The 138469-nt window shown below is 45.7% G+C and overlaps 9 protein-coding genes and 1 non-coding gene across 14 annotated transcripts in view; 4 read left to right on the top strand and 6 right to left on the bottom strand.

The window, feature by feature from the left end:
* Window positions 1-3173: 3173 nt before the first annotated feature.
* On the bottom strand, window positions 3174-13595 carry ENSA (endosulfine alpha). Of its 2 annotated transcripts, XR_004061382.1 has the most exons (4): window positions 13443-13595; window positions 10983-11111; window positions 3715-4796; window positions 3174-3631 (listed from the first exon to the last, which is right to left on the bottom strand). XR_004061382.1 is itself a non-coding variant. In XM_030965296.1 (3 exons), the coding sequence occupies exons 1-3, from the start codon at window positions 13497-13499 to the stop codon at window positions 4626-4628; spliced, it is 357 nt and encodes a 118-aa protein (XP_030821156.1). In that variant the 5' UTR covers window positions 13500-13595; the 3' UTR covers window positions 3174-4625. The 2 variants fall into 2 exon arrangements, 1 of the variants encoding a protein (XP_030821156.1); XM_030965296.1 differs by having other exon boundaries at window positions 3174-4796.
* A 460-nt stretch (window positions 13596-14055) lies between these two features.
* On the bottom strand, window positions 14056-25351 carry GOLPH3L (golgi phosphoprotein 3 like). Of its 2 annotated transcripts, none has more exons than XM_030965317.1 (5): window positions 25269-25351; window positions 23996-24178; window positions 18696-18827; window positions 17378-17492; window positions 14056-15356 (listed from the first exon to the last, which is right to left on the bottom strand). In XM_030965317.1, exons 2-5 carry the CDS (start codon window positions 24170-24172, stop codon window positions 14929-14931), a joined length of 852 nt encoding a protein of 283 aa, XP_030821177.1. In that variant the 5' UTR covers window positions 24173-24178; window positions 25269-25351; the 3' UTR covers window positions 14056-14928. The 2 variants fall into 2 exon arrangements, with proteins under 2 accessions (XP_030821177.1, XP_030821178.1); XM_030965318.1 differs by having other exon boundaries at window positions 23996-24205; window positions 25269-25340.
* Window positions 25352-28750: 3399 nt separating this feature from the next.
* Window positions 28751-41142, bottom strand: HORMAD1 (HORMA domain containing 1). The gene is made up of 13 exons (XM_030965399.1): window positions 40837-41142; window positions 40312-40363; window positions 39902-40046; window positions 39544-39607; window positions 37889-37925; window positions 37520-37540; window positions 37396-37422; window positions 36754-36821; window positions 34289-34440; window positions 32798-33054; window positions 32309-32372; window positions 29597-29664; window positions 28751-28900 (listed from the first exon to the last, which is right to left on the bottom strand). The coding sequence occupies exons 2-13, from the start codon at window positions 40342-40344 to the stop codon at window positions 28763-28765; spliced, it is 1074 nt and encodes a 357-aa protein (XP_030821259.1). The 5' UTR covers window positions 40345-40363; window positions 40837-41142; the 3' UTR covers window positions 28751-28762.
* Window positions 41143-42794: 1652 nt separating this feature from the next.
* KHDC4 (KH domain containing 4, pre-mRNA splicing factor) lies at window positions 42795-58848 on the top strand. Its single transcript, XM_030965398.1, has 14 exons — window positions 42795-42841; window positions 42920-43160; window positions 45003-45131; window positions 47201-47280; window positions 47768-47820; window positions 48953-49116; window positions 49680-49891; window positions 51548-51608; window positions 52791-52848; window positions 52960-53213; window positions 54037-54192; window positions 55214-55326; window positions 56366-56457; window positions 57584-58848. The coding sequence occupies exons 1-14, from the start codon at window positions 42795-42797 to the stop codon at window positions 57781-57783; spliced, it is 1860 nt and encodes a 619-aa protein (XP_030821258.1). The 3' UTR covers window positions 57784-58848.
* Window positions 49270-49398, top strand: LOC115913485. Its single transcript, XR_004061389.1, has one exon.
* A 474-nt stretch (window positions 58849-59322) lies between the features above and the next one.
* RIT1 (Ras like without CAAX 1) lies at window positions 59323-66267 on the top strand. Its single transcript, XM_030965454.1, has 5 exons — window positions 59323-59491; window positions 60232-60288; window positions 62381-62454; window positions 63913-64104; window positions 65423-66267. Exons 1-5 carry the CDS (start codon window positions 59395-59397, stop codon window positions 65651-65653), a joined length of 651 nt encoding a protein of 216 aa, XP_030821314.1. The 5' UTR covers window positions 59323-59394; the 3' UTR covers window positions 65654-66267.
* A 5634-nt stretch (window positions 66268-71901) lies between these two features.
* SYT11 (synaptotagmin 11) lies at window positions 71902-88609 on the bottom strand. Of its 2 annotated transcripts, none has more exons than XM_030965380.1 (4): window positions 88459-88609; window positions 82382-83199; window positions 79653-79773; window positions 71902-76081 (listed from the first exon to the last, which is right to left on the bottom strand). In XM_030965380.1, the coding sequence occupies exons 1-4, from the start codon at window positions 88490-88492 to the stop codon at window positions 75771-75773; spliced, it is 1284 nt and encodes a 427-aa protein (XP_030821240.1). In that variant the 5' UTR covers window positions 88493-88609; the 3' UTR covers window positions 71902-75770. The 2 variants fall into 2 exon arrangements, with proteins under 2 accessions (XP_030821240.1, XP_030821239.1); XM_030965379.1 differs by having other exon boundaries at window positions 79650-79773.
* A 2082-nt stretch (window positions 88610-90691) lies between these two features.
* Window positions 90692-130615, top strand: LOC115913297 (GON-4-like protein). The gene is given in 32 exon segments (XM_030965257.1): window positions 90692-90733; window positions 90735-91017; window positions 92526-92722; window positions 93741-93815; window positions 94287-94337; window positions 94945-94995; window positions 95307-95402; window positions 95650-95754; window positions 96805-96975; window positions 98581-98773; window positions 100436-100537; window positions 101200-101240; window positions 102601-102704; window positions 105412-105610; window positions 106091-106177; window positions 107792-107960; window positions 109016-109160; window positions 109278-109428; window positions 110797-110913; window positions 112203-112556; window positions 112558-113889; window positions 115560-115806; window positions 117209-117390; window positions 118995-119192; window positions 119827-119970; window positions 121379-121522; window positions 121770-121893; window positions 122643-122776; window positions 124693-124900; window positions 127465-128128; window positions 128977-129079; window positions 129580-130615. Coding segments are annotated over 32 exon segments (6363 nt in total). The 3' UTR covers window positions 129730-130615.
* On the bottom strand, window positions 130145-135155 carry MSTO1 (misato mitochondrial distribution and morphology regulator 1). Of its 2 annotated transcripts, none has more exons than XM_030965254.1 (14): window positions 134979-135155; window positions 134766-134889; window positions 134632-134686; window positions 134364-134427; window positions 134210-134258; window positions 133644-133758; window positions 133421-133538; window positions 133196-133330; window positions 132951-133103; window positions 132302-132433; window positions 132020-132201; window positions 131810-131905; window positions 131601-131719; window positions 130145-130583 (listed from the first exon to the last, which is right to left on the bottom strand). In XM_030965254.1, the coding sequence occupies exons 1-14, from the start codon at window positions 135051-135053 to the stop codon at window positions 130354-130356; spliced, it is 1647 nt and encodes a 548-aa protein (XP_030821114.1). In that variant the 5' UTR covers window positions 135054-135155; the 3' UTR covers window positions 130145-130353. The 2 variants fall into 2 exon arrangements, with proteins under 2 accessions (XP_030821114.1, XP_030821115.1); XM_030965255.1 differs by having other exon boundaries at window positions 130449-130583; window positions 131800-131905.
* The window catches only part of DAP3 (death associated protein 3), a 22907-nt gene continuing 19584 nt past the window's right edge, over window positions 135147-138469 (bottom strand). The window contains 4 exon segments of the mRNA XM_030965256.1: window positions 135147-135258; window positions 135346-135463; window positions 136172-136261; window positions 137663-137722. Coding sequence (XP_030821116.1) covers window positions 135173-135258; window positions 135346-135463; window positions 136172-136261; window positions 137663-137722 — 354 coding nt within the window. The 3' untranslated portion in view covers window positions 135147-135172.

Below are 138469 nucleotides of genomic sequence, written 5' to 3' on the forward strand. Positions count from 1 at the left end.
ATAGAAGAAATAGATCGATATTTTTATATAGAAGAAGAAATAGGTCTTCTGCATTTTTATATGGAAGAATAAATAGATATTCTATATTTCTATATAGAAGAAGAAATAGATCTTCTGTATTTTTATATGGAAGAAGAAATAGATATTCTATATTTCTATATAGAATAATAAATAGATATTCTATATTTCTATATAGAAGAAGAAATAGATATTCTATATTTCTATATAGAAGAAGAAATGTATATTCTATATTTTTATCTTGAAGAAGAAATATTCTATATTTCTGTATAGAAGAAATAGATCTATATTTTTATACAGAAGAAGAAAGATCTTCTGTATTTTTATATAGAAGATATAAAAAATCTGTATGTTTATATAGAAAAAATTCTATATTTTTATATAGAAGAAAAAATAGATCTTCTATATTTTTATATAGAAGGAAAAATAGCTTCTGTCACCCCCCTGGCCAGCATTTTTGGGGACAAACTGTGACCAATCCAAGCCGCGTGTGCTCTGTTTGCAGCAGTCCCCACACCCTGGCCATGTCCCAGATCAGCAAAACCAGGGCTGTGCATCCCCCTGGGGGTCCCCAGCTCCTGTCCCCCTGCCACCCCCCCCCAAAACCAGGTCCAGCAGGATGCAATTCGTCCCTCTCAAAATCCTTCCCGTGGCCCCAAGGAATGTGTCCTTGTCTGGAAAAGAATTCTTGGCAGCGGGAGCAAGAGCAGGGAGCTCTGGCAGCACCCGGCACATTTTTTTTTTGGGAGGTGGTGCCAAGCTTTAGCACAAACATGAACGGGAACAACGTGTCCCTGCCTGTCCCCTGAGGGTCCCTGGGTGGCCTCCAGGGCTTGGGAATTCCCAGTTTTTTGGGAATCCAGGACAGGGGCACACCCAGCTGCGCTGGAGAGCTGCGGGGGAAAGGTCAGGGCTGCAAATCCCACAGGTGAAGCCTCCAGCGGGGACACGGCACCCCGTGCACCCCAAAATGAACCTGCAGAGAGCCTGAGGGGCGGCACTGGGGACAAAGGTGCCACAGTGGGACAGAGCGCAAGGATTTGCAGCTGGAGCAAAGATTTGGGCTGATAAAATCCCTCCCCAGTGCCCAGCAGTCCCTGCTGTGAGCCAGGGGGGAAAAACGGGAGACCCCCAACCCACCCAGCACAGTGAGAGGTGGGCAGGGGGTGCCAGCATCACCCCCCTGCCCCTTTCAGTGCCCACCCAGCTCTGGGGCGGGGTGGGATGGGAAGAAGCCCCTGCCATGGTCCCAAACCCTGCTCGGAGCTGCTCCTGCTGAGTCCCAGCCGGGGCCGGCCAGTCCCTTCTCCCTCCTGCACAAACACACCTGGAAAAGCAGGGAGAGACAAGGTTGGGTGTCCCCACACGTTTGGAGGGTGTCCCCACACATTTGGGAGCTGTCCCCACATGTTTTGGGAGCTGTCCCCACATGTTTTGGGGGAGCTGTCCCCTCCCTCCGCCCCCCCCAGCACAGGGACACCCCCAGAGCAGCAACGCCCCTTTGCGTCCTTCCCTTTATTTCCTCTTTTAGGTTTTATTTCCCTTTTTTTTTTTGGAGTTGAATAAAAAGCAAGCACAGCAGTCCAGAAGAGGTGAACATGTAAAAAAATTATATATATATATATTTTTTTTTTATATATATACTTGTTGTCTATTTACAACATGGCTGGGACAGACAGCAGGACATCCAAGGAGGGTGTGCAGCCACTGCCCCAACCAGGTCACACAGGGGCTGGAGGCCAGAGCAGGACCCTGTGGGGACAAAGGACAGGTCCCAATGCCACCACACTCCTTGTCCCTGCCCCAGAGAGCGGCCAGGAGCAGCCCCAGGGCTGTTTCTCACAGGAGGATCCAGGAAACACCTGAAGGCAGAGCCGCATTCCAGCACACCCTGGGCAAACACTCCTGGCGAGCAGCAGCAGGGAAGTGACACAGGTGACACACACAGGTGCCCGGGGAACACCCAGGAGGAAAACCCTGCCTGGGCATCCTGCACTCCTGCCTCCCCTCCTTTGGTCCTTGGGGCTGAAACTGGGGCAGCTTTGGGGGCACAGCTGTGCCCACCCTTGTCCCTGCATGGAACAGCAGCACCCAGGGCACCAGGAGGGGACAGTGCCACCCCCAGCCCTGGCTCTGCAGGTTCTAAGGTTTGGGGTTTTTTTTGTTGTGATTTTGGTGTTAATTTGGGGTGGGTTTTTGCTTGAGACAAAGAAAACACAAGAAGGGGAAAAATGGGAAAAAAAGAAATCAAATTTTGGGATGTCCTAGCACAGCTGTGCCCACCCTTGTCCCTGCATGGAACAGCAGCAGCCAGGGCACCAGGAGGGGACAGTGCCACCCCCAGCCCTGGCTCTGCAGGTTCTAAGGTTTGGAGTTTTTTGTTGTGATTTTGGTGTTAATTTGGGGGTTTTGTTATTTTTTTTTTCCCAGGTTTGAGAGAAAGAAAATACAAGGGAAAAAAATAGGAGAAAAAAACCAAATCCAAGCTTGGGATGCCCAACACTTTCAAAGCACAGGTTTGCCTCAACACCCTTCAAATTCCACCCTGTCTCTGGTGCTTTTTATCCCTTTCTGGGTGGTTCCTGCCAGCCCTGCCTCTCTCCCTCCCTCCATGATCACTCCCAGCAGCACAAATCCCTGCCTGGCTGCTCTGGTCCTGCTGTGGGAGCACCCAGGGCTGGGGCTGAGGGGCCAGGGCAGGGCTCTGCTGCGTCCTGAGCTCCTCCTGCTGCTGCTGCATTCGGCTCCCAGCTCCCCCTGGCCAGAAGGGACAGAGAAACTGTCCCATGGCCTTGAGACACTCTGGCCAACAGCCAAGCCCCCCTGGCCAAATTCAGCCAAGCCCCTCTGGTTTTGTTCTGTCTGGTCAAATTCAGCCAAGCCCCTCTGGTTGTGTCCCTCTGGCCAAATTCAGCCAAGCCCCTCTGGTTGTGTCCCTCTAATCAAATTCAGCCAAGCCCTTCTGGTTTTATCCTTCTGACCAAATTCATCCAAAACCCTCTGGCCAAATTCATCCAAAACCCTCTGGCCAAATTCATCCAAAACCCTCTGGCCAAATTCATCCAAGCTCCCTGGCCAAATTCAGCCAAGCCCCTCTGGTTGTGTCCCTCTGGCCAAATTCAGCCAAGCCCTTCTGGCCAAATTCAACTCTGACCAAATTCATCCAAACCCCTCTGGTTTTGTCCCTCTGACCAAATTCAGCCAAGCCCTTCTGGTTTTATCCTTCTGACCAAATTCATCCAAAACCCCCTGGCCAAATTCATCCAAGCCCCCCTGGCCAAATTCAGCCAAGCCCCTCTGGTTTTATCCTTCTGACCAAATTCATCCAAACCCCTCTGGTTTTGTCCCTCTGGCCAAATTCAGCCAAGCTCCGCCAGCTGAGGTGGGGCACTACTCCCAAAGCACCCAAAGATGTTTCAAACTCTGCCCAGCCCCTCTCCCAAACCCTCTGGAAATGTTGTCTCCCTTGTGAGCTGAGCCAGGGACAGATCGCACACAGCTCAGCCCAACAACACCCCCCGGATTCTTTTTCACCTCGGCCAATTTCTTCACTTTGAAGCTCTAAAGCTCACACCTGACCGAGCCTTCAGAGCTGGGATCACATCTGTGAGACCTGGGATCACACTGCCAGGTCTGGGATCACAATTTCCAAATCTGGGATCACACTTTCCATATCTGGGATCACATCTGTGAGACCTGGGATCACACTGCCAGGTCTGGGATCACAATTTCCAAATCTGAGATCACATTTTCCAAATCTGGGATCACCTTTTCCAAATCTGGGATCACATTTTACAAATCTGGGATCGCATTTTCCAAATCTGGGATCACATTTTCCAAATCTGGAATCACACCTGCCAGATCTGGGATCACTTTCCAGATGTGGGATCACACTTTCCAGATCTGGGATCACACTTTCCAAATTTGGGATCCCACTTTTCAGACCTAGGATCCCACTTTCCAGGTCTGGGATCACTCCTTCTAAATCTAGGATCACAATTTCCAGATCTGGGATCACAATTCCAAATCTAGGATCACAATTTCCAGATCTGGGATCACACTTTCCAAATCTGGGATCACATTTGCAAATCTAGGATCACAATTTCCAAATCTGGGATCACCATTTCCAAATCTAGGATCACAATTTCCAGATCTGGGATCACATTTCCAAATCTAGGATCACAATTTCCAGATCTGGGATCCCACCTGCCAGATCTGGGATCACTCTCCCGCCCAGCTGGCTCAGTCTCTGGGACCCCAACCCCTGAAATCCCTTCCCACACCTCAGCCCTGCCCTCTCCCCTCCTCCAGGTGCCCCCTCTGCTCCTCTGGGGCTCTCCCAGCCAGGAAGGAGGCAAAGTTCCAGTGCCTCTGCGAGCCAGGACGGTTCCAAAGAGCAGCAAAATTAAGGCAAAGCCTCTCTGAGAGGAAGGGCCAGCCCAACCCTGCCCCCAGTCAGCTTTGGGGTGTGTTTGCTGGAAAAACTCAAACAACTACGTGGATTCTGGTGCTCCCATCCCTATGGTACAGTGAAATTCAATCCATTTAGCCAAAAAAAAAAAAAAAAAGGAGACAAAAAGAGGGGCAGCCCCCAGCTGGGAGTGCAGCTACCCTGCCAGCTTGCTGGTGACCAGTGAGGATTTCCTCTGGGGCAGGTCCTGGGGCGTGGGGATGTGGTCTCCTGTCACCAGGTTCTTGTCAGGCCCTGCACTTGGCAGCTGCTTGTTCTTCATCTTGGCCTTGGCCATGTTGTAGTCGCCAGAATCGAAGTATTTTTGCTGCAAGAGGGAGAAATGTTTGGGTTATTGGGAGTGCTGGAGCAGAGGGACAGCAGAGCCACGGGGAGCCTTTGGGGAGGGCTAAATTGGGATTGGGTGTGCAGGATTTGGGATTGGGTTTGGGAGTGGGATTGGGTTTGGGATTGGGTGTGGAGGAGCAGGGAACAGCAGAGCCCTGAGGAGCCTTTGGGAAGGGTTAAATTGGGATTGGGATTAGGATTGGGTGTGCAGGATTTGGGACTGGGTGTGCAGGAGTTGGGATTGGGATTGGGTTTGGGATTGGCTGTGCAGGAGCAGGGAACGGCAGAGCCACAAGGATCCCTTGGGGAGGGCTAAATTGGGATTGGGTGTGCAGGATTTGGGATTGGGATTGGATTTGGGATTGCCTGTGCAGGATTTGGGTTTGGGGTTGGCTGTGCAGGAGCAGGGGACAGCAGAGCCATGAGGATCCCTTGGGGAGGGTTAAATTGGGATTGGGATTAGGATTGGGTGTGCAGGATTTGGGATTGGGTGTGCAGGAGCAGAGGGACAGCAGAGCCACAGGGAAAAAAAGAAATCCAAGCTTGGGATGCTCAACACTTTCAAAGCACAGGTTTGCCTCAACACCCTTCAAATTCCACCTTGTCTCTGGTGCTTTTTATCCCTTTATCCCCTTCCCTTTATCCTTTTTATCCCTTTCCCTTTTTCCTTTTGGGGAGGGCTAAATTGGGATTGGGTGTGTAGGATTTGGGATTGACTGTGCAGGATTTGGGATTGGGGGTTGGGTGTGCAGGATTTGGGATTGGGTGGGCAGGATTTGGGATTGGGGTTGGCTGTGCAGGATTTGGGATTGGGGTTGGGTGTGCAGGATTTGGGATTAGGATTGGCTGTGCAGGATTTGGGATTGGGGTTGGGTGTGCAGGATTTGGGATTGGGGTTGGGTGTGCAGGATTTGGGATTAGGATTGGCTGTGCAGGATTTGGGATTGGGGTTGGCTGTGCAGGATTTGGGATTGGGGTTGGCTGTGCAGGAGCAGGGGAACAGCCGAGCCACAAGGATCCCTTAGGGAGTGCTGGGATTGCTCTGAACCAGGCCATGAGAAGATGACACAAGGGGAAATCCAGGCAGGGAGTTAGGCCAGGTTTAAAGGCCTTTGGCCCCCAGCCAGTGAGTCAGGCCAGGCCTGGGTGGCAGCTCCTGGGCCTGACTCAGGCACCTCTGACACAGAGCTGGGACCTTTGGATGGCGGGAGCAGCCCTGACCTACTGAGCCCGGGCACAGCAGGCACTGAGTGCAGGGAGGGAGAAACTTCTGGAATGCTGGGATCACATCTGTGAGAGCTGGGATCACATCTGTGAAATTTGGGATCACACTGCCAGGTTTGGGATCACATCTGTGAGATTTGGGATCACACCTGCCAGGTTTGGGATCACACCTGTGAGATTTGGGATCACACTGCCAGGTTTGGGATCACATCTGTGAGGGCTGGGATCACACCTGCCAGGTTTGGGATCACACCTGAGAGATCTGGGATCACACTGACTGGTTTGGGATCACATCTGCCAGGTTTAGGATCACACTGACTGGTTTGGGATCACATCTGCCAGATCAGGGATCACTTTTCAGATCTGGGATCACACTGACTGGTTTGGGATCACACCTGTGAGATTTGGGATCACACCTGCTGAGCCAGAGCCTCACAACATCCTCTGCACTGGGATGATGAGCCAGGCCTACAGAGCCAGGACTTTTGGGATGATGAACCAGGAGTTTTGGGATGATAAGCCAGGCCTAGAGACCCTAGAGACAAGACTTTTGGGGTGAGCCAGGCTGACACAGCCAAGACTTTTGGGATGATGAGTCAGGCCTACAGAGCCAGGACTTTTGGGATGAGCCAGGCCTAGAGAAACAGGACTTTTGGGGTGAGGAGCTAGGGGTGACAGAGCCAGGACTTTTGGGGTGAGGAGCTAGGGGTGACAGAGCCAGGACTTTTGGGGTGGCTGAACCAGGAGTTTTGGGACGATGAGCCAGGCCTAGAGAGACAGGACTTGTAGGATGGTGAACCAGGACTTTTGGGATGATAAACCAAGCCTAGACAGACAGGACTTTTGGGATGAGCCAGGCCTACAGAACCAGGACTTTTGGGATGATGAGCCAGGCCTAGACAGACAGGACTTCTGGGGTGAGCCAGGTGACACAGGCAGGACTTTAGGGATGAGCCAGAGTGACAAAGGCAGGACTTTGGGAATGATAAACCAGGCTGACACAGGCAGGACTTTTACCCCAGAGAACAAAGCCTGGCTGCTGCCAAGGCCCTTCCTGCACCACCCCAGCTGCAGGGCCAAGGCTGGGGGCACCTCCCAGCTCAAAGGGCATCCCAGGGCCAATCCCACACATCCCATCCCATCCCATCCCATCCCATCCGTCAGCAGGACTCTGCTCCTTGCCAGCACTGCCCTGCAGGGGCTGCAGAGCCTGCTCCTGTCCTCGGGCCTAAGGAAAACCTGTCCCAGCTTTGAGCTGGTGATGAGCCAGGCTTACAGGGCCGGGACTTTTGGGATAAAGCACGCCTACAGAAACAGGACTTTTGGGATGATGAGCCAGGACTTTTGGGATAAAGCAGGCCTACAGAAACAGGACTTTTGGGATGGTGAGCCAGGACTTTTGGGATAAAGCAGGCCTACAGAAACAGGACTTTTGGGATGGTGAGCCAGGTTTACAGAGCCAGGACTTTTGGGATGGTGAACCAGGATTTTTGGGATGAGCCAGGACTTTTGGGATGAGCCAGGCCTAGAGAAACAGGACTTTTGGGATGGTGAGCCAGGTTTACAGAACCAGGACTTTTGGGATTAGCCAGGCTTACAGAGCCAGGACTTTTGGGATGGTGAACCAGGATTTTTGGGATGAGCCAGGACTTTTGGGATGAGCCAGGCCTAGAGAAACAGGACTTTTGGGATGAGGAGCTAGGGATGACAGAGCCAGGACTTTTGGGATGGTGAACCAGGATTTTTGGGATGAGCGAGGCCTACAGAAACAGAACTCTTGGGATGATGAGCCAGGACTTTTGGGATGAGCCAGGCTTACAAAGACAGGATTTTTAGGATCAGCCAAGCTTACAGAGCCAGGACTTTTGGGATGAGCCAGGCCTACAGAAACAGGACTTTTGGGATGATGAACCAGGCTTACAGAGCCACAACTTTTGGGATGATGAACCAGGACTTTTGGGATGAGCCAGGCTGACAAAGCGAGGACTTTTGGGATGGTGAGCCAGGACTTTTGGGATGATGAGCCAGGCCTACAGGGACAGGATTTTGGGGATGAGCCAGGCTTACAGAGCCAGGATTTTTGGGGTGAGCCAGGCCTACAGGGACAGGACTTTTGCCCCAGAGAACAGAGGGATCCCATCTGCGAGATGATTCAGAGCTCAGTCCTAATAAAAAACCCGTCCCAGGTTTACACAGCCAAGTTTAGAACGGACCTGGCCCTGGTCAGGGCTGTACCTTGGGAATAACAAGAAAGCAGGAAGGGGAAAAAAGGGATTTTGCAGATGGAATTGTGGCCAGAGGAGTGAGAGGATGTGAGAGAATCTGTGTCAGGGAGGAAGGAGGGGCAGGAGAAGCTTGAGGTGAAATTCCCTGGCAGCCCATGGGGAGCAGAGACCCCACCACCTCTCAGGTGCCTTTTTTGGATTTATTTGCCTTCCTTTTTAGCTCTGATTTGAAAATTAATTAAATAAACGAATGAAACTATTAATTAATCATTAAATGAAATGAATTCATTACTAAATTAAATTAATAAGCAATACATTTCTTTGGAATTAAATTTAATTTAAAATTTTAAATTTTTTTCCCCATTCTCCCCCATTTTCCCCTCAAATTTCCCATTATTTTTCCCATTTTTTCCCCCTAGCTTGCCTTTTTTTTCCCCCATTTTTCCCTGGATTTTTCCCATTCTTTTCACCATTTCCCCCCAGGTTTCTCTTTTTTATCCCCCAGTTTCCCACGGTTTTTCCCTTTTGCCACGATTTTTTTTTCTTTTTTCCCTCATATTTCCCAATTTTTTTTTCCCCTTTTTCCTTTCCCCACTTTCTCTTTTTTTTTTTTTCCCACGGTTTTTCCCACCACTTTTTTTTTTTTCCCCATTCTTTCCCCAAATTTCCCAATTTTTTCCCCCAGTTTTTTCCTATTTTTTCCCCATTTTCCCCCCAGATTTCTCTTTTTTTTCCCCCCAATTTCCCACAGTTTTTCCCTTTCTTGCCACCTTTTTTTTTTCTTTTTTTCCCCATATTTTCCAATTTTTTTCCCCAGTTTTTTCTCTTTTTTTTCCCATCTTTTTCCCCATTTCCCCCCCACGTTTTCTTTTTTTTCCCCCAATTTCCCACGGTTTTTCCCACCATTTTTTCCCTTTTTTCCCCAGTTTTTTCTCCTTTTTTCCCATCTTTTTCCCCATTTTTTCCCCCCAGGTTTCTCTTTTTTTCCCCCCAATTTCCCACGGTTTTTCCCTTTTTGCCACCATTTTTTCCCTTTTTTCCCCATATTTCCCAATTTTTCCCCCAGTTTTTCCTATTTTTCCCCATTTTCCCCCAGATTTCTCTCTTTTTTCCCCCCCAATTTCCCACAGTTTTTCCCTTTCTTGCCACCATTTTTTCCCTTTTTTCCCCATATTTCATTTTTTCTTTTTTTTTTCCCCATTTTTCCCCAGGTTTTCTTTTTTTCCCCCATTTCCCACGATTTTTCCCTTTTTTTCCCCATTTTTTTTTTTTCTCCTTTTTTCCCATTTTCTTTTTCCCCATTTTTCCCCATTTTTTCCCCATTTTTCTTTTCCCCCCCAATTCCCCACGGTTTTTCCCACCATTTTTTCCCCTTTTTTCCCCATTCTTTCCCCAAATTTCCCAATCTTTTCCCCCATTTTTTTCTCTTTTTTTCCCCATTTTTTCCCCATTTTCCCCGATTTCTCTTTTCCCCCCCCCCCAATTTCCCACGGTTTCCCTTTTTTGCCACCATTTTTTCCCTTTTTTCCCCATATTTCCCAAATTTTCCCCAGTTTTTTCTATTTTTTTTCCCATCTTTTTCCCCATTTCCCCCACGTTTCTCTTTTTTCCCCAATTTCCCACGGTTTTTCCCACCATTTGTTCCCTTTTTTCCCCAGTTTTTTCTCCTTTTTTCCCATCTTTTTCCCCATTTTTTCCCCCCAGGTTTCTCTTTTTTTCCCCCCAATTTCCCACGGTTTTCCCTTTTTGCCACCATTTTTTCCCTTTTTTCCCCATTCTTTCCCCATATTTCCCAATTTTTTCCCCAGTTTTTTCCTATTTTTTCCCCATTTTCCCCCCAGATTTCTCTTTTTTTCCCCCCCAATTTCCCACAGTTTTTCCCTTTCTAGCCACCATTTTTTCCCTTTTTTCCCCATATTTCCCAATTTTTTTCCCCCATTTTTTCCCCATTTTTCCCCAGGTTTCTCTTTTTTTTCCCCCCAATTTCCCACGATTTTCCCCTTTTTTGCCACCATTTTTTTTTCTTTTTTCCCTCATATTTCCCAATTTTTCCCCCAGTTTTTTCCCATTTTTTCCCCATTTTTCCCCCACGTTTCTCTTTTCCCCCCCCAATTCCCCACGGTTTTTCCCACCATTTTTTCCCCTTTTTTCCCCATTCTTTCCCCAAATTTCCCAGTTTTTTCCCCCATTTTTTTCTCTTTTTTTCCCCATTTTCTTTTCCCCCATTTTCCCTTTTTTTCCCCATTTTTCCCTTTTTCCCAATATTTCCCAATTTTTGCCACCATTTTTTTTTCCCTTTTTTCCCCATTTTTCCCAAATTTTTCCCCTTTTTCCTTTTTCCCCAGTTTTTTCTCTTTTTTCCCATCTTTTTCCCCATTTTTCCCCCAGTTTCTCTTTTTATCCCACTTTTTCCCTTTTTCCACCACCTTTTTTTCCCTTCTTTCCCCATTTTCCCTTTTTCCCCAGTTTTTTTTTTCTCCCCTTTCTTTTTTCCCCATTTCCCACAGTTTTTCCCTTTTTCCCCCATTTTTTCTTTTTCCCCATTTTTCCCATTTTCCCCATTTTTCCCCCATCCCCCCCCTCCTTTTCCCCTTTTTCCACCTTTTTTTTTTTTTCCCTCATATTTCCCAATTTTTCCCCAGTTTTTTCCCCATTTTTTCCCCATTTTTTCCCCACTTTCAGGCCAGAGTGGGCTGAGCCCTGGGCCCCTCACTCACCCCTTTCTGCAGCCTCTTCATGAGGAAATCGGAGCCCCCAGGTTTCTGGCCCAGGTTGGGATATTTGGCCTTGAGCTTGGCCTCCTCTGCCCTCTCGGGGGAAATGGCTTTGTCCTTCTCCTGAGAGTCCTAAAACACACAAAGAAATCCAAAATTAATGATTCAGTAACATTTCTATTATTTATTACCTCAGTAATATTATTAACTAAATTATTTTTTTATATTTATTTATATTTATTAACTAAATTAAAATTAATTTCATAAAATTTCCATTATTTTATTATTAATTTATATGTGTTAATTGAATTAAAATTCATTAAATGACATAAATTTTATTTATTATTTAAATTATTTATTAATAATATTTATAATTAAAAATAAATTAAATGACATTATTACATTCTTCATTTCTATTTATTATTTAAGTTTAAATTTATTTAATGAAATTTCCATTATTTTATTATTAATTTAGATGTGTCCGTTAAATTAAAATTTATTAAATGACATTATTACATTCTTCATTTCTATTTATTAATTAAATAGAATTCTATTTAATTAATTCTATTTATTCATTATTTACATTATCACATTATTCATTTCCATTTATTATTTAAATTAAAATTTATTAATGAAATAAAATTTACATTATTACAATATTAATCTACATTTATTACTTAAATTCAAATGTATTTATTGAAGAAAACTGACATTACTTATTACATTATTAATTTATATTCGTTAAAATTTATTTATTAAATGAAATGTACATTATTTATTTACATTTATTTATTAAGTTAAACTCTATTTATTAAATAAAGCTTACATTATTTATTACTTACATGATCAATTAATGTTTACATTTGTTTATTAAATTAAAATTTATTTAATAAATGAAATTTACATTATTTCTTTTGGGAAGGAATTCCTGGATTTGGGTCTGCTGGGAAGAATTTTGGGGATCCTGGGCAGGATTTTGGGGGTGCCAGGCAGGATTTGGGGATCCTGGGCAGGATTTGGGGGTCAGGGGGGTCTGAGAGCAGCACCCAAAGCTTTGTGCCCTGAAAGCACTGCAGGGTCTGTGAGTGCTGCCCGGAGCTCCCAGTGACCCCAATCGCATCCCAGTTACACCATCCATCCCAGTGACCCCCATCGCATCCCAGTGACCCCAATCACATCCCAGTGACCCCAATGCCATCCCAGTGACCCCAATCGCATCCCAGTGACCCCAATCACATCCCAGTGACCCCAATCGCATCCCAGTGACCCCAATCACATCCCAGTGACCCCAATCGCATCCCAGTGACCCCCATCCCATCCCAGTTACACCATCCCAGTGACCCCAATCCCATCCCAGTGACCCCATCCATCCCAGTTACCCCAATCGCATCCCAGTGACCCCATCCATCCCAGTGACCCCATCCATCCCAGTTACCCCCATCCCATCCCAGTTACCCCCATCCCATCCCAGTGACCCCAATCCCAGTTACCCCATCCATCCCAGTGACCCCAATCCCATCCCAGTTACCCCAATCCCATCCCAGTGACCCCCACATCCCAGTGACCCCCATCCCATCCCAGTGACCCCAATCCCAGTTACACCATCCCAGTGACCCCAATCCCATCCCAGTTACCCCATCCATCCCAGTGACCCCAATCCCATCCCAGTGACCCCCAATCCCAGTGACCCCAATCCCATCCCAGTGACCCCAATCCCATCCCAGTGACCCCAATCCCAGTTACCCCAATCCCAGTTCCCCAATCCCAGTTACCCCACCCATCCCAGTGACCCCATCCATCCCAGTTACCCCAATCCATCCCAGTCACCCCAATCCCATCCCAGTACCCCCCCCCATCCCACCACCCCCATCCCATCCCAGTCACCCCAATCCCAGTTACCCCATCCCAGTGACCCCATCCATCCCAGTGACCCCAATCCCAGTTACCCCAATCCCAGTTCCCCAATCCCAGTTCCCCCAATCCCAGTTACCCCAATCCCAGTTACCCCAATCGCATCCCAGTTACACCATCCCAGTTACCCCAATCCCATCCCAGTTACCCCATCCCAGTTACCCCAATCCCACTTACCCCATCCCAGTCACCCCATCCCAGTTACCCAATCCCAGTCACCCCATCCATCCCAGTTCCCCCATCCATCCCAGTTCCCCCACTCCCCCCACCCCAGGTTAATCCCAGCCCCCTCCCACCCCCGTTACCCCATCCCGGGTCCATCCCGGGCCCCCCTCAATCCCACCCCACCGACCCCACGCACCCCCCACGCCGCCATCGCGCCTAATCCGGAAGTCCCGCCCAACCCCAGCCCCCGTAGCCAATCAGAGTCGGGATTTCGCAAGACGGACAATAGAAATAACCAATCTCCGCTTAGGACTGGAAAGAGGGACGTGCAGCCGAGCCAGTGGGAGCCCGCCCGACATCCCCTCCGTCCCCCGGGGGTTCCCCCACCTGTTTCTCCTGCCCGGTCTCCTCCGTGAAGGCGCCGGTACCGAGCGGGGCTGCCATGGCGGCGAGGGGGGGGCTCTGCGCTCCCTCCGCTGCGTCCGGCCCCGCGCCCTGCTCCAAAATGGCCGCCACCGCCTCCACCGCCTCAGCTGCGTGACGGACAGCAGCTCTACCCAATGAGCGCAGAGAATCGGCCGCAGTGACATCACACCCGACCAATCAGTGCGCGCGGGAGGCGTGGCACTGAGAGGAGGCGGTGCGAGCAAAAGGGCGTGGCAACAATGACTGGCATTAGCAGCGGCCAATGGAAAGCGAGAAACATCGAGTGGGCGGGGAAACAGGCGGGGCTTCTCCGGTCCCGCAGTACCGCGGGTTCGAGACCGGGGCGGGGAGGGTGCGGAGACACCGCGGAGATGCGGGGACACCGAAAAGCCCCAAAAGCGCCCCCGGAAAGGGAAAGGGGCCTGGGGGAGGAGGGAGCTCACCCCCACCCATCAGCTAAAACCACCCGCAGCTCATGTCACCGGCGTCACCCTGGGGACATCCCGACCCTCCCGGCAATGCCAACGCTGGCAGCCGCACCCACTGAAACACGGACACAGCCCGGGCTGCAGAGAAATATTTCAGTTTTAAGTGAACTACAGGAGAATAAAGTGGGGGAGGAAGGAAGGAAGGGGGTTGTGAACAAAAATAATCACAGTTTCACTTGGTTCTTCTCACTAGAAAGAGCAGCTGAGCCATGGGGGCACAGCCTGGGGGGTTCTGGGCGCCCAACACCCCCAAACCACCCCAGGAGGCTGTGAGCTCTTCAGGGGCACCCCCAGAGCTGCCAGGCAGGAGCTGGCTGTGGGAGAGGCACCCAGGAGCCCCGTCTGTGCCAGGGTTTGGCCTCTTGGAGCAGCTGCTGGGCCACCCCAAACTCTGCCACCCCAAACTCTGCACTGGCCTCAGAAGGAAATGCCCAAGGGCAAGGAGTGAAGAGCTGCTGCCACCTCTCCCTGGAGGCACCACGGGGCTCTGGTGCTGGTCCTGGTGGGTTCTCACCTCCCAGCCCCACCTGGGGAGGGGAAAAGCAAAAATCCCCTGGTCCCTCCCCAGGCTGAGCCCATCCAGCGCCCCAGGAACCCCAGGTCCTCATGGGGAGAGGGTTCCCCTTGGTGGGACCCATCAAGGATCTCCTCCACACCATGTGAGGAGTGTTTAGGACTTATTGAAGGCCACCAGCACAGCCCAGATCATCTCCATGCCCCTGGCTTGGAGCTCCAGCTCCAAGCTCCAGGTCCAGGCTCCTCTGGGGAGAGGGTTCCCCTTGGTGGGACCCATCAATGATCTCCCCCACACCACGTGAGGATGGGTTTAGGACTTATTGAAGGCCACCAGCATGGCCCAAATCATCTCTGTGTTCCTGCCTTTGGCACCTTTCAAGTCCAGGTCCCTCTGGGGAGACCCCAGGGTGGAACCCCACGATGGGACCCACCAAGGAGAGGTTTTAGGACTTATTGAAGGCCGCCAGCACAGCCCAGATCATCTCCGTGCCCCTGCCCTTGGCAGCCTCCACCTCAGGGTCCATATCCAGCAGGTCCTTGGTCCTGTTCATGGCCACGTCGTACTTGTCGTCGGCCAGGCTGGCGAAAACGTTCTCCAGCACGTCCGAGGCGTGGGCCAGCACCAGCAGGGCCAGGGTCCTGCGCTCCATGCGCTGGGGCTCGTTGACCCAACGCTCCAGGACGCTCTCCTGGAGCCTCTTGAGCAGGCGCTGCTTCTCGGAGGCGTTGCAGACGGGGTGCGTGGTCATGTCGAAGAGGAGGAAGTTCTGCTTCTCCGTGGTCAGGATGCCTTTCTCCACCAGAGCCTTGGCCAGGCGCTCCCGCACGTTGCGCAGCTGGTACTGCAGCTTGAAGGGGTTCCAGGTCTCTCCTGAGGGACACGAGGCTCTGGTCAAGGTTTGTTTGCCAATCCCAACGTCCTTCCACCCTTCCATGATGTCCTGCATGGACACTGGGCTCTGAGGTCCAAGATTTCCACCCAGCTCCCAGCCCAGAAAATCCTTCTCTGCCCCCACATTCAGCCTTCTCCTGCTCTCCTCATCTCCAGGGACCTCCAGGGATCCAGAGCCAGGCCAGGGAGGCTCTGGTCAAGGATTGTTTCCTACTCCCAGTGTCCTTCCACCCTTCCACGATGTCCTGCATGGACACCAGGCTCTGCCACAGGAGCTCTGAGGTCCAAGATTTCCACCATGCTCTCAATAAAAGGACATCCAGAAAATTCTACTCTGCCCTCACATTCAGCCTTCTCCTGCTCTCCTCATCTCCAGGGAACTTCAGGGATCCAGAGCCAGGCCAGGGAGGCTCTGCTCAAGGTTTATTTCCAAATTCCACTGTCCTTCCACCCTTCCATGATGTCCTGCATGCACACCTGGCTCTGATCCCTTGGCCTGACTCAGATCCTCCTGGCAAAGCTCCCAGTGGAGCTTGAGGAGAAATCCCAGGAGATCTCGGGGCAAATCCCTTCTCAAAGCCTCTTCCACCCATGGGTCACCCCAGGCTTGGTGAGACCTCAGCATTTGGATCCTCCAAAATGCTTCCCAGGAGCCCAAAATCCTCTTGAGGATCTGGAAATCCTCCCAGGAGACCCAAATCTTATCTGAGATCCTCCAAAATGCTTCCCAGGAGACCCAAACCCTACCTGGGACCCCCAAAATTCTTCCTGGGAGCCCCAAATCCTACCTGAGATCCCCCAAAATCCTTCCCAGGAGATCCAAATCCTACCTGGGACACCTCAGAATCCTCCAGTAGAACCTTCAAATTCTACCAGGACATCTAAATATCCCCCCAGGGTGATCTGGGAAGGGAAATCAGGGAATCATGGACAGGCCTGGAGAGGAATTTTGGAGGGATTTGAGAGTCCAGGGTGGTTTTGGGGTTCTCCCCTCTTTTTGGGGTTCCCTCACCACCAGATCCTGGAGCTCTGCATGTAGAGGGTGATGCTGGATGGATTTTGGTGGCTTTGGCTGGGTCTGAGGGATGTTTGCACAGCCCTGGAGAGGGACTTTAGAGAGGGGTTTTGGAGGGATTTGAGAGTCCAGGGTGGTTTTGGGGTTCTCCTCTCTTTTCAGGGTTCCTTCACCACCAGATCCTGGAGCTCTGCATGCAGAGGGTGATGCTGGACCTGGGATCCTTGATGGATTTTGGTGGCTTTGGCTGGGTCTGAAGGACATTTGGACAACCCTGGAGAGGAGTCTTGGAAGGTCCAGGCTGGTTTTGGGGCTTTCCCCTCTTTTTGGGGTTCCCTCACCACCAGATCCTGGAGCTCTGGATGCAGAGCATGACCCCGGATGGGTTTTGGTGGCTTTGGTTGGGTCTGGATGCAGAGAGGGACGCAGAGGGTGACCCTGGATGGATTTTGGTGGCTTTGGTTGGGTCTGGATGCAGAGGGTGACCCTGGATGGGTTTTGGTGGCTTTGGTTGGGTCTGGATGCAGAGAGGGACACAGAGGGTGACCCTGGATGGATTTTGGTGGCTTTGGTTGGGTCTGGATGCAGAGAGGGACGCAGAGGGTGACCCTGGATGGATTTTGGTGGCTTTGGTTGGGTCTGGATGCAGAGAGGGACGCAGAGGGTGACCCTGGATGGGTTTTGGTGGCTTTGGTTGGGTCTGCATGCAGAGAGGGACGCAGAGGGTGACCCTGGATGGATTTTGGTGGCTTTGGTTGGGTCTGCATGCAGGAGAGGGTACCCTGATGGGTTTTGGTGGCTTTGGTTGGGTCTGGACGCAGAGAGGGACGCAGAGGGTGACCCTGGATGGGTTTTGGTGGCTTTGGTTGGGTCTGGATGCAGAGAGGGACGCAGAGGGTGACCCTGGATGGGTTTTGGTGGGTCTCAGGGATGTTTGGAGAGCCCTGGAGGGAGCTGGGGTGGTGGAATTTCCACCTGGCCCTACCAGTGAGCAGCTCTATCCAGGTCTGCACCGTCTCCGCTGTCTCCGTGGCCTTGATGTGCCTGAGGGTCTCATCCAGCAGCACATCCCCAGTGGGGGCATCCGACTTCAGCAGCACCTGGGAGGAGCAGTAATGTAGAATATTAGCATATTGTAAACCTGTGGCATTGTAATATAATTTTATATCATTACAATTATATATGAATATATCATAGAATATATGAATATATTCTATTTATATTATATAATATTGTCATTTTGTGTCATTATTGTATAATATTGTCATGATATAATAATATAATATTCCATTAATATTATATAACACTACACTATTGTAATTTTGGAGGAAGGTATTATTATTATTATTATTATTATTATTATTATTATTATTATTATTATTATTATTATTATTATTATATAGTGTTATAATATTCCAATAATATTGGCTTTTTATAGTATTTCTATATAATATTGTATATTAGTATTAATATATTGTATATTAACATGACATTATCATATATAATAATTATATAATATAATTTTGGCTTTTTGTAAATATTACAATGGATTTTACACGTGACGTTAAAGTAACTTTGTTATAAAGATGTCATTTTTATTTCTGCTTTATAGTATATATCTCCCATTGTCCTTTTTTAAATTAAATTAATTATTAATTCATGATTAAACTAATCTAAAATATTTATTATTTATTTATTTTAATTTCCATTTTTCATTTTATTGTCATTTATTTTAATTTTTAATAGCTATCGACTTTTTTATTATTTATCTATTTAAATTTTAATTACGGATTCCAGTATTCATTTATTTAATTTTTTATTATTTAATTTTTTATTATTTATGGAAATTTTTATTATTTATTTAATTTTTATTATTTATTGAAATTTTAATTATTTGTTTAAATTTGTTATTATTTATTGAAATTTTTATTATTTATTTAAATTTTTTATTATTTATTGAAATTTTTATTATTTATTTAATTTTTATTATTTATTGAAATTTTAATTATTTATTTTATTATTACTTTAATTTTTTTATTTTTAATTATTCATTTATTTTCTTTTCATTTCTGATTTCTATTATTTACTTTCTTTTATGAATTTCTTTTTTATTCCTATTATTTCCTTCCTTTTTAATTGATTACTCATTTATTTTCTTCTTTTTTTTTTTTTAATTTCTTTTTAATTTTTATTTTATTATTTTTCCATTTTCACAAGAGACTGAGCACGTTTTTCACATCCCCCCGGGCAGGCTGGGGTGGGCAGCGCCCCAGCCCCTGCCAGGGCTCCTGCAGCAGCCTGACCTTCCTCTCCAGCAGCCTCTTCTTCCTCAGGGCCAGCGGCTCCAGGCGGATGCGGCCGCGCAGAGCCAGCTCGATGAGGATCCCGCCCCGCAGCCCCGAGGAGATGCAGTCGTTCCAGAACGAGGTGTAGCCCTGGGGAGAACAAGGCAGGGAATTTGTCCTCTCTGCTGCTCCTCATCCCTCCTGGACTGCTGGGATCCTGCCCACGAGTCTCCCCAAGGCTTCCAGATTTCCACGTTTCCCTGCACCTCTCTCCAAACCTTCCCAAATTTCCCTGCTCCTCACTCCAAACCTTCCCAAATTTCCCTGCACCTCTCTCCAAAGCTCCTCAGATTTCCCTGCTTCTCACTCCAAAGCTCCTCAGATTTCCCTGCTCCTCTCTCCAAACCTTCCCAAATTTCCCTGCTCCTCTCTCCAAACCTTCCCAAATTTCCCTGCTCCTCACTCCAAACCTTCCCAAATTTCCTTGCTCCTCTCTCCAAACCTTCCCAAATTTCCCTGCACCTGTCTCCAAAGCTCCTCAGATTTCCCTGCTCCTCTCTCCAAACCCTTCCCAAATTTCCAGATTTCCTGCTCCTTTCTCTCCAAAGCTTTCCAGATTTTCCTGCTCCTGTCTCTGCAAACCTTCCCACATTTCTCTGCTCCTTTCTCTTCAAACCTTCCCACATTTCTCTGCTCCTTTCTCTCCAAAGCTTTCCAGATTTTCCAGCTCCTGTCTCCCCAAAGCTTCCCTGCTCCTTTCTCTGCTCCTGTCTCTCTAAACCTTCCCACATTTCCCTGCTTCTTTCTCTAAATCTTCCCAGATTTCCACATTTCCCTGTCCCTGTTTCTTCAAACCTTTCCAGATTTCCCTGCTCCTGTCTCTGCTCCTTTCTCTCCAAACCTTTGCAGATTTTCCTGCTCCTGTCTCCCCAAAGCTTCCCACATTTCTCTGCTCCTTTCTCTCCAAACCCTTCCATATTTCCAGATTTCCCTGCTCCTTTCTCTCCAAAGCTTTCCAGATTTTCCTGCTCCTGTCTCTGCAAACCTTCCCACATTTCTCTGCTCCTTTCTCTTCAAACCTTCCCACATTTCTCTGCTCCTGTCTCCCCAAATCTTCCCAGATTTCCACATTTCCCTTCTCCTGTCTCCCCAAATCTTCCCAGATTTCCACATTTCCCTTCTCCTGTCTCTCCAAAGCTTCCCAGATTTCCACATTTCCCCATTCCTGTGTCCAAACCTTGCCAGATTTCCCTCCTCCTTTCTCTCCAAGCCTTCCCAGATTTCCACATTTCCCTGCTCCTGTCTCTCCAAAAATTCCCAGATTTCTCTGTTTCTGTCTCTGCTCTTTCCTCTCCAAACCTTCCCAGATTTCCCTGCTCCTGTCTCTGCAAACCTTCCCAATTTCCACATTTCTCTGCTCCTTTCTCTCCAAATTTTCCCGACTTTCCCTGCTCCCATCTCTCCAAACCTTCCCACATTTCTCTGCTCCTTTCTCTCCAAAGCTTCCCAGATTTCCCTGCTCCTGCCTGATCATAAAAAGAAGCAGCAAAAAAGGAAGAGAATTCCAAGTTCCAGAATGCACAGGACAGTTCTGGGCTGCAATTGCAGCCAGGGAGGAAAACAAAAAATCACCTGGAAAAGGCAGGGAGGGAATTTGCCCTGGGAATTTGCAGGGAGGGAATTTGCTGTTCCCTGAGCTTCAACAACATTCAAGTGATGCTTTCCAAGAGAGCTGGCTCTGCTTTGGAGAAATGGGGCAGCCCAGGTGACCTTTCCCTTCCCTTCCCTTCTTCCACTCCTCTTTCACTCCCTGACGAGAACAAAGCTCCATTGTTCGCTTCTCTTCCTTGCATTTCAGGCAAAGCAGGAGCAGCCAGGGCTCAGGGAGAGCCTCAGGGGGCTGGACTGGCACCTCAGGGGTGCCCAAGGGAAGGGTGACCCCAGTGGGATCACAGCCACCAAGGGCTGTTTGCAGGGAGACCCCAACACACCTGGAATAGGTTCCTGGTGGGAATTTCCACCTTTCTGCTCTTTCTTCCCTCCCTTTCTGCTGCTTTCTTCCCTCCCTTTCTGCTGCTCTTTCTGCTCCTTTTCTCCCCCCTTTCTGATGCTTGCTTTCTTCCCTTTCTGCTCTTTACTTCCTCCTTTTCTGCTGCTTTTTCTGCTGCTTTCTTTCCGCCTTTTCTGCTCCTTCTTTCCCCCCTTTCTGCCCTTTTTTCCTCCTTTCTGCTGCTATTTTTCCTTCCTTTCTGCTCTTTTCCCCTCCCCTTCTGCTGCTCTTTTTGCTGCTTGCTTTCCTCTTTTTCTGCTCTTTTTTTCTCCCTTCCTGCTGCTTTTTCTGCTGCTTTCTTTCCTTCTTTTCTGCTTTCTTTCCTCCCTTTCTTCCCTTTTTTCCTCCTTTCTGCTGCTCTTTCTGCTCTTTTCTCCCCCTTCTGCTGCTTGCTTTCCTCCTTTTCTGCCTTTTTTCTCCCTTTCTGCTGCTCTTTCTGCTCATTCCTTCCTCCCTTTCTGCTTTTATTTTCCTTCCCTTTCTGCTGCATTCTTTCCTCCCTTTCTACTCCTTCTTTCCTCCCTTCCTGCTGCTTTTTCTGCTGCTTTCTTTCCTCCTTTTCTGCTCTTTTTTCTCCCTTTCTGCTGCTCTTTCTGCTCCTTCCTTCCTTCCTCCCTTTCTGCTTTTCTTTTCCTTCCCTTTCTGCTGCTCTTTCTGCTGCATTCTTTCCTCCCTTTCTGCTTTTCTTTTCCTTCCCTTTCTGCTCCTTCTTTTCTCCCTTCCTGCTTTTCTTTTCCTTCCCTTTCTGCTGCTTTCTTCCTTCCCTTTCTGCTGCTTTCTCTGGATGGAAAACAAGGAGGGAAGGACCCAAAAGCCCTCAGGAGCCTGCAGAAAAAGTGAACCCCTCCCCAAGGCAAACAGGCTGGGAACCCCCAGCCCTCCCCCAGGGAAGGTTTTCCCTCTCCAGGGGTGAATTCCCATCCCCTGTGGCTCTGTTTGAGCAGCACATGTGGACACTGGGCTTGCCCAGCACAGAGAACCATAAAAGAAATGAAGATTTTTATTTGCTTTCTCCACTTCCTTGTGCAGGAACACAAAGCAACCTTTCATCCCTGCCCTCCTGGTTTCCTTTCCTGGATTTTGCTCCTGGCTTTTACAAACAAGTTCTCCAGGAAAGGGTGTGAAGTTGAGCAAAGGTTTCAATTTCCTGGCCTCAAGGGCACGTTACCCCTAGGAAATTTGAAATTCCAAAGCTCCTGGGTTATTTCCAGCTTGTGGAATCAGACTGGTTATAAAAGCCAGGCTGGTTTGCAGCCAGGTCCTCCTACATGGACAGACTGGTACTTTAAATAATGAAATTACACCGTGAGCTCATTGAATTTGGCAAAAATCATCTTGTTTTTCCCCCAGTCATCAAAGCATGAGCGAACACCTGAGCTGTGAAAACAGAGCCCAGCTCAGGGCCAGGCTGCTGCTGCCTCTGGTTGTGAGCTACAGGAATGTGGAAGGACAGGATGGAATAATAAAAAAAAAAAAGCACAGTTTGACAAGGTTTTTTTCCCGTATTTGTTGTGCTCTCCCAGGTTCCTGGTGGCTGAAGGGCCGTTCCCAGGATACATTAACCAAGAACACCAAACACAGCCCAGGAAAAACGCAGCCCATGGCACCCCACTCCCAGGCTGCTCTCAAATATTTGCTCCAGGATTATTTGCATTGTGTTCCCTTTACAGCCCCGAGCTCCTGCCACTTCCTAGTTGGCTCCTAGATCTTATCTGGGGCTCTGAAACAGGACAGCCCCAGCCCTTGTCACTGTCACAGCCTGGGCTGCATCCGTGTGACAGCTCAGCACCAGCTGGGACCGGCCCAGAACTGCAGAGCCCTGCTGCAAAGAAGGTTCTGGCACCTCACAAAGGTTTAATTCCACCCCTGAGGGATGAAGAGAATGAAGAGGAGGAGGATATTCACCTCAGCTCCTCAGGGTGGGAGACAGGCTCACACAGGAATCATGGAATAGTTACAGCTGGAAAAGATCTCCAGGATCATTGAGTTCAATCTTGACCAAAGTGGGCTCCTGGAGCTGGAAAGCCTCTCTGGAAGCTTCTGCTCTGCCACTGGCACCCCAAGAAGCACTTTGGGCACCTGGTTGGCTTCCCCTGGTCTGCAATTCCCCATCCACTCATCAGGAATAGCAGATTTTAGAACTGTGGAATGGTTTGGGTTGGAAGGGACCTTAAAGATCAACTGTGATGGCAGGGACAGGTTCCACCTGGCCTGAGCCACTCCCAGGGATGGGGCAGCCGAGGAATAACCTGTGCCAGGGCCTCACCACCCTGCCAGCCAAAGATTTCCCCGAGCTGATGCAGGAGATGGATGCAGGGGTGAAGTCAAGGCACAAACAGCTCAGAGAACCCCACACCAGGCATCTTCCCCTTCCAGGCAGAGCTGATAAACCAGTTCCTAGCAGCTGATAAGCACAAACCAATTCTGCTTGACCAGGATCCCCTTCCCCAAGGGTGACAGGCACACAGGAGGAGCTGCCACAGTGACATTCCCACCCAGAGCTGCCCATGCCCAGCCCTGCCTGGCCCAGCAAGGCAGCAGAGATGCAGCTCCTGTTCCCTGCCCACTGTGGCTCCACACTCAGCCTGTGCCTGCTCCCAGCTCCCAGCTGACTCTGCTGCCCTCTGCCTCTTCCCTCAAGAGCCACCTCTGTTCTTTCCCCCGTGGATTTTTAAAGAGCAGAGCAGCGCTCACGGTGTCCCCGTGTGCCAGCTGCTGCTTTGGGGCTGCAGGGGAGGATGTTCACCCTCCTTCTACCCATGGCTTCAGCCCTGGAAAGAAAAACCCCTCTCTGTTTCGTACACCCACACCTCCTGCCACTGTCCCCAAGGCAGAGCTGCTGGGACAGCACTTATCAGCCACGTGCACAGCTCAGGTGCCATCTCCTGGCACAGGGAGCCCAGAGCAGCTGGCCCATCCCTGGAAGTGTCCAAGGCCAGGCTGGACAGGGCTTGGAGCAGCCTGGGATGGTGGAAGGTGTCCCTGTCCATGGTGAGGGTTTGGAACCTGATGAACTTTACAGTCCCTTCCAACACGCAGTGCCATGGCTCAGTTGAGGTGTTGGGGCATGGGTTGGACTCCATGATCTTTAAGATCTCTTCCAACTCAGTGATTCTGTGAATTCCATCCTACAATTCTGTGATTCCAAGCAGGTTCTAAGGGAGAACACTGAGAAGAACCCATCCAATCCCTTCTGCTGCTCCCTGAGAGCCTCGAGCCCAGCTTGACCACAGCACTGCCCACGTGCCACCTGCCCCACCAGCCTCACCTCCTTGTCCTTCAGCCCCAGGAGCAGCACCTCCTCCATGAGGGTCAGGCGGATGTCTTTGGAGTCATCGGGCTCGTCCTCGTTCAGCTCCCTGTCCGCAGCCTCCTCCTCGCCCTCCCCCTTCTTCTCGGAGCCCCGGCCCTCGGCCCGCCGGCCCCGGTGCGTCAGCGTCGTCATCTCCGGCTGCAGGGGCACGGAGGGCACGGGGTGCTGAGCACCGGGGGGGGCACGGGGCTGAGACCCCAGAGCCAAACCCCCAGACACAGAGGCAAACCCCTCCCACAGACCCAAACCCCAGACCCAGACCCAAACCACCTCCCACAGACCCAAACCCCTCCCACAGACCCAAACCCCAGACCCAGAGCCAAACCACCTCCCACAGACCCAAACCCCTCCCACAGACCCAAGCCCCCAGACCCAGAGCCAAACCCCTCCCACAGACCCAAGCCCCCAGACCCAGAGCCAAACCCCTCCCACAGACCCAAACCCCAGACCCAGACCCAAACCACCTCCCACAGACCCAAACCCCCAGACCCAGACCCAAACCACCTCCCACAGACCCAAACCCCCAGATCCAGACACAAACCCACTCCCCCAGAGCCAAACCCCCCTCCCCAGACCAAGAGGCGCTTATCCCTACTACCCCAGGATTTCCAGCTCCCTCAGACCCAAATCCCCACTCCTAGACCCAAATACCCAGACCAAGAGGCACTTGTCCCTTCTACCCCAGGATTTTCAGCTCCCCCAGACCCAAATCGCCTCCCCAGACCCAAACCCCCTTCCCCAGACCCCCATTCCCAGACCAAGACGTGCTCGTCCCTTCTACCCCAGGATTTCCAGCTCCCCCCTTTCCCGGGGCTGTCGGGGATCCCCGTCCCCCCTCATCGCTGGGCCGGTCGCAGCCCCGCGTTCTGAGGGGAGGAGCAGCAGAACCCCCGAGCCCCTGAGGCCGCACGGGCGGGTCCCGCACCCCCGGCAACGTCCCGGGACTGCCCCGTCCCACCGCCCCTGTGCCACCCCTCACGACCCCGGCCCGGCCCTGCCTCACCCCCTCGGGCTCTGACCATCCCTCACGGTCCCGGCCCGGCTCCATCCCACCGCCCCTGTCCCACCCCTCACGGCCCCGGCCCAGCTCCATCCCAGCCCCCGGCCCAGCCCCGCTCCATCCCGCTCGCCGCCGCAGCGCCCCGCGGGTGAAGATCCGCCCTCCCAAGGAGGGCTGGGGGCTGCCGAGGCCCCCCGCCCGCTGCCCGGTGCCGCTGCCCGGCCTCACCGCTGCCTGGTGGGTCCGCCCTCTCCGCTCCGGGGCCGCGGGCAGGAAAAGCCTCCGCGGGGCCGCCGCCGCTTCCTGGCCTCCGCTCGTCCCGCCCACGCCGCGGCTTCGACCAATGGGAGCCCGCGCGGGTCAGAGCAGCCAATGAGCGCGGCTCGGGTGCGTCAGGGGGCGGGACTTCCTACTGTCAGTCAGGGGGTGGCTCCGCCCGCGCCCGCGTGTCCTGTCCCGTGTCCCGTTCCCGTTCCAGTCCCGTCCTGTGTCCCATTCCGTGTCCTCTCCCCGCTACAGTCCCTTTCTGTGTCCTGTCCTGTGTCCCATCCCAATCCCGTTCCCGTCGCTGCTCCAGTCCCGTGTCCATCTCCGCTCCACTCCCGTCCTGTCCCGTGTCCCATTCCTTGTCCCATCCCATTCCCGTCCCGTGTCCCATTCCGTGTCAAATCCCGTTCCTGTCCCGTCCTGTCCCGTGTCCCATCCCATTCCCGTCCCGTGTCCCGTTCCCGCTCCAGTCCCGTCTCCCTCTCCCATCCCATTCCCGTCCTGTCCCGTTCCCATCCCGTCTCCCTCTCCCGTCCCGTCCCGCCGGTAACGGAACACGCCGCTCGAAGCTGAACGCCGTTTAATAGAGGAGCGATGACGAACGGACATTGTTCATTTAAAAGTCAAACCCGCCAAGGAACGTTCAGCTGTCCCCGCCCTGCCGGCGGGAGCGGCTTCACTCCCGTTCCCTGACAACGAACGGTTCGGGGCTGCGGGAGGGCTCGGCACCGGGTCCCTCCCGCCTTAAACCGTTCTGAGCACAGCCGGGCTCTCCCGGTGCTCCCCGGAACCGAGCTGAAGAGCCACCGATACCGAAATTCCTGCATTCTGGCAGGGAGCCTGGAATTTAAGGCATGAAGAGAGCTCGTTCTTCACCTGAGGATGGTGCTTCTGCTCTGGAAGAAATACAAAGCGTCCAACTCCTCCAGCTGTCCCGGTAGGAAAAGCAAAAACTGTAACTCCAAAAACTGTAACAGCCTGTAACTGACAGCCCAGCCCTGCGGAAAGCTCTGGAAATCACCCCAAAACTGGAGAGGTTCTGGGGCAGGCAGGTGCTCAGCTCAGAACCAGAGCCCAGAGGCACTGCTGAAACCTCGTGCTGGGGATGAATTTCCTCCATCACCATCAGGACCTGGAGCCAACCCACAAACCCCCCAAAAATCCAAGGATTTCTGGTCCTGTACAAAAGGAGTCTGGAATTCTTCAGCTGGGCTTGCTGACATTTTCCTTCCTTAAAAAACATCCCCATGAGACTGCAAATGGAGCAGAACAGATCCTTCAAACCAACAGTGAACAACCAAACAGGAGTGGAGAACTTGGGACAGCAGGAGATGGGCTACAAAAACTGCTCCTTGGGCTTCACATCCTTTTGGGCAATTAAAACTGTTCCTTGGAATTGCTGAGCTTCCTCCTTTGGGCAACTAAAACTGTTCCTTGGTCTTCCTCTTTTGGGGAACTAAAACTGCTCCTTGGAATTGCTGAGCTTCTTTTTGGGCAACTAAAACTGCTCCTTGGGTTTCATCCTTTTGGGCAACTAAAACTGTTCCTTGGGCTTGCTGAGCTTCATCCTTTTGGGCAACTAAAATTGCTCCTTGGGCTTCATCCTTTTGGGCAACTAAAACTGCTCCTTGGGCTTCATCCTTTGGGCAACTAAAACTGTTCCTTGGAATTCCTGAGCTTCATCATTTTGGGCAAAACTCCTAATTCTGAGCTCTTATCATTTTGGGCAACTAAAACTGCTCCTTGGTCTTCCTCTTTTGGGGAACTAAAACTGCTCCTTGGAATTGCTGAGCTTCATCCTTTGGGCAACTAAAACTGCTCCTTGGGCTTGCTGAGCTTCATCCTTTTGGGCAACTAAAACTGCTCCTTGGGCTTCATCCTTTGGGCAATTAAAACTGCTCCTTGGTCTTCCTCTTTTGGGGAACTAAAACTGCTCCTTGGAATTGCTGAGCTTCCTTTTGGGCAACTAAAACTGCTCCTTGGGCTTCATCCTTTGGGCAATTAAAACTGTTCCTTGGAATTCCTGAGCTTCATCTTTTGGGCAACTAAAACTGTTCCTTGGAACTGCTGAGCTTCATCCTTTGGGCAACTAAAACTGCTCCTTGGGCTTGCTGAGCTTCATCCTTTTGAGCAACTAAAACTGCTCCTTGGTCTTCCTCTTTTGGGGAACTAAAACTGCTCCTTGGAATTGCTGAGCTTTCCTTTTGGGGCAACTAAAACTGCTCCTTGGGCTTCATCCTTTGGGCAATTAAAACTGTTCCTTGGAATTCCTGAGCTTCATCATTTTGGGCAACTAAAACTGTTCCTTGGAACTGCTGAGCTTCCTCCTTTGGGCAACTAAAATTGCTCCCTGGGTTTCATCCTTTTGGGCAATAAAAAAATTTTTTTTTCTCCTTATTGGGCAACTAAAACTGTTCCTTGGAATTGCTGAGCTTCATCCTTTGGGCAACTAAAACTGCTCCTTGGGCTTCATCCTTTGGGCAATTAAAACTGTTCCTTGGAATTCCTGAGCTTCATCATTTTGGGCAACTAAAACTGTTCCTTGGAACTGCTGAGCTTCCTCCTTTGGGCAACTAAAATTGCTCCCTGGGTTTCATCCTTTTGGGCAATTAAAACTGCTCCTTGGTCTTCCTCTTTTGGGGAACTAAAACTGCTCCTTGGAATTGCTGAGCTTCATCCTTTGGGCAACTAAAACTGTTCCTTGGAATTCCTGAGCTTCATCATTTTGGGCAACTAAAACTGCTCCTTGGGCTTCATCCTTTGGGCAATTAAAATTGCTCCTGGTTTCATCCTTTTGGGAAACTCTCCCTGAGCTTCATCATTTTGGGCAACTAAAACTGTTCCTTGGAATTGCTGAGCTTCCTCCTTTGGGCAACTAAAACTGCTCCTTGGGCTCGCTGAGCTTCCTCCTTTTGGGCAGCACCTCCTGCCTGGAGGAGGGCTCAGCCTGGTGCAGCTGCCAAGGAAAACCAACAATGGGATTACAGGAGCTCTGTGGGGCCAGGACAGGGCACAGCCCACCCTCAGCAGGACAGAGCTGTGACACAGCCAGAGCCTCACCCCAGTGCCTGCCCAGATGTGCTGGGCCTGCAGGAACATCTGGATGCTATTTCCTGGCAGAACTGACCCAGTTAAAAAAAAAAAAAAGGGATTTTTCTTGGAATGAAGGAGTCACAGAGGTGAGGTTATCATTTTGGCCCAGTGTTTCCCAAGTAGAAGCACAAGGAAGCACTGGGTGAGCTGTGCTGGGGATCTCTGCTGGCTCAAACCAGCCAGAAATTTGGCTAAATATCAACTAAAACTAAGGAATTTTTCTCAACCTGTGTTACCTGCATCAAATCAGCTTCCAACTCCTTGGGACAGAATTCTTTTTGACAGTGTTGGAACTGAATGGGAATTTAGGAAGCAATGAGAATTTCATTCTCTCAATAGCAAATGCATTCAAGCTCTGAGTTTTATTCACTGTTTGCAACAGAAATGATGAGAAATAAAGAAAAATTGATACTAACAATGCAGCTTTGGAATATCTTTCCACTTCTTGTCCTGCTCTCTGACACAATCAGCTCAGATGTTTTACGGGTCAAGTGATCAACCTGGAATCAGAAAATAGATTTTGCCTCGTTACAGCAGCAAAAAATCCACCCTGGAGACACCCAGCAGGGCTCAGTGTGGGGCATTCACTGCTCTGCACAGTGCCTGAGTTCAGACTGAAATATGGGGGTGTTTAAATGGTGAAAACCCCTGGAAATCACAGCTTTTCCAGCTGGGTGTGCTGGAGGGCCCTGGCAGAGAGAAGCATGTGCTGGTTTCATACAGGAAATCACTGACACTTACCTACAGCTATCCTGTTTTAAGAAATCTTAAGGACCTGTGTGAAGCAATCCTCTATGTATAAATGCCACCAATTTCTACATGCAGGGAGTATAACCAGAGTTAAAAACTTGAATTTTTTAAGTTTTAATCAACTTTTAAACAAGCTTTGGTTTGTCGGAATTACCAGCGGAATTCCCATTCGGCAGTTTATTAAAATGGAAATTAAATCCCCCTTTTCACTCAGAAACAGTCCCAGCATTTGTGTGGTTTGTATTTCAGAGGAACAGCCTTTTGTCAGTGCTTTAGAATAGATTTGGAAAACACCAGGAAGTGAAATGTAAAGGAATTTTGTTGCTGGAAATAGTGGCTGTGGGAAATGAGGCTTCAGCAGATCACCCATGAATCACTCAAAGGAGGGAAGGAGCTGCACAGAAGCTCCAGAAAAAGCTGAAGATGACAGAGCAGAGTGTTCCTACCTGAGGATTAGAAACATGGGGGGTAGTCGGGATCCCTCCAGCTTCCTCTTCATGAGTTGAATTCTTTTCTGAAAGAATGAAAGAATTGGAGAGTTAAATAAAGCTGCTAACAAACCAACGATCCAGAGCAAACAACACCAGCTCTGCTCCAAGAACACTTTATAGCTGCTGGGAACAGCTGCTTCCAGAGCACATCCTTAACTCCACCAAGGTGTGAATTTATTCTTGAACTCTGCCAACCCCCAGCTCACACACAGATCTCTGGGTTTGATCCCCAGCTCCCTCACACACTGCCCTGCTGAGGGGATTTGAGTCAAACCTGAGCCTGTTTTGTGCTGCAGGACAGGGAAAAGGCCACTCTGGGCCAGCTCCTGCCCTCCCAAGAGCAATCCCAGAGCCTCCCTCAGTGCCTGCAGCTGCAGGAACAGACCCTCAGGGGGGAACAGGCAGCTCCAGGCAGGTTTTTGCCGTTCCTAATTCATGCTGTTTTTCTAGGATACAGACAGAAGCATGGAATGGTGAATGGGTGACCCTGCATCAGCTGTGGAAACAACACAAGAATTCCAGGCTGACAAATGGGTTTTTCCCTGTGCCTTGTAGTTCTTGTAAATAAAACATTTGCCAACTCCCCAAGACAAGAAATTTTCGGGATTTTTGCGTGGTTTTGGAACTTTTATGACTCTTTAGAAGAATCAGGCACACCTTCATGTGGTTATTCCAGTTCTGCAGCCTACTAAATTGTCAAGATAAAAATTCTGACCTACATGTGCTGTTTCCTACACATTTGAACCATTATTTTTCAACAGCGTGGAAATGGCAGCTGGTTTGGCAAAGGTGCACATGTTTCTTCTCAAAAAAAAAAACCCCAAACCCAACATTTCTGTACAGCAAATGGGTTCCAGATTGTCTGGATGCTTCTATACAGCCTCTCCAAGAGGAGCAGATCAACAAGCAGCAATTCCTTCTTCAGTTTGTTTGGCAGCAAAGTTGAGTCCTCAGGCCCCTGGGCTAAACTGGGCAATGTGAACACAAACCATCCTCTGCTTTATCTCAAATCTCAAAAGGAAGCTCCTGAGATGCCTGAGGACAATTTGGTGTCTCATGTTTTGAGCTGGAGACAGTCTGGGTGCACATTTTGGAGCTGTGGGGAGTTTCCAGGGCTGGAGGAGCCAGGACAGTTATTTACTGACAGATTTTATTTACAGTGTTAAGAAAAAAAAAAAACACTTGAGGCAACTCATTTTTGTGGGATTCATCCTAACAAAAATACTTGTACCTATTCAAGTTCCTCTACAAGGAAAGGCTGGGGAGTTGGGGTTGTTCAGGCTGCAGAAAAGGCTCCAAGGAGAGCTCAGAGCCCCTTCCAGTGCCTTAAAGGAGCTCCAGGAGAGCTGGAGACGGGCTTTGGACAAGGCCTGGAGGGGCAGGACACCGGGAATGGCTTTACCCTGATGGATGGGATATTGGGAATTGGGAATTGTTCCCTAGGAGGGCGTGAGGCCCTGGCAGAGGTGCCCAGAGCAGCTGTGGCTGCCCCTGGAGCCACCTGGGGTCATGGAAGGTGTCCCTGCCATGGCAGGGGGGGCACTGGATGAGCTTTAAGGTGCCTCCCAACCCAACGCCAAAAATGTGGGATTGTATTTTGTGATGCCAAAAACGTTCACCTGCAATGCTCCAAGTGCTGCAGCACACAGGGCAAGGGCAGCACAGGAATCAGCTGGAAGCAGCAGAGCCAAACACAGAATGGTTCATAAAACAAAACACACTCTGGTGAGGTTTGTGCTGCAGGAGCAGCAAAGAGAGGCACGAGCAGCTCCCTCTGCAGGTGCTGCACCGGGGCCAGCACAGCACCAAGAGCCCCGTGTGGGGCTCTGGGCTAGTGCAGGGAAAAAGGTGGCTAAAAGTGGAATTTCTGCTGAATTGAAGCCCAAAAAGCTGAAATTTAAAAAAAAAAAAAAAAAAAGCAAACAAACAGATCCAGACCACTGGTTTTTGCACAGAGGATTCTGCTTCCCAAGTCTGCAGTAATGAGCTGAACAGTACAAAACCTCTCTGAGCTTAATGAGCAAACTAAATATTATCAAAAACGAAATAAATCAGTAATTATTAGTAACAAAAAGAGTAGGAAAAGCAAATAAAATTTATTTCTAAATATAAACCCCATTCAATTTAGCTTAGCTGATAAAATGGAACAGAAGATCAGAATTTTGAAGAGCAATGTGAAAATATGTTAATCGTGCTTTAACATGTTAACATTTGTTAACCAAGTGCTTCACAGAATGAAGCCCCGATGGAAAATAAAAGCACAGTCAGATATGTGAAGGAAATAATGAAAATTTGAATATAGAAAATTGAGGGGTTTGAAAAATCAAATAAAAATTATAATATAATATAATATAATATAATATAATATAATATAATATAATATAATATAATATAATATAATATAATATAATATAATATAATATAATATAATATAATATAATATAATATAATATAATATAATATAATATAATATAATATTAATATATATATATATTATATATATAATATAATAATATAATATAATATAATATAACATAATATAATATAATATAATAATATACCATAATATAATATATAGCGTAATATTTCTATCACTTAACAAAAATATTAGAAAATATAATATACTTGAGATTATAATATCAAAATTATAATATATACAAATATTACCTTGAGCTTCTGAAATATTCACATGATTCTTATCTTCCACTTCATTATCCAAGACAGGATCCTCCTAGATTAAGAAACAGGTGTGTCACTGACTGCAGCCACACAAGGGAGAAGGTTTCCACTCAGATGATTAAGGACCCACTTTTGAGATGGATTTGTGGTGGAATAAACTGAAATAAGTGATTGTGACATGGCAGGATGAGGTTCCATCTGTGCCCTGTGCTGGGACACATGGCAGTGTCCCCATGGCATGAGCTGTCCCTCTGCTGCTCCTCGTGCCCAGGCACTGCTTGAACAGTGCCAGGCTGCAAACTGGAGCAGCAAAATTAAGGAAAAAAAAAAAAGAATTTAATATTGTCCTGCTTAACCATGTCTGAAAGCAGAGGGGGTTAAGGCTTACACACAGTGAAATAATAATGGTCTTTTTCTAGATGATACACTACAAAAAAAAATTCAAAAGGTTACCCAAAACAAAGTCTGTGCTCTTACATTCATGTCCTGGCTCTCCTCCTCTGGGTCATCTCTGCTCACCCCACACACCTGGAGAGGCTCAGCAGTCTCTCCCTGCTTTAGGATGCTCTTGTCAACATTCTCCATGCGCTGTTTCTCAGTTGTAATTTTCAGTTTCAGCAGGTGAAAAGGTGTTGGCACTTCCCCCACGTTCAGGTACATGGGCTCCTCCTTAAAGAGCAGCCCCTCGTCCTTGGCCTCCTTGAACCCTGGAGGTTGGTAATCAGGGGGTGTAACTGCAGAGAAATTACATGTTTTAGATCTTGCAAAACTAATTTTAACTCTTTTCTCCTTTAAATACAGAGAGCTACTGCAAAAAAAAATGTGTGTGGGGAGTAATCAATATTCAGTTTGGAGAAAATGAAGCACAACAGGCAAAGCCCTGGTAAAGCTCTTTGGAAGAGATTGTAGATACAGAGAGAGAAAACAGCAGCTCTGATTTGTCATTGTAAGGCAGTAACACACTCAGAAAGCAGAGCCAGGTATTTGGACAGTCACCAGGCTGGGAAATTATGCTATAGCCTGACACACTCTGGGAAACTCCAAATGTTTTAAAACCCAGCCAAATGCAGTGAAGTCAGTGCCAGGATTGTGTTCCTGCAGTGAGATCACATCCCCTCCCCTTGGGATCCAACCTGTCCTGAGAAACAGCCACACATGAAACAACCTCACTTAACAAATCCCAGCAGCCACAAAGATTATCCACTGAAAAACTGAAAAATGCCCTTTTTGGCTTGTTTTGCAGAGCCTGATCAATCAGGGTGACATGGCAGTGAAACCCTTGTGGTGTTGTGAGGTCCCCAGGATAAGGTGAGAGATGAGAATTTGACTCCATGCTCTCAGAAGACTGATTATTATTATTATATTATAGATTATATTCTATATAATATAATACACTATATAATAAAATGTATTATGGTATACATTATATATTATATATAATATTATATATTACATATCTTATATATGTTATATAATATGTAATATATATTATATATATTGTATTATATATAATATATAATACATTATATATTATATTATACAATATATAATGTATTATATAATATATTATGTATTATGATATACATTATATATTATGTATAATATTATATATTACATATCTTATATATGTTATATAATATGTTATATATTCTATATTATATTCTATATTATATTCTATATTCTATATATTCTCATCTTATATCATCTTATATTATACTATATCATATACTAAAACTATACTAAAGAAAGGATACATCAGAAGGCTAGAAAAGAATGAATAATAAAAAACCCGTGACTGACTCAGAGAGTTCAACACAGCTGGACTGGGATTGGTCATTAATTAAAAACAATTCACATGTTTGGATAAACAATCTCCAGACCACATTCCAGAGGAGCAAAACACGGAGAAGCTGAGGCTTCTCATCTCGTCAGGAGAAGAAATCCTGGTGAAGGGATTTTTCAGAATACCCTCATCATAGTAGAGGAGTTTCATGGTGAGGCAGACGTCGTTGGGCAGGGGGCTCAGGCTCTGCATCAGGACGTAGATCTTGCGGATCAGGAGGATGCTGGCCTTCTTGGTGTCTGCACAGCTGATGGGGCACTCGGACTTCTTGTCCTTGCTAAGAACACACAGCAGCCATGTGAGTTTTTGTTGCATTGTGATTTCAGGGTTTAGCCCAGAACCTCGGGTCTCTCCCCTGATAATTCCCTCCCAGGTGTGTCAGTCACCTCTCCTTTCCCCTCCCAGCGCTGTCTGTCAGACCTGGAATTCCAGAAGGAATCGAGTGATTGGCAGGTTCAAACCCCCTGGGGGACATTGGGCCATCCAGGTGTCCTTTGTCCCTTTGTCCCTCCCCTCCTGTTCCTGCTTGGTGGCTCCCTGCCCCTTCCCTGCCCCTCTCCCCGGGGTTCAAAGGAGCAGCAGCCACGGGCTCAGGGAGTTCTGTTGAAGCTGGTGCTGCATTCAGAGGCCTGTGGGCCAGAATAAAGCTCTGGATCCAAACCCTCCATCAGAACCGACTCCTTTCCTTCACCATGGCCTTAAAGCTTCTCCACAGAGGGAAACCTGAGGAGCAGCCCCTGTTATGGGGGGAAGCTCCATCCCAGCACCACCAGAGCTCCTGCAGGCCTGGACTTGTCTCCACGTGCCCAGCTGCAGCACCCAGCCAGCCCAAAGTGTCTGTGGGGTGAAACATCACAGTTGCCACTTTTTGGTTCAGCACCAAGGGCCAGACAAGCTCAGGTTATATTGGTAAATATTCCAGTAAGTTTTGATACAGAGTGAGCAGTTTCACTCTCTGTTAACAAACATGTTCATGGCCTGAGGTCTGACATTGAGCACTGCAGTTCCTAACCCTGCCTGAGTCCTGCACGTTCTCTGCCCCTTGGGAGATCAAACCCTGAGCCAGGGACATCAGGAGAGTTCAGGGATCAGCACCTGGCACCAGCTGCTCCATCCTACATCACACAGTGCTTAAAATACCCAAAAGAAATACTGAAAGGAAGAGAAAAGGAGGTACTTGTGAAAGCCACACTTCTGGGAAGTCCTACCTATGTGCTTTCCCTTAAATAAAGGCACTCTTGAAGTTTTCTCAACATTGAACACATTTAGGTTCTCTAAATGTCTCCTCAACACTGAAAATTTTCTGCAAATTTATTTCCCACAATTGGTAATGATAATAAATCTGGTGTTCAAGTGACTCTTGGCATCCAGGTCCAACATTTCCATGCTCCCAATCCACCAGAAACTGACCCAAATCCCAGCTCAGTGCTAAAACCCCTCCCTCTGTTCCCCAGCTCCTCACACCTGAGGGCCTGCAGAGCAGGGCAAGCATCTCCTGGTCCTCCTTTTCTATTTTAAGGAGCATTTTATGCAGGAGGGAAACTGGGAGGAGTTTGAACTAACTGTATTTTAATTACATGTCTTAAAATAAGCCATTTCTCTGTAGCTGTGACTGAGCAAAATGTTGGGGGTTTTTTTAGGATGTTTTTTGGGTTTTTTATTTTAGGGTTGGGGTCGTTCCACCATCCCTGTGGTGGAAAGGGGTCTGGAGGAGATGTGGAGCATTGCTGTGTCCCCAAAGCTCGGGGTTGAATGGGGAACTGCTGGGGCCAGTGCTTCTCCCCCAGTTCATTAAAAAGCTCCTGAATGTCTCCTTGAGTTTGCCAGATTGATACAGGGGAAGTGAAGCTATGGTTTGGCCTAAAAAGTGCAAAAAACTAAACAACAAACAAAAGAATTCTGAAGAAGAGAGGAATTGACTGGAGCAGCTTCATAGAATCACCAATTATTTGGGTGGGAATGGAACATAAATCCCATCCCATCCCACCCCTGGCATGGCAGGGACACCTTCCACCATCCCAGGTGGCTCCAGCCTGGCCTTGGGCACTGCCAGGGATGCAGGGGCAGCCACAGCTGCTCTGGGCACCTGTGCCAGGGCCTGCCCACTCTCACAGGAGGAATTTCCCCTGGACATCCAGTCCAAACCTGTCTTTTTCCACTTTCAACCCAAGGATCCCCTCCCCATGGCTGGGGATGCCCAGTGTTCTCATCTCAGCAATGGGAATTCCACCATGACTGAACTGTGTATCACAAATTACATTTCTATTGGGTTTTTGGTGTATTTTCTATAATTTCTGCTAAATGAGGAATTCCATGTAACATTCAGTATCTTCAGATAAGTAAATCTGGTGTGAAGCTTTACCCCCCCCACATGAATATCTCAAATACCCTCAGACTCTGACACTGAGCATCATCTTCTGAGTGGATATTAAAATTATGAGCATAATTAAGCAAAATGATTAATTGTATTTTAGTAAATATGTTGACAAAATTAGTCTCAAGATGCAGAATTTAACAAGCAAACAGATCAAATGCAGAGCTGTGACATTCAGGTGTGTCCAAGGGACATGGAGCAGTCTCAGGGCTGTACCTGCCAAAATCCAGGAGTGGCCCATTGTGGGTGTACTTGAACTTGAAGTGGTAACACTCTGTGACTGTCTGCAAACAAAGCCAGGAATTATTAAACTAATCCTAAACACTCCTACTGCAGCTCTGCTCACTAATCTATCAACCTTTAAAAGAAATAACCACAGCCCAACTCCCATGTGCTGAATACAGCTTCCTAATCCTCTAACAATTGACAGTAAAAATGCATAAAACTGTTTAAAACATAATAAAAATGATGATTCTTTTCCAGGAATCACAGTGATAAAATATTTTGAAAATCAGCTGAAGTTTTTAGCATTAAATATTCCAGTTTCAATAGCTATGAAAATGGAGCATTTGTGGTGACACCCAGTGGGTTTTGTGTTTTCCACAAAAGTCTCACAAATTTGTTAGGCAGAGTCAGGATGGGATCTCTCACTCTGCAGTGATATTCTGGTTTCTTGCACAGCCTGAGAATACTCAAATGTAATTCCACACGTGGCAATTCCCACTGATCCCAGTCGTTTTTTACACCTGGTATTTCAGAATGCTCTTTTTTTACAGATGTGCATGTTAAATATTCCTGCTTGTACCCACATTTCACTGTATCCACATTATCACCAGTGAGATATTCCAGCAGATTTACCTGAGGATCTTCTGTCTGGGTATAAACCTGTATTTTTGAAGAAAACAGAGGAATAACAATGAGAACTGCACATCCCTCAAATAATATCCCTAAAAACATGTCCCTGCTTTTCAGAGATACTCACTGCTAGGACAATCTGTCTCAGCTGTCAGGAACATAAACAGAGAAAACAAACAAAAAGAACATTAAATATATTTCATTGCCCGTTTGTGCTGCCCAAACTGCTTTACTCTAGCTCTGGAATCCAACACAGGCAACTGAGGCCTGTTGGAAGAAAAACTTCTTCCTCTTCACTCCTCTCCTGTGGAGGAGAGGATTCAGCTGCAGAAGAAAACACCCACAGATCTCTCTCTGGCTTTCTGTGCTGCTGTTTACAAGAATTTGATGCAGAAATGTTTGTGCATCCCACACTGCAGCTGAATGAGCTCAGCTACTCCCTGAGCAGACTGAAATCAACATTTCAATACAACCGAAATGACACTGGAGGACTTACGTATTTCTTCTGCAAGGCATCATAGCATCCTAACATCCTGCAAAAACCAAATAATATTGGCCAGCTATTGCTAATTTTCACTTGTTTCTCACTAATAGCACCAAAAAAATGAAACTTTTCTGTTTATTCTTACTGTATTAAAGCAATAAATAACACTTCTCCATCATTCTGTCTTATTAGCAGTGATACAAGCTGTGTAACACCAAAGCACCCTAACCTCTTGAAAGAATAATTAAAAATACAATCTGGAGGTAAATCAATTAAAAATACAATCTGGAGGTAAGTAATTGATCAGTAAAAAGATACTATAATGCTTCAAACACTTTCCAACACATGTATTCATTAATCAGAGGAGCAGCTTGGTCTAATTGCAGGTGTCCATGGCAGAGGGTTGAGGAAGGTGAGCTTCAAGGGGCCTTCCAACCCAAACCATTCCATGATTTTATCATAAATCAGTAATTCAGCTGAACAGCAACATTGCTGAAGAAGAAAGGATTTATTACCTTTATTTAGATGTTGCCATTTCCTTTTTGTACAAGACCCAAACAGGGAATCAAAACTTACCCTATTTCTTTTTCTCTTTCAGCCAACAAACAAAAATTTGGTTTGGTGTGAACAAAAGGCCACTCCCAAGAGGTCCCACACCCCTTTTCTCCAAAGCAGGGAGCCTGTCCTGCTGCTGGGAGGGGAAGGAGAACTGCACTGCCCCTTCCATCTCCTCAGCCAGGCAAGGTCCATGGGGAAATTCCAGCTTTTCCCCTCCCTCACTTTGTGACACCACGTGGCTGATTCCACTTCAACATCAACTCTCAGCCCTCAAGCTTTGCTAAATGCAGCTTACATTTCTCGTGGGGTTTTGGTGTATTTTCTGTAATTTCTGTAACATTCGTATCTTCAGATAAATAAATCTGGTGTGAAGCTTCACCCCCAAGACATGGAATGTCTCAAATATCCTTGTCCCAAAATCCAAACCCCTCAGCACAGCCAGGGGATGAATGCAGCATCCCTCCCACACTTTGTTTGAGTGGGGAAAAGGGAAAAGAACCTTTGTGGAGGTAACAAAATACAGGAATATGTAACCAAAGCTTACAGAGGTTTCTAGAAAGCAAGGAGAGCACCTGGAAGAGAATTCAGAGCTCCTGTGAGCAGGAAGAAAACCAGAAGCAGCAGCTGCAATGCCAGGTGACAATCCCAGCCAGCTGTGGCAGTGCTCAAGCAGGCAGTGTCACTGCAGGCAGTGTCACAGCTCTGCCTCTGAACAAGTCTGACAGTGCCACTCTCTTAAAAAACAATCTGTGAGTGAGATATTTAAATTTCAGATGCAAAATGGTGCCTTTGAGTCTCCTGATCAACTAGAGAGGAACTACTCTTAGACTTTTGCATTTCTGTGCACCCTTGAGTGCTCAGGAGCACGCAGAGGAATGAAGTATACAAATAGTGTTAGATATTTAGTATTTATTTAGTAAATATTAAGTATAGTCACTCTGCAAACAGAGATTTGTGCTCTCCTAAGCCCTGAGCTGAAAACCTCATTGTTACATCTGTGACACAAATGTGGGAGAGAACTTTTTGCCTTTATCTGCAAACAGCCAGGAAGGAACCTTTGAGCACTGAGATGCTGAGGAAGTCTTACCTGTGTGCTGCAATCAACCTACCATTTCACCAGCTGGGTAGAGCCAGGAGAGTTTTTGTCTTCCCGCAGAATTTTGACACAAACATCTCAAAAAAACCAAAAAAACCACACACACAATTATTTAGGACAAAGTGCAAGGAAAAGTTCAATGTCTAAAAGCACATATCAAGAAGAGACAAAAATTAAGATTACTGACAAGCATGAGCTTAGCTTTAATGCTCAGTTAGCAGCAACAATATTAACAAAATTTAATTTATTAATATGTGAAGTTTTCCATTACCTGCACCAAAATGGCATCCAGTCATTAAAAAGACCAAGTGGCTTTAAAAACAACTCCATGACAACAGTTTTTGTAAATTCTGATGGAAACAGCCCCTTACCATCCATGTATCTGGTTCCATAGGCACTTTCAGGGAAGATTCCCCTCAGGTATGTGATGCAGGACACTGCCACTGCCAGGAGCCTCTTCACCAGCATCAGGGATTGCTGCTCCGTGGCTATTTTCTTGGGAAATACGACTGCACTCTGAAAAACACAGCACGAAACCAATGAATTTTTGTGATTTATAAAGTTAAACTTGGTGTTACAGTATTTGTAGGACGCAGCTGGTTTCTACCAAGCAAACAACAAAGTTAAGATTATTTTTCTATAATTTTTTCTATATATTCTTTATTCATAATTAAAAGATTGAATTAGCCTGCTATTTTCACAGAGCACCTGGATGCACTATTCCAGCCAAAACTCCCCCATTTTTCCCATTATTGTGCTGAAATACACAAACAAACCATACCACAGAATTCCTTTGCTTCTGAGCAGTTGCCATTCTGCAGAGATTCCTGTGCCTGTCAATAAAACACCTCCATTAGCACCTGCATAAGGAAAAAGGCTGCAGCTTCTCCAGGGCATTCCCTGGATTTACAAACACCTCCTGTACAATTCACCAGCTCAAACAAACCTGTATTTTTCACAAAACAGAGCAGGATGGCTTCTCTAATCATCCCCAGTATCAGATTCTTGATTTTCACAGCAGCACAGGCCTCCCCTGAGGTTACAAGATGCAATAATTAGAATGTTTATATCTGTATTTCTATGAAATATGAACATCCAAGGGCAGTTCTCTTCAGTACTAATTGGTGCCCAACCTACAGGATTTTCAAATGTATGAAAATGCTCCTCACATTTCAAACACCCCCAGACTTGAGTTGTTTTCATCTGTAATTTAAATGAGTATGGGAGAAACAGAACCCTCAGCACCCTGAGCCTGACTCCACACAAACCTTCCCCCCCAACTCAGGAATAACAAATTCGCCCACACCTGAGGAAAACACCTTCCCCAAGTTTGAAATGAGGTCTGGATCACGAAGGGCACCGAGCTCCCCACAGTAATACTCCATAAATCTCCCGATGACAGCACACGGCCGACTTAGGCCCCGCTGTGAGGGAGGAGCCGCCCCCATCAGCCTCAGCCCAGAAACCACCTCCCGCTTCGAGGGAAACTAAGGCAAGCGCGAAGACACAACACTGCAGAGCAGCGCGGGGCGGCGGGCAACAAAACTCGGAGGTGAGGTGAGAGATAATCGAGGAAAAACTGCAAGAGAATGTGAGGAGAGAGAAGGGAGATGAGGGAAGGGAGATGAAGGAAAGGAGATGAAAGAAGCCGCCGCCCTCACCCTCAGGGCGCCTTTTCCCGCCCTCACCCTCAGCGGGCTCCGCCGAGGGGCCGTGCGCAAACGGAGGGGGCGGGGCTTGCCCTCAGCCGGAGCCGCGCGCGCCGCGCATGCGCAGCGCTTGCCCCGTCTGTGAGGGGTCGGGGGGTCGTGGAATGTTCTGGGCTCTGAGGGAATTACAAAGATTTTTTATTTAATTTTTCATCGCTGGTCCTGTACTGACACCCGAAAAACCCCACCCTGAGAGCGTTGTCCGAACGCTTCTGGAGCTCTGGCAGCTTTGGGTCAGCGCCATCACCCTCTGAGGGAAGAACCTTTCCTGATAATCCAATTTAAACCTCGCTGACAGAGCTCCAGCTATTCCCTCGTGTTATAGATACACTTTATAATATTGGCTTTTTGCAAATATTCAGATGGATTCTGTATGTGTGATGTTAAAGTAATTTGTTATAAAGGTATGGGTTTTATTTCTGTTAATTAAGCTTAGACATAGTAGTGAAATAGCTATGCTTGTGTTAAAATGCCTGCTTGGATGGGATAACATCCAATGAACATAGGATGAGGACCCTGCTATTGATATTCCAATTATCAGCACTTAGTGTATAAAGAAAACACAGGCCAAGGCCTGTGAAAAACGCCAATCACTTGTTTTTAAAATTTTAAAAGTTTAATAGTAATAAAATGGTTACCAAAATAGTAATAGAATTAGAGTAATAAAAATTTGGACAATTAGGATTAGGACAACATGAGACAATAAAATTAAAGAGTTATGGACAGTTTGGGTACCTTTTTTAGGCAAAATAAGCCCGAAGAAGAACCCAGGTTAACAGAGGATTAACCCTTAAAAACAATAACCTGTTGCATATTCATACACCTCATACATGATGCATAAATTCCATTCACACAAAGGATTCTGTCTGGTCAGTGTCAGCTTCTTCCTCTGAATCCTGACAGCTCTTCAGGGCGGAGAAAGGAGGAAGAAGTTAGTTTCTTCTGATAATGGAGCAATAAATTCTTTTTCTCTGAAAGATTCAGGTGTCCTGTGGCTGCTATCTCAGTGTGAGTCCTCTCTTTAAAAAAATGTATCCTACATAGCATAGTTTCTGTTTTAACATTATGTTATAACCTAAAACTATATTTAACACACTACTTAAGAAAATTAATACAACGTAAGTTTCTAAAATAACACATCTAATATTCGTTTTAATATTTGCAAAAAGCCAATTATATGCATTTTTCACACTTGGGACAATACTCGTGGAAACAATAGAGGGGGTCCTTTTTGACACTGTATTTTCTGTATTGCCCTGGAATAAAATGGCATCCAAACTCCAGCTGGGCCAAAACAAAGTGACAGATTTGTAACTGTGGGAAAACATTTTGGGAAAACAGCATAATACTTGGGATAACACACGTGGAAACAATAGCGGGGGTGATCTGGGTGCTCTTTGGGCTCCTTTCCCCCTCACCACCCCCGGCCCGCGGCGCCACGTCCGTCCCCATGGCAGCGGCCGGAAGTGGCCTCGCCGTCTCCATGGCAACGGGCGGAAGCGGCGGCGCGCGGCGGGCGCGGAGCCGGAAGTGACGCCCGGCAGCCGTGGCGGCCATGTCGGCGGGCGGCGGAGCGCAGCGGGACGCGGGGGCCGCCGGCGGGTGAGGCGCGGCCGCGGCGGCTCGGGCGGCCCTGGTGCCCCTCGGAGCAGCGCCTCACGCTCCCTCTGTCTTTTCCAGGCGCCGCAGCAAGTGGGATCAGCCCGGCCCGGCTCCTAATTTCCTCCTCCCCGGCACGGCGCCGCTGCCCGGGCGGCCGTTCCCCGGTGGGGGCGGCGATGGCGGCGCCGCCGTGGCTGGGTCCGAGAGCTCCGCGGCGCCCTCGGGAGCGCTGGATGCGGCCGCTGCCGTGGCGGCGAAGATCAACGCGATGCTGATGGCCAAAGGGAAGCTGAAGCCGGCGCCCAGCACGGCGGACAAGGTGGGTGGGTGGGCGCGGGGGTGGTTCAGGAAATTGGCTGCCATAAAAACAGTCGGGAATAATTTTAAAAATATTTTTCTGCGTAACAGAAAGCAGTGGATTGCTGTGAGGTCAGTCTGCTGTGAGATTTTACCAAAGCTACCTGTAGGGAGGTGAAAAAGTTTATTTTCTCAAAAACGTAGAGTATTCTGAGTTGTGAGGGAGCCGCGAGGATTTTTCCAGAGAGCAGAGCCGATGGAAAAACTCCTGTGTGAAACAGCTGCTTTAAAATATGGGACCAAATTATTTTAGTGCCTGAAGAAGTTCCCAGTATGAGCTGTATATCCAAGTCCTAACCAGCTTATTCAGCTTTTGCTGAGCCCTGCCCCGAGCTTGGTTGACCCTGATGAGCTCAGGCAGTTGGACTGGAGTGTCCCTCTTAAATAATCTCTGAGTTTTCTATTCCAAAGCAAGTGTAACTCCAAGCTGCTTTTCCAGTTCCAGTCACACTCTTGTCTTGCTTTTCTGCCTGTCCTCAGCTTGTGCTGGAGCCAAGTTTAGAAGCTGTTTCAAATTTCATGGAGCCTTTTATATATGTATATATATTTTATACATGTTGTAACAATATATATAATATGCATATACTTCTTTTACTGCATATTTTGCTTTTGGTAGAACATGTTCAGTGCTGGCATTTCTAGAATAATTAACTCTGATGACCTTTCAGGTTGTGAGGGAATGGGAATTAAGGAGCTGCAGGTTAATGAATGTATTTTTTATTGAAAGTGTGGAAAGAATGGAGCAGTTTAAAGTCAGAACAGTGACCTGTGCTGGAGTCCCTCTGTAGCTGCCTCCTTCAAGTGATATTTGTGGGAGTGGATGGGTGATCCTGAAAGGTTTTCTTTTTTTATAGAAAGGGTTTCTTTTTTTAAGTTAAACCCAGTGTGTTTATTTGGGCTCTGAGGAGGCAGATCCAGCAGAAATTCCAATGTACTTTTCACCAATCTCTGTAAAGATTTTGCTTTCAACAACTGAAAGGGGTGAACAAGAGGAATGTTCACCTCTGGCAGCTCTACAGCTCAGTTCCACATCATGTACAGAGCAGAACCATTAATTATTCTGTGAATATCAGCTGAAGATAAATCCAGTGTGTTTATTTGGGCTGTGAGGAGGCAGATCCAGCAGAAATTCCAACGTGCTTTCTGCTAATCTGGAATTTACTCACAGATAAAAAAAAAAGAGTGAGAAATTGTCCCGAATTCTCCTTACATTGCGTCTCTGTTACTTCTGGGGCTAAAATACCCCTGCAGCCTTTTCGGAGTGCTCATTTTGCCACAGGATTTGTAAATAAATACAAAATAAATAAATTTAAAAAAAAGAGTGGGGAAAGTAAATTAAAAAAAAAAAAGAGTGGGGAAATAGTCCCAAATTCTCCTTATATCACTTCTGTTTCCTTCAACAACTGAAAGGGGTGAACAAGAAGGATGTTATTTTATTAATATGTGCTAAAGATAAATCCAGTGTGTTTATTTGGGCTGCGAAGAGGCAGATCCAGCAGAAATTCCAACGTGCTTTCCACTAATCTGTGTAAAGATTTTACATTCAACAACTGAAAGGGGTGAACAAGAAGGATGTTGTTCTATGAATGTGTGCTGAAGATAAATCCAGTTTTTATCTGGATTTATTTGGGCAGATCCAGCAGTAACTCCAATGTGCTTTCCTGTGCAATCTGTAAAGATTTTTTCAATGTGCAATCTGTAAAGATTTTGCCTTCAACAGCTGAAAGGGGTGAACAACAAGGACGCTCCCCCCTCGAGTTTGTTTGTGCTTTTTTTCCACTTTTGCAACTGCTTCTCTTTGAAGCTGCAGGCTCTGGGAAAAGGTCCAGCCACGAGTAAAAGCAAAGATGACCTCGTGGTGGCAGAGGTGGAGATCAATGATGTCCCCCTGACGTGCAGGAACCTGCTGACCAGGGGTCAGACCCAGGACGAGGTATGTCCCACACCCCCAGTGGCACTGTCATATTTATTTTCAAAAATCCTCTTTGCCCAGGATTTCGGCCTCAGAGAAAAAGTAAAACAATATTATCTCATTTGCTTCTCCTGTGTTTTGCTGCAATACAATATGGTATGGTATAATGTGGTATAATATGATATGATATATAATGTGTTATAATAATAATATGGTATAATATGATATAATATGCTCTATTATAATAGAATATGGTAGACTATGGTATAATGTAATGTAATATAATATAATATAGTATAGTATAGTATAATATAGTATAATGTAGTATAATAAAGTATAACATAATATAATATAATATAATGTCATATAATGTAATATAATATAATGTAATATAATGTAGTATAATATAATATAATGTCATATAATGTAATATAATATAATATAATATAATGTAATATAATATAATATAGTATAATATAATATAGTATAATATAGTATAATATAATATAGTATAATATAATATAGTATAATATAGTGTAATATAATATAGTATAATATAATATAGTATAATATAGTATAATATAGTGTAATATAATATAGTACAGTATAATATAGTATAGTATAATATATAGATAGTATGATATGATATAATATATAATATGATATTATAAATATATATAATATTATATAATATTATATAGTACATAATGTATAATATAGTATAATGTAATATATAATATTATATGATATATAAAATAATATGTAATATAATATATAATATATTGTGGTGTAGTATACAATACAATATACACTATAATATTATAATGTTTACTATAATATACACTATAATATAAACTATAATATAATGTATAATAACCTATAATATACAATATATAATATACAATATATGATATCTTATGATATTATATAGTATATAATGTATAAAATAGTATAATATATAATATTATGTATTATATAATGCATAATAAAATATATAATATATAATGTGGTATGGTATACGATACAATATACAATACAATATTATAATGTTTACTATAATATGCACTATAACTATAATATAATATATAATATTATATAGTATAATGTAATATTTAATATTATATTGTATATAACATAAACTAGAATATAATATATAATATAATCTATAATGTGGTATGGTATACCATACAATATACAATACGATATTATAATGTTTACTTTAATATACACTATAGTATAACCTATATAATAATATATCATAATATAATAAATTAGCCTTCTAAGAATATGGAGTCAGGTTCATAATTTCCTCCCCTCATCAGGGGGACCCTAAAAATGCCACCCCCCAGCAGCTCTGCTGCCTTGGCAAGGAGCTCTGGGCTTTCATAACCCTGGCCACCTTTCACCTTGTTCCTGAGGAGATAAGGTGAAATGAACTTGCAGTGAACTCTGTTCAGGGCTTGTTTCTTTCTAGGAAACTCGTGTTTTCTAAAGGGGTTTGTTGGTTTGTTCAGTAAATTGTTGTACTGATGCCTAAAACTAAAAGGGTTTAGTTTTTATATTTTTCAGGTTCTGTGCTGCTTTAGTTGTGGGTCTGGGTTTCACTTCAGGGGATGGTGAGCTCTGTTCACAGAGCAGGGAGACAAAACAATTCCTGCTCCAGTTGGGCACCAAGGACAGATGATCCAAATCTCAGGCCCAAGAGCACAAACAATGTGGGCTGAGGAGAGAAAAACAAGAAAAATGGGAATTCATGGGCTGGAACTGTAATTAGACAATTAACTCCAATATACTAATAGACAAAACTTATAACAGTGTGAGACCCCATGACCAGTCATCCATTTTTGTGACTATTTTAATAAATAGCCTTTTAATAAATCCCTACTTAATTAATTAACTCTGCCCAGCCTCTGTTCTAAATCAGCCTTCGCCAGGCATCAGTTTTGACTTCAGGGCCAGCATCAGCCTCTTAGCCCTTCATTAATGATTTCTGGGGGTTTTTACAAGAACATTGTTAAAGTTTTGGCGTTCTGTGTGTGCCTTGTTTGTTGTTGGGGGGTGTTTCACTGGGTTTTGTACATTTTTTGCAGATCAGTCGTCTGAGTGGAGCAGCTGTCTCCACTCGAGGGAGGTTCATGACTGCAGAAGAGAAAGCCAAAGTGGGACCTGGGTTTGTATTTCTTTTTTTTTTTTTTTGGAGGTTCTGCTTCTTTTCTCTAAGGTGACAAAGTGCTAGGGTTCCTGCTTGGTTGGTTCTCCAATAAATTTGCCATTCTGATGGTCCTGGGCTGAAATAACCACCCCAGCCATGACCCTGACGGATCACACTGTGCTCAACTTCTCCTCACACAACACTGCAACTTCCCAAATACACATTTCTTGCTGCTTGTAGTTAGTGAACCATTTATGGGCAAGATAATTAATGTTTTCAGTGCTGTAATTTTCTGATCATCATCAACTCCTGAGTCATATTTTCAGTGCAGAGCTTTTCTGCCTGAGCACTGTGATACTCAAGGAATTTGTGTTCTGTTATCTGGAGGGCATTTCAGATTTTTATGAAGACTTTCTGCATGTAATGACTGTAATATAATTAGATTGGACCCGTTATTATTGTGTTGTCTGTGGGTTTAATTGAATATTTGACTTTTTCCTTCCAGAGATCGTCCTTTGTATCTTCATGTTCAGGGTCAGACACGGGAGTTGGTTGACAGTGAGTACAAAATATTCTGGTTTTTCTCTCCCTGTTTGTGATAAAGGCTTGGATTTGAGTTATAAACACCTTAGTGGTGATAACAGACTCCATTCAAACACTGATACTGAGATCTCTGCTCAGAAATCCCTGAGGTGCCATGGACTGCATTCATCAGGAAATTAAAATTTTGGATAGATTACAAGGAAGGTGGGGGAAGTGGGCAGGTACAGCTCTTATCTCACTGATAACACACCGAGATCCATGGGAATAGGGGTGAGACAGGGAGATCTATCAGAAGGGTCCACAGAGGGTCACGTCTGGTGCCACCACCCTGCTCAGACAGGGACATCCCAGAGCAGAGGGTGCAGAATGAGTCCAGCTGGGTCTTGGATCCCCAGACAGGGACATCCCAGGGCCCAGGGCTGCTCCAGGTGCCTCTGGGATCCCCAGGCACGGAGGCTCCGCAGCCTCTCTGGGCTCTGCTCAGGGCTGGGCACTGCCCAGGGCAGCAGTTCTGCCTCCTGGGCAGGGGCAGCTCCTGGGCTCAGGCCCTGCCCGTGGCTCTGGGGCCATTGCTGGGCCTGGAGCAGAGCCTGGGGCTGCTCTGACCTCTGCACACTGGGGATGGACTGGGACAGACAGGGACAGACTGGGACAGACATACAGGAACAGACTGGGACACATGTAGGGACAGACTGGGGACCGACAGGGATTGCTGGGAACAGCCAGGGGGGACACACAGGGACAGACTGGGACACTCAGGGACACCCAAGAACACTCAGGAACACCCTGGGACAGACAGGGACACCTGGGGACACTCAGAGACAGTCAGGGACACACACAGGGACACCTGGGGATAGCCAGGAACAGCCAGGGACACCCAGAGACAGCCAGGGACAGACAGGGACACTCAGAGACCCCCAGGCACACCCAGGGCTGAGGTCCCTCTCAGCTGGGGCTCCTCTCCAGGCTGAGCAGCCCCAGCTCCCTCAGCCTTTCCTGGGCAGGGGACCCTTCAGGATCCTCTGTGATCCCATACAGGGATGCAAACCCTGAGCCCCACTGGGAGATGCAAAACAGACCCTGTCATGTCACATTTTGCTTACTCTGGGCTGCTCAGTAAGAATGAATTTTATGTTCTCTCAACCAGGAGCTGTTAACAGAATCAAAGAGATCATTACCAATGGAGTGGTGAAAGCAGCCACGGGCTCCAGCCCCACGTTCAATGGGGCCACAGTCACTGTCTATCACCAGCCAGCCCCCATCACTCAGATAACTCCAGCTGTTGGCCAAAAACCTCCATTCCAGTCAGGGGTGAGTGAATTTTATTGAGTGTTACTGCTTACAGGATTTGCCTTTTACAAAGCAGATGTGTCACGTGTTATTTATTAAAAATAATTAACAAAATCACAGCACAAAAGCTGAAAAACCACCCTAAAAAAATCACCCCCACTTTGTGTTGTGAAATCTGGAGGACTAACAAGGCTGAGTCTGGAGAATGAGACTCAGGTGACAGTGGCCTCCTAAAAGAAAAAGGATGGAGAGAGCAGTCCTACCTCCAGAAAAGCCCAGGGCTCACTGTGCCATCTGACACTGACCCCTTCTGTCTGTCCCAGCAGTGGGATGTCTGTCCTCAGTGAAATTAGAGTGAAATATTAAAGCTTTTGCTGTTCATTTCCCAATGCATTATGTCCAGGACAAGTTGTCTGCTGATAAAAGCCTGCAGTTGGTGTTTACATTGAAATAGAAGTCAATTTTTACTTATAAACTAATATTTTTGCATCTGACACTGAACCCTTCTGTCTGCCCCAGCAGTGAGATGTCTGCCCTCAGTGAAATTAAAATGAAATATTAAAACTCTTGCTGTTCATTTGCAGATGCATTATGTCCAGGATAAGCTGTTTGTTGGGCTGGAACATGCTGTTCCCACATTTAATGTGAAGGAGAAGGTGGAAGGGCCTGGCTGCTCCTACTTGCAGCACATTCAGATTGAAACTGGTGCCAAAGTCTTTCTTCGAGGGAAAGGCTCAGGGTGCATAGAACCAGCATCAGGCAGAGAAGCCTTTGAACCCATGTACATCTACATCAGGTATGGGGGAGTTCCAAAAAAAAAATCCCGTTAGAAATCCATTTAAAAAAACCCCATAAAAATCCATTTAAAAATCCCATAAAAATACATTTTTTAAAATCCCATTAGAATCCATTTTTAAAAAATCCTATTAAAAATAAATTTTAAAAAATCCATTTTAAAAATCCCATAAAAAACCAATTTTAAAAAATCGCATTAAAAATCAATTTAAAAAAAAACCATTAAAAATCCATTTAAAAAAATTCCCATAAAAATCCATTTTAAAAAATCCCATTAAAAATTTTTAAAAATCCCATAAAAAATAAATTTTAAAAAATCCATTTTAAAATCCCACTAAAATCCATTTTAAAAAATCCTGTAAAAAACCAATTTTAAAAAATCCCATTTAAAAATCCGTTTTATAAAATCCTGTTAAAAATCAATAAAAAATCCCATTAAAAATCAATTTTTAAAAAATCCATTTAAAACAATATCCCATAAAAATCCATTTTAAAAATCCCATTAAATAAATCCATTTTAAAACATCCCATAAAAAATCAATTTTAAAAAAATCCCATAAAAAATAAATTTTAAAAAATCCATTTTAAAAATTCCATTAAAAATCCATTTTAAAAAATCCCATTAAAATCAATTTTTAAAAATCCCATTCAAAAATCCATTTTAAAAAATCCCATTAAAATCAATTTTTAAAAATCCCATTCAAAAATCCATTTAAAAAAATCCCATTAATTTTTTTAAAATCTCATAAAAAATAAATTTTAAAAAATCCATTTTAAAAATCCCATTAAAAATCCCATTGAAAAAATCCATGAAAAACCAATTTTAAAAATCCCATTAAAAATACGTTTTAAAAAATCTCATTAAAGAATCAATAAAAAACCCAATTAAAAAATCCATTAAAAAAAAATCCCGTAAAAATCCATTTTAAAAATCCCATTAAAAATCCATTTTAAAAAATCCCATAAAAAATCCATTTTAAAAATCCCGTAAAAAACCAATTAAAAAAAATCCCATTCAAAAATCCGTTTTAAAAAATCCCATAAAAAAACAATTTTAACAAATCCCATAAAAATCAATGTTTAAAAATGCATTAAAAAATGCATTTTTAAAATATCCCATTTAAAAATCCCATAAAAATCAATTAAAAAATCCCATTAAAAATCCATTTTAAAAAATCCCATAAAAAACAATTTAAAAAATGCATTAAAAAAAATTCCATAAAAAACCAATTTAAGAAATGCATTAAAAAAAATCCCATTTTAAAAATCCCATTAAAAATCCATTTAAAAAACATCATAAAACTCCATTTAAAAAAATCTTATAAAAATCCATTTTAAAGAAATCCCATTAAAAATCCATTTTAAATAATCCCATAAAATTTAATTAAAAAGAAATTTTAAAAAATCCCTTTAAAATCCATTTTTTTAAAAATCCCATAAAAAATCCCAGTGGCCAATCAGGAATGTTGCTCAATCTTTAATCACTGTTGGAAATTCTTAATTTGGACTGATTTAATGCAAATTAAATACATTTTTGAACCTGCTTTGACTTTGGAGATATCTCTAAAGTGATAAGAGTGTAACCATGTGCTGATAGGGCAAAGAAGAACCTCCCAAATTTGACAGAAAATTAATTTTTTTTTGTTGATTTTTTCAGTCACCCAAAGCCAGAAGGTTTGGCAGCTGCTAAAAAGCTGTGTGAGAACCTCTTGCAAACAGTGAGTAACTTACAAATAGGAGATTTCAGAGCCTTTTGTAGTTTGGGATGTGCATGAAGGAATTGTTGATGCTTTCAGCATCATGTGTCTGCTCATAGTTTTCCCCTTCCAAGGATTTCTGTGTAATTCTTGTACAGAGAATAAATAATATTCCTCAGGAAGGAGCTGAGAATATTGGAATTTTAGGGGGAATAAAATGCAAACGGTTCCTGAGCAGAACTGGGGGTCAGGATAAGGGAATATCTTAAAAAATAAATCTGCTTTTTGCTCATTGCTCCAGCTTCCCCTCTTTGATATCCAGAGCTGCACTGGCTGCTTTAGGAAAGATAAAGGGATTGCTGTAGCAAAAGAGTTCTAGAAAAATCTCTCATACGCACAGAGAATATTCAATTTGTCAGCTTCCCTTATATGAATGAAAATAATAAAAGTCCTGGAGAGTCTTTCAGTTAATATAATAAGAAGATAATGGAGTATGGGGTACAAAGTTTCTTTTGGAAAATATTTGGAAGCTTTTTTATTTTCAGAGGCTCTGTTGAAGTAATTGATAATATTGAAGTAATTAATATTGAAGTAATGAATTTGCCACTCTCTTTCCTATGAAAAATTATATATTACATTACATTTTTATATTTTATTATTATTATTTATTATATTTATTCTATTTTATTAGTATAGCTATTATTATATATATTTATTCTATTTTTATTATATTTATTCTATTTTACTACTATATCTAGTGTTATACATTGTATTATATTTTTATCATATTTTTGTATTTTATTATATGCTATTATTGTATTTTATTCTATCTTTAGTACATTTTATTATATTTGTATTATATTTTATAATTATATTTTATTTTATTATATGTTATTATTATCCAAGTATTATCCAAATATTGTGGTATTATTGTTATTATTATTAACGATAATAATAGTAATAATAGTAATAATAGTAATAATAATAATAATAATAATAATGACCCAAATCTGCCACAGAGGCAGTAGGATCAGGGGGATGTTTATGGGGTTTTGGTGGGTGGATTGTTATGTTTGGGTTATTGCTGTCCTTGTGCACAGTGTGTTCTGTAATCAGCATTCCCTCACGTGGTTATGGGGAATTACATAAATGTCAACATTTATATTTTTATTTTTATTGTCTCATCTTTGAAATTCTTCGTAGGTTCACGCCGAGTACTCCCGATTTGTGAACCAGATAACCACTGCAGTTCCCTTGGCAGGTAAAAATCACCTTTGAGACTTCAAGCTCTTTTCCATTTGGGATTACCCTGGCTATTTTGGTGTCTGTGACAGAACTGAGATGTCCTTTTGTCCTTTCTCCCTCTCTGCAGGCTTCACCCAGCCAGCCACGATCAACAGCGTCCCTTCCCAGCCCTCCTATTACCCCTCCAACGGGTACCAGTCTGGCTATCCTGTGGTTCCCCCTCCTCAGCAGCCTGTCCAGCCTCCCTATGGGGTGCCAGGGATGGTGCCCCCTGCAGTGCCCCTGGCTCCTGGCGTCCTCCCAGCGCTGCCCACGGCCGTGCCCCCCGTGCCCACGCAGTACCCCATAGCTCAGGTGCAGCCTCCAGCCAGCACGGGCCAGGTACTGCCCAGGGTCACTCTTTGCTGGGGAGTTGGGCACTAAATCAATGAGAAAAGGCTTTGTAGTGCTTCTTTATTTCTCCTTCTTTAGGGCTTTATTTTTGCTTTTTTTTTGTGAGCTTTTTTTGTTGGTTTGTTTGTTTTGGGGTTTTTTTTGGGGAGGGTGTTTGGGTTTTTGTTGTTGTTTAGCTGATCCATCCTTCTGAGCAAATTGTTATGTTGGCAGCTTCCTACTACATTGTTCATATTGTTTTTCCCATTCTATTTTTCCTATTCCATTCTTCACCTTCTCCTTTTTCCCATTTCTCCTTTTTCCCATTTCTCCTTTTTCCCATTTCTCCTTTTTCCCATTTCTCTTTTTGCCTTTCTTTTTTATTTTTCCTTTCCCATTCTGCCCATTTCTTCCTTTAATTCTGTCCTTCATTTGCCCATTTCTTCTTCCTCCTTGTTCTTCATATTCTATTCATATTCTATTCCTATTATTTATCTTCTATATTCCTATTATAAACTACACCTGTCCTCTTAACAGCAGGGACATTTTCAGGGGTTGGGGAGTCAGTTCAATTTCTGAGGAGCATCATCACACTCTGTGATGCCCCTGTGTAGGTGCATGAGTTTAAATTACAGCTGGGGATTAGTTTGAGGTGGCAGCATTCTCTAAATTAAATCCTTGTTTTATCTCTTCAGTTGTGAATTTTCCTCTGAGTTCTCTTAAATCTAGAGAAACTGTTTGTGTGTTCTGCTCCTTACTGCATTGAATGAATATTTTACATGCATATTATTACTTTTTTTTTTCTGTTTTCTCTCTGACTTGTGCCCGGCAGAGTCCTCTGAGTGCTCCTTTCCTTCCTGCTGCCCCAGTAAAAACCAGCATGCCAACTGGTAGCCAGCCCCAGGTGCAGCCCCATCCCCAGGGCCAAAAGAGACGCTTCACCGAGGAACTGCCCGATGAGAGAGAGTCAGGACTGCTGGGATACCAGGTGGAATAAAATCAGCAATTTTCCTTCCCTCACCAGGCACAGATGGGGTTGTTGTTAGCCCAGGTTGTTGGAGCAGTTGTGCAGGGCAGAGGGCAGTGGTTGTCCCAAAGCACAGGGCTCACACTTTGGTGTCTCTGGCGGATGCACTGCTCTAAAGCTGTGGATGAATTCATTCCAGCTGCTTTCCATACCCTCAGCCCTTCCCAAAGATGAGTGCTGCATCCAGGTCACAGACATGACAAGAGTGTGGGACTGCTTGGCTTAAAGAGAAATAATTTGGGGCTTTATCTGGGGTCTTTAGGTGGGGCTTTTTGAGGGAGGGAAATGTAATAACTTCTAGTTTTTCCCATTTACCTTGCAGGTTACACTTGAGAGGATTTCAAGAAGCCTAGTTTAAAAACTTATTTATTTAGGTAGTTAGGTGGCTTTAAGAAAAATAATTTTTAGGTAGTTAGATGATTTTAAGAAAAATAATTTTTAGGTAGTTAGATGATTTTAAGAAAAATAATTTTGAGTTCTTCCCATTTGCATGTGAGCAAAGGGAGTGTCTGTAAATATTTCTCTGATGCTGCACCCCTGCCACAGGCAGAGCCCTTAATAAAAGCTTTGCCTAGAGGCAATAAGGAGCTGCCTGTGTGTTAGAGCTAATGTTAGAATCCTGAGCAGATTCCTGTGGCATGAGCTCTGTTCAGCGTTCAGAATTAGCCGACTGAGGAGCTAATAGGTGATCCACGAAGGGAGCAGCTCTCTTTATTGTCCTGAACTGCTGACAGGGTGGAGTAGGTGGTGAGGAGTTTTCCAGAGTGGTGCTCAGACCTGTTTCCCACCACTCAGATATTTTTAGGAGAAAGCTGCCCTCAGATATTTTTAGGAGAAAGCATTTTGTGTAGCAGTTAGGTGCTTAGAGATTCCTTCTGCTAGTTGGCTCTGAAAGGTTGGGTTTCCTAACAGTATCATTAAGGAGCTGTAGCTTTTGTTGTAGTTGTAGATTTGCTAATGCCGTGTGTTTTTCTGCTCATAGCATGGACCCATTCATATGACTAATTTAGGTACAGGCTTCTCCAGTCAGAGTGAAATCGAGGGAGCCGCGGCGAAGGCAGCAAGTTCCTCAGGAAAGGAGAGAGAGAGGGACAGGTGAGTGAGGAATCATGGGCAGGTTCTCCTGGTGCTGGTGCAAAGCTTATTTCAGAGATGTGTTTGGTGTTCTCTTCTGGGATTTGGGGATTGTTTGGTTGTGGGTGGGTTTCTTTTGTATTTCGGGTTGGGTTTTTTTAAGGAGAAGGGATGCAGGGGTTGCCTTTCGATGGTACAGAATGAAAATTGCTTCATTTCCACTCCTAAGCCTGTGTGGGTCTGGTATTTTGCCACTGTCACACATTCCATTGTACTGGCCCCAGCACAGACCCTCGAGGGCCACCACTTGTTACTGGTTTCATCTTGGACATTGAGCTGGGGTTGTAATTCTTGGGACACGGCCATCCAGCCAGTTCCTTACCCCTCTAATTGTCCATCCATCCGTCCCTCATCCATCCATCTCCCATCCATCTCCCATCCATCTCCCATCCATCCATCCATCCATCCATCATCCATCCATCCATCTGTCCATCCGTCTGTCCATCATCCATCCATCCATCCTCCATCCATCCTCCATCCAATCCATCCATCCATCCATCCATCCATCCATCCATCCATCCATCATCCATCAATCCATCCATCATCCATCAATCCGTCCATCCATCCATCCATCCGTCCATCCATCCATCCATCCATCCCTCCATCCCTCCATCTGTCCGTCCATCCATCCATCCGTCATCCATCCAATCCATTCCTGTCCCATTAAGAATGTTGGGAGAGGACAGGCCTTGCAGAGCTCCAGGTAGGGGCCACCAATCACTCCAGTCCACCAGCACAGTCACTGGAAGCATCAAGGAATTGAAAATTTACCTCCTCAGCCCAAGATCTGAGTTAGAAATTCGATTTTTATTACTTTTGGTTCTTAACTTGGACTGATGGCTCCAGGTAGGGACCATCAGTCACACCAGTCACAGTCACTGCATGAGTCAGGGAATTTAAAATTCAACTCCTCATGCCAAGATCTGAGTTAGGAATTTGATTTTTATTACTTCTGACTCTTAGCTTGGTTTAAAAAAGAAAAAAATCTTGTTTTAAACAGGCAGTTGATGCCTCCACCAGCTTTTCCTGTCACTGGAATGAAATCAGAATCGGATGAACGAAAAGGTGCGGGGTCTTTGCCAGGCAACCATGGTGAGTACAGTGGGTCACACACCCTTACAAGTCCAGTTTCCTTCCCCAAACACCCTTCTAAGTCCAATTTCCTCTCCCAGATGGTGCTGGTTTTAACACTTGCCTAAACTGGTGGGGTTTTTTTGGCTGTTGTGTGTTGAAGTGCAAAGCAGGTGACGTTGCACTGCTCTAAAATCACTGGTGCTTGCTGTGGTTATACACACAGGTGGCTTCTCAAAGCTTTAATAAATATCTGTATGAAATGAAGGGAGTTTAAACAAGTGAGGGACTAAAGACAGGGAGATTTGGCCCATCAGGCAGCACAGAATATGGTGGGGTTGTTTTGTGGCTTTGCGTTGTTACGCACACAGGTTGCTTGTCAAAGCTTTAATAAATATCTGTATGAAATGAGGAGAGTTTGATTAAGTGAGAGACTAAAGACAGGGAGATTTGACCCATCAGGCAGCACAGAACATGGTGGGGTTGTTTTGTGGCTTTGCACTGTGAGCAGCTGCCTCAGAGGCACTGAGGAACATGGGGGAATTCTGCTCAGGTGGGGATTTACACACATCTACACACATTTCTGGCTGCAGACAGCACAAGTGCTGCCAGGATTTCATCTTTCCTGTCACTCAGCAAGGGTTTGAACTTGTCAGACTTGCAGTTGTTGAACTCTGCAGGCAGCTCAGTGCTCTCAGCTCTGCAGGAACATCACCCAGCCTGGTTAACCTTAGTTCTTCTGCAGTCCTGCTCCCAGACATTGCTCTCCTGTTAGCTTCCTTTTGAGCAAAATTTCTGCCTTTCTTTACGTGTTGATCTCTTTAACGGTGAAATTGCCCTCACTGAGAGCCATTTGCTAACTTTACCTTTTCTGTGTGTTTCTTTCTTGTTTCTCTGTTCTCTTACATGGTTCTGATGGATCACATGGCTGTTGCTGGTGCTGTTTCGTGTGGCCTTCGACCTTGGATGACCATTGGCCTTGTGACCTCAAAATGGTGTCCAACTAACAATTTACAATTAACATCTTTTTTTATTATTATTAACTCGTTTTGGGGCATTTTATCTCTTTTAATTTGTTTTGTTTTTATTTTTTTTTTTTCCTTCTTGGCGGGGGGCTGGGGGGGTTTGTTTTGTTTTCCCCTCCTAGATCATCAAGCCAAGAAGATGAAAACTGCAGAGAAGGGCTTTGGATTAGTGGCCTATGCTGGAGATTCTTCAGATGAAGAGGAGGAACACGGTGGCCATAAAAACGCAAGTACTTTTTCACAGGGCTGGAGTTTGGGGTACCAGTACCCATCCTCACAACAGCGAGCTAAACAACAGATGCCTTTCTGGATGGCACCATAAAAAAAAAAAACAAACTGCACAAGAGTTTTCATTCATCTGGTTTTTCCCCCTCTAGCAATAATGCATGTATATTCCAGAATGAACTTGGCAAAGAGGTGTTGTTTTTACATTTGCAGAAGCCAATTTCCCCTTGGAAGGGCTCCTTTTTTTTTTTTTTTAATCTTCATTTTGGCAGTGTATTTGTCAATTTTAAAAAGGAGTATTTGGAGTAGCGTCCTGACTGGCCCAGTCCCTTGTGCAAGGGAGTGCTGTAAAGAGGAACCAGGGAAGCCTCTTGGGCCATATTTTCAGTTCCTCCCAGATAAAGGGAAGACTCAGTGACACTGACTTCACTCTGCGTTTGCATTTTTGGAGTGCTCCTGCTGTCAGCCCCAGTGATCTACTGGTGACTCAGCCTCAGTTTTGGACTTTAACCAGAGGGAAGAAACACCCAGCAGTCATGAAAAACTTGAGCATCACATTTGGGAAACTCTTGGTTTTATTTCAGACATCTCCTGTAACTCAGCTTGGTTTTATTTTGAAATGTGATTTTACCAGTCCCACGAGTTCTCATTCTGGCCAGATGTTGGGGTGGGGGATGCTCAGGTTTTTTGGATAGGTCCACTTTGCTCCAGGTGGACTTGGCACTGTAGCCCTAGTGCTGAATTGTTTCCAGTCACCCCAGGACTCCGAGTCAGCAGGAATTCCTTTTCCAGAGGCTCACCCCCATCTCCTCCCTCACTCACTGGATTCCACCAGAGCCAGAAGGTTCCACAGTGGTTTCCCAAAGGGCAGCAGCTCCTGCCTCACATGCAGAACCTGGGAATGAGGTTTTGGACTGTTGTTTTTGGACTGTTTTGGACACGAACTGAGTGGGGTGGGCTGCTGCAGACAGAACTCCTGCATGGAGCGGTGACATGGGGACTGCTCCAAGGCACCGGGCAGCTTTTGGCACAGGAGCTGTGGTTTTGAGAAGGGGCTGTGTCACTGCTGCAGCCAGGGATGCCTCACCTGTACAAACCTCGGCTTTCCCGTGTGTTGTAAATAATTAGAACCATACTTTCATTATAAATAAATGTATAAATATTCTGCTTCCTGCTGCTGATTTGGGTGAGGTTTGGAGCCTCTGATAAGAGTGGGGGAGATTCAGGGCTGGGGAAGCCCTTGGGGCCAAAGAGCTGTGGGGGAGTCCTGGGGCTGGGGGAGCCCTTGGGGCTGGGAGGGGAGCCGGGTTTGGGGGTCCCCAAGGATCGGGGGAGCCCCGGAGGTGGAGGGGCTGGGAGGGCGGTTCGGGCTGAGAGGACCTGGGGCTGGACAGGGGCTTCGGGGCTGGGGCGAGTCCCTGGGTGCCGGGGATGTGGGGATGGGGGAGGGAGTGCAGGCTGGGAGGGGAGCCGGGAGCTGACAGAAACCCCGAGATCCGGGAGGGGTGCGGGTCCGGGGGCAGTGCCGTGTCCTGCTATGTCCCGTTGTGTCCCCGTTGTGTCCCGTCCTGTCCCCGCCGAGCCGCCGTCGGGCCCCGCCCGCTGCGCTCCCCGGCCGGGGCGGGCCCGGGCGGGCGCTGAGGCGGAGGAGCCGCCGCCATTTCGGTGTCGCTGCGAGCGGGGCCGGGGCAGCGCTGAGGGGGCGGCGATGGATCCCGGAGCCCGCCCGGGCGGCGGCGGCGTCCCGGGGCAGTCCCGCGAGTACAAACTGGTGATGCTGGGCGCGGGAGGCGTCGGCAAGAGCGGTGAGTGCGGGGCTGCGGCCGCCGCCGGCCCCGGGACCCCGCGTTCCCTGACCAGAGCCCCGTTCTGGGCGCGGTGCCGCCGCTCCCGAGGTGTCCCGGCCCTCCCGGGGTGTCCCGACCCCTTCTGAGGTGTCCCGGGCCATTCCCGAGCCTCACCCTCTCGGGCTGTCCCCTCTGGGCTGTCCCGGCTCCTCCCGAGGTGTCCCGGCCCATCCCGGGGTGTCCTGGCCTGGTTGTCCGGCCCCTCTTGGGACATCATGGCTCCTCCATCCCGAGGTGTCCCCGCCGCCCTGTCCCGACCCTTCCCGGGCTGTCCCGGCCCATCCCCGACGCTCCCGGGCTGTCCCCGCCGCCCTGTCCCGGCCCCTCTTGGGACATCACGGCTCCTCCATCCCGAGGTGTCCCGGCCCCTCCCGAGGTGTCCCTGCCCATCGGGGGCTGTCCGCGCCAGGCTGTCCCGGCCCTTCCCGAGGTGTCCCGGCCCCTCCCGAGGTGTCCCGGCCCCTCCCGAGCTGTCCCTGCCCGTCCCGCGGTGTCCCGCTCATCGCTTTCCGCCTCCGGCCGCGTCCCGGAGCTGGTCCTGCCTTTGGACACGGGCGGAGCATCCCCGGGCCGAGGGCAGCCCCGCGCTCGATGCGGGCCGTGCTCGGTTTGGGTCTGTAGCGGGGCTCTGGGGTAACGATGTGATCAGGAGAGTTGGGAGCTGAGCTGCTCAGTTGTTCCCTGGTTTCTGCTTCCAGCCATGACCATGCAGTTCATCAGTCACCGCTTCCCAGAGGATCACGATCCCACCATCGGTGAGGAGAATCTCTTTTCTGTTCATTCGTTCCCTTGGCAAGTCAAGCTGTTAAAGCTCGTTGCTTTAAAGTATTCAATTCAAAGATAATCTGTGTATCTGGCGGGAGATTGTTCTCTGATCACCCATCAGCAGGAGCATTCCCAGCAGGTCAGGGAGTGCTCCAGGCCGTGCTGAGCCTCCGCAGTGCTGTGCCCAGCTCTGGCACCCTCAGCACAGCGGGGACAGGGAGCTCCTGCAGGGTGACAGAGATGCTGAAGGGCCTGGAGGGTCCCTGCCCAGGAAAGGCTGAGGGAGCTGGGGCTGCTCAGCCTGGAGAGGAGCCCCAGCTGAGAGGGGCCTCAGCCCTGGGTGTCCCTGGGTGTCTCTGGGTTTCTGTGAGTGTCCCTGAGTGTCCCTGTCTGTCTCTGGGTATTCCTGTCTGTTCCTGGGTGTCCCTGGGTGTCTGAGTGTCTCTGGGTGTCCCTGGGTGTCTCTGGGTGTCCCAGTCTGTCCCAATCTGTCCCTGTGTCTGTCCCAGTGTGCAGAGGTCAGAGCAGCCCCAGGCTCTGCTCCAGGCCCAGCAATGGCCCCAGAGCCACGGGCAGGGCCTGAGCCCAGGAGCTGCCCCTGCCCAGGAGGCAGAACTGCTGCCCTGGGCAGTGCCCAGCCCTGAGCAGAGCCCAGAGAGGCTGCGGAGCCTCCGTGCCTGGGGATCCCAGAGGCACCTGGAGCAGCCCTGGGCCCTGGGATGTCCCTGCAGGTGATCTGCTCGGTCCCTTCCTACCTGAACCCTCTCTGTGTTTCTGTGGTTTGAAAGTTCTGAGAGTAGGGTGTGAATCCTGAGTTTCAGCTCTTTAATTGTTTTGCCTGCCATCCGTCCATCCATCCATCGTCCGTCCGTCCATCCATCCATCCATCCATCCATCCATCCATCCATCCATCCATCCATCCATCCATCCATCCATCCATCCATCCATCCATCCATCCATCCATCCATCCATCCATCCATCCATCCATCCATCCCTGTCTCTGTCTGTGTTGGCAGACAGGGTCTGAAACTGCTGCTCAGCCATTTTTAGTTCTCCATTCACAAAATCCAAACTTTGTGCTGTGATCAGCTCCTTGCTGTTCACTTGTCAGGCCAAATTGTTCTCTGTGTTTGAGAAACTGGGAGGGGTGAAAGTGCTCAACAAACTCACTCTGTTGCTGTAGAACCTCAGCAGCATCTCCAGGAGGAACCTGAACCAACCCAGTGGAAGGAAAAGTGGAGAGAGAAAAGCCAAATTCTTGCTGAGAGTGGATTCTTAAAGTGTGGCAGTGCTGACTGAGAGGGACAGAATATTTGTGTATTTATATGTTTATAGACAGATCATTTTTATATGGTGTTTATAATAAGTAATATTTACATATATTATATATTCTATAATATATATATATTATATTATATTATATTATATTATATTATATTATATTATATTATATTATATTATATTATATTATATTATATTATATTATATATACTTATATATAATATATTACATATTATATAAATAATATATAATAAGCATGATATATAAATACATAATATGTACACATATAAATATATAATATAATATTTCTATTAATATAATAGAAATATGTATAAATATATACAATATATTCATATAAATATATATACAATACATTTCTATAAAATATATAAATACATTTACATATGTAATGTTTCATATATTTTGCTGATATATGTTATAATTCTAAGAAAGTATATATTCTAAAAATCAGCAGTTGTTGGTGAGCAGTTCTTCCCTTGAATCACAGATATTTTCTGGCTTTGAGGAAATCAAAATGTTATTCCTCTTCCAAAATGTTATTAGTGTTTTCCACCAAGGTGACCAAAATGAATTTCTGAGCTCTGGGCACACAATTTTTGCACATGAAATGTTTAATCACACCAGAACAATTAGAAATTTAACTTGATTTAATTGAAACAAAGCTCAGACTGAGGTGGTCCAGTGCTGCTGGCAGGCTGGGTGGTTCTGGGGCAGCATTTTCTTTGTGAGCTGATGAATGTTGTCCTTATACCCCAATTTTTTGGTGTCCTGGGGATGCAGAGGATGCCTATAAAATCCGGATCCGCATCGATGACGAGCCTGCCAACCTGGATATTTTGGACACAGCAGGACAGGTATGTGAGCAATGCCAGGAGAATCGAGAGCATGTGAAGCAGCCTGGAATGATCAGGTGGAGGGACAGAAATCCTGCATAAGAATGTTTATGTTTTATTTTATTGGTTTTGTTTTATTGCAAACTGGAGGGTTGGAGCTCTGTCGCTTCTCAGCAGTGGAGCTGTGGCTCTGGTTCACCTAAAGACTTAAAGAAGATCAACAAAATCCTAAAAAAATGAAACATCTGTGACCTAGACCTCCTTCTCTTTCAGTAATTCCAAGAAAATAACCTCTTGTTATCATCAACTTTAAAAAGTGTTTTTTCAACATTCAAAAAATACACCTCGATTTATCTTTTCAGTTCCAACCATCAATAAAAGAGAATTAATTTTTACAACTATAAAAATAACAAATTATAATTACAACCGGAATGAGCTTGCTAACTATAACAAACCAAAACTTTGCAATTACCTGTTTACCTTTAAAAATAGGCTACCTTCATTAAGCTCTACAAAATTCAAAATATTTACAGAATACATTATTAAATTATTCAAGTGTTTATTCTCTTCATTATCTAAGTCACAAATTATTACACAAAGTTTCACACCTGAAACAGCCTGGCTACCCCAAATGGTATAAAAGTAGCAGGATGGCTTCTGAGGTGGTGTTGGAAACGGAAAAAAGGTTTAATAATAAAAGAAAAAATAAAAAAGCTCTTGCAGAGAAAAACCAAGCCAGGGGCAAGAGGTTCTTGCTCCTGCTAAAACACCCCACAAAAGGGATTATTTTCTTTATTGTCTTCTAGTGAATTACCTAGGTGGGACCTCTAGTCGGGCAATCCCAGGTCTGAGGTGAAGTCCCAAAGGTCCTATGAGGTGTCTTTGTACCAAATTGAGGAGAGAAACTTCTGGGCTTTTTTCCTTTTTAAGCAGACAAAGAATAATTGAAGAAGTCACTCCAAAGGTCCTATGAGGTGTCTTTGTACCAAATTGAGGAGAGAAACTTCTGGGCTTTTTTCCTTTTTAAGCAGACAAAGAATAATTGAAGAAGTCACTCCAAAGGTCCTATGAGGTGTCTTTGTACCAAATTGAGGAGAGAAACTTCTGGGCTTTTTTCCTTTTTAAGCAGACAAAAAATAAGTGAAGTCACTCCAAAGGTTCTATAAGTTGTCTTTGTACAAAATTGAGAGAGAAACTTCTGGGCTTTTTTCCTTTTTAAGCAGACAAAGAATAAATGAAGAAGTCACTCCAAAGGTCCTATGAGGTGTCTTTGTACCAAATTGAGGAGAGAAACTTGTGGGCTTTTTGTCTTTTTAAGCAAAGAATAATTGAAGTCACTCCATCAACAAGGAGCACATCCGTACGATTCCATTTATAATTGAAAATTTGCAAATACAAACTCAAATACCCCCGGACCTATATGGACCTAAAAATACCGCTGGAGCTTCTTGGAGTTAAAATGCCATTTTGTGTTTGCAGGCAGAGTTCACAGCCATGAGGGACCAGTACATGAGGGCAGGAGAAGGTTTCATCATCTGCTACTCCATCACGGACCGGCGCAGCTTCCACGAGGTGCGCGAGTTCAAGCAGCTCATCTACCGCGTGCGCCGCACCGACGACACCCCCGTGGTGCTGGTGGGCAACAAGTCTGACCTGACCCAGCTGCGCCAGGTAAGGGCCACGGGGAGCCCTCCCCCAGCAGCTGCTCCTCTTGGGAAATGCGGTGCAGCAAGAGGGGTTTGTCCTTTCCTTGGTGTTTTGTTGGGTTGTTTCTGTGGTGGGAGCGGTGCTGGTTCCACACGGAGTGCGGTGGAAAACAGGTGCCTGTGGCAATCACAGAAACAAAGTCTGTTCTTTGTTGGAACCCTGGTTACTGAGAATTTTAGACTTTCTGTGCTGACAGAACAATAGAACACTGCATTTGACCTGAAGCCTTCCAAAATTGAATGGTAAAACTGAGATTAGGAGTGTGTAGTTTCAATAGAAGTGTGTAATACCACATGGTGGAAAAGTTAGAGTTTAAGAGGAACAAAGTCTGTTGGAACCCTGGATTCTCTGAGGATTTTACTTTCTGTGCTGCCAGGCACTGAGCCCCAAGAGAACATTGCATTTGACCTGAAGCCTTCCAAAATTGAGTGACAGAACTGGGATTATGGGTGTGCAGTTTGAATAGAAGTGTATAATGTCATATGGTAAAGAACTCAGTTTAAGTTTAAGAGAAACAAAGTCTGTTGTAACCCTGTTTACTGAGAATTTTAGACTTTCTGTGCTGACAGAACAAGAGAACACTGCATTTGACCTGAAGCCTTCCAAAATTGAATGGTAAAACTGAGATTAGGAGTGTGTAGTTTCAATAGAAGTGTGTAATACCGCATGGTAAAGAACTTAGAGTTTAAGAGAAAAAGAACTTTAAAAGTTTTTCTTTTAAACTTAGAGTTTAAAAGAAAAATAGAGAACGCTGTATTTGACCTTAGGCTGTGAAGAAGCCTTCCAAAATTGAATGATAGAACTTGTATGAGTGTGCAGTTTGAATAGAAGTGTGTAATATCACATGGTAAAGAACTTAGAGTTTAAGAGAAACAAAGTCTGTTGGAACCCTGGATTGTGAGAATTTTAGACTTTCTGTGCTGACAGAACAAGAGAACACTGCATTTGACCTGAGGCCATGGAGAAGGCTTCCAAAATTGAATGATAGAACTTGTATGAGTGCGTAGTTTGAATAGAAGTGTGAAATACCACATGGTAAAAGAACTCAGAGTTTAAGAGAAACAGAGTCTGCTGGAACCCTGACCAGGGTGTGCACTCATTTTCCAGGTGTCCCAGGAGGAAGGCTCTGCCTTAGCATGGGAAACCTTTGGAGCTGAGTGGAAATGTTCTGTATTAGGGCTTGGAGTGTCCATACAGAGGGACAGAGAGCAAAACAGGGAAAGGCACAGGAATAAACTCCTGGGTTTTGACTCCCTGACCAGGCTGTGCTGTTGTTTTGCAGGTGTCCAAGGAGGAAGGCTCTGCCCTGGCCAGGGAATTCAGCTGCCCCTTCTTTGAGACGTCGGCCGCGTTCCGCTACTACATCGACGACGTGTTCCACGCGCTGGTGCGCGAGATCCGCCGCAAGGAGAAGGAGGCCGTGATGGCCATGGAGAAGAAATCCAAGCCCAAAAGCAGCGTCTGGAAAAGACTCAAGTCCCCCTTTAGGAGGAAGAAGGATTCAGTCACTTGAACAGCAAACTCCTCTGCAGAACAGGACAAAAGCTGTGACCTTTTGTAGCCAGAGGAGCTCGGTGACGACGCTGAGGGGACGTGTGACGCCTGAGGGGACTTTGTGAGGGAGGGAATGCCTAACCCTGCCAAGTTGTTTTTGTTTAGAACCATGTTGCCTTGATTCTGGGTGTTGAACTTCACACCCAGTGACAGTTGTACTTTGTTTGTTGTCATTTCTTTTACTGGACCCAGCAGGTGTTGGCCACCAGGGCCCATGGGTTGGTGGCTCTGCACTTTGGAGTGTTTGTCCTTGGTCACAGCAACCTGGGAGCTGAACTGTGCAAAACATTCCTGGAGCTGGACCCAGCCTCACTGAATCTGTGGTTTTCCCAGTTGGAAAAGAGGATTTTGCTGCTCTCCACAACAACAGCCCACAGTGTGAGAGGCTGAACAAAGTGTCATGGCCTTGGAGGTCACCGAATTTCTTGGCTGGAATTTCTCGTGCCCTCTCGGAGCGGATTTCTTTCCAGGAAAATGGACGTGGAATCCTTGTGTGTGCAACTTCATCCAAGTGATCGGTGCTGTAGGTGGGATGTGAACAAGCCAGAATCCCAGAATCATTTCAGCTGGAAAGATCTCACCACATCCAGTCCTTCAAACACCTCCAGGGACAGGGACTCCCCCACCTCCTGAGCAGCCCCTTCCAAACTCCATCCCCCTTTGTCCTGAGGGCAGCTGGGACTTGGCAGCAGCGCAGGAGCACCTGGGATGGGATTTTCCTGCTGCAGACAGCACCTGGAGTGGGATGTGCTGGAGAAACCACAGCTTGGAGCTCCCTCCCTGTTCCAAATCCTGCTGGGAATGGGGCGCTGGCTCATTTAGTCGGCTCTGTGCCATCCTAAAGGAAACAGTGATTTCTGGGGAGCTGTTTTGCAGAGAAAAAGGCTGATCCTGAGCCTCTGGGCCCAGAACTGCCCTTCCCTGACCCTGCTGAGCTCTCCCAGAGCATTTCTGGAGCAGAGCAAGGAAGAACAGACCCAGCAGCTCCTCACCTGTGCAGGTGAGCCAGGCACCCTGTGATGCTCATCAAGAAGGATTTTGTTGCTCTAAAGAAGGATTTTGATGCTCTAAAGAAAGATTTTGTTGCTCTAAAGAAGGATTTTGATGCTCTAAAGAAGGATTTTCAGGTGAGGCAGAAGCTCCACACCCATTGGGACGCTGTGCCCTGGAGCTGATGGATTTTACAGCAATTTTGGGAGCAGGTGCTTGGTCCTCCTCTGGATTTTGCTTATTTAGTCAGCTCTGTGCCATCCTAAAGGAAACAGTGATTTCTGGGGAGCTGTTTTGCAGAGAAAATGGCTGATCCTGAGCCTCTGGGCCCAGAACTGCCCTTCCCTGACCCTGCTGAGCTCTCCCAGAGCATTTCTGGAGCAGAGCAGCTCCTCCCCTGCTGATCTCACCTGTGCAGGTGAGCCAGGCACCCTGTGATGCTCTAAAGAAGGATTTTGTTGCTCTAAAGAAGGATTTTGATGCTCTCAAGAAGGATTTTCAGGTGAGGCAGAAGCTCCACACCCATTGGGACGCTGTGCCCTGGAGCTGATGGATTTTACAGCAGTTTTGGGTGCTTGGTGCTCCTCTGGATTTTGCTGTTTTACAAGAGGACAGACGCAGCTGGGTCACTCAGATGTGGTTCAAAGCAGTTTCTCTGAGCCAAGTTCAGAGAAAAATTCCAGAAAATTCTCTGGAATGCTTCATTGTGAGAGTGAAAGAGCTGATTAGAGTTAATAATCTTCTCTCAGCTCCGTGCTGCACTGTCAGTGCCATCCAAACTGAAAAAGGTGAGAAAGGGGTTGGTAAAAGAAGTGAGTATTAAAAAAAAATATATCTATATGTAAAAAAACCTCCTTATTACCTTAAAAATCCTGTGCCTGTTGGTTTGAAGAATATTTTCTCTGTGGAAAACTTCAGCAGAAGAGAAGTGTGGCAGGGGCTGCATTTCATATTTGCTTTGTGATGAGCTGAACGTTTCCATTTGTTTCCATTCCTCATCTCCTCCCAGTGCTGTGCTGCTCTGGCAGCAATCACAGAGTCAAAAAACGGCTTGGAAAATTCAGATTGAATCAAAAAACGACTGAGGGGAATTGGGATTGTTCAGAATTCCAGACTCTCCCACCTTCCTGTGTGAGCAGCCATCAGTGATGTTCTCATTTTTGGTGTCTCAAACTCACACAAAAGGCCAAAAACTGGAGGAAGAGGAGGAGGAATGAGCTGAGAAGGGGCTCTGAAGCGTTTTTTGGCTCTGTCAGGTGTCTCAGAGCCAGGGCCTGATGGTGATGCTGCATTTTCCAGCGCTTCTCCTTAAAATCTCCAAAAAAGGAGCCTGGCAGAGGAAAATAGAATTATTTTCACCCCTAAAAAATTGAATTTTGTGCCTTACCCGAGTCCTGCAGTGCAGTTTAGGTGTTTACTAATGCCTGTTGCTTCTAGAATTCATAGAGCAGAACAGCAGCCAGCACTTTTTGGTTTTGTTTTTTTGGTTTTTTTACACACAGTGTTATTCAAAGAGTTTTATTTTTTGTCTTGTATAAATTTGTACACAGAACAACGGCTTTATTTGACACAATATATATATAATTTTTAATACAAAATTACAAACCTTTGCATTGGATGTCTCAGTCTGTGGTGGGGTTGCTCAGCCTGGGAGTGCCCAAGGAGGAAAGTTCATAAATTTGGGGGGGGAAAAACGGCATTTAAGTGGTGCAAAGCCTAAAAATTGTGTGAGTTTGGTGCTGATTTGTCGAAATAATCATAATTTTTGCTCTCAGGTTCCACATTCAGAGATCTTTCTGCCGAGCAGACGCATCTGTGAGATTTTCTTGTCAAACTTTCTCTTTTCGTGTGGAACCCATTCTGCTCACGGCTTTTTTTTTTCTTTCTTTTTTTTTTTCCCTCCTCTTTTTATGATGCAAATCCTTGTCCTGCTGAATGGGGTAAGAACCTGAAACCCTCGGGTTTTGAAAGGCTGGGTGCAGGAACCCAGCAGAGAAGGGTGAAGAGAGAAATTCCTTTTCACATTCTGCACAAGAAGCAGCAGATAATCAGCGATTGAACAGCATCAGCCAACTGCTCAATAACTCTGATTATTCCCCTGATAAACTCATTATTTGTGTTTATAAATCACTCTACTTCCACGCTAAAAGCCCAAAACTCAAAAAAAAAAATCCGAAATTCTGAAAAAAAGAAATGCCAAAACTGTAAAAAAATTCATCCCAAAACTCTAAAAAAAAATCCCAAAACTCTAAAAAAAAAAAAATCGTAAAACTCTAAAAAAATTAATCCCAAAACTCTAAAGAAAATCCCAAAATTCTTAAAAAATTCCCAAAACACTAAAAAAAACAATTCTTAAACAATCCAAACTCTATCTAAATAAAACCAAACTTAAAACCAAAAATTCTTAAAAAAAACCCCAAACTCTAAAAAAATCCCAAAACTCTAAAATCACCTCTAAATCCCCAAACTCTAAAAACATTTTAAAAATCCCAAAACTCTAAAAAAAATCACAAAACTCTAAAAAAAAAAATGGTAAAACTCTAAAAAAATTAATCCCAAAACTCTAAAGAAAATCCCAACATTCTTAAAAAAATTCCCAAAACTCTAAAAAAAAGACCAATTCTTTAAAACAAAATCCAACACTCTAAAAAATTTCACAAAACTCTAAAAAAAAATCACAAAACTCTAAAAAAAAATCGTAAAACTCTAAAAAAATTAATCCCAAAACTCTAAAGAAAATCCCAAAATTCTTAAAAAATTCCCAAAACTCTAAAAAACCCCAAAACTCTAAAACAAATCCCCAAAACTCTAAAAAAAAGCACCAAAATTCTTTAAAACAAAATCCCAAAACTCTAAAAAAAATCCCAAAACTCTAAAAAAAATCCACAAAACTCTAAAAAAAAATCGTAAAACTCTAAAAAAATTAATCCCAAAACTCTAAAGAAAATCCCAAAATTCTTTTAAAAATTCCCAGAACTCTAAAAAAAAAGCACCAAAATTCTTTAAAACAAAATCCCAAAACTCTAAAAAAAAAAATCCTAAAACTCTAAAAAAAACCCCAAAACTCTAAAAAAAATCCACAAAACTCTAAAAAAAATCCCCAAAACTCTAAAAAAAACCCCAAATACCAGATTATAGCAAATCAGACCAAATTATACCAAATCAAAATAAATGACACCAAATCAAACCAGATTATACTAAATCAGATTGTACCAAATTAAACCAAATCAAAGAAAATTAAACCAAATCAAACCAAATTATACCAGATCACACCAAGTCAAACCAAATGATGCCAAATCAAACCAAGTGATACCAATTTAAACCAAATCAGATTAGACCAGATTCTATCAAATTAAACCAAATTATACCAAATTACGATGCTGTGTGGGTTGCTGAGTGTTTGGGGATGGGCTAAAATTTAAGTGAAAAAATGAAGTGAGGTTTAAGTAACAAATGTTATCACAGAGTTATGGGATGGTTTAGAAGTTAAAAAAAACAAAAAAAAAAAACAAAACCAAAAAAAAAACATTTCCCCCCACAACAAAAGTTACCAAACCAAAAACAACTTAGCTTTGTGTTTTTTAAAAAGAAGAAAAGCAGCTCTTCTTTTATTATATTTTTTTTTTTTTTTTTTTTAAAAACAAAAAAAAAAAAAGAAGGGAAGGTGTTTTCTTCTCCCTTTTCTTGGGAAAAGGTGTGTCACAGAATTATGGGATGGTTTAGGTTGAAATGGACCCAAAAACTCATCCAGTGCCACGAGCAAGGACATTTTCCACCATCCCAGGTTGATCCAAACCCCATCCAGCCTGGCCTTGGGCATTGCCAGGGATGCAGGAGCAGCCACAGCTTCCCTGGGAAATCTGTTTCCATGTGTTTAATCCCAAACATCCATAGTTAGCTCAGGAGTTTCAGCTCCTCAGCCCCCCCAGTTTGGGTGCAAGGGGATTTTTAGTGGGGGCAATGCTCTCATAGAACCATGGAGTGGTTTGGGTTGAAATAGACCCAAAAACCCATCCAGTGCCATAGGCAGGGATATTTTCCACCATCCCAGGCTGCTCCAAGCCCTGTCCAACACTTCCAGGGGTGCAGGGGCACCCCCAGCTGGGGGCACTGGGAGGCTCTGGTTTGGGTTGGGAAGGACTTAAAATCCCATTCTGATCATCCCCATGTCCCGTTCCACACCTTCGACTACCCCAGGTAGAGATTTGGGCTGGGAGGGATTTAAAATCCCATTCTGCTCATCCCCATCCCATTCCACACCTTTCTCTACACAAAACAGAGATTTGGGCTCTGGTTTGGGCTGGGAGGAACTTGAAATCTCATTGCACTCCTGCCCATCCCATTCCACACCTTCCTCTACCCCAGGTACAGGTTTGGGCTCTGGTTTGGGCTGGGAGGAACCTCAAAATCCCATTCCACACCTTTCTGTGCCCCAGGTAGAGATTTGGGCTGGGAGGGATTTCCAAATCCCATTCTATTCATCCCCATGTCCCATTCCACACCTTCCTCTACCCCAAGAGGCTCCAGCCTGGCCTTGGGCACCTCCAGGGATGCAGGGGCAGCCACAGCTGCTCTGGGAAATCTGTTTTCAGTGTTTAATCCCAAATGTCCAAAGATTGGGGAGCTCAGGAGTTTCAGCTCCTCAAACCCCAGTTTGGGTGCAAGGGGATTTTTGGGCAACGTGCTCATAGAACCATGGAGTGGTTTGGGTTGAAAATAGACCCAAAACCCCATCCAGTCCCACGAGCAAGGACATTTTCCACCCTCCCAGGTTGTTCCAAGCCTGACCTTGGACATTTCCAGGGATGCAGGGGCCTGCCCACCCTGCCAGGGAGCAATTCCTGCCCAAAATCCAACTTGAACCCCCTCTCTGTCAGTTTGAAGCTGTTCCCCCTCGTCCTGTCTCTCCATAACAAATAAACAAACAAACAAACAAATAAATAAATAATTTTTATAAATCATCTCTGTCCATCCTCTTGCCTGGCTCCTTCGGGTGAGGTCACCCTGAATCCTCCTCTCTTCCAGACCTGCTTTAATTTAATAATTTAATTCGATATGAACTTCTTTTTTTCCACTGGCGTTTATTCTCTGTGTGTGTGTTCTTTTCCTGTGAATTAAATGCACTTTTCCAGCAGAAATGCATATTTATAGAAGCAAACCCTGGGAGTGTTCAGTGTTGGTTGTTGCCCACGGTCACACAAGGCAAAGGCAGCAAAATTAAAGTGATTTAATTTTTATTTGCACGCTCAATGTGCCTTAACAAATTCAACATACAAGGTAGCATTACAGAATGTAGGTTAGCTTATAGCATTATGCAGTTTCACACAGGTTGAGTTAGGTTTTTTTGCCTTTTATTCTTTTTTTTTTTATTATTATTATTATTATTTATTTTTTTCCACACAAAGTTGTAACTGTCCAAGTTCATTTTACAATAGAAGACACAAGGTAAAGAATAACCACACCTGGGAGATTTTACAGTGAGTCTGCTGTCACTTACTGTCTATTTTATGTTTTAAAAATATATATATCTGCACATTTTCAGTTTCCTATTATTCCAGAAGAGTGTTGGAGCTACTCCTACCTGCCCGACAGCCTAAGTCTATTTACCCTGAGCATGTTTCCTTGACAAGAAATTCATTTTTTTCCTTTCAACTAAAGGAATCTTAAGATCATCTAGGCTTAGTCATGCTTTTCACACCAAAGGGAGAAGGGAATTTTGTTGCTGCTTTTAGTCCTGGTCGCATCTTTGGAGTGGTGTTGGAAAGCATGTTCTGAGGAAAAGTGGTGAAAAGTTGCTTGAATCGCAGCAACACAATTGCTTAGTGCAAAAAAATCAGGATTGAAAGAGATTTACAGCAATTTCCAAAGGGGGGGGGACTCGTTCTCTGAGCCACAGAGCTCGAGCTAGAAAAGAGTTTAAGACACTGATAAAATCCACTGCAGCCTCAGGCAGAAATCCTGCTCGTGGGGATGGCGAAGGGGGAAAATCCACGTTTGTGTTTGCTGGGAAATGGAGCCACAGCCTGGGGGGAGACTCACAACATGAGAAAAATTCAGCTTTCCAAACCGAATGCCTTCGGGAGAGATGCCAGAGCGGCGGCAGCTGACAAAAGTGCTGCTGCTCCCTGGGGAGCCACGAGAGCCTGGCTCAGTTATTCCCATTTCAGGGCAGAGAAGGTGAAAAAAATCATTTTCCCAACAGGGATCTAAAATTCAGCAGCTGAGTCCTGTAAGTAGTTAAATGATCTTAATTTTTTTTTTTTTAAATTTCATCTGTAATTTGCATTTCTATTTGCATCCCAGAGGGCTCAGAGCAGTCTGGCTGCCTGGGAGCAACCAAAGATTTGAAAATGTTTGAATTTCCTTTCCTGAAAACCTGGGGCTGTCGAGAGGAGCCTCTTTGTAAACCCAATTCTGCTTCTCCAGAGCCCAGGAACAATTTTAATGCTAATTATTTGTATAATTTTAATTCTAATTCTTTATAATTCACCAATTACCATGAATGATTTGCTGCCAGATATCACCTTGATCTGTGCCCTGGCTGGGCTGTGAGCAGAATTCCCAAATCCAGGATGCTCTGCTTGCATCCACAGGCGGCTCCAGGGCTGTGTGAGCACAGCCAAACTTCATCAGCTCCTGTTCCAAATTCCTGCAGGGTTAAAACAGCCTCAAGTCCCTCTGGTCAGGGAATTCCTCCCCTTGCAGGTGATTCCCAGAGTCTGAAATCAGGATTGCAGGATTCTCCCAAACTCCAAGGTCTGGCCCGTTTTGAGTGCCAGGCTTTGCCCTGTTTTGGGAGCTGCAGGATCATTTCTGACACAAACTGACCCCAGCATGGATGAAAAGAAGATTTGTCACCTTGTCATGGACAAGCTCTGCCTCCAGGACCTTTGCTGAGCTCAGCTTTGTGCTGCCATTAAACAGAAAGGATCAGAATTTGCTGTGAAATGTTTAAAAGTTTCCTTACCAATCAACGACACATCGGTGTTTGGGTTTTCTTGGAGAAAAGAGAGGATTAAATAAAAGAAACGGAGCAGGATTCAATGCACAGAGAGGATTAAATCAAATCAAACCGAGCAGGATTTCCCCAATTCCTGCATCCTGTGTCACCCCCACGTGGCAAAAGCAACGGGATCACTTTGGTGGGGTTTGGATTTTCCAGTCCAACCTGGGGTGTGGTGACCCCACAGCTCCCCCAGGAACATCACAAGGACAAAGATTTCAGTGCCTGACACGGAATGATTTCTTCTCTGGAGGCCAGTGCCATTTTCCCTGTATTTTCCTTTTGTGCCAGTGCAGAATTCTAACCCAGCTCTACATGGAAACGTGGTTGGGACTCCCAAACCAGCACAGAACAGAACTGCAAGAACCAATGGGCAGGCAAAACTAACAAGAAACTCGAGGAATTCAACAGCAGAATTGAGAAACTTTGGGAGAAGCCTCATGAAGACAGGCCAGTCTTGGTGAATACCAGCAAAGACAGCTCGGCACAAACACAACTTCCATAGTGACAGATAATTAATTGTATTAAAACCTGCAACTTGATATTGGCAGTTATACTAATTTCAGTTTGTAGTAGGCATGCAATAGCGTGATTACACTGGTATATATATTTTCGTGGTACCTTTTGTTTTTATTTCTTTTCTTTCTCCTCATTTATTCCCCGTTTTTTTTAGGATTTTAGTGCCCTGCAAGAACCACATCAACTAAAGAGAACTTTGTTTTTTGTTGTTATTTCTTTCTTATCATTTATTCCCCATCTTATTTTATTTTTTTTTGTAGAATTTTAGTGCCTTGCAAAACCACATCAACTAAAGAGAACTTTTTCTTTGAATTATTTCTTTCTTATCATTTATTCCCCATTTTTTTTCGGATTTTAGTGCCTTGCAAAAAACACATCAACTAAAGAAATTTTTTTTTTTTTTATTATTTCTTTCTTCTAATTTGGTCCCCATTTTTTTTGGATTTTAGTGCCCTGCAAAAACCACATCAACTAAAGAGAACCTTTTATAATTATTATTTTTTTTCTTATCATTTATTCCCAATCTTATTTTATTTTTGTAGAATTGATTCCTCAATTTTTTAGGATTTTAGTGCCCTGCAAAAACCACATCAACTAAAGAGAACCTTTTTTTTAAAAATTATTTTTCTTATCATTTATTTCCCATCTTATTTTATTTTTTGTAGAATTTATTCCCCATTTTTTTAGGATTTTAGTGCTTTGCAAAAACCGCATCAACGTAAAAGAATTTATTTTTTTAATTATTTCTTTCTCATAATTTATTCCCCAATTTTACGATTTTAGTGCCTTGCAAAAACCACGTTAACTAAAGAGAACCTATTTTTTTAAATTATTTCTTCTCATTTATTCCCCATTTTTTTACTATTTTAGTGCCCTGCAAAAACCGCATTAACTAAAGAGAACTTTTATTTTTAAATTATTTCTTCTCCTTTATTCCCTTTTTTTTTTAGTTTTTTAGTGCTTTACAAAACCGCATCACCTAAAGAGAACTTATTTTTTTAATAATTAATTTCTTATAATTTATTCCCCTTTTTTTTTTAGTTTTTTAGTGCTTTGCAAAACAGCATCACCTAAAGAGAATTTTTTAAATAATTAATTTCTTATAATTTATTCCCTTTTTTTTAGTTTTTTAGTGCTTTGCAAAACCGCATCACCTAAAGAGAATTTATTTTTTTAATAATTAATTTCTTATAATTTATTCCCCCTTTTTTTAGTGCTTTGCAAAACCGCATCACCTAAAGAGAACTTATTTTTTAAATAATTTCTTCTAATTTATTCCTTTTTTTTTTTTGTAGAATTTATTCCCCTTTGTTTTTTGTAGAATTTATTCCCCGTTTTTTTTTAGCATTTTTAGTACCTTGCAAAACCCACTTTAACTAAAGAGAAACTTTATTTTTTTTTCATCGTTCCTTCTCATTTACACCCCGCTTCTTAACCATTTCAGTACCCTGCAAAAACCCACATCAACTAAAGACAACCAACCAGCTGCTGCTTCTCAACTCGACTTTAGTCCTAGCGCTAAACCAAGCTTGGAGCGCGTCCTAGGCGGGGCCTAAGCCCGGGTTTAGTACTCGCTCAGGCTGTGCCACTTGGCCACGGCCTTGCCGGGGCTGTCGCACACCTGGTGCCAGTGCTCGGAGCCCGCGGCGCTGGCGCTGTGCGCGCCCAGGATCAGCCGCCCCACCACCTCGTTCTTGGTGGTGCGCTCGAAATCGATCACCAGGAACTCGATGCTGACGTCGGGCAGCAGATCCGCCGGGATGTCGTAGCTGAAGGACTCGTTGAACACGGGGTTCAAAGTGCATTTCTTCACGTGGGTTTTCTTCTTGGCGATGCGCTTGCGGCCGTAGTAAACGTTCACCTTGACGTAGGGGTCTGCAGAGGGGGGGGAGAGGGCAGCCAGTGACACGGCCCAGGGAGCTCCAGCACGGCCTGGGGGGCACTGGGAGGCTCTGGTTTGGGTTGGGAAGGACTTAAAATCCCATTCTATTCATCCCTGTCCCATTCCATACCTTCCTCTAACCCAGACAGAGGTTTGGGTTGGGAGGGACTTAAAATCCCATTCTACTCATCCTCATGTCCCGTTCCACACCTTCGTCTACCCCAGACAGAGGTTTGGGATCTGGTTTGGGCTGGGAGGGAACCACCCTTATTCATCCTGTCATAGAGATTTCAGCTGGGAGGGACTTAAAAATCCCATTCTATTCATCCCCATCCCATTCCATACCTTTCTCTACCCCAGACAGAGGTTTGGGCTCTGGTTTGGGCTGGGAGGGATTTAAAATCCCATTCTATTCATCCACACCTTCGTCTACCCCAGGTAGAGGTTTGGGCTGGGAGGAACTTAAAAATCCCATTCCCCATCCCATTCCACACCTTTCTGTACCCCAGGCAGAGGTTTGGGCTCTGGATTTGGGCTGGGGAGGGACTTAAAATCCCATTCTATTCATCCCTCATGTCCCATTCCACACCTTCCTCTACCCCAGGTACAGGTTTGGGCTCTGGTTTGGGCTGGGAGGAATCTCAAAATCCCATTCCACACCTTTCTGTGCCCCAGGTAGAGATTTGGGCTGGGAGGGATTTCCAAATCCCATTCTATTCATCCCCATGTCCCATTCCACACCTTCCTCTACCCCAAGAGGCTCCAACCTGGCCTTGGGCACCTCCAGGGATGCAGGGGCAGCCACAGCTGCTCTGGGAAATCTGTTTTCAGTGTTTAATCCCAAATGTCCAAAGATTGGGGAGCTCAGGAGTTTCAGCTCCTCAAACCCCAGTTTGGGTGCAAGGGGAGTTTTGGGCAACGTTCTCACAGAACCATGGAGTGGTTTGGGTTGAAATAGACCCAAAAACTCATCCAGTGCCATAGGCAGGGATATTTTCCACCATCCCAGGCTGCTCCAAACTCTCCAACCTGGCCCTGGGTTCTTCCAGGGATGCAGGAGCAGCCACAGCTTCCCTGGGAAATCTGTTTCCATGTGTTTAATCCCAAGCATCCATAGTTAGCTCAGGAGTTTCAGCTCCTCATCCCCCCCAATTTGGGTGCAAGGGGATTTTTAGTGGGGGCAATGCTCTCATAGAACCATGGAATGGTTTGGGTTGAAATAGACCCAAAAACCCATCCAGTGCCATAGGCAGGGATATTTTCCACCATCCCAGGCTGCTCCAAGCCCTGTCCAACACTTCCAGGGATCCAGGGGCACCCACAGCTGCTCTGGGCACCTGTGCCAGGGCTGCCCACCCTGCCAGGGAGCAATTCCTGCCCAAAATCCCACCCAGCCCTGTCCTGGCACTCACAATCCATCCCGCTCCCTGCAGCACTGGAAATCCACCCTGAGGTCACCCCAAATCCCTCTGCTCCCCACCCTGAGCACCCCAGCCTTGCTCAGGAGCCCCACAAAGGCTCGAGGCACTTCCCGTCCATTTGCAATCATTTGCTGCCAGCACAAGGTACCGGGAAAGAAAAAATTTCAAACAAAGCCTCCCTTTTCCCCCCAGCTGCTCTTTATGCAGCCTCTGCATTACAATCAAGAAACCAGGCACTGAGGGAATTTTGTTTTTTCATTCCACACAAGTTTTGAAGGCCCTTGCTTAGCTGGCATTGCCTCTTTTTCACCTTTTTTTTTTTCTTTTCACCCAGCTGCTGGATTTTCAGCAGCTGAGCCCCTCAGGCTCTTGAGAAGTGCCCTGAATGTCTCACCAAAGCTGCCTTGGGTGATTGAGGGGTTTAGGAGCTCAGATTCCACTGATTTTTGGTGGATCTTCAGCAGTTGAGCCCATCAGGCTCTTCAAGAGTGCCCTGAAGGTCTGAGGGGTTTAGGAGCTCAGATTCCACTGACTTTTTGGTGGATCTTCAGCAGTTGAGCCCATCAGGCTCTTCAAGAGTGCCCTGAAGGTCTGAGGGGTTTAGGAGCTCAGATTCCACTGATTTTTTGTGGATTTTCAGCAGCTGAGCCCCTCAGGCTCTTCAAGAGTGCCCTGAAGGTCTGAGGGGTTTAGGAGCTCCAATTCCACTGATTTTTTGTGGATTTTCAGCAGCTGAGCCCCTCAGGCTCTTGAGAAGTGCCCTGAATGTCTCACCAAAGCTGCCTTGGGTGATTGAGGGGTTTAGGAGCTCAGATTCCACTGATTTTTGGTGGATCTTCAGCAGTTGAGCCCATCAGGCTCTTCAAGAGTGCCCTGAAGGTCTGAGGGGTTTAGGAGCTCAGATTCCACTGATTTTTTGTGGATTTTCAGCAGCTGAGCCCCTCAGGCTCTTCAGGAGTGTCCTGAAGGTCCCACCAAGGCTGCCTTGGGTGATTGAGGGATTTAGGAACTTCAATTCCACTGATTTTGGGGGATCTGTCACTAAAGGGTTCTGAGGGGTTTAGGAGCTCAGATTCCACTGATTTTTTGGTGGATTTTCAGCACCTGAGCCCCTCAGGCTCTTCAGAAATGTCCTAAAGTCTCACCAAGGCTGCCTTGGGGTATTGAGGGGTTTAGGAGCTCAAATTTCACTGATTTTTGGTGGATCTTTAGTACCTGAGCTCCTCAGGCTCTTCAAGAGTGCCCTGAAGGTCTGAGGGGTTTAGGAGCTCCAATTCCACTGATTTTGGGGGATCTGTCACTAAAGGGCTCTGAGGGGTTTAGGAGCTCAGATTCCACTGATTTTTGGTGGATTTTCAGCACCTGAGCCCCTCAGGCTCTTCAGGAGTGTCCTGAAGGTCCCACCAAGGCTGCCTTGGGGTATTGAGGGGTTTAGGAGCTCAAATTTCACTGATTTTTGGTGGATCTTTAGTAGCTGAGCCCTCAGGCTCTTCAAGAGTGCCCTGAAGGTCTGAGGGGTTTAGGAGCTCAGATTCCACTGATTTTGGGGGATCTGTCACTAAAGGGTTCTGAGGGGTTTAGGAGCTCAGATTCCACTGATTTTTTGGTGGATTTTCAGCACCTGAGCCCCTCAGGCTCTTCAGAAATGTCCTAAAGTCTCACCAAGGCTGCCTTGGGGTATTGAGGGGTTTAGGAGCTCAAATTTCACTGATTTTTGGTGGATCTTTAGTACCTGAGCTCCTCAGGCTCTTCAAGAGTGCCCTGAAGGTCTGAGGGGTTTAGGAACTCCAATTCCACTGATTTTGGGGGATCTGTCACTAAAGGGCTCTGAGGGGTTTAGGAGCTCAGATTCCACTGATTTTTTGTGGATCTTTAGTACCTGAGCCCCTCAGGCTCTTGAGGAGCATCCTGAAGGTCCCACCAAGGCTGCCTTGGGGGGTTTAGGAACTCCATCACAAATGAGTGATGGAGCACTCAGAGCAATCCAAAACCCTCAAGAAGAATTTGAATTAAAAAAAAAAAAAACATATATACAGGCAAAATCTTCAGCTAAAACAAAGGGGAAAAAAAACAACCCTGCGGGTGAACGTGGGGATTTCTGTTTTTTCCCAACCCACTCAAAGGTGGAGAAAATAGCTTCTACCTGAGAGGCCAGTGATGTCCATCTTTGGCAAATGCCTGGCCTTCAGCACCACCACGGTCATCCTCTGTGCCACGGGCTGGTAGGACAGGGACACCTGCAGCTCCCCTCTGCTGATGCACTTCTGCCAGAAAAACACACACAGCTCCTCAGCACGGGCTGTTCTCCACTCTGGGAGGCCCCCAGAATTTCCTTTCCATGCGTTAAATGTATCAAAAGTAGGAAAAGGAGCCCCAGGGGTCTCAGCTGTAAGGTGGATAAATCAGGAAAAATATGGGTTTGTGGGGAAAACGGAATTTGTGGCTGGGGGTCTGCATTATTCCTGCTTGATAAACCACGGAGGCACCTGGATCAAAATCTCTGGGGTCAAACGTGGGCATATCTCACCAAAAATATGAAATTGTGGTAAAAACAGAATTTATGGCTGAGGATCTGCATCATTCCTGATCTGAGGCTCCCACATCAAAATCTCTGGGGTCAAACACAGCCATATCACACCAAAAACATGAATTTTGGGAAAAAATGAATTTATGGCTGAGGATCTGCATTATTCCTGTTTGTTAAACCACTGAGGGTCCCAGATCAAAATCTCTGGGGTCAAACACAGCCATATCTCACCAAAAATATGAATTTTGGGAAAAAACAGAATTTGTGGCTGAGGTTCTGCATGATTCCTGCTTGTGAAACCATGGAGGGTCCTGGATCAAAATCTCTGGGGTCAAACACAGCCATATCTCACCAAAAATATGAATTTGGGGAAAAAATGAATTTATGGCTGGGGATCTGCATCATTCCTGCTTGTAGAACCACTGAGGGTCCCAGATCAAAATCTCTGGGGTCAAACACAGCCATATCACACCAAAAGTATGAATTTGGGGAAAAAAAGGAATTTGTGGCTGGGGGTCTGCATTATTCCTGCTTGTAGAACCACTGAGGCTCCTGGATCAAAATCTCTGGGGTCAAACGTGGGCATATCTCACCAAAAATATGAAATTGTGGTAAAAACAGAATTTATGGCTGAGGATCTGCATCATTCCTGATCTGAGGCTCCCACATCAAAAACTCTGGGGTCAAACACAGCCATATCACACCAAAAACATGAATTTTGGGAAAAAATGAATTTATGGCTGAGGATCTGCATTATTCCTGTTTGTTAAACCACTGAGGGTCCTGGATCAAAATCTCTGGGGTCAAACACAGGCATATCACACCAAAAATATGAATTTGGGGAAAAAATGGAATTTGTGGCTGAAGATCTGCATTATTCCTGCTTGTAGAACCACTGAGGGTCCCAGATCAAAATCTCTGGGGTCAAACACAGCCATATCTCACCAAAAATATGAATTTTGGGAAAAAACAGAATTTGTGGCTGAGGTTCTGCATGATTCCTGCTTGTGAAACCATGGAGGGTCCTGGATCAAAATCTCTGGGGTCAAACACAGCCATATCTCACCAAAAATATGAATTTGGGGAAAAAATGAATTTATGGCTGGGGATCTGCATGATTCCTGCTTGTAGAACCACTGAGGGTCCCAGATCAAAATCTCTGGGGTCAAACACAGCCATATCACACCAAAAGTATGAATTTGGGGAAAAAAAGGAATTTGTGGCTGGGGATCTACATCATTCCTGATCTGAGGCTCCCAGATCAAAAGCTCTGAAGTCAAACACAGCCATATCACACCAAAAATATGAATTTGTGAAAACCACAGAATTTATGGCTGAGGATCTGCGTTATTCCTGCTTGATAAACCACTGAGGCACCTGGATCAAAATCTCTGGGGTCAAACACAGGCATATCACACCAAAAATATGAATTTGGGAAAAAATGAATTTATGGCTGAGGATCTGCATTATTCCTGCTTGTAAAACCATGGAGGGTCCCAGATCAAAATCTCTGGGGTCAAACACAGCCATATCACACCAAAAGTATGAATTTGGGGAAAAAAAGGAATTTGTGGCTGAGGATCTGCATCATTCCTGATCTGAGGCACCTGGATCAAAAGCTCTGAAGTCAAACACAGCCATATCACACCAAAAATATGAATTTGTGGAAAACCCAGAGTTTATGGCTGAGGATCTGCATTATTCCTGCTTGATAAACCACTGAGGCACCTGGATCAAAATCTCTGGGGTCAAACACAGGCATATCACACCAAAAATATGAATTTTGGGAAAAAACAGAATTTGTGGCTGAGAATCTGCATTATTCCTGATCTGAGGCTCCCAGATCAAAATCTCTGGGGTCAAACACAGGCCAAGGAGTCACCCCACGTGGAAGAGATTCTTTTGAGGATCTCCCCATCACCTGGACCTTCCCAGTGCTCAGATCCACCTCTGCAAGGTGGATATATCACCAAAAATATGAATTTGGGGAAAAAAAGGAATTTATGGCTGAGGATCTGCATCGTTCCTGATCTGAGGCTCCCAGATCAAAAGCTCTGGGGTCAAACACAGCCATATCACACCAAAAACATGAATTTGTGGAAAAACCAGAATTTATGGCTGGGCATCTGCGTTATTCCTGCTTGTAAAACCATGGAGGTTCCTGGATCAAAATCTCAGGCATCAAACACAGCCATATCTCACCAAAAATATGAATTTGTGGAAAAAAAGGAATTTATGGCTGAGGATCTGCATCGTTCCTGATCTGAGGCTCCCAGATCAAAATCTCTGGGGTCAAACACAGGCCCAGGAGTCACCCCCCGTGGAAGCAGGGCGAACACACTCACTTGTATGTTCCTTTTGAGGATCTCCCTGGTGAGCTGCACCTTGCCCGTGCTGGGATCCACCCCTGCCAGGGGCACCATCACCTCCCCAATCACATCATCCCGGGAGAAGCGGTCGAAGCTGAGCACCAGGAAGTGCAGCACCAGGTCCTGCAGCTGGCTGTAGGGGATCCCATAAAAGGTGAAGGTCTCGTCGAAAACGGGCTCCAGGGTCTTGCGGAGCACGCGGGTCTTGACGCGGTGCCTCTTGTCGGGCAGAATTGTCATCTTGATGTAGGGGTCGGAGCTCTGGGTGTGCTCGTCCATCACAGGCAGCCCGTGGGCCTCCTGGATGGTGACCACCAGGGCCTTTTTGGGGAAGTTGTAGTCCACTGAGAAAGTCAGGTCTCCCAGCATGACGTCGTCGCCCGGAGAAGAGGGAGAGGAGGTTTTGCTCCCTCCCGGAGTGAGGCTTTGATCTGGGCTGAGTTCATCTCCATAATCCACTTTGATGGGGAGCTGCTCCACCTGGGGGGGTCCATCTGGAGCCTTGCTGGGGCCCGCCAAGCCAGCCTCAGCAGCATCCACCAGGAGGTTGCCCCTGCTGCCCCCCTCCTTGGCCGTGCCGCTCTTGTCTCTCCGGATCCGGTTGATTTTCTTCTTGTTGCTCAAGGTCTCCGGGTAGATGCTGATGCCTTTCAGCATGTGGATGAATTTGTAAGGGGGGGTTTTGTGCTTCTTTTCTGCTTGCTGGTGACAGCATGTCCACACAAAGACTGTGACTGAGACGGAAACCACGAGCACGGTGGCTCCAATGAGTCCTGCCACCACGGGGGACACATCTGCGGGAAGACAAGGCAGTGAGGAGCAGCACACCTGGCTGCAGATTTACACACTCCTGTCGTGCTTTTAATTCTAAGATCTGCCCACCACAGCTTCCCCAGACATCATTTTTTATCTCTAAATTTATTTCTCACACTCCCAAGGCATGCCTGACCCATGTTCCATGAGTTAAGGAAAGATCTCTGTCCTTCCACCACAGGGGACACATCTGCGGGAAGACAAGGCAGTGAGGAGCAGCACACCTGGCTGCAGATCCACACACTCCTGTCACTCTTAATTCTGGCATTTGAGTATCACAGCTTCCCCAAAATTTATTTCTCACACCGAGCTAAAGGCATGCCTACAGGGACACATCTGTGAGAGACAGCAGTGAGAGCTACACGCTGAAAAAAAAAAAAAGGATCTCTGTCCTGCCACCAACACAAGGGACACATCTTACACCCTAAGGCATGCGACCTCTCCATGAGCTAGAAGGACTCTGTCCTGCCACCACACACCTGGCTGCAGATTTACACACTCCTGTTGTGCTTCTAATTCTAAGATCTGCCTACCACAGCTTCCCCAAACAACATTTTCTATCTCTAAATTTATTTCTCACACTCCCAAGGCATCCCTGACCCGTTTCCCATGAGCTAAGAAAGGATCTCTGTCCTGCCACCACACACCTGGCTGCAGATCCACACATTCCTGTTGTGCTTCTAATTCTAAGATCTGCCTGTCACAGCTTCCCCAAACATCATTTTTATCTCTAAATTTATTTCTCACACTCCTAAGGCATGCCTGACCTCTTTTCCATGAGCTAAAGATCTCTGTCCTGCCACCACAAGGGACACATCTGTGAGAGGACAAGGCAGTGAGGAGCAGCACACCTGGCTGCAGATCCACACATTCCTGTCGTGCTTTTAATTCTGGGATTTGCATATCACAGATTCCCCAAACATCATTTTTATCTCTAAATTTATTTCTCACACTCCTAAGGCACGCCTGACCCATGTTCCATGAGCTAAGAAAGGATCTCTGTCCTGCCACCACGACACCTGGCTGCAAGGCAGTGATAGCACACACCTGTGCTGCTTCTAATCCAAAGATCTCCTACCACAGCTTACCCCAGGATCATCATTATTACATCCCAAAATTTATTTCTCACACTCTCAAGGCATGCCTGACCCGTTTTCCATGAGCTAAAGATCTCTGTCCTGCCATCACGGGACACACTGTAGAGGACAAGGCGCTGAAGATCGCACACATGGCTGTTCCTCTCATGCTTTTAATTCTGGGATCTGCCTACCACAGCTTCCCCAGACATCATTTTTTATCTCTAAATTTATTTCTCACACGCCCAAGGCACGCCTGACCCATGTTCCATGAGTTAAGGAAAGATCTCTGTCCTGCCACCACAGCAGACATCTGTGGCCAGTGAGGAGCAGCACACCTGGCTGCAGATCCACACATTCCTCTCGTGCTTTTAATTCTAAGATCTGCCCACCACAGCTTCCCCAGACACCATTTTTTATCTCTAAATTTATTTCTCACACTCCCAAGGCATGCCTGACCTGTTCCCTGAGCTAAGGATCTCAAACTGTTGATTGCCTTATCTTGCCAAACCCAGCTCCTGCATCACCAGCATCTCCATAGGAACGCTGCCTCTTGATGTGCAGGGAACATTTCCTTTTATTTTTTTAATGCCCTGCTCAGGAACGTTACACAATTCTATTTTCACAACAGGGAGGGAGTAATAAATATGGCCACAATGCTGGATTTGAGATATCCTTCATTAACAATTTTTAAAATATCCTTTTGCCCTGAATTGGTTGTTCTGCTCTGCCCTTTGTGGCTGAAGCCAGGGGTAAATCTGAAATCCCCCATGGAAATCCAGTGTCCAAACCAACAGACAGAAAATCCTGGGCTTGGATTTAGGGATTATCTGATATTTTCTAGATTTTATTCCAACTGTGTTAATCAGTAACGGCAAGGCAGAATAATAAAAAAAAATTAAATATTTTTAAAAAACCCCCAAAAACGTTCATTTTTATTTGCTTATTTGCCCATGGAGAAGTTTTAAAAAGGCACAGAATGAACCCAGAGGTGCTGAGCTGCCCAGGGCACTGCACTGACATAAATTCTGAGAGAATTGAAAGCCTGGGCTGGGTGGAGAGCACATGGAGGAGAAGGAGATGCAAAAAGAGCTGGGGTTGCTCAGTCTGAAAAGGGCAGGAAAAGGAGATGATTTTTGGCTGTCCTCAGTTTCCTGGTGGGAGGTTTTAGGAAGGTTTAAGTTTCATGTAGCTTATTTTTGTATTCCTGGTTTTAAAGCCATTTTCTTTTATTTTTTTGGCAGCCACCAAACAAACAAACAAACAAACAGGCAAACAAACCCCACCAGGCACACCAGAAAGCACCAAATAAATCTTTTCTCTCACCGAATTATTCTAAATCTAAACATTATTTCAATTCTGAATATTATTCCATCCATCCTTTAGTCCTGTCTCCATAATCTCTGAAAACTGCACTGGTCTAAAGCTGCCAAAACCAAATTTTAGTGAAGTTTTGCAGCTTTCAGAGCCCAATGTCCACTTGAAATGGCAGCACAGCCTCCCTCCACCACAGGAGAACTTTGGTTTTTTATCCAAAAAAACCAAAGTTTGTTTTTTATCCAAAGTGGTTTTTTTTAACTTTGTTTTTGTGGGAGCTGTCTTTGTTCCAACGTGACCTTATAATTTGACCAAAACAAAATCAAAAATCACCAAAAATCACCTTTTAAACGTGATCTCTGCTAAGGATACTCAAATGGTTAAATGGTGGCAGCACGTGGATCCCAGGAAACACAAGGTAAGAGGGAAGTGGGGCTGGTTTTTCATGAGATAAATGGTGCTGGATGGAAGAATATCCCTAAATAATTCGGGATTTAGAGGAAATGCAGCACCCAGTCATGGCCAGGGCCTGGAGGGTGAGAGGGGAAGGTCAGAGGGGGCTGCAGGACAGGAGTGAGAGAGGTTGGAGGAACACCCACACTCCTCACCCCGGGGCTGCACCAAAAACACCCCAAACCCAGCGGTTCTCTGCCCTAAAAACACCCCAAATTCTCAGCCCCAAAACATCCCAAACCCCAGCAGTTCTCTGCCCCAAAAACATCCCAAATTCTCAGCCCCAAAACATCCCAAACCCCAGCGGTTCTCTGCCCCAAAAACATCCCAAATTCTCAGCCCCAAAACATCCCAAACCCCAGCGGTTCTCTGCCCCAAAAACACCCCAAATTCTCAGCCCCAAAACATCCCAAACCCCAGTGGTTCTGGGCTCACCCCCAAAACCATCCCAAACCCCAGCAGTTCTCTGTCCCCAAAACCATCCCAAACCCCAGTGCTTCTCAGCACCAAATCCATCCCAAACCCCAGCAGTTCTCTGCCCCAAAAACATCCCAGATTCTCGGCCCCAAAACACCCCAAACCCCAGTGGTTCTGGGCCCTAAAGCATCCCAAACCCCAGTGGTTCTCAGCCCCAAAAACACCCCAAACCCCAGCGGTTCTCAGCACCAAAAACACCCCAAACCCAGCGGTTCTGGACCCCAAAATATCCCAAACCTCAGCGGTTCTCAGCCTCAAAAAAACAGCGGTCCCACTCCACACCAATTCTGGCCCCAAAACCATCCCAAATCCCAGCAGTTCTGGCCCCAAAAACATCCCTAACCCCATCAGTTCTCTGCACCAAAACACCCCAAATTCTTGGCCCCAAAACCATCCCAAATCCCAGCAGTTCTCTGCACCAAAAACATCCCAAATTCTCAGCCCCAAAACCATCCCAAACCCTGTGGTTCTGGGCACCCAAAACCATCCCAAGCTCCAGCGGTTCTCAGCCCCAAAAAACATCCCAAACCCCAGAGGTTCTCGACCCCAAAACCATCCCAAACCCAGCGGTTCTGCATCCCAAACCCAACGGTTCTCAGCCCTGAAACCATCCCAAACCCAGCGGTTCTGGGTCCCAAAAACCATCCCAAACCCCAGCAGTTCTCAGCACCAAAACCACCCCAAATTCTCGGCCCCAAAACCACCCCAAACCCAGTGGTTCTGGGCCCTAAAGCATCCCAAACCCCAGTAGTTCTCAGCCCCAAAAACATCCCAAATTCTCAGCCCTAAAAACATCCCAAACCCCAGCGGTTCTCTGCCCTAAAAACATCCCAAATTCTCAGCCCCAAAACATCCCAAACCCAGCGGTTCTCAGCTCCAAAAACACCCTAAATTCTCGGCCGCAAAACATCGCAAATCCCAGCGGTTCTGGCCCCAAAAACATCCCAAACCCCAGCAGTTCTGAGCTCCAAAAACACCCCAAATTCTCAGCCCTGAAACCATCCCAAACCCAGCGGTTCTGAGCCCCCAAAACATCCCAAACCCAGCGGTTCTGGGTCCCAAAACCATCCCAAACCCCAGCGGTTCTCAGCCTCAAAAACATCCCAAACCCCAGCGGTTCTCAACACCAAAACTGCCCCAAATTCTCGGCCCCAAAACCATCCCAAACCCCAGCGGTTCTGCATCCCAAACCCCAGGATTCTCAGCCCTGAAACCATCCCAAACCCCAGCGGTTCTCAACACCAAAACCGCCCCAAATTCTCGGCCCCAAAACCACCCCAAACCCAGCGGTTCTCGGCCCGGCGCCGCCGGGCAGGGCCCGCACGGAGCTCAGCGGGCTTTGGAGCTTCTCCACCGCCCCCGCGGCGCTCTCGGTACCGGCTCCCGGCTCCGCCCGGGCCGGTTCCCCCTCCCCGCCGCCGAGCATCCCCCGGTGCCCCGGGCAGGCCCCGCCTTGTGGCGCCGGTGCCGGTGCCGCAGCCGCCCCGGGGAGCGCGAACAAAGGCCGGGGCGCGGCGCGGCCCGGCACAGACATCACGTCATCGGCCCGGGCTGCACCTGCCCCCGGCCCCCGCTCCGCCAGCGACCGCCGGTACCGGCCCCGCGCCCGCGGCCCGGCGCTGGCACCGCCCCAGCAGCGGAGACCGCGCGGGGGAGCGGCGTCGCCCGGCCCGCGGGGGCGGAGGGGCCGCGGGATGCGGAGGGGACCGGGGGATGCTGAGGGACCGGGGGATGCTGAGGGACCGCGGGGATGCGGAGGGGCCGCGGGATGCGGAGGGACCGGGGATGCGGAGGCCCCGGAGCGGCGCTCCCGTCCCCGCGCGGCCACAGCGGGGCCCGGCCCCGGGGGGCGCCGCTCGGGGCTCCGCCGGGACGGACGGGCCGCAGGCGGGGCCGCCGCGGCCCGGCCGCACTCACCGAAGCCGGGGTGGACACTGGTGATCTCGGCCATGGCCCCGCCGAGGCCGGGGCCGCGGGGGTGCGGGCCCGGTGCGGAGGATGCTGGCGGCCGGGATGCAGGAGCTGCCGACTGGTCCCGCTGCGGCGCTCGCCCCGCCCGGCCCCGCCCCGCCCGCCGCGGCCCCGCCCGGCGGTGACTCGGCAACTGTCGGGGCTCCGGGCACGGAGGCGCGGGGCGTGTGCCCGCGGTGCCTGCGCCGCGCTCCCACCGGGAGCCGACGGCACCGGCAACACCGGGCGGGCCCGCTGTGCCCCACGGGGACACCCCCGGCGGCAGAGGCGGGCGGGCAGCGGGGTGTGTGAGTGGCTCTGTGTGTGTGAGGGGTGGCACCGGGCCCCGGCGGCGGCGGCGCCCACCGAAGATGGCGGTGACCGCGCTCGGTGCCCCCCCTTCACTCCCTCACCGGCCCCGCCTCACCGGGGCCCCGCCGGGGACCGGCCCCGGTCGCGCATGCGCGGGGCGAGTCCCGGTCGCTTCCGCTTCCTGCACGGCGAGCGGGACCGGGCGGCCCGAGCGGGGCCCGCAGCAGCCCCGGAGCGGGACCGGGCGGCCCGAGCGGGGCCCGCAGCAGCCCCGGAGCGGCCCCGCCATGGCCATGGCGCTCAAGATGCTGCCCTGCAAGAAGCGCAGAGCGGCGGCAGCGGCGGGGCCGCCGAGCCCCAGGGAGCGCGGGGAGGACGCGGAGCTGCCCGGAGGCTCCGGTGCCGCTGAGGGAGGCGGCTCCGCCAGGCCCGCGGGGAGGGGGCCCGGGGAGGCCTCGCCGAAGAGCGGGAGGAAGCCTCCGGTGAGGGCGGCCCCGAGCCCCGGGCAGGAGCTCCCCGCGGGGCCCGGCAGCCCGGCGGCGGCGGCGGAAGGTACCGGCAGGGGCGGCGGCTTTGCGCCCTGGGATTTTGTGTTTATTTTGTTTCGGGTTTATTTTTTCCTAAGGAAGTGTTACAGATTAAAATGAAAATGAGGTTTTTTCCCCGCTGTTTGATCATCCCTGGAAGTGTCCAAGGCTGGGCTGGATGGTGGAAGGTGTCCCTGCCATGGCAAGGGCGGCATGGGATGGGATTTATGTTTCCTCGCCACACGAACCATTCTGTGATTATTTGGGAAAGAGTCCGTGGGTGTTTCTGAGTCCCCACGAGTCCGGAGATGAATGAGGGGATTGGGACATCTCTGACGAGGGAAGGCTGAGGGAGCTGGGGCTGCTCAGCCTGGAGAGGAGCCCCAGCTGAGAGGGGCCTCAGCCCTGGGTGTCCCTGAGTGTCCCCAGGTGTCCCTGTTTGTGTCGCTGTTTGTGTCCTTGGGTGTCCCTGTCTCTCTCTGATTCCTGGCCTCTCCTCTCTTTGTTGTCTTTGTGGTGTCTTTTTTCTTTTTTTGAATGTTGTTTCTCCAGTGTATTTTTGTTCTTTTTTCTCTGTCTTATTTCCCCAGGTATCCCTGTGTGTGTCCCTGGGTGTCTCTGGGTGTCCCTGGGTGTCTCTGAGTGTACCTGAGTTTCCCTGTGTCCCCCAGTCTGTCCCAGTCCATCCCAGTGTGCAGAGGTCAGAGCAGCCCCAGGCTCTGCTCCAGGCCCAGCAATGGCCCCAGAGCCACGGGCAGGGCCTGAGCCCAGGAGCTGCCCCTGCCCAGGAGGCAGAACTGCTGCCCTGGGCAGTGCCCAGCCCTGAGCAGAGCCCAGAGAGGCTGCGGAGCCTCCGTGCCTGGGGATCCCAGAGGCACCTGGAGCAGCCCTGGGCCCTGGGATGTCCCTGCCTGCACAGGTGACCCTCTGTGGCCCTTCAGGCTTGATGCTTTCTGTGATTCTCAGTGAGAATCATCTCTGGTTCTCGTGCTGCTGTGATGAGCTCCCTGATTTGGCTGAAAGCTGAGTTTGTGCCAAGGAAGGAGGTGGAATGGGGCCGTTCCCAGTTGTTTTCTGGGCTGTGGGGCTGCCCAGAGCAGGAGGGGAAGGGTTTGAAGGGTTTGTAGCCACTCCTGCAGCCAGGTGGGTTCATTAGCCCACGCTGGCCGTGAAACTTCATCCCAAAGCTGTGTCTGCCCCTCCTGTGGCAGGAGCACTTGTACAACAGGGACTCAACCACATTTTGGAGGAATCCCCAGGTTCTGGCGCTTGGCTGATGTGCCAGGGGGTGGGTTTGAGCGTGGCTGTGAGGCTGAAAGAGCTGCAGTGGGATCTCTGTGTCTGGGGCTATTCCCAGCAGGATGGAGCTGCTGCTGCCCTGTGCCTCATACCTGTGGCTCTTGCTTTGATGTGTTTGAATGGGAAATTCAATGGGAAATGAATGAAAAATTAATTTGTTAGGTGTAGCACCCGCTTTGGTGCGTTATCCTTGCTCTGTGGTGTGTCTGCCTGCAGCTGGGTGTTCTGTTTCCAGGGAAAATCCCCAAGCTGTACACAGAGGTGGAAGTGAGCTCGCAGAGGGATCTGTATCCAAGTGAAAGCCCAGAGTCTCCAGGGAGAAGCTCCCTGCAGGTTTCTGCTGCCAGAAATCCCACCACCATGAAGCCACCCAAGAACGCCCGAGCTGGTGAGCGCTCCCAGCGGAGTGATGAGGAAAATTTGGGTTTGGGGCTGTTTTGGATGAATTTGGCTGATACAGCAAACTCTGGAATTGTGAAGGTGGTGGGGGATGTGTTGATGCAGGGCTTTTTTTATTAAATTTTCATCTTGTGCTCTGTAATTCAGTGGAACGTGCTGGAGTTGATCTCTGCAATTCTTGGCTACTAAAAATCCCTGCTCTGCTACAGAGAAAATGAAGATTTTCTGAGCCAACAAAGCAGGAAAACACTTTTTAAGTCCTGGAAATTAACCTGTTCTTGCTGTGTGGTACCTGGAGTTTTACAGCATTATTCAAGGTGTCAAAAGGCTGCTGAGGCCATTTTATAAATCATTCTGGAGGAGGTGGCAGCTGCAGTGACCTTGATGTGCTCAAGTAACTTCAGTCAGGTCCTGCAGAACTTGAATCCATCATTCAAAAGAATTTCTGGTTCTCATGGCTGCTTCTGTTTGGGCGGTCTCGCATCAGCTGATGGAAGCTCTGCTGTTTCTTGCAAGAACCTTTGCAAGGGGAACCTTTGCATGGAGAACCTTTGCATGGAGAACCTTTGCAAGGGGAACCTTTGCATGGAGAACCTTTGCAAGGAGAACCTTTGCAAGGGGAACCTTTGCATGGAGAACCTTTGCAAGGAGAACCTTTGCAAGGGGAACCTTTGCATGGAGAACCTTTGCAAGGAGAACCTTTGCAAGGGGAACCTTTGCATGGAGAACCTTTTAGCGGAGAACCTTTGCAAGGGGAACCTTTGCATGGAGAACCTTTGCAAGGAGAACCTTTGCAAGGGGAACCTTTGCATGGAGAACCTTTGCAAGGAGAACCTTTGCAAGGGGAATCTTTTCAGGAAGGGTCTTGCAAGGGGAATCTTTGCGAGGAAAATCTTGCAGGAAGACTCTTGCAAGGGGAATCTTTGCAACAAGGGTCTTGCAAGGAGGATCTGTGCAAAGAGAACCTTTGCAAGATGGGTCTTGCAAGGGGAACCTCTGCAAGGAGAACCATCTTTGCAAGGAGAACCTTTGCAAGAACAATCTTTGCAAGGAGAATCATCTTTGCAAGAACAATTTTTGCAAGGAGAATCATCTTTGCAAGAACAATCTTTGCAAGGGGAACCTTTGCAAGGAGAATCTTTGCAAGGAAAATCTTGCAAGTCTTGCAAGGGGAATCTCTGCAAGGGGAATCTCTGCAAGGAAGGTCTTACAAGGAGAATCTTTGCAAGATGGGTCTTGCAAAGAGAACCATCTTTGCAAGGAAAATCTCTGCAAAAAGGGTCTTGCAAGGAGAACCTGTGCAACAGGAATCTTTGCCAGAAGGGTCTTGCAAGGAGAATCACCTTTGCAAGGAGAATCACCTTTGCAAGGAGAATCATCTTTGCAAGGGTCTTGCAAGTTTTTTGCAGAATTCTATTTTGTGTTTATTTTCCAACTCTTCCTTCTCGGATGCGAAGCAGCCGAGGTTCTTCGATTCCATTTCTGCTGATTTTTCAGAGGAGCAGGACGGGGAGGACGTGGAGAGGAGGAAGAGGAGGAGGAAGGCAAGCAAAAGGAAAAGAGAAGTGAAAAGCCAGGAAGAAGAGGGCTCCTTGTCCTGTGACATCAAGCTGGACGAGTCCCTGGACCGCACCCTGGAGGACGGAGCCAAGCAGCACAACCTGACCGTGGTCAACGTGAGGAACATCCTGCACGTGAGTGTGGGGACTGGCCAGTGCTGCTGGCTCTTGGGTCCCTCTTTCTTGGTCAGCAGAATTCTTGGTTGGAGTTCTGGATGCTGAGAGAATTTTAAACTTTCTGTGCTGATTCTGACTCCCAGGAGAGCACAGCGTTTGACCTGAGGCTGTGGAGAAGCTTCCAAGATGGAATGATAGAACTGAGATTGTGGGTGTGGAGTTTGATTAGAAGTGTGTGATATCACGGGGTGGAAAACTTAAGAGTTTGGGGTTTTAGAATATAGTAATAATTATGAAGCAAGATGGAGGTTTTAGGGTGGAGGCTGGTCCTCCTCCTTCTCCTCCTTCTCCTCCTCCTCCTCCTCCTCCTCCTCCTTCTCCTCCTTCTCCTCCTTCCCCTATTTCTCCTCCTTCTCCTCCTTCCCCTATTTCTCCCAATTTTTCTGGAATGTAGTAGTGAAATGTTTTAAAGACTGAATATTATTCCACACTTTCTCCAGAGGTTTACATATTCCATACTGGAAAGTATTCTGCACTTTCTCCAGAGATTTGGGAGCCTGTGGGTGCTTAAAGATTGAAGTTTAATCAAGATTTAGGTTTTCTGGTGCAGCTTCACAGCTGCATTCCTCCTGTGACTGGGATCAGCACATTTTACTGATTCCATGACATGGCTGATTACTGATATCAGGCAGACTGCTGTGGGCTTTTGTTTTGACTATTTTCCTTCTCTCTGCTGGGAATTTATTCTGGGGAGCATTCACAGAGAATGTAGTGCAAATATTTTACTCGCTGCTGTGATTTAAATTTTAAATCAATTCATTGATTTTAAATTTTAACAATTTAAAATGAAATCATTTATTTTAAATGAATTAATTTAAATTTTGCTGTCCGATCTCTGAACAATCATTTTTGCTACAGTGTAATTACAAATTGTACACTGAGTATTTCCCCATCGTATTTCCAGGTAGTTTATCCAACTCTTGTTGCATTGTCTGTTTCTCTTTGATAAACATCCTGGTTTTGTGTGTTCCTTTAGGAAGTGATCACAAACGAGCACGTGGTGGCCATGGTGAAAGCAGCCATCAGTGAGACAGAAGATATTCCTTTGTTTGTAAGTAAAAAACCTGCCCAGTTTATTTCATCAATTGTTCCAAATTACACAAGGCCTTCCTGGGCCATAATGGGATGTGGGGAGAAGAGGTAGAACAAAAAAAGTAATTTACCTGTTATAATAATTAGGTTTCATCATCAGATTTACCACCTGGATGAAATGAGTAATATCTGAGTGTAAATTAAAAACAGGAGGAGTTATTTTTGAGGTCATTTGAGGTTATTTTTGAGTTATTGGTGATTGGTTTGGTTATTGGTCTGAAAGGTAATTAATTTAAAGGCAGTGAATTTAAAGGTAATGAATTTTAAAAAAAGAGAAGAGCTTCATAGTAAGCTATACTTTACTCATAGTAGCTTTACTCATAGTAACTTTACTCATAGTAACTTTACTCATAGTAAAGACTTGCTGGGGAAAGTCTGTCCTTAAGGAAAGGACTGAATTTGTTGCTGTTGTCTTGTTTTCAACTCTCAGGAGCCCAAAATGACTCGTTCCAAACTGAAGGAAGTGGTGGAGAAAGGAGGGGTGAGTAAATCCAGTAAATCCTCTGCTCCAGCTTCTGCTCTGTGTGACAGGGACAGCACCCCAGGGAATGGCTGGAGCTGTGCCAGGGAGATTTGGGCTGGATATAGGAAAAGGTTCTTCCCCTTAGGAGCCCAGGCTCCCCAGGGAATGGTCCCAGAATTCCCAAGGCTGCCAGAATTCCAAGAAAGTTTGGACAATGCTCCCAGGGATGCCCAGGGTGGGTTTTTTGGGCTTTCTGTGCATGGATTCATGATCCTTATCCCTTCCAGCTCAGCCTGTCCTGTTATTTGATCAGTGATTTTGGTTGTGTGACCCTCTGAGAGGAGCATAAATGTGGTTTGAGTCTTGGAGTGAAAAGAATCAATTAAGACAATGTTAAGAAAAAATGATTAATTTGAGCTGGGCATCACAGAGCCAGGTCAGGCTTGGCAAGGGCAGTGAACTCCCAATGTCCATTGTCCTGAATTCACTTCCTGGAGATCCCATGGGAGATTTGAAGGCTTTGTTTGAGCTCTGGCCACTGTGGGGATCAAGCTCAGGGGCTCCTGAGATGGATGAGGTTGACCCTGCCTGTGTGACACAGCCCAAGTGTTTTTGCTGTCCCCAGGTGATTCCAACATGGAATATTTCTCCAATTAAGAAGGCAAACGAGGTGAAGGTAAGTGAATGATTGCTGGGGAAGGGGACATCACACTGGAGCTTCCTCTTTTGGAGGGCTGGAGCAGACTCGTGTACTAAAACCATGTCTGAGCTGCTCGTGCAATTTCCATCACATAAATACTAAATGATTTGTGCCTGTTCTTGCACCTTGGCTTTCCTTGGCCAATCTTTCAGGAATTTATTTCTTTGCTTCCTTCAGGATTTCCTTTCTGAGCTTCAGGGTGTTTCCTGGCTTTGAAACATTTGCTCTGATTGTGAACTCCTCCTCCTGCTGCTAAGAGTGGTCACCCTCTTTTCTCTTGTGTGCAGCCCCCTCAGTTTGTGGACATTCCCCTGGAGGAAGATGATTCCTCTGATGAGGAATATCAGCCTGATGATGAAGAGGAGGATGAGACTGCAGAAGAGGTAAATGCAGCTTGTGTGTTCAGCACAGAGCTCTGTGTCTGAGGCAGAAAAACCCAATTCATTTTAACCCGTGGATACTTGAAATCTTCCAGCCATCATTCTTCAGTGCTCTACTATTCATTTGGCTGGAAGAGAGGCTTTGAAATGTTGTTTGGGGCAATTATTGATTGTGGCATGATGGTTTTTGAGACTTTTTTTGGTTTTTGAGATGGTTTTTGAGAGTGTTTTTGGCACTTTTGCCCTGCAGAGCTTGCTGGAGAGTGATGTGGAGAGCACAGCTTCTTCTCCTCGTGGAGCCAAGAGGTCCAGGACACGGCGCTCCTCTGATGAGGAGGGAGGGACCCTCTGTGAGGTAAAGCTGGAGCAAACAGTTTTTCCTAATTTATTCATCCAAACCCCCCCAAAAAAATCAATTTCTCAAGTTGTGGGGACATTCCAGCTGCCAGGTGGATTTAGTGTCCCACTGCAACATTTCCTTGAGGAAGGGCTGAGTCTAAAATAAAGCTCTGGGTATGGAAAATGTTGTCAGTTCCTTAGAAAATGATTATTTTTCTGATAATTCCTGAGGAGTGCAGGAGAATTTCTGCTCCTAAGCCAAGTACAGGAAGTCAATGATTTTGGTAAAAGCATAAAGGTGTTTGTGTGACTGTGCACAGGCAGAGGGAGTGCTGGGTGCATTCCCTCCTTCTCCAAATGTGAGGATCTAAATTCCAAATTCATCGATTCTCATCAGTAGCTTTAGTTAGTTTTGGACCCAGATCTGAATTTATTGAATTCTTATTGAATTCTTATTGAATTCTTATTGAATTCTTATTGAATTCTTATTGAATTCTTATTGAATTCTTATTGAATGTATTTATTTATTTATTTAAAATAAAGAAATTACCTTATGAATGCGTATTAAATCACACAAATCCATACTTTTTACCAGCTATATGAAATTTATTATCACAGTTAATTTTTTTTTTTTTGGCATTATTTTTATTTCCCAGGATGAGCAAACCCTGGTTTAATTAGGAATTTAATGTGATAGAGGCCAAGGATCAGGAAACAAGAATCAGAAAGCCCCTGGGAAGTGACACTGAGATCAAAACCAGCATTATTAAACTGATATTTCCACATTCTACTCACCATGAGTTTGTTTCTGGGAGGATTTTAATTGGTGTTCAGGTTTATCAGCTGTGGTAATGCTGAGACTGATACTCAAATCTTCCAAATGTCTCCTTTCCAGAAAATCTTCATATTTCTTTGTACTTTCCGAAAAGCAAAGTGAATTTAATTAAGAAAATCCCACATCCTTCTGTGAAGCATTTCCCCCATTTCTAGTTCAAGCAGAAAAAGAGATTTACTCTGCCCTTGGGAATTTCTGTCCTGAATAAAACCTCTTAACCTTCGGAATTAGATGGAGGTGGTCGCCCCACCTGCAGTGAGACACATCAGTGCTGAAGTGGTGCCCATGGGACCCCCCCCACCTCCCAAACCCAAGCAGAGCAAGGACAGCACCTTCATGGAGAAGCTGCACGCGGTGGATGAGGAGCTGGCCTCGAGCCCTGTCTGCATGGACTCCTACCAGGTACACTGCTGCCTTTGTCAGTTAACATTTTATAGAGAGGAGGAGAATTTCTGGGGTTTTTTCTGTTTTTTTTTTTTTCTGGTTTTTTTTTTTTTTTTTTTTTTTTTTTTTTTCCCTTTTTTTTTCCTTTTTTTTTGTATTTTTTTCCTTTTTTTTTTTTTTTTTTCTTATTTCTTTTATTTCTTTTTCTTTTTTTTTTTTCTTATTTCTTATTTCTTTTTATTTCTTTTTTTTTTTTATTTCTTTTATTTTTTTTTTTATTTTTTTCTTTTTTTTTTTTTCCTTATTTCTTTTATTTTTTTTTTTTTTTTTTTTTTTTTTCTTTTTTGTTTTTTTTTTCTTTTTTTTTTTTTTTTTTTTTTTTTTTTTTTCTTGGGGTCTTTTCTGGGCTTTTTCATTTTTTTTTTTTCTGGGATGTTCTGGGGTTTATTTCCTGGGACTTTGTGGGTTTTTTCTGGGACTTTCTGGGTTTCTTCTGGGACTTTGTGGCTTTTTTTCCTGGGATGTTCTGGGCTTTTTCCTGGGATGTTTTGGGGATTGTTCTGGGTTTTTTCCTGGGAAGTTCTAGGGTTTTTTCAGGATGTTCTGAGGGGACTTTGTGGGTTTTTTTCCTGGAACATTCTGGGGTTTCTTCTAGGACTTTCCGGGGGGACTTTGTGTTTTTTTACCTGGGATGTTCTGGGCTTTTTCCTGGGACGTTTTGGGGTTTGTTCTGGGTTTTTTTCCTGGGACATTCTGAGATTTTTTCTGGGACATTCTGGGTTTTTTTCAAGGATGTTCTGGGGTTTTTTCTGCTTTTTTTTTCTGGGACATTTTGAGGTTTTTTCAGGGATGTTCTGGGGGTCTTTGTGGGTTTTCTTCTGGGACTTTGTGGGTTTTTTTCCTGGGATGTTCTGGGCTTTTTCCTGGGACATTTTGGGGTTTGTTCTGGGTTTTTTCCTGGGATGTTCTGGGGGGATTTGTGGGTGTTTTCCTGGGCTTTTTCTGGGACGTTCTGTGTTTTTTCCTGGGACATTCTGAGATTTTTTTCTGGGATGTTCTGGATGGATTCTGTGGGTTTTTTTCTGGGACTTTCTGGGGGTACTTTGTGGGGTTTTTTTCCTGGTTATTTTTTTTTCTGGGGAACTTTGTGAGTTTTTTTCCTGGGTTTTTTTCTGGGACTTTCTGTGTTTTTTTCCTGGGATGTTCTGGGCTTTTTCCTGGGACATTCTGAAGTTTGTTCTGGTTTTTTTTCTGAGATGGTCTAAGCTTTCTCTGGGACATTCTGAAGTTTGTTCTGGGGTTTTTCTGGGATGGTCTGGGCTTTCTCTAGGACATTCTGAGGTTTTTTCTGTGTTTTTTTCCTGGGATATTCTGGGCTTTTTCCTGGGACATTCTGAAGTTTGTTCTGGGTTTTTTTTCTGAGATGGTCTAAGCTTTCTCTAGGACATTCTAGAGGCATTTTGTGGGCTTTTTCCTGGTTTTTTTCTGGGACGTTCTGGGCTTTTTCGGGTACACTCTGGAGGGACGTTGTGGATTTTTCCTAGGAATTTATAATTTTTTTCCTGCCTCTCTGTGACTTTTTCTGAGCTGAACACCCCAGGAATGTTTTATTTGCCCCTGCAGCCCCTGGAGGACAGCCTGATTGCCTTCAGGACCCGCTCCAAGAGGCCCCTGAAGGACGTTCCCCTGGGGCAGCTGGAGGCAGAGCTGCGCGCGCCCGACATCACCCCCGACATGTACGAGCCCAGCACGGGCGACGACGAGGAGTGGGAGAGGTGGCTCAGGGGGCTCATGAACGATGACGTGGAGAATGAAGGTACCTGACAGAGCTGGAGGGGTCACTGATGTGTAAAACACCATGAATTTGTGTTAAAATTGCCACATCCAGGCTTGTTTAAACACATTGAGAGATGGTGATGGCACCACCTCCATGGGCAGGCCATTGCAGAACTTGGTCAGAACTTGGTCAGAACTTGGTCAGAACTTGAGCAGAACTTGAGCAGAACCTTATCAGAACTTGCTCATGAATGATGACATGGAGAATGAAGGTACCTGCCAGAGCTGGAGGGGTCACTGATGTGTAAAACAGCATGAATTTGTGTTAAAATTGCCACATCCAGGCTTGTTTAAACACATCCAGGGATGGTGGCTCCCCCGCCTCCATGGGCAGGCCATTGCAGAACTTGAGCAGAACTTGATCAGAACCTTATCAGAACCTTATCAGAACTTGCTCATGAATTATGACATGGAGAATGAAGGTACCTGCCAGAGCTGGAGGGGTCACTGAGTCACTCATGTGTAAAACACCATGAATTTGTGTTAAAATTGCCCCATCCTGGTTTATTTAAACACATTCAGAGATGGTGATGGCACCCCCTCCCTGAGCAGGCCATTGCAGAGCTTTATCAGCCTTTCTGTGGCAGGAATGGAATATTTTTAGGGTTGGGCTAAAAATCCCAGGAAGGCCTTGTTCGTCTTCTGTCAGTCAAAGCTTTAAGAATTTTTTACAAATCTATTTCACAGAATTCACAGAATCGCTGGTTTGGAAGATATTTTTCCTAATATCCAACCTAAATTTTCCTTGGTGCAGCTTAAGGCTGTGCCCTCTCATTCTGTCAGCTCTTGGAGAAAGAGACCAACCCCACCTGACTCCAACCATTCTTCAAGAAGTTGTAGAGAGTGATAAGGTCACCCCTGAGTCTCCTTTTCTCCCTCTGTTGTTCCTCACAGGACTTGTGTTCCAAGGTTCCTTCCCTCCCAAACCATTCCATGATTGTCTGTTGAAAACCTGAAGCTTTGGGGTTTTTTTTAATTTATACATATATATATTTATATTTGTTTTTATTAATTTATATTTTTGTCCGCAACCATTAATTTTTTAATCCCGTGCATGAGTCTTGCAGTCAGCTTCCCTCATCTTCCCCTTTGTGGGAGTGTTTAAACTTCAGGTGTCTCACTTGTAAATATTTATGTAATATCCTGTAAATATGTCAGGAACTGGCAAGCACAAAGGGAAGTGATGGATTTAACCCCTGATGCACCTGAATCCCAGTTTGTTGTACTCCTTCATTGGGCCACATTCACTTTTTGGGGGTTTTTTGGGGTAGAAAAACTTCTTTTATTTTTGAGAAGAAACAGGAACAAGCTCTGGGGCCTGACCGTCTTTTTTTCCCTGTATTTCCTGGTTGCTTACAGTTGTGCAAATTAAATATAAACCAGAAACTGAATTGACACCGCTGGATTCTTTGTAAATTTAGCTGAAATTCAGATCCCAGAGACTCAAGGCAGCTTTTCAGAATGGGAACAGTTGTAGCTCAGGGTCAAACTGAGCTGTCAGGTTTGTTATTGTTTCCATAAATACAAAACTCCTCTTTGTGACAGCGAATAAATAAAGCTCCTGCCTTGGTGCTGGGGCAGGATGATGACAAAACCTGATTAAAACCTGATTAAAACCTGTTCAAAACCTGCTCCTTTGCAGATGAAGCTGATGATGATGACGACCCTGAGTACAATTTCCTGGAAGATCTGGATGAGCCAGACACAGAAGATTTCAGGAATGACCGTGCTGTGAGAATCACCAGTAAGTTCCTCAGGAATTCCCCCTCCTGTCTTGTTGGCAGTAGTAATTCCTTGGGAAGCGTTTTGTGGCAAGGATTTTTTTGGGGTGTAGGATGTTAAATAAAGATCTGCATGCTGGTTTGATCAGCTTTTGGCTCTCTGGGAGTGCATGGAAAGATCTGGGCTGAGCTGCTGTGCTCAGGTGCAGCACAGCCTGACGAACAATATTTAGGGGAAGAACAATATTTAGGTTTTATTTAGACAATAAAAACCTGAAATTAGGTGGTAACGCATTCTGAAAGCTTCAGGCAGTTCAGACTGGAATGCTTGCCTTGTGGTTGAATTAAATTAGATTTTAAAGTCCTCACAGACTTCAGCTTCACTTTCTGGCTTTGCAAAAAGCCACACTTGCTTTAGGTCTTACTGCAGATTTACATAACTTTAGATGTAATCATGAAAATGAGTTTTTATGTGATATTTTAGAATCCAGACAATCTCAGCTCAAGTTTTTTTTTGGGCCCAGCATTAAAAATATGAATTATCAGGGGCCTTTCTTTTTTGGTCCTCTTTGCAGGAGGAGGATTTCCCTTTGCGAGAGAAATTCCTTAATTGAGCTGATATTATGACAGGATTGCTGTTTTTTGGAAAAGACACCTTCATTATCCTTTTTCATTTTGCTTGCAGAAAAGGAAGTGAACGAGCTGATGGAGGAGCTGTTTGAGACAGTAAGTGATGAACTGGCACAAAGACAGAGCTGCCAGCTGTGCGTGCCAGGGGCTCTGCCTCTGCCGGGTCATTTCCAGCCTTGGGGAGGGAAGGTCTGCGGGGATTGCCTGGGGTGAGGATCTGTGAAGTGAAGATCTGTAGGGATTTCCTGAAGTGAAGATTTGTAGGGATTTCCTGGAGTGAAGATCTGTAGGGATTTCCTAGAGTGAAGATCTGTAGGGATTTCCTGGAGTGAAGTTGAAGGATTTCTGGGTGAAGATTGGGATTTCCTGAAGTGAATGTCTGTGAAGATATTGAGGGGAATGAATTCTGAGGAATTCTGCAGGGATTTCTGATGAAGATTTAGGGATTTCCTGAAATGAAGATCTGTAGGGATTTCCTGAAGTGAAGATCTGTAGGGATTTCCTAAAGTGAAGTCGTAGGATTTCCTAAGGAAAATTTCCTAAGGTGAAGATCTGTAGGGATTTCCTGAAGTTGTTGGGATTTGTATCTCAGGGATTTCTGGGGCTGGTGGGATTTCCTAATGTGAAGATCTGCAGGGATTTCCTAAAATGAAGATATGTGAAATTAAGGTCTGCAGGGATTTCCTGAGGGTCTGTAGGGATTTCCTAGAGTGAAGATCTGTAGGGATTTTCTGAGGTGAAGGTCTGCAGGGATTTCCTGGAGTGAAGATCTGCAGGGATTTCCTGAAATGAAGATCTGTAGGGATTTCTAAATGAAATCTGTAGGGATTTCTTGAGGGTCTTTTGGGATTTCCTGAAGATCTGTAGGGATTTCCTGGAGTGAAGGTCTGTGAAATGAAGGTCTGCAGGCATTTCCTAATGTGAAGATTTGTAGGGATTTCCTAATGTGAAGATCTGCAGGGATTTCCTGAAATGAAGATCTGCAGGGATTTCCTGGAGTGAAGGTCTGTAGGGAAATGAAGATTTGTAGGGATTTCCTGAAGGGAAGATTTGTAGGGATTTCCTGAAGGGGAAGATCTGCAGGGATTTTCTGAAATGAAGATCTGTAGGGATTTCCTGAAGTGAAGATCTGTAGGGATTTCCTGGAAGTGAAGATCTGTAGGGATTTCCTGAAGTGAAGATCTGTAGGGATTTCCTGAGGGTCTTTTGGGATTTCCTGAAGATCTGTAGGGATTTCCTGAAGTGAAGATCTGTGAAGTGAAGGTCTACAGGGATTTCCTGAAGGGAAGATCTGTAGGGATTTCCTGGAGTGAAGAATTGTAGGGATTTTCTGAAGATCAGCAGGGATTTCCTGAAGGGAAGCTCTGTGCCGAGCAGATCATCATGAGCTTCATTAGCCAAAGTTAAATTTCTTCCTTGAGCTTCCTCCTCCTGATTTGCTCCACATCTCTGCCAGTTCCAGGGTGAGATGGGCTTCTCCAGCATGAAAGATGAAAGGCCAGAAGATGGAGATGCTCTCACAGAGTCTCGGCCAAATTTCAACACCCCCCAGGCCCTCAGGTAGGAGCATTTATTTATGTCCTGATTTCCTCTGTGGCAGCCACCAAAGAGAAAAGCTGTCCTGGCAGCTCAGGCCACTGTTCTGAAAGCTCTGAGCCCATTTTTATTCATGGGATTGGACATTTCAATTGATTCTTTTTATTCTCTTTGCCACCGTTGACTTTGCTGCTTGCAATCTGAAAATCTGTTTGCTTCTGAAAAATATAAAACGATGAAAAAAGGGACAGAAAGGGCAAGAGTGCCTGCACTAAGTTGGTGCTGTTCTTTCTTGTTCTTCCTTTTCCCCTCCTTTTCCCCTCCTTTTCCCCTCCTTTTCCCCTCCTTTTCCCCTTTTCCCCTCCTTTTCCCTCCTTTTCCCCTCCTTTTCCCCTCCTTTTCCCCTCCTTTTCCCCTCCTTTTCCCCTCCTTTTCCCCTCCTTTTCCCCTCCTTTTCCCCTCCTTTTCCCCTCCTTTTCCCCTCCTTTTCCCCTCCTTTTCCCCTCCTTTTCCCCCCCTTTTCCCCTCCTTTTCCCCTCCTTTTCCCCCTTTTCCCTTTTTCCCTCCTTTTCCCCTCCTTTTCCCCTCCTTTTCCCCTCCTTTTCCCCTCCTTTTCCCCTCCTTTTCCCCTCCTTTTCCCCTCCTTTTTTGTCCTTTCCTTGTCTTTTCCCGTCCTTTTCCATGGTTCTATGAGAACATTGCCCCAAAATCTCCTTGCACCTAAACTTGAGGGGGTGAGGATCTAACTCTTAACTCCCGAGCTCCCCAATCTTTGGATGTTTGGGATTAAATACATGAAAAGAAATTTCCCAGAGCAGCTGTGCCTGCCCCTGCACCCCTGGAAGTGTTGGACAGGGCTTGGAGCAGCCTGGGATGGTGGAAAATATTTTTGCTCTTGGGGCTGGATGAGGTTTTGGGTCTATTTCAACCCGAACCACTCCATGGTTCTATGAGAGCATTGCCCAAAAATCCCCTTGCACCCAAACTGGAGGGATGAAGATCTGAAATTCCTGAGCTCCCCAATCTTTGGACATTTGGGATTAAACACATGAAAGCAGATTTCCCAGAGATGATGTTTTGGGTCTATTTCAACCCAAACCACTCCATGGTTCTATGAGAACATTGCCCCAAAATCCCCTTGCACCCAAACTGGGAGGTGAGGAGCTGAAACTCCTGAGCTCCCCAATCTTTGGACATTTGGGATTAAACACATGAAAACAGATTTAAAGTGTTTAATCTGTGGCCGTGGCTGCTCCTGGAGGTGTCCAAGGCCAGGTTGGACAGTTTGGAGCAGCCTGGGCTGGTGGAAGGTGTCCCTGCCATGGCAGGAGGTGAAATGAGATGAATTTTAACCTCCCTCCAACCCAAATCATTCAATATTTCTGTGATTTCTCTCTGGGTCATAATTCCACTTTATTCCAGCAGCTCAAGAGGAGCTGCAGGAGGGGTGGTGGCTCCTGATTTGTGGGGCAGATCAGCTCAAGATGAAGCTGGCTCTGTTTGGGAAAGGAGCTACAATGAAGGCTGGGGTTTCTGGATGCTCTCTCTGGGCTGAGCAGTGCCACAGGGGAGGGCAGCAGCTCTAAAACCAGCTACAAACTGAAAACCATTTGGCTTGGATAATATATTAAATTAAATAAATTAAATGTCATTATTTTTAATTATTATTAATTTTTAATTAAATAGTAATATATTTATTATTATTAAATATTGATAAATTAAATTTTATCAATTTTTCTTTGGTGGGCCACTTCTCCCAGTTGTTTTTTTCCCTGGTTTTATCTGTGTAGAGGATTCTTTAAGGCAAAAATCTTTATTTGCTGGATTTATTTTATTTATTTATGGATATTTATTTTTAAATTTTATTTATTTGTTGGTTTTATGATACCTTGCATTAGGAGCATCATGGAACAATTCTCAGGCCTGGTACAGCAGAAATCAGATTAACTGGTGTAGCTAAAATAAAATAAAATAAAATAAAATAAAATAAAATAAAATAAAATAAAATAAAATAAAATAACATAAAATAAAATAAAGAAATAATGAACTCCTTTTGCTACAGGAGTAGCTCTTACTGTAGGATCTCTGGTAGAGTTCTCAGCATAAGGCTGGGAAATAATTGATTATTAATTATTTAATAGTTATTAATTTAATAATAATTATTTATTTTATTATTAATAATAATTAATTATTAATTCGCTTACTTATTAATTATTAATTTAATAACAAAACTAGAATAAATAATTATTAATTTAATTATGTAATTATTATTAATAATTTATCGATTAAAGATTAATTAATAAATTATTAATAATTATTAATTAAAAACTATTAATGTAATAATTAAACAATTAAATAATTAAATAATCATTAAATATTAAAGTTATAATTAAATATTAAAATATTTTATAATATAAAATTATACGTAAATATTTAAAATACTTAAATGTTTTAAAATTTTTGTATTTTTTAATATTTTAAAATATTTTTTTAATAAAGCAGAAGGATTTGAAGCAGTGTGTGTGGTCTTTCTGGAGAGAATGTTGAGTATGTACAGGGGTGGCAAAACCAAACTGTGCAAACCAAATAAAGAGTAAAATAAATGAACAATATTCTAAAGAAACAAAAATATTCTAAAGAAATAAAAATATTCTAAATATGAAGCATTATCAAATCAGATTTATTACATTTTATTACACGTTCCAATTGATTCCATTTTGGTCTCCAACAGATTTGAGGAGCCTCTGGCCAATTTGCTGAACAAGCAGCACCAGACAGTGAAGGAACAACTGGAGCAGCTGAGAATGAAAAAGTCTTCAATCAAAGCACCCCAAGAGGCTGAAAAATCCAAATCCCAAAGTGAGAAACCCCTCCACAGCCTTGTTCTGGACAGTGCACAAAGGAAGAGGCTCCAGCAGCAAATGCAGCAGGTAATCAATGCTTGCATTCTCTAAAAAATCCCATTTTCACCAATTTTTTTACTGTCTAAGGGTATTAGTCTTGATCTAGTTTGAATTCTTCTTTTTTTTTTCCTCCTGCCACCGCACAAAACTTGTGTAGAAATTCAGAAATGGGCAGTTCTGAGAGCTGAAATCGTTGTTGCTAAAGAAATAATTATGTATTTTTGTAGGGAAAAAATTATTTTCCGTGTTGGTCGTGATGAGAATTTGGCCCAAAAGCTGGGAAACTGCCCAAATACTTCAACAGCTGATGTCTTCAAAATTTGTACAATAAACTTTTACAATTTCCCCTCAGTTTTTTTCTGTTGCTTTTAAGATTTTTTTTGCAGGCAGAGATTTTTGCTGTGCTCAGGAGATATTTCTTGTGCCTTTGGATTTGTGCTTTCCAGTTCCTTGGGTTTGTGATAAACTGAAAAAAAAAACCCAATTTGTCTGATTTTATTCCTCAAGCATGTTCAGCTCCTGACTCAAATCCATCTCCTGGCAAGTTTCAACCCAGCTCTGAGTTCAGAGGCCAGCACCACCCAGATGTTTTTGGTAAGAAATGCCTAAAATCAGATTTCCATCAATCCAAACTATTGCTGGTCCCTGGGCAAACTTAGAAATATTAATTTATTTGTAATTAATTGGCTTAGAAAGGTGAATTCTTTTATTTGTTCCATTAAACTGAGAATTAAGGGTCTGGATAGGAACCTTAGTTTTCAGTTTAATGGGATAAAGATTGGAATGGAGAATGGGATAAAGATTGGAGTGGAGAATCAATTTAATGGGATAAATATTGGAATGGAGAGTGGGATAAATATTGGAATGGAGAATGGGATAAATATTGGAATGGAGAATGGGTTTAATGGGATAAATATTGGAATGGAGAGTGGGATAAATATTGGAATGTATAATGGGATAAATATTGGAATGGAGAATGGGTTTAATGGGATAAATATTGGAATGTATAATGGGATAAATATTGGAATGGAGAATGGGTTTAATGGGATAAATATTGGAATGTATAATAAGATAAATATTGGAATTTATAATGAGATAAATATTGGAATGGAGAATGGGATAAATATTGGAGTGGAGAATCAATTTAATGGGATAAATATTGGAATGGAGAGTGGGATAAATATTGGAATGGAGAATGGGATAAATATTGGAATGGAGAATGGGTTTAAAGATGGGATGGAATATGAATGTGTTTTAATGGAATAAATATTGGAATGGAGAATGAGATGAATATGGGAATGGAGAATGGGTTTAATGGGATAAATATTGGAATGTATAATGAGATAAATATTGGAATGTATAATGAGATAAATATTGGAATGGAGAATGGGATAAATATTGGAATGGAGAATGGGATAAATATTGGAGTGGAGAATCAATTTAATGGGATAAATATTGGAATGGAGAATGGGATAAATATTGGAATGGAGAGTGGGATAAATATTGGAATGGAGAATGGGATAAAGATTGGAATGGAGAATGGGTTTAATGGGATAAAGATTGGAATGGAGAATGGGTTTAATGGGATAAATATTGGAATGGAGAGTGGGATAAATATTGGAATGGAGAATGGGATAAAGATTGGAATGGAGAATAGGTTTAATGGGATAAATATTGGAATGGAGAATGGGTTTAATGGGATAAATATTGGAATTCTGGAAAGGTTGGGAATTGGAAAAAAAAAATAAATAAAAGTCATGGAATGCCAGAATGGTTTGGGTGGGGAGGGACCTTAAAGCTTTTACTCAGTTCCACCTGAGTGGAACACCAGGGACACCTTCCAGTGACCCAGGGAAAAAATGGAAGAAAAGACAGAAGGGGAAAATAATTTTACCTTCTGCTGATGTAAACTTAGGGGGAAAAATTGAAAATCTGCAAGTCCTGGCCGAGGATGGGAAATCCAGAATTTTCTGAGCCCCCTGTGCCAGCACCTCCCCACCCTCTATCCCTGGGTTGGTGATGCCCCAAATGAAGATTTAGAATCAGATTAAATAATAATAATAATTATAATTATAATTATAATATATTTATAACCTGATTATTTATATCAGATTTCTAATCTGATCATTTATAATTTACAATCTGATTTTTTTGTGCATGATATCCCTTTGTTCCCTGCCCCTCTCTGATGTGTTGCTGCCTTTGCAGAGCGAGCTCGGGAGCTTTGCCTGCAGCTCCACCCTGCACCAGGTGCCCCAGGACCCCAAATTCCAGACCATGTTCCAGCCCTGCAACTTGCAGGGGGCCCTGCAGCTCATTGAGGACTTCCATGCCCAGGTCCCAGTGGATTGGAGCCCTAGGAAGGCTGTGAAGAATGGTAAGGGAGGGGATTATGCCCTTTTACAATATACCAAAAGTGTTTTTTGGCCTCCACACCAATTTCCTACAAATCCATTTCCCACAGGGACACGGTGGGGAAAGCATGAGCAGGCTGTGAAGAAATATAAGTGAGGGGACAGGGTGGATTGTGCCCTTTTCTGACCCAGATTTGGGGCAATTGAAAGGCAATTTAAAACATTTTTATTCTATTTTCAGTCTCATGTGAAGGGTGAGACAATACAGATGTCATAACTCACACCATCACAATCAGAAGTTAATTATTTCTTAATTACAATATACTAAAAGTGTTTCTTGGTCTCTCAGCTTTAGCCACACCAATTAGCAGGCTGTGAAGAAATATAAGTGAGGGAACAGGGTGGATTGTGCCCTTTTCTGACCCAGATTTGGGGCAGTTGAGAGGTGTTTTATTCTATTTTCATCTCATGTGAAAGGTGAGACAATACAGATGTTGTAACTCACACCATCACAATCAGAAGCTAATGATTTTTTAATTACAATGTACAGAAGTGTTTTTTGGCCTCCACACCAATTTCCTGTAAATCCATTTCCCACAAGGACAGGGTGGGGAAAGCATGAGCAGGCTGTGAAGAAATACAAGTGAGGGGACAGGGTGGATTGTGCCCTTTTCTGACCCAGATTTGGGGCAACTGAGAGGTGTTTTAAACAACTTTTGTTCTATTTTCAGTCTCATGTGAAGGGTGAGACAGTACAGATGTTGTAACTCACACCATCACAATCAGAAGTTAATTATTTCCTAATTGCAATACACTAAAAATGTTTATTGGCTCAGAGTGGCCACTTGGTCTTTGCCTTGCTACAAAGCAAAGGAAAAGATGGAAAGGGAAAAGAATTTTACCTATTGCTGATGTAAACTTAAAGGGGGAAACAAGGAAATCTGCAAATTCTAAAAACAAGAAGGAATTCCTTTTTGCAGTGAGAGGAGTAAAAGAAGCAGATTTTTCAAGAAGCGAGCTGTGAGAAACATTCATCCACACACACAAAACTGTCCTTCCCTGTCAATTCTTTTCGCAGCAAATGAATTCTCATGTTTGCCAAAGCAAGTGGCCTGGATTTTGGCAACCAGGAAAGTTTTTATGTACCCAGAGCTGCTGCCAATTTGTTCCTTGAGAGCAAACCCTCCCCAAGACAAGATTGTCTTCACCAAGGCAGAGGACAAGTAAGTGCTTCACTTATTGTACCAAATGGGTGGAAATTGGTTTGTTAAGGAGGATTTCAACCCTTGGGGAGAGCTGAGAGGTTTCTTATCTCCTCCCCTCCTTCTTTCCCTGTGCAGCTTGTTGGCTTTAGGGCTGAAACATTTCGAAGGGACGGATTTTCCCAAGCCTTTGATCAGCAAGTACCTGCTGCCCACCAAAACTGCCCATCAGCTGACAGTGAGGATCAAGAACCTCACCATGAACAGAGCCCCTGACAACATCATCAGGGTAAGGGGCACCTCCTGGGCTCTGTGCTCCAAGGGCTTCTTCTTTAAAATGAAATATCATCCTTGGGGTAGCAGGGAGGGTTCAGCTCTTTATTTCCCTTAGATACTGGGTTTGGGAGGTGTTTAGAGGCTGATTTGACTCTTTGGAGTTCAGATAGTCCTGGTCAAACTCAGTGATCCTGATTAAAAATTCATCCAAGTGAGCTTTTGAGTAGCAAAATTGAGATAAAAGTGTTGTTTGCAGCCAGCTGGGCAGTAATCCTGTCCCATAAACTGCTGGGAGCAAAAGCAGATAAAACAGCACCTGTATAAAACAAAACCAAAAAACAACACAACACCTGTACACAACAAAACCACATAAAACAAAAACAAAACCAAATAAAACAACATCTGCACAAAACACTTGGGAACAAAAGCAGATAAAACAGCACCTCTATAAAACAAAACCAGATAAAACAACACCTGCATAGAACAAAATCAGATAAAACAACACACCTGTATTAAACAAAACCAGATAAAACAGCACCTGCACAAAACCAGATAAAACAGCACCTGTATAAAACAAAACCACATAAAACAACACAACACCTGCATAAAACAAAACCAGATAAAACAAAATAACACCTGCATAAAACCAGATAAAACAATACCTGCATAAAACTAACCCACAGAAAACACCTGCATAGAACAAAACCAGATAAAACAACACAACACCTGCATGAAACAAAACCAGATAAAACAACACCTGCACAAAACCAGATAAAACAACACAACACCTGCATGAAACAAAACCAGATAAAACAACACAACACCTGTATAAAACCAGATAAAACAGTACCTGCATAAAACTAACCCACAGAAAACACCTGCATAAAACAAAAACACATAAAACAACACCTGTATTAAACAAAACCAGATAAAACAACACAACACCTGCATGAAACAAAACCAGATAAAACAACACCTGCATAAAACTAAACCACATAAAACACCTGCATAGAACAAAACCAGATAAAACAACACCTGCATAAAACCAGATAAAACAACACACCTGTATTAAACAAAACCAGATAAAACAACACAACACCTGCATAAAACAAAACCACATAAAACACTTGCATAAAATAAAAACACATAAAACAACACCTGTATTAAACAAAACCAGATAAAACAAAACAACACCTGCACAGCTGCCTGAACCTCTGTGAGAGCAGCCAGCATGGCAGGGAGCTCCTGGTTACTGATTTTTAATGTTCCTGTGGGTAAAACCTTGTTAAAAAATTTGCTTTATGGGCATGAACACTTGCAGAGAGCCCAGTCCTTCGTCCCAGCAGTGTCACCTGTGTGGCTTTGTCTCCTGTCCCCACAGTACTACAAAAAGACCAAGCAGCTGCCTGTGCTGGTGAAATGCTGTGAGGAAATTCAGCCCCACGAGTGGAAAGCTCCTGTGGAGAGGGAAGAGCATCGCCTGCCCTTCTGGTTAAAGGTATTTTCTGGGGGGGAGTTGTTGTTTGGGTCATTTTTTGTGGGTTTTATTTGGTTTTGTTTTTTTTTTATTTTTTTTTTTTTTTTATTCTGTATTTTTTTCCTTTTTGGATTTTGTTTTTTCCTTTTTTTTTGTGGATTTTTCTCCTTGTGGATCTTTTCCTTTTGTGGATTTTTTTCCTATGTGGATTTTTTCCTTGTGGATATTCCCCTTGTGGATTTTCTCCTTATGGATTTTTTCCTTTTGTGGATTTTCTCCTTATGGATTTTTTTCCTTTTGTGGATTTTCTCCTTGTGGATTTTTTTCCTTGTGGATTTTTTTCCTTGTGGATTTTTTCCTTTTGTGGATTTTTTTCCTTTTGTGATTTTTTCCTTTGTGGATTTTTTCCTTTTGTGGATTTTTTCCTTGTGGATTTTTTTCCTTTTGTGGATTTTTTTCCTTTTGTGGATTTTTTCCTTTTGTGGATTTTTTTCCTTGTGGATTTTTTTCCTTTTGTTTCTTTTTTTTTTTCTTTGTGGATTTTTTTTTGGATTTTTTTGTGGATTTTTTCCTTGTGGATTTTTTCCTTGTGATCTTTTCCTTGTTTTTTTTTCCTATGTATTTTTTCCTTTGTTTTCCCTTGTGATTTTTTTTCCTTATGGATTTTTCCTTTTGTGGATTTTCTCCTTGTGATTTTTTTCCTTGTGGATTTTTTTCCTTGTGGATTTTTTCCTTGTGGATTTTTTTCCTTCTGGATTTTTTTTCCTTCTGGATTTTCTTCCTTCTGGATTTTCCTTTTGTGGATTTTTTCCTTTTGTGGATTTTTTCCTTCTGGATTTTTTTCCTTCTGGATTTTTTCCTTCTGGATTTTTCCCTTCTGGGTTTTTTCCTTCTGGATTTTTCCCTTGTCGATCTCCTTTTCACGTGGATTTTTCCTGGAGGCACAGAGACCATTCCTATGAGTCAGGCAGTCAGGGATGACTGTGCCCAAGGGAGCAACTGCACTCAAATGCCATAAAATCCATTTCTCTTGATCACCCCCTGTTGCACAGGGAGGTTTCCTTCCCACAAAATCTTGTGTTTACCAAAGCAACCTTTATAAAGCCAAAAAGCTTTGTTTTTTCCTCAGGATCTTAGATTCTCCTAAAGGCTTTGCAGTGCAACTCATGAATTAAAAGTACTGTTAAGTAACATGCAGTAGCATAAAGGAAATAAAACAGAGGAAGCTCTGTTGCCTTCTGTACTCTGAAGGCGGAAATACAGAAATAACCCATAACTAATAAATTCCAATAAATTTTTATTCCCTTCAGGCAAGCTTGCCCTCCATCCAGGGAGAACTGAAGCAGCTGGCAGAAGATGCCAAGGAGACCCCAGTTTCACCTGCTGGAGAATCTGCCCTTCTGGGGACAGAGAGGGAACGTGCAGGCAGGGAGTGTGATGAAAAATACCCTCTGCTGATGCCCAAGGGGCTCGTGCTCACCCTGAAACCTTTGGGCAACCGCTTCTCCAGGAGGCCCTGGAGGAGGCAGAGATCTTCAGCTCTGAAATCTGTGCTGATCCGCCCCAGCCCCTGCCTGCAGCCCAGCTCCAACCCCCTCAGCGCGCAGAAGAATCAGAAATCGGCTCAGTCAGAGGCTGCTCCCATCCGGGTCCGGGGCCGCGTCCCCCCGGCCCATCCAGCCAGCACCACCACCCCTGAAGGTCCCTGCAGTGCTGGGAGCTGGGGATGCCTTGGAATTCCAGAATGTTCTTTCCACTGGCCAGCCAAACTCCAGGCAAGCCTTCCCAGCTGCTGTAGGCCCAGCTCTGGTGGCCTCAGGGCCGGGGACTTTGCAGCCCAAGGTGATGCTGCCGGCCCTGGCCGGGATGAGGACGCGCAAACCGGGCGTGAGGAAGGGCTACCAGAGGAAAAAAGGGACAAGATCTGCGCCAGTGATCAAAGCTTCCCCTGTGATCCAGCCCTCCCCTGTCATCCTGACTGTGCCTGCCACCACAGTGAAGGTGCTGAACATCGGCAACGGCTGCAACGTGATCCAGCCCCTGAGCACGGCCGTGGGCCGGGGCGCTCAGGCCATTCCTGTCACAACCCTGCTGGTGAATCCCTCCACCTTCCCATGCCCCTTAAACCAGCCTCTGGTCACCTCCTCCATCCCGTCGCTGATCGTGTCTCCCAGCCCTGTCGGGCTGTCTGCTCCTGCTGGGGGTGAAGGCGAGGAGAAGCTGACCCTGCTCCCTGCTCCAGGAGCTTTTCCTGCCGTGGAGCCCAAGGTGGAGCCCCCAGAGCTCTTTGTGCCCTGCTCCACTTTGTCCCCGAAGAAGGAGTGTGGCACAAACCCTGCCCATGGGGACGCTCAGGACAAGGGCAGCAAGGGTGACTGCTGCAGCTGGGCAGTGGGAGAAGGAGATGGGAACACATCAGAGCCTTTGCCCAGGGTGGAGCTTCTGCCTCACTTAGAAAATCCTGATGCATCGGTGGAAATCAAGTCTGAAGATTTAAGTGATGCTCCCAAAGAAGCCAACGTGGCACAGAAAAGAGATCTTTTATGTGCTGAAAGGAAGGAGGAGTTCCTGCTGGGCCTTGGCCAGGAGCTGAACATGGAGGCTGCATGTTCCTGTGGGGACGAGCCCAGGAAGGAGCACGGTCCCTGCGAGGAGAAGGGAGAGGAGGAACGCCAGGCTCTGCCCTCCCCGCCCCAGGGGGAGCAGCACGGGGAGGCTGCGGGGGCTGCAGGGCCACCGGGCACCAGTGACTCCCCAAAGAACCCCCCTTGCCCCGCTGAGAGGGAGGCAGAGTTCAGCAGCCCCCCGGGAAGGCCGGAGGACTCCTCCAGCATCGATGGGCAGTCCGTGGGGACGCCGGCCGGCCCCGAGGCCGCAGGGGACAGGGAGGGGCAGGAAGAAGAGGAAGAAGATGATTTTGATGATTTTACTCAAGATGAGGATGAGGAAATGTCATCGGCCTCGGAAGAGTCCATCCTGTCGGTGCCTGAACTGCAGGTAAAGATAAAACTTGAAAAGATAAAACTTGAAAAGATAAAACTTGAAAAGATAAAACTTGAAAAGCCTTAAAAAGGGGCAACTGTGGGTGTCCTAAAACACCTTGGGGAGTCAGAGATCCCACTGGGAACCTCACTGGGAATCCCTTTGGAAATCCCACTGAGGATCCCACTGGGAATGCCACTGGGATCCCACTGGAAATCCCACTGGGGGTTTGGAAATCCCACTGAGGATCCTATTGGAGATCCTACTGGAAATCCCATTGAGAATCCCACTGGGAATGCCACTGGGGGTTTGGAAATCCCACTGGAGATCCTACTGGAAATCCCACTGAGGATCCTATTGGAAATCCCACTGAGGATCCTATTGGAAATCCCACTGGGGAACCTATTGGAGATCCTACTGGAAATCCCATTGAGTATCCCACTGGAGATCCCACTGGGGGTTTGGAAATCCTACTGGAGATCATACTGGAAATCCCATTGAGGATCCCACTGGGGATCCCGCTGGAAATACCACTGGGGGTTTGGAAATCCCACTGGTGATCCTATTGGAGATCCTACTGGAAATCCCACTGAGAATCCCACTGGGAACCTCACTGAAATCCCAATGGAAATCCTCCTGGGAATCCCACTGGGGATCAGGAAATCCCACTGAGGACCCCACTGGAGATCCCACTAAGAATTCCACTGGGAATCCCACATGAGAACCCCACTGAAATCCCAATGGAAATCCTCCTGGGAATCCCACTGGGGATCAGGAAATCCCACTGGGGATCTGGGAATCCCATTGGGGACCCCTCTGGGAACCCCACTGGAAATCCCACTGAAATCCCAGTGGAAATCCCAGTGGAAATCCCAGTGGAAATCCCAGTGAAATCCCACTGAAATCCCACTGGAAATCCCACTGAAATCCCAGTGGAAATCCCACTGAAATCCCAGTGGAAATCCCAGTGGAAATCCCAGTGGAAATCCCACTGAAATCCCAGTGGAAATCCCACTGAAATCCCAGTGGAAATCCCACTGGAAATCCCACTGAAATCCCACTGGAAATCCCACTGAAATCCCAGTGGAAATCCCACTGGAAATCCCAGTGGAAATCCCACTGGAAATCCCAGTGGAAATCCCAGTGGAAATCCCAGTGGAAATCCCACTGAAATCCCACTGAAATCCCACTGAAATCCCACTGGGAACTTGGGCTGATAACTCTCTAAGAGCCTGGCATTGTGCTGATCACAGAGAAATTAAAACCCAGATTTTCCTGGGCACATTTTAAACCCAGACTAAGGGAATGTATTGCAAATGTGCAGATTTAAACTCTGCTGAGCTGCAGGGATTCCTCCATTAGGCTGCTCTCTAAAAAGTACTCAAAATAAAAATGACTTTTCAGGGCACAATTCCAGCAAGCCTTGAAAATCTAAGATGATAATTAAGTAATCATTAATGAATCCCTTCTAAATTAAAGCCTCATTTGCTGAATGGCAGGTGCTGAAATTGAATTTTACAATTTTAGGCAGCTCTGGAGGGGTTTAAATTCTGTCCCTTAGCAGAATCCTTCAGCTGGGCAGGTGCTGATGTGTGAAATTGGCTGTGAGGAAGCCGCTGAAGGATATTAAACCAAATAAAATAAAATAATGGGATTTTTTTTTTATTATTATTATTATTTCTAAGGAAACAATGGAAAAACTGACCTGGCTGGCAACAGAGAGACGTTTAAGCCAAGAGGGAGATTCTGAAGAAGAGAATTCCCAGGAGGAGAACTCTGAGCCCGAGGAAGAGGAGGAGGAGGAAGGGGAAGGAATAGAGAGCTTGCAGAAAGACGATGAAACATGTGGGGACGCATCAGAGGAGCCTAAATCTGCTTTCACCATGGCCAAGGCAGCTTCCCCACAGGTGGAGGCCCACAGGATGCCAGCAGGTGAGTGCTGGGGGGTTTGGGGACAGCAGGGGAAGTTTTTTGGGGTTTTCTGGACAGCAGGTGAGTTCTTTGGGGTTTTTTGGACAGCAGGTGAGTGCTTTGGGGTTTATGGACAGCAGGTGAGTGCTTTGGTGTCTTTTTGGATAGCAGGTGAGGGGTTTTGGCATTTTTGGACGGCAGGTGAGGGTTTTTTGGGGGTTTTTTGGATAGCAGGTGAGTTCTTTGGGGTTTTTGGATAGCAGGTGAGTTCTTTGGGGTTTTTTGGATAGCAGGTGAGTTCTTTGGGTTTTTTTGGACAGCAGGTGAGTTCTTTGGGGTTTTTGGACAGCAGGTGAGTGCTTTGGTGTCTTTTTGGACACCAGGTGAGTGCTTTGGCGTTTTTGGACGGCAGGTGAGGGGGTTTTTGGGTTTTTTTGGACGCCAGGTGAGTGCTGTGGGGTTTTATGGACAGCAGGTGAGTTCTTTGTGGTTTATGGACAGCAGGTGAGGTTTTTTTGGGTGTTTTTTGGACAGCAGGTGAGTGCTGTGGGGTTTTTTGGACAGCAGGTGAGTTCTTTGGGGTTTTGTGGACAGCAGGTGAGTTCTTTGGGGTTTTGTGGACAGCAGGTGAGTTCTTTGGGGTTTTTTGGGACCCAGGTCAGGGGGAAGTAGAGCTGCTCTCTGCAGGGAAAAGAAACCACTGGGGATCCTGTGTGGGTTTAACTCCCTGGATGTGTCTGAGCCCAGGGACGTTTTCCAGCTGGAAATACAATTTTAGGACCCACTCACAGCTCTCTTGAACGTTTGCAGACAGATTTATGGTTTGTGCTAACTAATACCTGATCATTTTAGAAGAACAATAGTAAACAGTCAAATCTTTGCTAATTTGAGTTTTGTCTGACAAGATCACGTTGGAGAAAAGGAAATGAAACCAAGCCCAAGTGCCAAATGAAGTTGAGCAGTGAATTTTGAGGAGGGGACCTCAGCCCATTAAATCAACAAATTCCTAAACCTAAAATCACAAAAATCTGGATATAACACCTCTTAATTCCCTATTTAATTCCCTGTTGTGTGACACCAGGTGTTTATCTATGATTTTAACTATTATGTGAATAATTATCTAAAACCTGCAGCACAGCTCTGGGCTTGTGCTGTGTCTCTGTTCCCCTTTGCGCTTGTTCTGCCCTGGTGTGCAGGATTTGTTTTTAGTTCCAGAAAAACCTGTGCCTGTATCCAGAGATTTTTTCTCCCCCAGTCAGATGCTGTAGAAACAACGAACAAAACCAGAATTTTGTCCAGCTTGACTCGTGGGAAGCGCATCCCCCCTCCGCTTCCGGGGAGCGCAGACAACGCGCGTTTTGCGTAAATTTTACGATTTCTGTCACCTCCGCCACCACCAAAGTGACGTCCTGCTGTTCCACAGGAGAGAACCTGAAAGCCCCTGGGAGGAGCAGGAGCTCGCACAGGACCAGGAACAAGAGGGGCAGGGCTCGTGGCAGCAAGGACACCTCCAAGCTGCTCCTGCTCTACGACGAGGACATCCTGGAGAGGGATCCCCTGAGGGAGCAGAAGGACCTGGCCTTTGCCCAGGCCTACCTGACCAGGGTAAGGCAGCCCAGGAGCATCCCAAATTTGGGGTTTTCTGCCACAAAACATCAGAAATTTGGGGGTTTCTGGCACAAAACATCAGAGATTTGGGGGTTTCTGGCACTGAACATCAGAAATTTGGGGTTTTCTGGCACTGAACATCAGAAATTTGGGGTTTTCTGGCACTGAACATCAGAAATTTGGGGTTTGCTGGCACAGAACATCAGAAATTTGAGGGTTTCTGGCAGTAAGCATCAGAAATTTTGGGGTTTCTGCCACAGAACATCAGAAATTTGGGGTTTTCTGCCACAGAACATCAGAAATTTGGGGGTTTCTGGCACTGAACATCAGAAATTTGGGGTTTTATGCCACAAAACATCAGAGATTTGGGGTTTTCTGGCACTGAACATCAGAAATTTGGGGTTTGATGGCACAGAACATCAGAAATTTGAGGGTTTCTGCAACAGAACATCAGAAATTTGGGGGTTTCTGGCACTGAAGATCAGAGATTTGGGGTTTTCTGGCACTGAAGATCAGATATTTGGGGTTTTCTGGCACAGAACAGCAGAAATTTGGGGTTTTCTGGCACTGAACATCAGAAATTTGGGGTTTTCTGGCACTGAAGTTCAGAGATTTGGGGGTTTCTGCAACAGAACAGCAGAAATTTGGGGGTTTCTGGCACTGAGCATCAGAGATTTTGGGTTTTCTGCCACAAAACATCAGAAATTTGGGGTTTTCTGGCACAGAACATCAGAAATTTGGGGTTTTCTGGCACTGAAGTTCAGAAATTTGGGGTTTTCTGCCACACAACTGCTGGGTTTGCCTGGGGTGGAGTTATTTATTCCTACTTCCATGTGGTGCTTCACTTCCCAAAGTGTTTCTTTCTCGAGCTGAAGAGGAGGAGAGCAGCTCCTCCTCTTCCTCAGGCTCAGAGTTCTCTTCCTGGGAATTCTCTTCTTGGTTTAAACTTGGCTCTCTGTTGCAAGCCAAGTCAGTTTTTCCATTGTCTCCTTCGAAATAACAAAAAAATCCCATTGTTTTATTTTATTATTTGGTTTAATATCCTTCAGCAGCTTCCTCACAGCCAATTTCACTGATCAGCACCTGCCCAGCTGAAGGATTTTGCAAAGGAACAGAATTTAAACCACTCCAGAGCTGCCTAAAATTGTGAAATTAAATTTCAGCAGATTCCTGCTGATTTCCTGCTGTTGCTCTTCCTCCTCCTTCCCCTGTCCTAAGAGGGGGAGCTGGAAGTGAAGGACTCAGGGGCTGGGGGTGCTCAGTGCCCAGCAGCAGCAGAACTTTCTGAATTTCTGCACTGGCCATGAGCAGCTTTTGGTCCATCTTTAGGAAACCACTCGGTTGCTTCAACAAAATTGCAAATGCTGTGTGAATTCTGAGTGGAGGAGATCAAAGATTAATGGATTGAAAGAATTTAGGGGAGAAATTCCTCCCTGGGAGGGCGGTGAGACCCTGGCACAGGCTGGACAGAGCTTGGGGGAACCTGGGATGGTGCAAAGTGCCCACAGCAAGGCCTTGGAACGAGCTGGTTTTTCAGATCCCTTCCAACACAAAATGCTCTGTGATGAGCTCGTTTCTCCCCCCGGGTGTCACCCCTGCAGGTCCGTGAGACCCTGCAGCACATCCCAGGAAAATACGAAGATTTCCTGCGCGTCATCTACGAGTTCGAGATCAGCGCGGACAAACGGACAGCCGTGGATCTCTACTCCACCCTGCAGAAGCTGCTGCACGACTGGCCACAGCTGCTCACTGATTTTGCTGCTTTTCTTCTACCAGAGCAAGCTTTGGAGTGTGGGCTGGTAGGTGGAGTGAGAGGAGGAGGTCAGGTTTTAAGTGACGTAAAAGTTTGTGGGAGTAAAAGGGTGAAAAGAGCAAAGAGCTGGTGGCTATTCAAATATTTGCCTTGTTTGCCTCGCTACTTTTATTAATCAGAATTGGCAAGTTTGGTGTTCTTTGTGAATCTCCTGCGGATCAGCCTTTCCCGCTTGACTGCAGATAAAGCACAAGCAGTGATTCCCCTGGCTCTAAATCTGCCTTCCACTTTGCAGGAAGAGGATGGGGTTTGTAGGATAGAGGTTTCACCTCTTCCATTCTTCCTGAATTTCCCTGTCTTATGTGCAAAGCCAAACCTTATAGCTCAGTGACAGTGAGAGGCTGTAAACCACCAGAAAGAAAATATTTTTGCACAATTATCTTTAGGCTGTGGTTCTGCAGACAAACCAAAAAAGGTTTATAAACACCCTGACTATTAGAGCAACTAGGGATGCATCACCTTAACAATATTGTTGATTATTCAAAGTGGTGCCTTTTGTGAAAGGCATCAACACAATGGAAAACAAAACCCAGGACAGGAATTTTATTTGTTTAAGTCAATTCCAGATGCTTGGGAATATGTGCTTGAACACAAGGGTGAATCTTTTTTCTCTTGGCCAGTTTGAGGAGCAGCAAGCCTTTGAAAAGAGCAGGAAGTTCCTCAGGCAGCTGGAGATCTGCTTTGCTGAAAATCCTGCCCACCACCAAAAGATCATCAAAGTGCTGCAGAGCTGTGCAGACTGTGTGCCCCAGGAGATTGCAGAGGTGAGCAGGGAGCCCTTCTGTCCCAGCCAGCCCCGTTCCCTGTCCTCCTGGAGACCATGGAGTTGGCCCAGCACGTTCTCCCTTTTGGGATCGAATTCATGGATTGATTGATCACAAAATGATTTGGGTTGGGAAGGAGCTCAGAGCCCATCTCATTCCACCCCCAGGGACACTTCCCATCAATTGGTTTCTCCAGTTGCCATCCAACCTGGCCTTGGATTCAGGGGGAATTGGAGAGAAAACACACAGTCTGTGTTTCCTCTCTCCCAAAGCCTCTCTGAGGCTTTGTGTCATCTGCAGAGTCTGCCTGGGCTTGCAGCTCAAATTCATGGATGCATGGATTGATTGATTGATTGATTGATTGATTGATTGATTGATTGATTGATTGATTGATAACAAAATTATTTGGGTTGGGAAGGAGCTTAGAGCCCATCTCATTCCACCCCCAGGGACACTTCCCATCAATTGGTTTCTCCAATTCTCTGTGTCATCCACAGAGTCTGCCTGGGCTTACAGCTCAAATTCATTGATTGATTGATTGATTGATTGATTGATCACAAAATGATTTGGGTTGGGAAGGAGCTCAGAGCCCATCTCATTCCACCCCCAGGGACACTTCCCACCAGTTGGTTTCTCCAGTTCCCATCCAACCTGGCCTTGGATTCAGGGGGAATTGGAGAGAAAACACACAGTCTGTGCTTCCTCTCTCCCAAAGCCTCTCTGAGGCTTTGTGTCATCTGCAGAGTCTGCCTGGGCCTACAGATTTTGGGTTTACAGCTCAAATTAATGGATTGATTGATCACAAAATCATTTGGGTTGAGAAGGAGCTCAGAGCCCATCTCATTCCACCCCCAGGGACACTTCCCATCAATTGGTTTCTCCAATTCTTTGTGTCATCCACAGAGTCTGCTTGGGCTTGCAGCTCAAATTCATGGATTGTTTGTTTGTTTGATTGATTGATTGATTGATTGATTGATCACAAAATGATTTGGGTTGGGAAGGAGCTTAGAGCCCATCTCATTCCACCCCCAGGGACACTTCCCACCAGTTGGTTTCTCCAATTCCCATCCATCCTGGCCTTGGATTCAGGGGGAATTGGAGAGAAAACACACAGTCTGTGTTTCCTCTCTCCCTCCTCCACCTTGCAGAGTCTGCCAGGAATTCTGCAGGGATATTTCCAGGCTAATTTGACTTAATTTCCAGGCTAATTTGACTTAATTTCCAGACTAATTTGACTTAATTTCCAGGCTAATTTGATAGCTGGGTGGGGGATGATCTCAGAACACCCCAGGAGTTTGTTCCCTCCCCACCTTCCCCATTGGATCTGTAACAAGCTCTGCTGCTCCCCTGGCTCTCAGAAGGACAAGGAGATGAGGTGGGATGATTTTTCTGCATTTTTCCCTTCCAGCTGAAGACCCAAATGTGGCAGCTCTTGAAGGGCCATGACCACCTGCAGGATGAGTTCTCAGTTTTCTTTGATCACCTTCGACCCTCTGCCAGCCGCATGGGAGACTTTGAGGAGATCAACTGGACGGAAGAGAAGGAATATGAGGTGCTCCCAACCTTCTCCCCAAAACCCAAAAATGATAAAAGCAGAGATAAGAATCATATTTGAGCTGGGAGAAGTCAATTAGAGGGTGCAGTTCTATAAGCAGAAGGGTGGGAGAGCTGCTGGTGGGCTGAAGCAAACCCTTTGAATTTTTGAAAAGCTAAAAAAAAAAAAATTTTTGTTTTCTGAGGGGGGAAAAACAAAATTTGGGTCAGCTGAGAGCAGCTGTTGTGTGTTTGTTCTGCTGCAGTTTGATGGGTTTGAGGAGGTGTCTCTGCCAGATGTAGAAGAGGAGGATGAACCACCCAAAATTCATGGAGCCACCAGGAACAAGAAGAGGAAGGAGATTGGAAGGGGGGGCCAACACCAGCACATGAAATTGGGAAATTGGGGCTGGGGTATTTCGGTATTTTCACCTCTGAGCAAATGAACATGAAATGGGAAATTGGGATTAAATTGGGCCTGGGGTATTTCCCTGGTATTTCTCACCTCTGAGCAAATTAAAAATTGGGATTAAATTTGGGTTAAATTGGGATTAAATTGGGCCGAAAAATTAAATTGGGATGTTTATTAAATTGGGGTTGAATTGGGTCTGGGGTATTTCCCTGGTATTTCTCACCTCTGAGCAAATTAAAAATTGGGATTAAATTTGGGATTAAGTTTGGATTAAATTGGGATTAAATTTGGCCTGGGGTATTTCCCTGGTATTTCTCACCTCTGAACAGATTAAATTGGGATTAAATTTGGATTAAATTGGGGCTGGGTCATCTCCCTGGTATTTCTCATCTGTGAGCAAATTAAATTGAGATTAAATTAGGATGAAATTGGGATTAAATTTGGCCTGGGGTATTTCCCTGGTATTTCTCATTTGAGCAATTAATTGATTAGGATGAATTGGGATAAATTGTATGTTAACCTCTGGGCAGATGGATGGGATGGGGCTGGATGGTGTTATTGGTGGTGTGGCACCAGCCTGGCAGAGGTGGGAGAAGGTGGATGGGGATGTTTCTGTTGAGCTTTGCTTGCCAGCAGCGCTTCAGTTCCCTGTGGCTGTTGCAGCGCCCATGTCCCCTGTCTGTCTGTCTGTCTGTCTGTCAGCTGGAGCGTCTGTCTGTCTGTTCGCAGGAGGTGGAGTGGGTGGAGGGGCTGAAGGAATGTTCCTGTTCCTGCTCCTGCCATGAAGGGAGCGGCGACCCAAAGCTCAAGAAGAGCAAGAGGAGGAGCTGCAGCCATTGTGATCGGGCTCAGGGAGGGCCTGCCCCCAAACCTGGGGTGAGAGACACCAAAAGTGAGCAAGGATCCATACAGGGGGGTGTGGGGTGGCCCAACCTGGGCGGCCCCCCAAATCGTAGGCCGGAGATAGGGAAGGATGCCCCAAATCCTGGGGTGAGGAGGGAACCATCCAAAAGGGTGATGGGGGGAGCCCCCATCCTGGGTGAAATCCATCCAAAAGTGAGCAAGGGAATCCATCCACAGGTGAGGGGGTGATGGGGATCCTGGAGCCCCCCAAATCCTGGGTGAGGAGGGGAATCCATCCAAAAGTGAGCAAGGGAATCCATCCACAGGTGAGGGGGTGATGGGGATCCTGGAGCCCCCCAAATCCTGGGTGAGGAGGGAAGGAGTCCTGCTGACCTCCCTCATATGTCCCCAAATCCTGGGGTGAGGAGGGGAATCCATCCAAAAGTGAGCAAGGGAATCCATCCAGAGGTGAGGGGAGTCCTGCTGAGCCTCCTGGTGATCTTGCAGCCCCCCAAATCCTGGGGTGAGGAAGGGAATCCATCCAAAGCTGAGGGGGCTCCTGCTGAGCCTCGTGTCCCCCAAATATTGGGGTGAGGAAGGGAATCCATCCCAAAGTGAGCAAGGGAATCCATCCAAAAGTGAAGGGGTCTGCGAGACTAGCCCCAAACCTGGGGGGAGGAAGCGAATCATCCAAAAGTCCTGGTGATGACGGCCCCCAAATCCTGGGGTGAGGAGGGGAATCCATCCAGAGGTGAGGGGAGTCTTGCTGAGCCTCCTGGTGATCTTGGTGCCTCCCAAATCCTGGGGGAGGAAGCGAATCCCAAATCCAGAGGCGAGGAAAGGAATCCCAAATCCAGAGGTGAGGAGGGGAATCCATCCTGCCCTTCTCCCATCTCTCTCCTCCTCACTTTCTGCTGCCCCTCCTTGCTCTGCTGAATGTCAATTTTGGTGTTCTGCTTGCTTAAGAAGAAGTTTATTGAGTGAAGGATGGTGGCATGGCCACTATGTGAAAAGATCCATTTCTGTTACTACTACTACTAATTACTATTATTATTATTATTATTATCATTGTCATCAATACTATTAACATTTTTATTGTTACTTAATTCTTATTAATTTATTCTTTATTATTATTGTTACAATTAATAATGTTATCGTTATTTTATTTTCATTAACTTAATTCTTATTAATTTATTATTTATTATTATTGTTACAATTATTGTTGTTATCGTTATTTTATTTTCATTAATTATTATTGTTATTATCAACACTATCATAATCATCATCTAATAAATTAATAAGATTAAAATAACAATAGCAATAATAGTGATGTATTAATAAAAATAACAATATTAATCACAATAAATTCATAAAAATAAAATAACAATGACAATAAGAATAATGGTATTAACACCAATGATAATGATGATATTAACAATAATAATAATTAATAAAAATGACGATGACAACAACAGTGGTATTAATAACACTAATAATTATATTGATCATAATAACAATAACAATAAATCAATAAAAATAAAGACAGTGATAAAATGGTATTAATACCAATCATAATTATAATAGTAACAAAAATAATAAATTAATAAGAATAAAGCAACAATAATAATATTAATAGTATTGATGACAATAATGATAATGATAATAATAATGATAATGATGATGAGATGATAATGATGATAATGATGATAATAATTATGATAATATGGTAATGATGATATTAATATAATAATAATAATAATAATAATAATAATAATAATAATAATAATAATAATAATAATAATAATAATAATAATAGTAATAGTAATAATATTCTAAAGCAAGCATAATGCCCAGGAATACCTGGGCAGCAAAGTCTGAGGTGTGTATGGGAAGGACAGACCAGTGGGTGATTGTGCCTCTGGGTTCCTTTGCAGGTGTGTGAAAGCAAATTTTACAAAAACAAAGATTCTCAGGAGCTTCCTGCCAGCCTTGCGCAGAGGGAGTCGAGTCCCCAGCCGGAAGGGAAGGAGCCTGGGATGTCCAAGGAGCCTGGAGAAGAAATGCTGGAGAGCAGAGACGAGGCAGAGGACGCCCAGGGCAGGACAAAGCCGGGCTCCAGGAGGGGCGAGTCTCTGTCCCCAGGTGTGTGCAGCTGCTGTCTTCTGCTGGGAGCTGTGCAATCAGATCAGGAGAGGTTCAAGCACTTCTCTTCATTTATTTAGTTTTATATATTCAATATATGATATATTAAGTGTATTTCTATTTTAAATATAATACAATACAATACAATACAATATAATATAATACAATAAATATAATACAATATAATATAATATAATATAATACAATATAATATAATATAATATAATATAATATAATATAATATAATATAATATAATATAATATAATATAATATAATATAATACAATATAATATAATACAATATAATATAATACAATACAATACAATATAATATAATACAATATAATATAATATAATACAATATACAATATAATATAATATAATACAATACAATAATATAACAAATTAAATATAATAAAAATATAAACAATATATATAAACAAAAAAAAAAAACAAAAAATAAAAACAAAATATAAATAACACATATAAAAACAAAAAAAATATAATACAATACAATACAATATAATATAATACAATATAATATAATAAATATAATACAATATAATATAATATAATATAATATAATATAATATAATATAATATAATATAATATAATATAATATAATATAATATAATATAATATAATATAATATAATATAATATAATATAATATAATATAATATAATATAATATAATACAATACAAACAAATATAAAATAACAACAATAAAAATATATAAATATAATATAATAATATAAAAATATAATATAATAAATATAATATAATATAATATAATATATATTTATAATAAATATAATATAATATAATACAATACAATATAATATAATACAATACAATATAATATAATACAATATAATATAATATAATATAATATAATATAATATAATATAATATAATATAATATAATATAATATAATATAATATAATATAATATAATATAATACAATATAATATAATACAATATAATATAATACAATATAATATAATACAATATAATATAATACAATATAATACAATATAATATAATACAATATGATATAATATAATATATAATAATATATCATAAATATATTATATAATATAATAAATATAATATAATATAATATAATATAATATAATATAATATAATATAATGTTATATAATATTATATAATATTATATAATATTATATAATATTATATAATATATAATATTATATTGTATTGTATTGCATTATATTATATTGTATTATATAATATATATTTAAAATAGATACTAGATATTATATATAATATATTTATTAATCTACATAATACATTTAAATATATATTTTCAATATTTAAGTATAATTATTGATATATATAACAATACATTTTGAATATAGATGATTTTATATATTTATATACTATATAGATAATTTATATTAAATATTAAATCTATAAAGATATTTAATATTTGATGTATATATAATATAATACATTTAAAATGCACATTTTAAATATATTTTTATATTAATATATTTAAAATGCACATTTATTGAATATAATGAGAACTCCTAATCATTTTCTTTTCACTTTTTTGTTCCTCCACTCTGGATGCTTTACATTTAAAAAAAGCCTTCCCTGCCTAGAGAATATTCTGCCCTTTTCTCAATGATTGCTCCATTTATAGATATATATTATATATATGTGTGTGTATATATATGTGTGTGTGTGTATATATATAACATATATTTAAATATATACATATATTTTATATATATATATTTAAATATATACATATATTTTTATATATATATATATATTTAAATATATATAATATAAATGCACATTTATTGAGTATAATGAGAACTTCTAATCATTGTCTTTTCACTTTTTTTTCTCCTGTTCCTCCACTCTGGATGTTCTAAACCCTTCCCTTCAACAAACCCTTTCCTGCCTAGAGAATTTTCTGCCCTTTTCTCAATCATTTCTCCATTTAAGCTTCTCCTGCCAGGATGCTGCTCCACTTCCCAGTGCATTCTTCCCCAGTTTCCATTTTAGCATTTCAGAGCCACCATCTCCTGATCTGCCTTTAAACAATCTCTGTGCTGCTTTTTTGTTCCTCCAGTTGTGCCAGGGCTCAGCTCCTGCTGCTCTTGGGGACAGCACACAGATAAATCAGGAGTTTGGGGACAGCACACAGATAAAAATCAGCAGTTTGGGGACAGCACACAGATAAAAATCAGCAGTTTAAATGTGGTTTCATGCCTGGGTTTGTAACTTTGCCAGGAGCAGCAGTGGCTGTTCCACTGGAGAGTTTTGCTCTGGGCAATGCACTTTGAAAATCTCCATCACTTCACCCAGCAGTTGGTTGTAGCAGCCCACAGGGGTGAAGAAAATTGGCTGCAGATTGTTTTCTCTGAAGTACAGGTGGGTGAAAGGCAGGTGGAGTCACAAAGCTGCCCCCAAACTGTTCTCATGTGCAGCATTAGGCTCTGTGAATAAAAATGTCTTTAAGAGTCAGGGACTGAAGCCTCCGGGGGTTTTCCTTGCAGCTTCTGTGACCTTGTCTGGGTTTCTCAGCAGGATCTCAGCTGGAAGGAAGGGTGGCCTCCAGCAGACCTTGTGAAAAGCCTGCCCCTGCTGATGCCCAGCTTCCAGAAGGTTCCAGTGCAGGTGTGGACGCTGCCAAGGACAGAGACTCTGCTGCCAACGACCCCAGATGGGCACAGCTACAAAAAGCTGCTCTGAAACTACCTCAAGAAACCAAAGCGTGCCCTGGGGGACTGCAGCAGCCTGTGGGGGATGCAGAGGGGCTGAGCGGGCACCTGGGGTCCCCAGGACCTCATCCCTGCTGTGGACAGAGCCCCTGCCAGCCTGAGGGGCTTCAATCTGAGCATGGGGGCTCTGCTCGTGCTCCTGAAGGTGGCAGAGAACTCGAGGGAGCAGCTTTGGCGCTGGCAGGAGGAGCTGAGGCAAAGCAGAGCAGCAGGAGCGGGAGCTGCAGCCTGGACACACAGGACAGAGGCTGCTCTGGAGCTGCTCCTGAGGCCAGGCCAAGGCCAAATGCAAGCAGCAGCCTCCTGGTGCATCAGCAGCCTGGGCAGATGGAGCCCAGAGCAGGAACGGCCTCCCCAGGGCACAGGGAGGAGGAGCAGCAGCAGCAGCAGCGAGTGACAGAGGCCACCGTGTGTGCCAAGAACAGCAAAGTCAGCTCCACCGGGGAGAAGGTTGTGCTCTGGACCAGGTACTTCTGCCTGAGCTCCTCTTTCTGCGCCCCCTGTTTGGCTCCAGCTCTCACTGGGTCATTTTGTGTCCCTGATTTCTGACCCTTCCCTTTGCTCAGTCCACGTTTGGCCCCACGAGCTGCTCCTGGCAGGGCTCTTATTGGAGCACTTTAGACTGGGGGAAAAAAACCTTAAAAACTTTCTCAAAAAGTTTCTCAAAAAACCTTAAAACCTCTCTTAAAATCTCCTTCAAAAAATTAAAGCCAGGCTAAAGGCGCTGTGCTTAGAGAAGGGTCCTGGGGTTGGGGGTGGCAGGAGGAGCCTTGCTCAGGGATTGCTGAGCTGAGAATTAAACTGGGATTGCTGGGAATTAAACTGGGATTGCTGGGAATTAAACTGGGATTGCTGAGCTAGGATTGATGAGCTGGGAATTAAACTGGGATTGCTGAGCTAGGATTGATGAGCTGGGAATTAAACTGGGATTGCTGAGCTGGGATTGCTGAGCTGGGAATTAAACTGGGATTGCTGAGCTGGGATTGCTGAGCTGGGAGCAGGGCTGGGAATTAAACTGGGATTGCTGAGCTGGGAATTAAACTGGGATTGCTGGGAATTAAACTGGGATTGCTGAGCTGGGAACTAAACTGGGATTGCTGAGCTGGGAATTAAACTGGGATTGCTGAGCTAGGATTGATGAGCTGGGAATTAAACTGGGATTGCTGGGAATTAAACTGGGATTGCTGAGCTGGGATTGCTGAGCTGGGAATTAAACTGGGATTGCTGAGCTGGGATTGCTGAGCTGGGAGCAGGGCTGGGGTGTTTCATTCTCTTGCTGGGTTCAGGCTGCTCTCACAGGGGTTTTGTTCTGCAGGGAGGCTGACAGAGTCATCCTCACCACGTGCCAGGAGAAGGGAGCCCACCTGGACACCTTCCACGCCATCTCCCAGAAACTGGGCAACAAGACAGCCAGTGAGGTGAGGGCTGCTGTGGGAGAGGGGCTGGGAAGGTGGGGGTGCTGTCCTGTCAGCCTCCCAAACTTCAACTGGATGAAAAAAATCATCTCAGTTGCAAATAAAAGAAATCAAACCCAAACCAAAGTCTGTTCTGTTTTAGTGGTGCCAAAAATCCTGTGTGGCCCGGTCCTTCTGGCAGGGTTACCATTGATATTTGAGCTGCACATTTGGCACTGGATTGGTTTCAGTGGCTGCTACTCAGCCTCCTCCTTCTGTACAAATCTGCTTTTGTCTCTGAATCCCCCCAAACTGCCAGATTTGACCTGGAGAATGAAACTGTTCATCCAGAGAAAACAAAACCCAGTGCTCTTCCATTTCTCCTCCCTTATGCCCCAATCTTGTAAGAAATGCCACTGTGGTGTTGAATTATTTTGGTGTTACAGAACACCCTGAGGTTGGCAATATGAAATTCCAGTTCCATGGCAGCTCTGAGGCCACCCTGGATTTCCTTTGTCCTCCAGGTGTCCCACAGGTTCAGGGAGCTGATGAGGCTGTTCCACACGTCCTGTGATGGGAGCTCCGAGGATGAGGAGGATGCCACCAGCACCAGCAACACAGACCAGCTGTCAGACAAAGATCTTCTGCTTTCTGAGGAAGAACCTGATGACTGAGGTGATAAAACTACTGACTGCACCAGAAAAGGGGTTTTTTAAATTTTTTTGCCAGTTTGCTGCTAGACAGGTGCTGTGGAAAAATGTTTGCACAGGTACTTGAGACAGCACCTTTTTTTTTTTTTGTTCAATTTCCAGCCTGTACCAAACCAAAGGCAGGAAGTAAAAGGAGAAAATTCTTTAGAACTCTCCTGGGGGGGTTTCAGCAGTGGAATAACAGAACTTGTGGACACTGACCTGGCCTTGGGGCCCAGCAGCCCTGTAAATATTGTACCCTGAAATGTCACTTTTCATGTGGAACAAACACATGGCTTTTTCTAAGTTCTCCCCTTGTGCTGATTGTATGTGAGATAGTTACAGTCTGAATTTTCTATTTATTGTGTGGGTTTATTTGAACAAGCAGAGCAAATCCGATTTGCACAGCTGAAAAAAAAAAAAAAAAACCCAACCAAAATATATAAAAGAAAAAGCAGCTTTCCTCCTTTGCCACACAACTGTGAGTAGCTGGAAAACTTCACCCAGAAGATTTTTTGGTAATAAAACGAGAAGAAGGAACAGCTGGGGCCGTCTCCAAAACCCTTCCTTTTATTCTGCGAGCCATCTCAAAGCCACTCCAGCTGTGGATTAGTCTGAATCTGCTTCATCCTCAGACCCATCAGCTCCAAATCCTGTCTCATAGCACTGGGCCAGGGTTCTGAGCTCCTCCAGGGCCTCCTGCACGTCGTCCTGCTCCAGCCCAGGCGCGCAGGAGCTGCTCCAGCGCCGCGGCCGCAGCTCCCGGCACAGCCCCGAGGGCAGGCGCTGCAGCCCAGGGCAGCTCTGCAGCGCTGCCAGCACGGGGCTGCTTTCAACAGCTGCAGGGAGACAGGCACAGCGAGGGTTAAACGCCACCAGAACCCCATGGGAAGCCCCCCCGCTGGCGAATAACTTGGGTTTTGTAAATTTTGGTTTCATTAAATTGGGTTATGATATTTGGGTTGCATTATAATTTATCTCATTCAGTTTTTTACCTCGAGGAAAAACCCTGGGTCTGTCAGGAGGATGACAGGCACAGCAAGGGTTAAACATCCCCAGAATCTCAGCCCTGCTTCACAAGCACGCGACAGCGCTCACAGCTCTGCACACGGGTTGGTTGTTATTAATAACCTATAATTTTTTATTAATATTTTTGAACGATAATAAAAATTAAAAGTAAATTTTATAACTATAATAAATTTAAATATTATAATGTTATTAATAATTTTGTATTTGTCATTGATAATTTTGGGTTGTCATTGATAATTTTGGGTTGTCATTGATAATTTTTACCTCTGCTAGGCCCTGATCTCTGTGTTGCAGTTTCAGGGGTTGTTTGTTACCTGCTGAGGAAAAACCCTGGGCTCTGTCCAGGAGGATGACAGGCACAGCAAGGGTTAAACATCCATCAAAACCTCAGCCCTGCTTCACAAGCACCGGGCTTGAGCTCAGCTGCTCACAGCTCTGCACACGGGCTTGGTTTGTTATTAATAACCCTGGTTATTGATAATTTTGGTTATTAATATTTTTGGATACTGATAACCCTGGTTATTGATATTGGTATTAAGAAAAAAGAAAAAAAATAAAAATATGAAATGTATATTTTATAATTTTGATATATAACCAGTTATTATTTTTGTTATATTTTTGGTTAAAACCCTGTTATTAATAATTTGTTATTATTTGTAAAACCCTGGTTATATATTTTTTTATTTTTATTTTTATTAAGTTATTAATAATTTGTTAATTGCATTGATAATTTTGGGTTGTTGTTAATAACTTTGGGTTGTCATTGATAATTTTTACCTCTGCTAGGCCCTGATCTCTGTGCTGCAGTTTCAGGGGGTGTTTGTTACCTGCTGAGGAAGAGCCCTGGGCTCTGTCCAGGAGGAAGCCTCGTCTGGTGAGGAGAGGAGAGAAGAACTGGGGGAATGGAGCTGGGGTGTGGCAGGGCTGCTGGAGCACGAGGGATGTGCTGCGAGGAGATGAATGAAGTCACCCAGAGCTCCCTCAGCCGTTCCCTGCCCCAACCCAGCACCCCCTGCAGCTCCAAACCTGCGCCCACCTGAGGGCTCCTGGGAACTGGCTGTGGAGGTAGAGCTGCAGCACCTGCTCGGGGCTCTCACAGCTGTGCAGGGGGGACCTGGGCTGGCCTGGGCACCTGCAAAGGAAATTCAGCGTTTCCCAGCTGCTTTTTAGCTGTTTTGCTCTAAACTCAGTAGCACTAGGCTGCTCCTCAGTGGATGTTTCCAGTGCAGTTCAGGTGCTGATTTACCTGGTGGCTTTCTCCTGGCAAATTCCTCGTAGCACAACAGACTGAGCAAAGCAGGAGCTGACCTTGTGCTCCTTCCACGAGGACAGAAGCTCCCAGGGCACATCCTGGTGGGCACTCAGAACATCAGGGAGCGAGGAGCCAGACAAGGCAGGCAAGGGAAGAGCTGCCCAGGCAGCCACAACCTGGATGTGGGTGACAGAGCAGGGTCTGGAACGCGCTCCTGGCACAGCTGGGGGCGTGCAGAACAGCTGCAGCACAGCTGGAAGGTCTCCTCATCCTCACCTTCCTCCCAGAGAAGGTGAGGGAGTCAGCAAAGTGCAGCATGGAGCCCTGGGAGGAGCAGAGCCTGTAGGGAGCCGTGAGGGTGTCGAGTGCTGCAGCCAGAATTGCACTGCTGTGGTAGTTCAGGGATGCCTGGGGAGGAGACAAGTGCAGGAGTTGCAGGACAGCTCACAGTTTGTGTATTTAACTTAACTCAGATTGTAAAGTGTGCCTTTAAAAGAGGTGGTTTACAGTTATTTCAGGGCTGGGATAAGCAGCCAGGGTGTAACTGTAGCTCCAGCCCAGCTGTTGGCTAACAAATGCTTTGGTGCCAGTTCTCTTATCTTTTCTCGCTCCTTAGTGAGGCTGGAGTTACTCCAAGCATGGGGAATAATTGTAGTAAAGCCTTTTCTTCAGTGCCAGCACTGCAGGCAGCACCCACCAGAAAGAAGCACAGTGGCCAAGGAAATGTGTTAATATTTTCAAAAGCAGGAAGAAAACGACAGAAATGAAAAGTTGGCAGCTAAAAGTCCCAGGAAAAGGTCTCTGCTGAGCAGAACAGCACCAGGAAAAACAATGAAAGCACAGAGCTGCAGGGAACACAGAGAGAGGGGTAAAGCTGCAGGAGCTCAATGCCAGCGGTGGTGGGTGATCCCAGGCCAGGACTTACGTTGTATTTTATGTATGGAAACGTCACAGGAGGTTCTGGCTTGAGTCCCAAACTGCCACTGAGTGACAGGGGGCAGAAGAGGGAGCTGTGACGGGACAGGTGGGCAATGCCCAGGGCTGTGTTCATCAGTCTGCAAAAACTCTTCTGAGGGTCCTGGGGGAAAAAAAATCCAACCATTGGAACCAACAAGAACCTGTCAAAGCCAGGCTGGGCAGCTGCTCTTGGCTCTCTCATTGTTTACTCACCCCCACAGCGCTCAGGACTGGGGTCAGGCCCCAGGTGAGGATCCCCTTGTGTGAATACTCATCGTGGAGCAGCTCTGTCACCTTGGCACCAACTCCAGAGAATCCATTGTGGAGGTCACAAAGGACCTGAAACCCCTGTGGGAAACAACGGCAGCATCTCAGATTCTGCTTCACCTTGAGCAGAAAGTTTCTTGGGAGCAAAGGGAGCTTGGATAAGGTGAGGACCTGAAGATAATCACACTCCTCAACAAAGAAGTGCAGCCGATCTTCCAACTCCTCCACACAGGCAGGGTCCTGCAGGAGACTTTCACCTTGCCCAAAGGCTTCGAGACAACCACAATCCCTAAGGGGAGAAAGGGGGAAAGAAGGGTTCTTTTATCTCTTTTATTCACCCTTGAAGGCAAAACTCAGCCCTGGTTTGGGTTCTGGAGCAAAGCCCTGGCCATACCCATCGTGCAGGTACTGCCGGATCACGTAGAGGCTCTTGGGGTGCAGGTTCACGTTGAGATAATCAGACCAGAGCCTCACTGAGGGAGCAGCCTGGGACCCTGCAGGAGAGGAACCTGCAGGGAGACAGAGGGGACAGCAAAGCTCCTTGCAGCTCTGAGCATCCCTTTAGCTCTGAGCATCCCCTTTCTGCTCTGAGCATCCCCTTCAGCTCTGAGCATCCCCTTCAGCTCTGAGCATCCCCTTTCTGCTCTGAGCCTCCCCTTTTAGCTCTGAGCATCCCCATGAATGTAAAATCCGTTTTCTAACATGTTCTAAGCATCCCCTTTCAGCTTTGAATGTCCCCTTTCAGCTCTGAGCATCCCTGTGAATGCAAAGTAAATTTTTCAACTTGTCCAGTGTTTTAGCCCATCTGCTGCTGACCCAGCTGTCCTTAAGCCAAGCACTGTTATCCCATCATTTCCCTTCTCCCTGTTCCCTAACACGCTGTCCCACAGCAGGGGCCAGGGAATTCCAATTCTGCCTTTCTGCAGCTGATCCCAGAGAACGAACCCAGCCCGCACAAACCTGGCCCCGCAGCACCGGGATTCCCCTTGGCATCCCCGGCAGCGTCTCCCTGCGGGAACAATCCCGGGCCGGTGGTTACCGGGCGCTTCGGTTACCGGTGGTTACCCGCTCGGACCCGGGCCGGGAGCGGTGCGGGACCCGCGGCCGCGCTCACCCTGCGGCTCCCGGTGTCCCGCGACGCGCAGCCCGGCTCCCGGTAATCGGCGACAGCCCCGTCCCTGCGACACAAAGCGGCGGCAGCTGCGGGACCCCGGCCCGGCCCGCACTCACTGGCTCACCGGCGGCCCGGTCCCGTCCCGCACTATCCCACATTCACCAGTTCACCGGCGGTTCCGTGCCCGCCCCGTCCCGCACTCACTGGCTCACCGGTGGCCCGGTCCCGTCCCGCACTCACCGGCGGCCCCGTCCCGCCCCGCACTCACCAGCTCACCGGCGGCTCCGTGCCCGCCCCGTCCGCTCTGAGCGCGCCCACGCCGCCTGCAAACAGAGCCCGGTCACGGCGGTGCCGCCCGGTGCCCCATCCCGCCCGGTGCCCCCCGCATCCATCCCGCGGTACCTTTCAGCTCCAGCGCCACCAGCCGCGGCTCGGGGCTCTCGGTGCCGCCCGGGCCCCGCCCGAAGCGGAGCAGCGCGGCCGCGCGGAGCTCGGCGGGCTCGGCGGGGCTGCGCAGCGCGGCGGCCTGCGGGCAACGGCGGGGAGGGGAGAAGCGATCAGAGCGAGCCCCGGGCCCGGCCCGACCCCCGGCCCGTCCCGCAGCTCCCCCCGCACCTGCAGCCCCCACCAGTGCGCGCCCACGCAGCCCGAGTAGTGCCCGAGCTGCAGCGTGACCGCCTCCCCCGGCATCGCCCCGCAGGAACGGAACCGGGAGCGCGTCACGGGGCCCGCCCCGGACGGGCGGCGACGCGAGCGGGGGCGGGAACGGACACGGACACGGACAGCGGGGGAACGGAGCCTTTATTGCGCTAGAGGGGTCCCGCCAGCCGGTCCAGCTGCCGCGGGTTGGAGCCGCTGAGGAATTGCAGCTCCGCTTTGCCGTCCTCCGTGTGCGCTGCGAGAGAGAAAAACAGAGAAAAACAGAGCTGGAGGGGCTGGGGGAGGGAACAGCTCCGGTTTTCCCCCCTCTCCCAGCACCGACCTTTCTCGTGCTGCAGCCACCTCCGCTCCAGGTAGTAGCCGTAGCAGCTCTCGAACTCCCTCGGGCTGTAGTTGGGGACAGGGATGGGCACAAAGGGGTCCAAGGCATCGAAGCCCTCCTGGGAAGGGAGGTCAGGCAGGGTCAGTGCTGGAGGCTGGGTGGGCACACGGCCCAGAGCTCGGTCACGGAGTTACGGAGGATCCACAGTTGGAAGGGACCCACAAGGATCAGCCAGTCCAGCTGCTGGCCCTGGGGACACCCCAGCGATCCCACCCTGGGCCTGGGAGTGGTGTCCAAGTGCTCCTGGAGCTCAGGCAGAGCTCAGGCTCCTTGGGGCTGTGCCCATTCCCTGTTGGTGCCCAGCACCCTCTGGAGAAAAGCCTTTCCTGCCATCCAGCCCGACCCTCCCCTTGCGTCCTGTCCTGGTCACAGAAATCAGAGCTGCCCCTCCCGAGGAGCTGCAGGTCCCTGAGATCTCCCTTCAGGCTCCTCTTTTCCAGCTGGACAGAAATGCCCTCAGATGCTCCTCATCCTGCGGCCCCTCCTTGGGACACCCTCCAGCATCTTCAGACCTTTCACGGATTGTGATGCCCAAAGCGCCCCAGGGCAGGGCAGGGCCAGTCCCTGCCTTGCCCCCGTGCCTGGCACACCCCAGGGCATTTTTGGCTCCCTTGGCACTCAGGGCACTGCTGACCCAAAGGTGTGTGTGACCCACAGAGACTCTGAGCAGTGTCCCCTTGAACAGAACCAGTCACCAACCATTTTTTTTTTTTTGTTTCCCAATGTGAAGAGAGGGAAAAAAAACCCAAAAGAGGCCTTGACTGACCTTTCCCAGCAGCTCCTGGGGAGTGTAGGCTGAGCTGCGTTTGAAGAGCGAGCCTGTCTGGCTGAGGGTGGTCACAATGGCACCTCCATTCTGGAAAGCAGATCAGAAATAAAAATCCTGTCAGCTGCAAACCCGGCGCTGGTTTAGGATCAACCCCTGAAGCATCTTTTTATTGCAGGATGGAGCTGCTGCAGCAAGTCCAGAGGAGGGTTCCATGATGGAGCCCCTCTGGAGCAGGCTGGGAGTGCTCAGCTGGAGAAGGAAAAGCTCCAGGGAGAGCTCAGAGCCCCTTGCAGGGCCTGAAGGGGTTTTGGGAGAGCTGGAGAGGAACTGGGAACAAGGGATGGAGGGACAGGACAAGGGGAGATGGTTTCATAGTAACAGGACAGGGTTAGGTGGGATATTGGGAAGGAATTCCTGGCTGGGAGGGTGGGCAGCCCTGGCACAGCTGTGGCTGCCCCTGCATCCCTGGCAGTGCCAAGGCCAGGCTGGGTGGGGCTGGGAGCACCTGGGACAGTGGGAGGTGTCCCTGCCCATGGCAGGGGGTGGCACTGAGTGGGCTTTAAGATCCCATTCTGGGATCTGGGTTCTTCAAAAATTCTACAGGATTAACTTTTTATAATGCTGCAGAGCACACTCATCCTGGCTGCTCCATGTGAGCACAGAGAAAATAAATATACAGCTCACGTTCCCAGGGCTGGCATTAAAACTTTTCTTACCTATTGTGGGTTTTCTATGCCAACAAGTGAAATAGTTTAAAATGGACTTTCCTATACAGCTTTAAATCTGCAGCCTACTCATTCTTGTCACAGACATTTCTTTCATGAAAAATCCTCTTTCAGGATTTTTCCTGCTGAAGCTGAGAAGTTCAGCAACAAGACATAAACAATAGATTATCTGCTGCTGTGGAATGCAACAAATCTGTCTGGATTGGCCCAACTTGCGTGTTTATAATTAATGGCCAATCCAGAACCGAGATCTCTCAGACACAGTCCGAGAGAGCTGGTTTGTTATCATTCTTTACTTTTTTTAGCTTAGCTTAGCAGCTTCTGGAAACTCTCTTTTCTTTTTCTTTTTAGTATAGTATAGTATATGTATATATCATGAAATAATACATCAAGCCTTCTGTAATGGAGTCAAAGGATCTCGTCTCTTCCTTCACCCAAACCCCCTGGTGGCCACCATCACACGTTCTAGCTCTGGGGATTGAAAAAGCAGCAGGAGGAGTTGACCTCCTACAGCAAAATGTTCAGAAAGCAGCAGTTCTCACTAGCTCCAAGAACTCATAACCCAAAGAGCTGTCAGGGTCCTGCAGCAGAGCCTGCCAGGGGGAATCAGGAAATGCTGCTGCACATTCCAGCTGTCCTCATCCTCCTCAGGGGGTGTCACAATCACTGGGGACACACTGCTGCTGTCCCTCAGCGCTGCTGGACTCGCAGCTTTGGGCTTGTGGCAGATTTCACTGCTGGCAGAGGCAGAGCCTGAACTCACCCAGTCGTTCCTCAGCATCTTCCGCAGGTTGTGCACGAGCGTCAGCTCCTCTGGAGAAACCTGGTGGAGATGGCCATGTCACTATTTCACTGCCAGCAGCTTCCATCAGGCACAAATTCCCCTCCCCTCCTTCCAGCTAGCCTGGCAGGATCATTTCCATCCTTCAGGCACCATTTTTAGCTTTGCTTTCCCTTGGCCCCGCAGCATCGAGCCTGAGTCATGCTGCACTGAGCAACAGCCAGGCCCTGCCTCTCCAACAACACCCACCTGCACTTCTGCCTCAGGGAGAGACTGGAAAAACTCTGGAAAAATTGTCTGAAGCACAATATGGACCGTTCAAGCCCCTCCAAAGCCTGAACATTTTCAGGGATTGCCACAGAACTAAAATTAAACAGGCTCCCTGCTCTCCCCTGCAGCAGAGCTCTGGGGGAATAATTTTAGCTTTTATAATTTTAAAATATTATATATATATATATCTCTATATATCTACATCTATATATATAGATAGATATAGATATATATGTAAAATATTATATATAATATTTATCATTTTAAAATATTATATATACGTATATAAATTTATATTTTACAAATTTTATATATCTGTAATCCTGCAATTCTTTGGTGTATAACTCTAAACTCCATATACAGTGCTAGCTACAGGTTTCCCATTTTGGGCAGACACAACAATTCCTCTCCAGGCCTGGCAATCAAGGACACCTCACTGTCTCAGGCCTTGAAAAATGTAAACAGGAGTGAGCTGGGGTGAGCAAACTTGGGGTAAATTATTTCATTACCTCAAGCTGT

Source organism: Camarhynchus parvulus, chromosome 25 (assembly GCF_901933205.1).
Source record: "Camarhynchus parvulus chromosome 25, STF_HiC, whole genome shotgun sequence".
NCBI classification, from domain to species: domain Eukaryota; kingdom Metazoa; phylum Chordata; class Aves; order Passeriformes; family Thraupidae; genus Camarhynchus; species Camarhynchus parvulus.

Excerpts from the sequence above, each read along its gene's own strand:
- ENSA (XM_030965296.1), bottom strand. The coding sequence starts at position 13,499 with ATGGCAGCCCCGCTCGGTACCGGCGCCTTCACGGAGGAGACCGGGCAG. Across the intron at positions 11,112-13,442 it reads AGACCGGGCAGGAGAAACAG|GACTCTCAGGAGAAGGACAA; the intron begins GTGGGGGAACCC and ends TGTGTGTTTTAG. Across the intron at positions 4,797-10,982 it reads TGAAGAGGCTGCAGAAAGGG|CAAAAATACTTCGATTCTGG; the intron begins GTGAGTGAGGGG and ends TCCCTCTTGCAG.
- GOLPH3L (XM_030965317.1), bottom strand. The coding sequence starts at position 24,172 with ATGACGACGCTGACGCACCGGGGCCGGCGGGCCGAGGGCCGGGGCTCC. Across the intron at positions 17,493-18,695 it reads AGAGGCTGCTGGAGAGGAAG|GTGCTGCTGAAGTCGGATGC; the intron begins GTCAGGCTGCTG and ends TGCTCCTCCCAG. Across the intron at positions 15,357-17,377 it reads CTGGATAGAGCTGCTCACTG|GAGAGACCTGGAACCCCTTC; the intron begins GTAGGGCCAGGT and ends CGTGTCCCTCAG.
- HORMAD1 (XM_030965399.1), bottom strand. The coding sequence starts at position 40,344 with ATGGCAACTGCTCAGAAGCAAAGGAATTCTGTG. Across the intron at positions 39,608-39,901 it reads TGGAACCAGATACATGGATG|ATGTTTGTGTCAAAATTCTG; the intron begins GTAAGGGGCTGT and ends GGTTTTTTTGAG. Across the intron at positions 37,541-37,888 it reads ATGCCTTGCAGAAGAAATAC|CTGAGACAGATTGTCCTAGC; the intron begins GTAAGTCCTCCA and ends TGTTCCTGACAG.
- KHDC4 (XM_030965398.1), top strand. The coding sequence starts at position 42,795 with ATGTCGGCGGGCGGCGGAGCGCAGCGGGACGCGGGGGCCGCCGGCGG. Across the intron at positions 43,161-45,002 it reads CGCCCAGCACGGCGGACAAG|CTGCAGGCTCTGGGAAAAGG; the intron begins GTGGGTGGGTGG and ends TTCTCTTTGAAG. Across the intron at positions 55,327-56,365 it reads AAGGAGAGAGAGAGGGACAG|GCAGTTGATGCCTCCACCAG; the intron begins GTGAGTGAGGAA and ends TGTTTTAAACAG.
- RIT1 (XM_030965454.1), top strand. The coding sequence starts at position 59,395 with ATGGATCCCGGAGCCCGCCCGGGCGGCGGCGGCGTCCCGGGGCAGTCC. Across the intron at positions 59,492-60,231 it reads GGGAGGCGTCGGCAAGAGCG|CCATGACCATGCAGTTCATC; the intron begins GTGAGTGCGGGG and ends TTCTGCTTCCAG. Across the intron at positions 60,289-62,380 it reads GGATCACGATCCCACCATCG|AGGATGCCTATAAAATCCGG; the intron begins GTGAGGAGAATC and ends CTGGGGATGCAG.
- SYT11 (XM_030965379.1), bottom strand. The coding sequence starts at position 88,492 with ATGGCCGAGATCACCAGTGTCCACCCCGGCTTCG. Across the intron at positions 79,774-82,381 it reads TCCTCAAAAGGAACATACAA|AAGTGCATCAGCAGAGGGGA; the intron begins GTGAGTGTGTTC and ends TTTTTCTGGCAG. Across the intron at positions 76,082-79,649 it reads CATCACTGGCCTCTCAGGTA|ACCCCTACGTCAAGGTGAAC; the intron begins GAAGCTATTTTC and ends CCCCCTCTGCAG.
- MSTO1 (XM_030965254.1), bottom strand. The coding sequence starts at position 135,053 with ATGCCGGGGGAGGCGGTCACGCTGCAGCTCGGGCACTACTCGGGCTGC. Across the intron at positions 133,331-133,420 it reads AGGAGTGTGATTATCTTCAG|GGGTTTCAGGTCCTTTGTGA; the intron begins GTCCTCACCTTA and ends TGTTTCCCACAG. Across the intron at positions 131,720-131,809 it reads CAGTTCCCAGGAGCCCTCAG|CACATCCCTCGTGCTCCAGC; the intron begins GTGGGCGCAGGT and ends ATCTCCTCGCAG.